A 144179-nucleotide genomic window follows, 5' to 3' on the forward strand; every position below is an offset into this window, starting at 1 on the left:
TAAGCACAAATTATTGGCTCCATCTGCACTCATATTGCTGGAAATTATTTTGAATCACAAATGTAGTAAGGGCATCTTGTGCTTTTACAGAAGCAGCACCACCCACAGAGCGATTCAAAAGCAAAAGGCCTGGTTTAGCCTCCAAGTTGGACTCATTGCTTAAATAACATTGTTAGGATCCAAGTTCTCCCCCACCTGTTTTTTTTCTTTTTAATATAATTAAAAAGAAAATGTAAAAAAACCCACCAGGCTCAAGCTTACACAACAGGACATTTTCTCAGCAAACACGTTACTGAAGCCCAGCAGATGCAGAAAGTACAAAAGCTGCTATCAACAGGAGTAAAGAGGCAGGGTTTTATAATCAGTAAGTGGGGACACGGATGGAAGAGCAGCAATACCACCAGTCAGTTCACTTCAGTCAGCTGCATAACTTCTGCATCATGAAAGTTCATGCTTGTGCTGAAAACAAAATTGCTGACTTTCTCTGCTGGCATGGAGGTTTCTTCAGAGCAAATCAGAGGTGCTCAAGAACACCTAAACTGGCAGTTTAATTCTGTTACTGTACAGGATCTGCTTTATGAACAGACAGCATCTACATCTGGAACTGCCAATCCAACCCCTTTAATTTACTCAGAACTGAAAACACAAGATTTCATAAAGGACAAAACAAAAAGGGGGTGTAAGAATACCACGTAGCAATGCCTCCCATTACAAACAAGTATCTGCAAAATTATAATAAGAATGCCTCAATCACAATGCTGATTTTACACAAAAGTAGAATGACTAGAAATGAAATAGAACAACCTCTTCTCTGATCTTTTTCTGTCTCTTCTAGTTGCATTAGACATGCAAATTACATAATTTGCTTTTGCAGATGAACACATGCAAGACAATGAAGTGATCTTGTCTGTAGCAGGTTCTGGGCGCCTACTTAACATGTTTTACTAAAATTTCTGTGTCAGCCTTTCAGCTGAGCCTGAAGACAAAGCATGGTATCAAGCCCAGGTTCACTGACTTTGCCAGATGCTCTGTGACACAGAACCTTGATGTTCACTGTTCACCTCTCCTCTCAGCCACAGCAGGGATGACACCAAGCACCAAGAAATGCCTGCTCAGGTGGAAAGCCCTGGAAGAGGTGGGTGTGGGAGGCTATTCCTCCAGTTCTTTCTGTGCCTCCAGTACAGAAACCTGGGGCATGTAGAGCGAGATGTGCTTTCGTGGCACTGGGAGAAGGGGATGTTTGACTACAGAATGGGTTAAAAGTTCAACAACTTCACAGCAGGGTGAGACAGAGAGACTGAAGCTGATTTCACAGCCTGGAGAGGAGCTGGAGCCGTGGAAGACAGGGACAAAGATCCTGGTATTGCAAAAACATCTCAGACCCCAGAGCAAGGAAAGAAAAAACAACTATCAAAAGAAAATTGATAGAAGCCCATCAGCGATTTCTGGCATAGTTATAATTGTTTTGAGTGCTCACCAAGTAATAAAAAGAACTGGTTTTAGGAGCCTTTCCCAGGTGGCTGGTTACTGCAACTACAACAATCCTGCATTTGTGAGGTCGGACCCCACACACAAGAGAGCTCCCCACTTTCAGCAAATAGCCTCTCAGAGGGGACGATGCTCTGCCTTACCTCCCCTTCCTAAAGCTCTTCCAAGGCTCTCCAGAGTCACCACAGGCTGGTGCCTGTTAAGAGACACCAAACTGATTACACTTGTTCATAAAATGTGTTTACAAAACTACTTAATTCCTGTTATCAGCCCTTGACACGATGGACTGGTTTTCTTGTTCCACTCAGCACTCAAACAATCCCCCAAGAGCAATCCTGAGACATTCCTGCAGCTCAGCCACACGTGGGCAAGCTGGGTCTCACCTCCAGGCAGGCTGATACCAGAGACTGAAACACATGCAGCGCTCTTAGCTGGATGTGTAGCATCCTTGGCACTTGCCTGCTCCCAAAACTGTTCAGTGTCTATCTGCTCACCCATCATTTGCATCAGCTTTCTTACTGCTGACCAGTAGTGGGGTGATCCAGCTCTAAAAGGCTCCACTGCTGCACTGTACATCTTAAATTATACATACAGCACTGTGCCATAGGAGAAAAGCAATCAAAGTGATTTATTTCTGGGTGAACAGAAAGCATCCCCTTTTCTCAAAACAGTAATTACTGTGGGCCACATTCCAATGCTGGCCTTAGCCAGGGCAGGAGTTACTAGAACACAGATTATTTGTGGAGTGAGGTATTTCTCAGCAGGTATCAGGATGTTGGTTTTCAGCCCTAAAGCCTCTACATTAAATACCACACCTTTAATTATTTCAATTTACTTTTAATCAAAGGATGTGAAACTAGAGTGCCTCCCTTTCTCTTTGCTGATAGCTGCTCCCACAGATATGCAGAAAAGCAATTAATTACTCCAAATTTTAGAACAGAAATAGCTGCCCAGGTATCTGTGAAGATGCTAAAAATGTCAGGAGAAAAGTGAGATAAATGTCAATGTTATTAAAAAGAAATGCCTACTTAATGCAACATTTACCTACATGTTTGCCAGAAAGCAGCAAATAAGGAATTTAAATCCTGATGCAGCACAGTAACATACTGAGGGTAAACTCCACCCCTGCACTGAAAGGCAGACTAAGATGAAAATCCCATTCCAAGCCCTGATATCATCTGTGCTAGCCCTCTGCACAAAAGTGGATTTTATCCAACATACAGTGACTTTGTAAACAACCCACTTCCTTTTTACCAATACTGAGTTTAGTTTTCTAATGTTTCCTTCCACATCCGCAATGGTGCCTTATCAAACCCCACAACCTGGCAGGCTGTTGGGATTTATACTCCCTTTTCCATCCACCAGGGCCTCTTGGTTGCTGCTCTGCTGGACCAAAGCCTCAGGTCCCTTCACGACCTGCTATCTTGAGTTTAAATAGAAGACCCTGCACCAGGCAAATAATAGAAGAGTGTTTCTTACATTCTCACAGCTTGTCACATAATGTGGGTGGCTCTTACAGTGAGCTGACTTAGTTATTCCCTCAGTTGTGTCCAGTCTGCATGCACATGTACAAACAGTAGCAGCAATCATTTCATGTTTTCTAGCAAGATACTGACACAAGTGTTAAATAGTAAAAAGCCAGCTAATGGCCCCTGAGGAACCCTACGACACACACCAACAGCTCAGAGATGATTCTCTCCATCCACCTCCACCTGGAGATCCATCAGGATCAAAACCACTTTCTGTTGGACACTGCTCATTTTCTCTCTGGGTCAAGATGTGAAGAAGGCCCACTCGGGCGACTACTGCAACTTTTATCAGGCAAGCTGGTACTCTTGGCAAAGCGAAATACATCGGGCTGATTTGGTAAGACCCATTTTCCTTAGGCTCAGGTAGAGAGATGCTAAGGAAGTGCTGCTACCTATATTTGTTAATAAAGGGCTCCAATTTCAGTATTTCCATTGTTTTGCTTTAGATCAATGTCAAGCTGATAGAACAGCACTCAATTTTCATAGCCTGTTATCTGTACACTTTTTTCCACTCACTGACTAAAAATCAAAATACAGAGATCAACTGAGCTCCTATCTCCAGGTCTTTAAAATTTCATGGATATGAATTTGTTGGATTTAAGAATTCTAAAATGTTCAGAGTCAGCAGTTGCCCACAGTAACCTTCTCTCTCAATGGAAAATATTTCAATTTCATGATCTGTGACAAAGCTACATCTTCTATTTGTTAGACCATGCAAAACTGCATATTAACACTGACTTGAGAACTAATCTTAATAGAAACAATCAAAACTGAGCCAGCTTCTTGGCTGGACAGTCAAAGCTTCCATTTGAAAAGCTCCTGAAAGCTGATTTCAGCTCTGCACAAGCTTATCTTCTCAGATCAGTGAGAATAAGCTCTTTTCTAGAATATCTTTAAGCATTTCTAGCCAAGCTATAACAATTTCTTTGATGCTTGTGTGATGGACTAGAAGAGAGTATAGAGGGCTGCATGCCAAAGAGTTAAACCTCTTTCAAACCAGAATAAAATACGAGCTTTGTTTTACCTAATTTGGGTTATGAGCAAGATATTGGATCACTTCCTAATTTGACTGGCATTATTTATTTCCCCCAAAAAGCTGTGCTGGAAGCAATCCCTGTAACACCAGGGTAACACTCAACTTCACATCCATGCAAGAACAGTGACAGAAAACAGCAAATGTCCTCACATGCACTGGCAGCTCCTAAACCTGCGGGGGTTGTACTGCCTGACAGGGAGAAAGCTGGGACCTTGACACTGCTCAAACTAATAAGCACATGCTTGACTAAGATTTGAACAGTGGTTGTAATTGCCATCTGCATTATTTGCCTCTGCTGTGTAAAAACAGTGGCAGGCCCGCATTTTTTGAATATTCAAGGAGGAATTTCAAGATGTCAAGACCTGCCTTCACAGACTGCGGGGTCAGGGTATGCAACTCTCATTGCTCATTTCTTTTCTCCCTCTCTTTTCTTTCTTCATGCTACCTCCCCTCCTTTGGATCACTTCTGACAATGTAATGCCACAGCTTGAGTTCTGAGCAAGCTCTAAAAATTTATCTTCCTCATGGACAGGAGATATCTGCAGACCATAAAAGATTGCATTTGCATAGCTTAGATATTATCAGCTAACATGGAAACATAATATTCTTCCTTGTATCCCAGTAATATCTAACCCATCCTAATTTCCTGTTCTGCACATCAGAACATCTGTGGCAGCAAATACACCCCTCAACAAGTTGGAGATGCTGCACAGAGAGCTCCTGCACTCCAATCATGGGAGTTCCCATGAGATACCTGTCAGCAATCCTTCCCTTTCCATTGCTTCAGCCTACTCCCTCTGCTTAATGCACAAGAAAAACAATGCTCTATAGCCAGAGAGACTTGAGTGAACAGCACAGCTCTTAAGAAGTTTGCATTGTCAAAGATGCAGCTCTTCATGCCTCTTGGAGAAAAAAAACGCTCCCTCCCCAATTACATTTTAAAAATCCATTGTAGATTTTACTGGCACTGCTGCCAATGACAGAAACCACATTGTCAGTATGAAAGATGAAACTGCAACGTAACTAAGAATGAATGCCCACTTTTGTGCAAAAATGCAATCCTAGAAAGCTACAAAAACATTCAGAAACAACAGCTCTTTTATTTGGCCCTGCTACTGCCCTCGTGTACAATCCAGAATAAGACAACCCCCTATCATTAGGGATGATCTCATCGAAAAGCAGCTCCTAGCAAGTTTTCTTGCATGGGAGGCTTTAACTGCCAGCCCTGATGCAGCCTGACTGGGAGCGGTGTTTGCTCAGCACATTCTGGTGGTTTCAGAGACAAAGCCAGCATTCCCAAGGCTGGAGATAATCAAGCAGATGAAGTCATGCACTCTGAACACTCCAGAAAGAGAAATAGATGGGGGGTGTGGAGGGTGGGTGTTGGAGGCAGGAGTGGGGGACCGTATTTAACATTACCACATAGAAAAGTAGACAGGAAAAATGTTCCTCATTTAATGATTCACTACTTTAATGACATGCTGGCATTACCAATAAGATAGTATTTGAAAGAATGAAGCATTTAACCCCAGGAGGAGTCAGACTTACAGGCAGCACATCTAAATGCAGGCACTACAGTGCAGCACCTACGTGTTCTCCCCAAGGACAGATCTTTGGTGGCTGCAGACAGAGCCTAAAGCCAATGAGGTCCTCAGTTAAGCACCACCTCAGTATCATCCTCATCCCTTTTGAGGAAGGTACTGCTAATACCAGTCTACAGCACGTAGAAGTAAAAGGTGAAGCACATGCCTACAACAAACCCTTTCATTCAGAGTCTGCTCAGGGAGTGGGCCAGGGCAGAGAGGAGCACAGAGCAGTTCTCAGTAGTAATACTTCAAAGGCAGCCCCAGGTTGGGAAACAGGCTAGAATTAGATACTGATAACCACCAACATCTCGGAAAGCAATTGGTGTTTCAAGAGCCTTTGAGTTCAACTACAACTGCTTAAGGGAAATAAGATTTCCAGCCCTTTCTAGAAACCCTGTACTAGCTGCTTAAAAACTGAAATCATTGTATTGACCTACCCCTGAACTCCTGTGACTTTTTTATATTCATCTCTGCCTGCAAGCCCTCCAGGGATGTATCTGGCCTCACACTGCAGCATATTTCTGGGGCTTACACTGCAATTATTATAATGGACATCTTTCTCTTCAGATTCGGGGAGAGTGTGGTGAAAATCCTTCCCATTCTCATGTGTTTTCAATCATTTTTTCCTCCTTCTTACACACACGCAACTCTTTCCAATTCAAAAATATATCATTTCCCTGCAGATAGCACAGCTGGATGGGTACAGCTCATTACTTTCTAAGAAGCTTCTTTTCTTCCAAATTCCCTATTTTTATTTGAACCCTAGCTTTATGCTTTCTTCTGCCTGGGAAGGGATTATGGGCATGGTCTCTGCTGCTGGATGGAAGTGTACTATATTCCAGTCTGCTGCATATTAGATACAGCCACCTCAGGATAAACTGGAAATCTCCCAAGGGAGCCTTTCTGAAGGAAAGCCCATGACAGGTGCAGTGCCAGAATTTCTCTCCTTGTGAGACAGGAAGCTGCAGTCAGGCTCAATTCTCCTATTGCCACTGAAATGGCAGCATGAAACTTTAGCAGAGAAAACAGTTTACACTTCAGCATTCCAGCCACAGATAAAACACAGCTAGCATCTCTGTTGTCAAACATCCTGCTGTCTCTTGCCACACTGATTTCACTCCGTGCTGAGTCTAGTGGCAAAATCCCAGCACTAATGAAGTTAATGGGAATTTCACCAGTGGATTCAAGAGGGCTGAAATTTCACACTGACTCTTCAGTCATAAAATTCCCTCTGCTCACCTCTGAGCTTAACAACTGTGCCCGTTACACCCAGCACGAAGGATCTGGGGTTGATCCAATATCCTTTTAAGTTAATGGAAAGGCTCCCACTGACTTTAATGAGGACTGAGATAGATGAGTTAGTGGATGAGAGCATTTTATTTGAGAAAGGGAAGATGATGTTTCACAGCCACTTACATTGTCTTTTTAACCCCTCATGTACTATTTCTGTGTTTCTCTGAACCCCTGTGCTGATGTAACTTCTTGTCAATTATTGATGTTGATAATGATTCTGCAACAGTGAGGGAAAATCATAAGCATTCAGGTTTTTACTCTTCCCTCCTCCTACCATTTAATGTGAGCAATAACAATTGAGAAAGTTGGACTATCAACAGAAGCATTCAGGAGAGAAAAATACAGATGTAAAAATGCACTAGAAAAAAAATTGTCTGCATAACCATGCTTGAGAATATGCCACAGCCTCCGTTATGCCTGCAGCTCACAGCGACCTCTCCGTGTTAAGGTAATGTCTTTTGCGGGGAGCACACATCAGTAACCAAAAAGCTGTGACAGCAGAGTTGTGCTTAAGAGAAAAGCATTACTTTTGTCTCAGTGACAATCAATAGACCTGATTTAATGTTCTTCCCTTTCTGTGTGAATATCAGTGGAGGCTCATTGCTCATCCTGATCTTTCTTGCTCATCCACCCCATGCTTGCTGCATGAAAAACTCACACTTGTGTACCTCTGCTTTCTCTTGTTCTTCCCTGTGATCAGTTTTTCTTCAAATACCGTTCCACAGGGCACCTTTTTAAAAAGGGCTAACTCTTAATACCACCCATTTGTTTTACATTCCAGTCCTAGAACTGTGAAGCAGTTTCTTTAATTCTGGACGAAGCACAATGGGAGAAAACAGGTTGCACTGATAATCCAGGCAAAGTGGGTCTGATTCAAGTCTCAGAGGCTGTTGGAGGACTGTGGATGTCAGCGATGGCACACATCCCATGTGAACATCTTACAAACCTGCACTGTGGTTCCCCTCAACCAGTGGCATGAAAATGGGCTTTTACTAGTATTTCACACCTTTATTTTCACTGCTCTCTTTAAACCTTACCCTCAGTATTATGGCATGATTGATAATTGAGCAGAAAGTCTCAAGGCCACATGAATGGTGGAAATGACAGTCACCTGAAGCATCAGTGTGTGGGTTTCAATGCTGTGACACTGAAGGGAAACACATTTCAGCCCCAGAGTTCCCACCCCCAATGCCCCATGACTCCATTTTAAAATTTTCTGGATCCCAAGAATATGGTCAGACCAATGTATTCAAAATGGAAATGAATAATCACCAGCTTAACAAGTCATTAATCCCCTGTAAGCACATTTCTGCATGAATCTATTAATTCTCATTTCCAAGTTTTCAGAATTAAAGTGTTTGATATAGCACATGCTACTTATTCCCTTTAATTAAACAACCTCCTACTGCAAAAGTGAGTGAATTATTTCACCAGCCAAGAGCATGCACAGCCCTCATGATGAAAGTTTCCAGGCTTGCCTGACACACAATAATATACGGAGCATCAGCTGAGGTTTCTTAGCTCACCTTAAATCCCACTTGTGGCAGAACCAGCAGGGGAATTAACTCCCTGCCTTCTTTACAACATGGACCTTAAGAGAGAATTGCACAGTTCAGATTTATATTGAATGTGTGTACCCTCTGTACCCTACTTCACAGGCAGAAGTGTGGATCTGATCAACAGTAAAAAGAAATGATGAATAACATCGCTGAGCACCTGAATGGCAGCAAATCAGTGACCTATAGGAAACTGTTTTGCATCACCAAAGCAATTCTACATGAACAAACATCCATTCATGTGATGAATCCATGCGATTTGCCACTTGGCAACTCTGGCAATAAATTCGAGTAGCAGAGTGATACACTGTCTAAGCAGTGCTGAAAAGGAAGAGACTAGCTGTGTTTATACTTCTCAGGGCTGCAAGGGATGTGGAAGAGCAGGAGCTCTAACAAGCCAATGGCAGAAAATGCACAGTACCATTTAATTTTTCTAATTCCTTATTTAGTTCTATTTTTGGGGGCATATACAAAGCATGTATAGAGTGTACAGAAGTAATCTTATGATATTTGTGATTCATTATTGCTTCCATAAATAGAAAATGCAAACCTACCACTCTATCAAGAAGGTGGACGGACCTTCACACATTCAAGACAAGCTGAAGCTTGTAGAGGCTTTTTTAATGGTGTTTCATAAGTAGAGCCCAAGGTTGAGCTTTCAGCTTCGTATGTGATGGAGAAATCTCACAAACTGAGCACACAGATACAAGAGGAGGGCACAACAGTGAAAGAATTGGGGTCATAGGGGTCATTTGACATGGGTGCCTCACATCCAAGCAGGACTGTGACCCTGCTTGCACAGAGAAACTTAGGACTAAAGGAAAGCAAAAAGGACAGTTTGGCATGGAGTAAGCACATTCATCCAAAAGAGCACAGACATTTGAGGAAGTAATGTTTTTGAGCCCAGAACTGAAAAATAGTGATTCCTTTGAGATTTTAAAGTTTTTAGGTCACTTTGAACAAGATTCCTTTAAGTGTGTGCAATGCAAGTCATTCCTGAAAATCCCAGAGGCCTAACACCATCCCCTTGATGGAATCAGATGACAAGGAAAACTTGGGTCATTCAAGAAACATCAACTAATAACAAAGTCATCTCTGGCAGTCCCAGTGGAGTGCAGTGTAGGAGGCTGTGAATCACTGAAGACATGGGAAAACGGCAGCAAGAGAAAGAAAAAAAAAGACCAGTTTGCAGCAGATAAACAGGTGTAACCTCACTAAATCCTTGTATACTAAAATCCTGGTCAAAGTAAAGCAGTTGTGAGGATCTGATCACTGCCTGGAAACTCCCTGCTTTTGTAAGTATCCAACCCCCAATACTAAACATAATGATTACTGCAATATGAAGCTTGTGAAGCTAGCCAGTTCCAAGCAGTAGAGAAGAAAGGGACATCATTAAGGAGCAAGCTTAATGCTTCTTCTTACAGAGAAGTTGAAAGAGAACTCAAGAGGAACAGACTGTCAAACTTCAGCTACAGTTGTGTTGTATTGCTATACCACCGCAAAGATAAACATCAAAACCCATGTGATGGAGGAATTGAAAGCAATCATTCTGAATCTACTTTTTAAGCTCTTTCATACCCTGAAAAAAAAATTCACTACAATGGTGCAACAAGTCATGATCTCAAAGGCAAGTCCTGAAACTGGGAATATGTGTTCTCTGTAAGTCCAGAAGATTCCAAAAGACATGGAATGCATGTTACCAGGCATGACCTGGTAACATGCACATTGCAGCTCAGAAAATTGATGGTTCTGGGCTGCATCAAAAGCAGTGTAGGCAGCAGGGCAAGGGAGGGGGGGATTCTGCCCCACCACTGTGCTCCTGTGAGACCCTACCTGGAGGGCTGCATCCAGCTCAGGAAAGATGGGGACCTACCGGAGTTCAGAGGAAGGCTGCAAACACAATCAGAGGGCTGGAGCACCTCTCCTAGGAAAACAGGCTGAGAGAATCTGGGTTTTCAGCCTGGAGAAGAGAAGGCTCTAGGGAGACATTATAGCTCCTTCCAGTACCTACAGGGAGCTGAAAAGAGAGCTGCAGAGGGACTTCTCACACGGGCATGTGGTGACAGGACAAGGGGGAAATGGCTATAAACTGAAAGATGGTAGATTTAGATTAGATATTAGGAAGAAATTATTTACTTGTGAGGGTGGTGGGGCACTGCAACAGGTTTCCCCAGAGAAGCTGTGGATCCCTGCAAGTGTCTAAGACCAGACTGGATGGGGTTTTGAGCAAATTGGTCTAAAGGAAGGCATCCCTGCCCATGGCGGGGAGGTTGCAACTACATGATCTTTAAGGTCCCTTCCAACCAAAACCATTATGCGATTCTTTGAGACATCTAGAATTTATTTTTAATATTAGCTTATTATAGCTGAAGAAAACTTGCAAAATCTCTATGGAATAGGAATGTAAGGTCCAAGTGCATAGGCATAGTAATATCATAGTGTTCCTTGAAGAGCTGGAACATTATTTGAAAGGTGAAATAAGCTGAGAAAACAAATAACATTCTTTTTTTCTCCAGCTTGAGGTTTTTAAGTCCCAAAGTATAATATTCTTTAAATTCTTACTATTAAGGTTTTATCCATTAAAAATATCTAACACTTAAAACACATTCCCCTAGGTAGGATCAAATAACATTAGACAAGGGAGCTCTGAAGTTGGAGGGCTGAATTTTAATAACCAGAAAATCTGAGAAAAGCCACAGTAATACTACAGCAGAAAACTTAGGAAGTCAGATTCAGATAAAGAACAGTGCAATAGTTCATACTGAAGTAAGCATGAAATCCCCTTTCATATAACATTCTCTTTGCAGATTTGGCATTATCTTCACTCTATACTTTTTGCAAGATTGGTAAAGTAAATATGCCTCGCCTAAGATAGTTTAAAAAACATAAGATATATAATTTAGTCACAAATAAAAATTAGTACAAATTAACATTTCTGATTCCCTATATCTTCTAAAATTAGGCCTCTTAAAATCATAAGTGTAAGTAAGTGCCTTAATACCTTCTGATATCAAACAGAAGTCAGGAAGAAATGAATTGCATTAGATTTTGAGCCAAAGCCAAGTACAGTCATTTCAATCTTTCCATTAAATTTCAGCCTGCCTTAGTATAAGCCCTTAGAGAACATGTAAAGTAAATGTTGATGCTCTTTGTGGTTATTGCATAATGTTGTGAGGTTCTTTGAAAATAATTTCCTTTTTCTGCATCTCAGTTCGTGGCCACTGTCCATTAAAAACAAAAGCCTTCTCAAACTAACAATCAGGGTGCCAGATAATGTACAGTGTAGGCAGCATCACTGAGGAGTAGTGATTTTTGTCTGGGCTCACATAATGACAGACAAATCTTGCTGAAACATGCCTGTATGCCATGCTTGCTCAACAAATATATATATATTCAAAACATGTGGTGAGCATCAATTGTAAAAATTTACCAGAAGACAGTACCAAGACTGGCCAGTTTCCTGAGTTCTGGGGTAGAAATTCAGAGTGGGAAGGAAGTACTGTCAAACTTCTCTAACAGCTGGAAAGGATAAGGATTACAGGAAGGGTGAATGACATGCATAGAAAAATAACATCTTCATTAATTTTTCCTCTTTTTTTCAGTAGCTGTCTATCATCTGAGATGAGCATAAAAAATCTATAGCTCTCTAGATCACAATTTACCTTGACTTAATTTCAAGACTGTTCTTCCTAATGTCTGCTGACACAGATAAAACCTTCTGGAAAAAATCTCTCTGCTTTCTTTTTCAGGCCAGTAAAAGACAGCTTTCATGACTGGGAAGCACAGCAGCTGAAAGCCCGGGGGGGAATTAGTTCAGAGCACCCTGTTAAGAGTTCTTAACTCACTTGCTCCCATCCTGACTGGGAAGAGATGGGTCCCATTCAAACGTACAAGGACTGATGAGGAACCAGCTAAGAGACCAGGTCAGCCAGTATCTCTAACAAGACAGGTGTGTTTTGGCTCAGATTCACATGCTCTCTTGCTTTAAAAACAAGAATCACAGTCAGTCAGTGTTTTTAAGGCCCTGCATCCCCCTCATGTATGTGTACTGGTAAGTCTACTGTTACAACTGCATAAATAGGAGGGCCAGCACAGACATTAAGAGCTCTTCACTGAAAAAGAGATGCTTCAGAATTGACACACACCATATTTTACCTCTCCTCATCAAGTTTTATGCATCAGCAGCTCCCAACCCAATTCATATCCATACTGATGTCAAATGACTTAGTATTGACAGATAGCCCCATACTGCTCTTCCACCATGAATGGGGCAGTCCTGTATTTTCTGTGTACTGATGGCAGGCAACACATTCTTCTCATTCTTCTGATGGCAGTGGGCAATGAGGTTCCCTGGCATGGGTATGCCTACGTAAGTGCAGATGTTTTCCATATTTAGTGGGAAAGGCTGGTGTGAGACAAAAGTTCAAGGGCTGCAAAACACATCATAGAAGCCAAATGGGGATGTGTCCCCAAGCCGTCTGTATGGCGGGGAAGGAGCAAGAGCAGAGTTTTAATGCAATTATGTACCCTACTAAAATGGTTGAAATACTGGTTCTCCCTTCCTAAGGTATTGAGCTCACCAAGGATTAAGGCAACCATGTACAGTCTAGGACAATGTGGATTACACTCATGCTCAAGGGTAATCACACCTTTCCCTGCTGACTAGTCTGCTATGGAAAGGCTTGCACTGATTCTGAATGGAGAACTGAGTCAGTTCTGAAACAAATAAAATCTGAAGCAGTCTTTTAAATGGAGGGAAAGTAAACATGCACACACACACATCTATCTGGGACAAAGGGGATTTCTTAGATGTCTTCATTTCCTGCTGCAGAGGCTGACTGCTTATTCAAGCCCACTGCTATTTATAGCCCGCCTCTGTATCTTGAGAGAAAAAGCACAAACTTCTTTAGAATGAAACTGAAGTTCCTCTGCCCTGGGCCTGCTGAGCCCAGTCCCATAGCAAATGCCTTGTGAAATCATTTTGAACTCCACTCCAGCTCACTGGTGCAAGCACATACATCACTCCATTCGTGTGGGTGAGCACACTCCCAATGGTGCTGTCACCAGTTCTTTCATGCTGCTTCATTTCCATGGCTCCTTGGTGTATGCTCTTTGTCTGCTCTCCATCATCACTGTACAGTGAATAACAATTACTTTGGCTCCTCTTTTCAGTTTGAGCTGTTCCTTCCTTTTGTATGTGGGCTGGAGGCTATTTTTTTCTTTTCAATTAAAGGGCTTTGTTTATGATATCAGGTTTTGAATGAAGATTTTATAGCACACACCATAATTGTAACAGTCCCAATAAACAGCACAAACTGGCATTTACAGCTATAACACAGTGTTACAGCTATATGCCAGTGTAACAACTCCACTATATCAGCCTAAATATGGATTGATGCATTCAAGCAAATCACATCTCAAAAGCTGCTACTGCTGAATTGCATTTCTCTTGGAGGAATCCTTGCTATTCTCTCTGTTCAGTGCTGGAAAATACCAGCCAGTACACCAAGAAGAAACTTCAGCAAGGAAGAAAGAAGGGATAGGCCAACACTCCCAAATACCAACATAAGAATTTCACTGCCCCTGTTTTGATAAGCATGCTGTGTGGCATTTGTGGTAAATATGCATAAATACTGGCCATGCATTTTCCCACTTTCAGAATTGCAGATGCTTAGCCTGTTTGAGCACCTTCCACAGTGGGAACACATGCACTGAAGTCAAGCTGCTGATTCAAGTGGTCATTGCACCATCCAATAACCACCTCTGTGAGCAAGAACAGGTTTGCTCAGGCCATACAGTTATTTGCTTATCTGTTCCCTGATGTTCCCACAAATACAGCTCCATGCAGGGAAGTGGGCCTGCTCCTCTGCAATCTGAAGGTGTAAGGGAGAAGTGTGGAGCAAAGCAATCACTCCTCTTCATTAGGCAGGCTCTGAATATTAAAGGTTCTAAATGAGGGGAGAGTAGAAATATTTGAACACAAGAAGAAGGAGATGAAAAACTGAAGAAGCTCTAGGGCACAAGAGAAAACAGGTGAGAAAAGCAAAGCAGCAGAGTAGGAGACCAAGCACAAATGAGGCAGGAAGACAAGGCAGATGAATAAAGCACAGGACAAGTAGGATTCCTGGAAGCTCAACCAGCTTCAATGAAAATTATGCCGGACCACATGTAACTGCACTAGGAAAAACACAAGAAAAATTATACATCTGAGTCATCATAAAAGTAAAATCATTGCAGTTAACAGTAAAATAATTAAAATTCAAGCGAGGTGACTGTGTGGTGCCCTAGCCTCAAAGATTCAGATCTGTAATATCCCCAGCTTGATTTCAGATATATTCCTGAAGGTGGTTGGGTTTGTTCTTCAGAAATTCTAAGACTATTGCAGAATTAACATCCTGCTACTGCTGAAGAAAGCAATCTCCTCCTTCCATAAGAAACCAAAGTAGTTCCTGACATTGCATTATATAATGAGCTCCTCCATTATCACAGTTTTAGAATGATTTGCAAGCTTTTACTACAGAGCATTTGATTTAAACCAACGGGTAACCCGTTCCCTCTTTTTCTTTGTTTCTTTCCTAAAGAATGGCCAGAGTTCATTCTATTAGGACAAAGTGGTTCCCAGAACTACCATAAAGGAGGAAAGCACCTTTGGCTCTTATTTCCTCAACACAGGATAATGCAATTCATTATGAAGAAGCCAACACTGGATGGAAAGGCCATTGTTCCACAATGTGATCCACAAAGTGATCCACAAAGTTCCAGAACAGCAGCCAAGGACCAGAAGACTTTCCAGGAACTAAAAAGACTGTAAGACTGATGCACATGCATTTCTAAGAAAAAATATTGGAGAGAGAAAAAAAAAAAGACAAATCTGACATTAATTTAAGGAGACAAGTCTCCAAGACCACTGTTAAACAATATGGGATGTTGCCACGGAGGGGCCTATGACTACTAATCTAATGCACATCACACAGCAAAGGACTGAGTTGAGAATGGTAACTTTTGGAAGATGCTCAGGCTTCTAATGTTTACAGAAAAAATAACACTAAAGAGCATCAGAAGGCTGACAATATAGGTATGGTTACATACCACACCAGAAATGCCAGCTAAAATGAAGATATAATTTCTCTTAAACCAATTTGAACTTCATAGCAGAATGATTACACAGAGACAAGCCAGAGAAGTGGCACATCTGATCTCTGTTAGCACAAGAAACAACACTAAGACATATTAACACAAAACATCCAACATTGATAATGTCAGCATTCACTGCTGAATTAGTAAGGGCAAAGGACAAACATAACTAGGTCTAATGAGTTCTCTGTGTCATCCACTCATTCCTGGTAGGTTCTTCAACACCTTGTTCTTCTCTTCACACTGCACTCTGTGCTTAGCCCAAGCTAGTTACACAAGAGCCCTGACACTATGGAAATCTCTTCTAACATAATCACAGTTGCCCTGTCTTTGGTGGAGACAGGTTGTGGCAGCACAAAGACAAGCCAATGCCAGTGCAAAACCAAGGAAGGTGAATTAACACCCCAATTTTCACTGGGACATAAATCTGCAAGGATTTTCATTAGGAAAACTGTCACAAACACCAGAATGCTTTATTTTCCTGGGGCCTCAACATTCACATTCTCTCCTGCAGTAATTCCTGTGAACTTACTTATGTATAAGCACACTGTACACCCAAAAAGGGTTAAGTTTAACTTCTACAAATTAGCTATGTATATAAATGAAACTAAACATCCTAATTCTACAAAGAGAAACCATCAAGACACTTGGTTAATGATGCCAGAGCCTGTTCTCTCTAACTGTCTGCTGGTGCCCTTACCTGCAATTCCTTATGGCTGTATTATCATCACCATCATCTTTGGACTCAGTATTCCAAACATACCAGCTGCCCACAACTGAAGGGCTTCTGTGCATTACCAATTATAATTGCACTGAATGCACTACTGGTTCTGTGACATAAAAAGGAATTTAAAAAAAATACCTCATCAAGCTTATTTCAACTTGAGAGAGTTGAACCCAGGTGAAAAACTAAGTCAGTAACCCACAGAACCCACTAATTAATTACCATAGAGCTGTATGTATCCAATCTAATGGAGATCAAAATTAAAAAAAAAAAAAAAAAAGTAGCCCATTATTCACCACCAGTTTCAATTACAGGTGGGAGAATAATTCCACTTAACACATTCCCTGTGGCCTGGCCCACACTCAAGAGATGTTTTTTGGGAAGAAGTTTAGAAGCAAAATCTGGCTTGAAAACTGGAGCAAGGCACCTCTTTTGAAGTCTTCCCTCAGAAATCAAAACAAAAAGCCCCACCACCAACAAAGCAGTCCCCAAAATCCCAGTTCTCCCCTTTTTAAGATGACTATTTTCTATAGTAAGACATTGAGATCAACAACTTCATCCATCCATCCATTCCTTCAATAAAATGGACTAAATCAGCATTAATTTGTTAATCTTTGTATTACTTCATGCACTCATGCCATATGATGTCAAGCTAAATTTCAAACAAAATCTATTTAAGAAAACAGAAAAGAACATTTCTTACCTGTTACTCTTTCCTCAAAACTGTGGACTCCCACTGCTGAAGATAATCTGTCAAGTTAAGAGTCTTCTTTCTTCTTTTTGTTTAACCTCCCACTCTTAAACCATTTAATATTACCACATGGGAAAAAAAATGCAAGGAAAAACTTGTCTAATGTGTCAATGGCTACATGCCACTTCTATTAATCAGCTTCTGTATCAGCCTGGGTGGATAGTTCAAGCAACAGGGGAAACATGCTATTTTCTAACAAGAAAATACACACTAAGAATATGCCAGGAAAAAAAAAATACATTTTAAAATACAAAAAGAGCATAGGGTTCCAGCAGCACGCAAAAGACCAGAAAATACTACAGTTTAAAGTATGGTATATATAAATTATTTTCCACATTAAGTCACTTTAGGTCAAAAAACATACTGTGTTGATTTCTCCAACAAATTATAACTGCATCCAACAACATGAACGCCCACCTAAAAAAAAAGACAGCAAGCTATTGCTTTTGCAAGACAATAGCACAAGAACATACATTAGGCCTTGTTATCACATACTAAAGCTGGTGCACATCTGGGTTGCAATTGCAGTATATTTTCTAGAAGAGTATTGCACACCTGATTTACTTGTTAGTCAAAATAGTGAATGAATGGCAGCATTTACTTGCATCCTTTCACTCACGTGGTACAGGTAATGCCCTTCAGGACTGTGCATGCTGTACTCTTGCTGGCTTGCACTTTTCCACTTCATAAAAAAGGCACTGAATTTTGAATGTACTGAAAATAAATTAATAGGAAAGTTCACAGTTCCTAGAGCATTTTAAGAGATCAGTGTTACTTCAGCAATACAATTTTCACAGCTTATTATATGTTAACAAGTTTTCCATTTAAAAATGAGTCATCCCATCCCACTGGAGTAAGAAAACAGAACCTGTCAGATGCAGATTGTAGCAATTGCCCAAGTTTCATTTACCTCTGAAGCACTGAATTAAACCATCTTAAGACCAAGAAGAAATCAAAGCCCTTACAGTTATTTAGTAACTTTTGCCAAATAAATTGTCAGACCTAGTTCAAAGGACCTGTAATCCATTTTCTCATTTTTTATTTATAATTTAGACAAAAATCTGACTCATTTTTATAGTTGATATTGTATGGTGGCATTTTGAAAGTATTTCAACTTTGTGTTATAAGAGAAGTTATTTTTCTAAGTGTGGAAGATCTCTACTTCCCCATTGTGAAACCATTAAACTAGACACCAAACTTTACATTACAAAAAAGCTGCAATAAAGGCTTGGAGGAACAGCTATAAACTTTAAGGATTTAATATACATTCATGAGACATGAAGATCTGAATGGAGAACACTAAGCATTCAAGTGTGGGACTTCAGAGTTTGTTCATGCAGTCAAAGACATTAAATACCCAACTGCATGTCTTCATTGTCTCTTCTCCCCTCAAAAGCAAAGAGTAAGCAGAGCTGCTTTTGTAAAACAGTAGGTCCATGTGAGTTTACCTGGCAAGTTCTCAGTGCACTCATATATTAATCCTTTACTAATTTCTCCCCACCTAATATGTGATACCACAAACAGTCAAGATAACATCAAGTATGAGCTTGTCATCAAGCGCCCAGAGCTAAAATTATAAATATGGATCAAAAATTTCTGCCACTGTGTGGAAAGTACAGCAACTGTTATGGACTCACAAGTCATTCACATTCCTCCAAAGACACCAGCAAGGCAAGAACACATGAACAGCTGTACAGGAGTAGTACTTAGAAGTACAACTTATGCACCTGTATGAATCAGGTAGGATGGCAAAAGCCAGACTAAACACCATAAAGAAAAATCACAACTTCTACTCCATCAGAAATTATTTGAGCCTTTAATGAATATTTTAAGCAAAGAAATTCAGGTCACCATGACTCCGCTCATATTTAAAAAAAAAAATCCCACTCCCACCACAAGCTTTGACAAAGAGGCTCTAAGTAGTCAAAAAATAAAGGTGAGATTTTGTCCAATAATTGAAAGGTGAGTATAAAATAGGAAAATAATAATAAAATCCACATCTATTGCCCCTTTATGAAGCATATAGCACTGAAGATTATTAATGCTTAAGCCAAGTCCAACAAATGAGATCAAAAGGGCAGGAAAAGGTGGCAAAACTTGTATGAACAAATCTCAATAATGATGGGAACAACTGAAGAGCTATTAATGAGCCTGTTGAACGGAAAGCGTGCTGATAAAATACAGCATGGGAAAAACCAAGGTGAGATTGAAAAAAAAGAAATTACTCAAGCTAGTAATTTACAGGCCATAAACTAACTGCTTCCAAAACAAAGTACTTTACAATTTACACCTCAAGACACAGAAGCTGTTCACAGATAATCAGGTAACAAAAACAAGCAAAGAAAATTTGATAAAATCATTAAAATATAAAGCATATAGTAAAACCTTCATTCAGATGTCTATTTGATTAAGTTCTAAGCTACTAAGACTAGAAAGGAGTTAGGAACTAAGAGAGTTTGTAAAAATGGACTCTAGAAAAAAGTGAAAAAAGATTGCAAGTGGTATATGAAGGTTCCTGAAACAGGAAACATAAGGAATATTTCACAAAAAAATGAACACGGGGCATGAAACAGTAATTAGAGTAATCTGTTTACTGAAAAAGTAAACCACTCCCATATATAATTTTTGCAAATACTACCAAGAGACAAAAGACTGAAAAGCAATTCACTCAAACCTGAAAATGCTCATACAACATATAGCTGACTTTCTTACTATTATTGCCATACCCGGTACATGCTTCGATTCACCTAAAGAAAAAACTAGGTATTAGAAGGCAAATCCCTACATTCTCTGCAGAATTCACTCATGAGGTTTAAGAAGCCCACTGTGGAGTCTTTCTGTAGGTAAGTTGTAAACAACTGGTAATTCTCACCAACTTCCTAAGGAAAACTTCTATCTTCTTAGAAGACAGTCGTGGGTAGGTGCTCTTCAGGATAATGCATGATCATTTTGGATTGCTCTGCATCACTGCTTTCTTTCATTAAGCTTTACCAAGCGCAAGCGTCACTGACCAATTTTTAGTTAATGCACATACAGAAAAATACATTTTTTAGTCCCAGTTCAATTCAGAAAACCTTACAGAAATAAGATTTCAAGAGTGGTGGAAAAATAGTATGTGCATAGAACTTCAGAAACTGTACTTGCTTCTTGGATCTGAGCAAGACTGCATTAACTGGCAAAGGTGCCAGTGCAGTCTCCTGGCAGTGGTATGATTTACCCCAAAGCAAGTCAGACAGTGCTGGTTTCTACTTCACCTGCTCTAGTTATACACAGAGGTAGCTGCACAACTACTGGCTGAAACACAGAAAAGGTAAGAAATGTGTTTTAATAGCAAAAAGGTACCAGGAAATAGGTCCATCTTGCAGATATCATTAAAGCTACGAATGGACTTAATTATCACAGAACAAGAAACACAGAGCTCATTAGACAACTGCCTCATATCAAAACTGTTCTCTGCAGTCGCAGATCATTTCTTTTTAGGCCACACAAATTCCAAGACAAACAAATTCATTATTCACTCTATTTCACCTTGCTAAAATAACACCAGGACTACCACCCAAGGATAAATCCAGTACTCCATCATGACGTAATACCTTTTTTATTACAATATCCAAAAAACTGAGTATGCAAGATTTTGAGATCTCATGATCCGTTCTTCAATCTCAGGAATGTGCCATCTAAAGACTGTATATTTAAACCATAAAGGAGTTTAAATGCAAAGAAAAGAGAAAAATGCATTTTCTTCATAAACATTCTGTGTGTCTCTTCCTACCAACCCCGCCATCCTCTGTAAAACCCGAAGATTTCTTTCTGTAAAGCAAATATATATATAGTGTTGGTAGCCCGCCCCACCCTGTCCCAAGATCAGTTTTTATTAATCTTCCGTATTAGTGTCAACAATCAGCTACAGATACATATTACTTTGAGAATTAAATACATAATCGTTTAATTCAAACAAGCAGAAGGGCAAGAGGAAAAAGCATTATGTGGATGGCACATTTGGTTGTAGATTACCGAAACATTCAGCCTTTACAATTCAATTATTCTTTCTCTAGTAATCAACTTTCAAATAAAATTTCTCTTTGTTGCAATTACAGACCAAAATACACTAGTTTTCTTTTACTACAATCTTACCATAGTAGTTTAAGAAGTACTATTACAAAATGCTTTTAATTAGTGTACTCTTTACGAAGAGTCAGAGAGGCAATGTAACAGCAGAGTACAGTGTAAAGAGTGCTTCTAGGAACTAGGAGGTTTTGTATTATCCTACTCGGTAAGCGATATAGCTACAGAACTCACAGCCACAACTGTTATGTCTACACTCTCTCACTTAAGCAGCTGCAGCTTCAGTGCATTCAAACTGTGCCCGATGTCTCTGAACCGAGAGTTCTGCCTGCATGAGCAGTCTGAACAGATTAACACTGGTTTGAATTGAAAACGCCCCTCCTTGATCTGAGCTAACTATGTAAACGTACACAGGAGAGGGGCGTTTTGAACTCTGCTGGGAAGGTGAGTGCTTGCCATGGCCACCCGAGGGAAACTCTCAACCTGAAGAGAGGTGGTCGGAGGTGAACAAAACTGGAACACAAAGAGAGGCAAACAAAAAAAAAAAGGACAAACAGCAACTGACAGAGCAAACACTTTAGAAAGAGCCTATTCCTTAAGCCTGCTTCAGATATTGCTCTGCTCTATAAAAGTGAATTTAGGACCTAAGGCTTGTAAGTTATAAGAGGCCCAGGTGGCCAAGTCCATCTTCAACGTCACTGAAGTGCTTTCACAAGATATAGCTTTTCCCCGTGTTCACTGGTGAAGATGGGAGCCTTTTTGTAGTGTTCCACCAACTCATCCATAGTATTAAATCGCCGCTGCCCAATACAATAGACATTGTCCACGAGCTGCACCTTGAAATGTTTGTTCTTCCCCGATGCCTTTAGAGATACTGAGAAGTCACTGGGCTGTTGAGAAGAATTGAGAAAGAAAGAAAGAAAAAATTACATAGAAGAGAACAAAATGACAGCATAATTTTGCAGTTTCAGGAACAAACTGTGTCATATAGTTGACAGTAATTTACATTAGCCACAGCTCAGTGCTTTAGCTCCTTAAGAAACCCAATAGCCTATTATTCAATAAATAATTACCATTGTTATTAACGTGAGCAGTTAAGTCAGTTAAGTGAAAGCTCCCCAGATGCACAGTCTGAAGCTGCCAATTACATGACTAAACTGCAAATATTATCTTAGTTACTCAATCTAGAAGCACAAGAATGTCAAGGAGATGGGAAGAATTTTTATCATGCATGTCTTCCTCACTAGAGTGCCCTGGAGAAAACAATTACTGCAATATTGCTTGGGCGAGATGAAGAAAATTCCCCATTTTGCTTTTTTTAAAGCCGTGACCACTAGAGGGCCATTCTTACTTTGCATTGCAAAAGACAAAAACACATGCACCTTTTATCTTCATTACCACACGTATGGGGAATAATTTCTCCCACTGAGTACACTTTCTTTGTAAAAAAAGATAAAGCTATAGAAGAAAAACACTGTACAAATCTCACCATCACACCACTACCCACAAAAGACAGAATTTATGCACTAATTAAGTTACTCAGGACATAACAATTTCTAAGGATAAATCTCTTCATCCTGGCAGTTGCTTTAACAAGGAGAGTGCTGTCATCCAAACAGCCAGAATGAGACCATTTCACTTCCTTCACCACATGCCACCATAGGAGGGTAGAAAGGACACAGTGTTCCTCGCCTCCAGATGAACTCTGTCTCCAGCCACCTACTGCTGCTGGCTGCCCACAGAGATGGTGTAGGAGCCTGGGCAATAAGGATTTAATGTGCTGCTATCTATGCCTCAAATACTAACGACCATTCAACCAGGCAAGTTAGAAAAGGATATGGCTGGAAACGGGGGGATGGGCAGAGGTAGGGCAGCACCATTCTGGGGCCAATTTTTCTGTTCTGATCCATGGAGACCAACCAACACAAAACAATGCAGGCATGGGAATGGGGTCAAGGAACAGGCAAGTCCAGTAGAGGGGGATCAAGACTACCAAAAGACCCTCAAAGCTCCCCCCATTTCCATAAAGGTCCAGAAGAGTACCCATGCTGATTCATTTACCTGAAGAGCAAGAAACCTAATCTCAGGGAGAGTGAAACTTACCTATAACCAGGCAGCCCCACAAAGCCTTGGTGATGTGCTGCCCAGGCCCTGGATACCCTGTTGGCTGGATTGATCCTGGATCCAGGACTGCAGATCTCCTTTCCTCTGCAATCTAATCTCCCTTTCACTTTCTCTTTCTTCCCTCTTTTCTTTTACTATTGTGCTTACTATTAGAGACTAGGGACAAAACATGAATTTCTATGCCAACTGTGTAGTTTGCTAATAAAACTTCATGAGCTTCTTTTGAATCCTTGTGGTTTTTGCCATTCTTCGATGAATCCTGGGTGCTCCCTTCCCTGTAGGAGGGGGATATGACAGATGGGAGGACAGGTTTGCCCTGTGAGAGGTGTATGTAAGTAGGTGTCACCAACCAGCAGGAAAATGAATTAAAAGTACACACTGGAGTTTGTAAAAAGCACTTAATGGAGTTAAGTAATGCCTGGTACTACTCTGGAGGTTCTGCTGCAGTGTCCCAGCTCACTGAAGGTATGGCTTCAAGCACAAACCACTGAAGGCACGTGCCAGGCTTTTGACACAACCTTACTGTGTCCCTTGGTCTCTCTCCACCACGCCACTGCTTTGGCTGGGCCAGCACTGCAAACCTGTGCTCACCCAGGTTAAACAAAACCCACCTGGTTCACAACACTGCCTTAGGAACAATCCTGAGCACAGCTGTGGCACAGCAGCGGACCAACTGGAGGGGTCAGGAGCCCTCACATGTTACTGCTGACACCAAACTCCACAAAACCACACCCTGAGACCTCTACACTGCATTTGTGAGGGGTCAAACACACACCGAGCACATAACCAAATAAGCTGGAGGACAGCATTTTCTCAGATATGCTGTCTTTATTCCTGCAATAAAACAGGTCTCTGCCCACACATCCCTCATGTCCTGCCTATCCCAAAAATCTCATCTCTTGCATCCCCCCCTCACCTGTCTTAGCTTTCTCTGCCTCCCCTCTGACTACATGTGCCCTGCCCACAGCAAACAAAGCTCCCTCCATGCCTGCTGATCTGGCTCTGGTCCAACTCAGACCCAAGGCTCGGCTTTGGGCAGCAGCTCTTCTCCTTTTGTACTGCTAAAGGCAGCAGCAACCTCCCCACACCCTTGGCCTAACCCTCTTCTACCCCAAGCCACTACATTCCAGATCAACAGGCATCACTTCTTTAAAAATTATTTTATGTAACACCCATAGGAAAATTACTAGTTCCATCTATAATCCAGGTCAGCGGGCCTTGACCAGGTCAGCACAGGCTCCATCAGGAAGGCTTCCTTTGAGCAGCCCCTGGCTCAAAATACACGGAACACTCTCTGTGACTGCCAAGAGGGGACTGGGAAGGGTGGGAGAAAGTGATGGAAAGAAATGTGCATAAGAGTGTATCTTTGAGATTTCCAGTGCTCCACCCAAGGTACATTTTGTGCCCTGTTGTCCATCCCTAACTCCAAATATGAAAACTGCTATTTTAAGCCAGCTATCTCTGATATTAAGCCCCTGCCTCAGCAGCATCATAAAGAAGGCTGCACAGAACTCACACCAAAACTGGCATAATTTCAGCACCTACCCCATTAGGTTAAAGCTAACCTGGCTGTACAAACACTTTGCTGTGGTTAAAGCCCTGAATGCAGTGTGGACAAAACTTCCAGCAGCCACAGCCACACTGGCCTGGGACCTGGTTCCAGTGGAACCTCCATAGTTCCAAGCAGCAGCCATTAAACAGGAGCAAAGCATAGGTCTGCACAAAAGCTTTGGGACTCTGGGCTCATGGAGGAGAAGTTTAGGGCATGGGCAGTGTGCTGATCGCTGTGCCCTGAACACAGGCAGCTCTGTAGGGTCCCACCAAGGACAGACTGAGGCAGCAAGTACAGATTAGCCAGTTAGGATTCAAAAAACAGTATCAAATCTTGCTGACAAATTTCTGCTACTTCCATGGGTGATGCCTACACCAAACAAAAACCATTAACCAAAAGGCCCTCAATTAAAACAGAACTTACAAATGGGAAGTTCATAATCTGAACAAAACTTTTTCGTTTGTTTTAGGAACAGGAAACAATTTTATGGCAAAAGTTTAAAAAAAGTTTAAATAATCACTTTGCTCTCAAAAATCTCTTACTATTTTCTGACAAAGCAATTGTTTTTAGCATGTCAAAATTATGAGTTTTCAAAGCTCCTTGTATCTGTTAAGAAACATTATTTCTAGACCATAAAGGATGTGCTAATGACACGCAGAGAGATGCTGCACCTCTGACCTACTGTCCTATGACCCAGGCACTGGCCATACTTCTATCTTTGTGAGCTAATCCACACAATATATTAAATACTCTTTCTGCCAGTTTAATTATAACCTTAGTGAATGAACATTTCTCATGAACTATTGTCTATTCTCCACAGCCCTGGAGACTGCTAGTTAGACTGATACATAAGTAGAAGACTTTATCATATTTTCTGCAGAATATGTTACAAAGTTTATTTTTTCACTATCTGATTTAATTTTAAAAAATGTAAAAAGCGGAAGGGCTGATCTAACCCTTTTGAGAGTCATCATCCGGTGCAAAGAGATGGAAGAGCTCAAACAGCTGTTGCAAAAATCCTGAAACCCTTTATTGGTCTCAGAGTAGTAACTTCCATAGGACTCAAGAATGAACAGCAAAAGCAATTTGACTTGTTTTTGTTTTTATTTCTGTTCCTTCTTGCCCTAACAAATGCAAACTCATTAAAAACACTATTTAAAAAAAATCTAAAACTATTGCTCTTAACACTTCCATTTCAAAGTATGCTAGTTCAATGCAGTTTGAATTGGTTCCCTGCTGTCCTCCTTGGATTTGCTCCAAGTCTGTTTATTTTATTTACTGTTTAAGCTATTTTGTTTTAACTGCTGGCCAATTTTTCTCTCTTCTCCCTCTTAAATAAATTGGTACATTTGGATGTTTACACACTAACTTTTCCACAAAAAAAGGACTCACATACACCAACTAAAGGCACATCAGAAGTAAACTTTAATCCTTTAAGTCTATAGAACAGTTGATGATTCTGCAATAGAGTTACAGAGCACAGCTTTGTGGCAAAGAAACTATGAATATTTCTGCACCACCATAACTGGAAAGACCTAAACCTGAAAAACCTAACATGAAGTTAAGTCAATTCCTAAATCAGAAAATTAAATATTAAGTCGAATGAACCTACAGTCCAGGTATAGTTGTACTTGGAATTGTTTTCAATTCCTTTAACACCTGCTTATATCTAGAGATGACCATGGGCTAGCTGGTGCCTATGGCATATGGAAAACAAATGGTAGGAAGTTGTTTCTTTATTTCTTTGGTGAGGAATTGAATGATCTTAAAAAAACCCAAAAAAACAAAACACAACCAATTGAAAACTACCACAAAAACAAGTGATAAAGCAAGATAAGGAAAAAGAGGTGAAACAGGAAAAACAGTTCCCTCTTCACATCCTCAATTTGAGAATGAAATGATAATTTTATCATTTATAAATGACAAGGTTGTGAAAAACAGTTCCCTCTGAAAATCTTTTACTGGTCCTGTAACTTATTTTAAATATTCCTTTTCAATCCAATTCTGTTTGCAAATGCCCTTTCTCCAAGAAAGATATTCTCACACACTCATTCTTCAAACTATTCCAGGCCCTTTGAGCTCCCATCAGTGAGCCTGTCCTGGGGCTCCCCAACTCCTTCCATTTCCATACCCAAGTTTTCCCTCACTTCTCCTATTACTGTATCACCCAGCCAAAAAACTCAAAGTCATGGCTCAAAGATCTAAGGTCAGGCTGGAAGGAGCCATCTGAGAGAGTTAATTCCTTTTTCTACCCTGTCTGTTTCATCTGGATATAAGCAAATACCATTCTCCTCCCTATGTAATGGTCACATTCCAAAATCAATATTACACAAGTCACAAATATGAATTGGTTTAATCGATCTTCAACTATAGCTCTAATAAGATTTCTGTTCTTCCATTTAAAATAAGCCACTAGGATATTTCCTTACACCTGTTTTCAAAGAAAAACTTTCTCCTCGTGTCTGCTGTACTTACCAATCATTGTATGTCACAGGACATGACCAATGTTCACTTTTTAAACGGTTACCACATTTCATTGCTTCTATACAACAGCTGCAGGATTAAAACCCCAGGAAAACATGGGACACTGAATGCTACAGAATTAGCACCTCAAAAAACATACAAACTCTGAACCTCTGCCTCCTCCTTCTATTGTCATTATTGCTAGACAAAGGACAGAGAAGCTAAATATGATCTCAAAAACTGACAAATCCAGTCGCACCTACAATCCTTCGTATCATTTTAATACGCCTAAAATCATCATCTTAAAACTATTCTCTGCAACTCTGTTTAGGATGGGTTACTGTCATTTGAATGCTGTGACACTACCAGCAGAAGGTAGCCATTACTTCCTAACGAGTAACTGCTCCTGAAATCATCCAAAAACTTGCATAGCTCACTCATAGCATAGGCTGAGAAAAATAACACCTTCTCTGCTTCATGAGAAGATCTCATATTACTACAAAGCACTGGTGTTTGCCTGATTACCAGTTTCACAGCCACCTGCAGAGGACTGCAAGGGGCCCACAAGTTCTGACAGAAGCTCCCTTTGAAGTTTAAGGGTGTCTGCAGCAAAGGCTCTGCTCAGAAGCTGGAGGTGACACACTACTGCTTCCTGTTAGCTGCAGCACTAGTTAGCACACTTGTTTCCTGGTGTGAACCTGAACAAAACAACCCTCTCCCACCCAAATTTGGTTCCACACTCAGTGAAATCTGAGATCTTCAAAGCATGACAATCAACCACCCAACCAAGACCACCAGTATCAGCCAAGACCTGTTTGTCTTGGGTTAGGAACTACACACAGAGAGCAAAAATCTGACTGCTGGAGAGCCTGCAATACAAAAAGTGGCTCTACAGAGACTGCATAGGTTAAATCTGCCTTTTTTAAAAAATTGTTTTGTTACTTAAATGAGACAAACTTCAGGTTTCATTAACCTAGCAGCCTGCAACAGAAAGAACAACTAGTTAGCAGTATTTCTAACTAGGCATGTACCCAGTTCTTTTAGATCTCCAAAACTAAGGTGACATTACCTAGGTATAACACAGTTGGCAAAAACATTATCAGTAGGGAACTGTGCCTGTTACATAAACTATAGGCTTAAATGGTTCAAACAAGTTTATGGTTCTAATAATAGTATTTCGTAATTAATGGAGATAATCAGCCTCCTAGCTACCTTACAGAGTTCATCTCAGGTTATTCTCCTCTATGGTAGCATCCTCTAGATCTAAGTGTTACCAAGGAAAATATTTTTGGCTAAAGGGATCTAGCTGTGAGATAAACATCTGGCAAGTTAAACCTAGAGAAATATTGTAAAATCTTGCAATTACTAAGACTTGAAACGCAAAAACATGACAGTCTCATCTAGTGAATAGAGTAATACAAACCTTCATCTATCCAAGGACAGCTTTTCATAGCTCAGTAACAAGAGCAAAATTGAAATCTAAGGAAAACTTCTATGCAGACCAATTTTTGTAACTACGGTGATGGAAGACTACAGAAAACTCTAAAAGAGGTCAAAAATCAGGCACAGGATTAGGAGCATGACTCACTGTTTTATCTATGGACCTTTCTAGAAAGGAATAACCCCTGCATTCCTAGCATTACAGGTGAGTTAACAACACAGCAAAGTGGGAAGTGCTGGTCTGGTGGTTAGATGAGCAAATCAGAGAGCTGAAAACTTGGCTCTGCTCAGTCTGTTCTCTCTAATCAAGACCATCTGCTTAGATTGTGAAGACACTCCTGGTGACTTTTAGCCACAGCATGAACAACCTCTGTAGTCACATATGTAAAATACAGCAACTGTCAGAAATTCATGAGTCATTGCTAAACTCTTTCTTTATTCTATACATAACAAGTCTGAAATAGATTTTCACGATCCTTTTCTCAATGCTAGCAAGTATGCCCATTCACTTATTGTATCACTTGTGGCACTCCAGGGAAAAAACTAGCAATCCCCAGTGTTTCATAATTCACATACATAAACACACGATATGATGGAATGTTACATAAAGATTAGGGCAGATGAAAGTTTGAGATGCAGTAAATTATTTCCTTAAACCTAATAAAAACTAAAACCCACATGCAGTACTAATACACAGAGGCATTTATGTGCATAACTGCAGTTTTTTCATTGCTAAAAAAAGTCTCAAATACAGGGTTTGTAAGACCAGATAGCTTTTTTCTTCTTTTTGTACTCTAAGTTCCTCAGTTCGGTGCTTTTCTTTTTTTTTTTTTTTTTCTGCAGGTGTTCAAAAAGCTTGCTGTGATATGAACTGAATAAATTTTCTATTATCCCAATAACTGTTAAATGCTAGAAATAGTTTGAAGACCACATTCTGAATGAAACTTTTTGTACTCCAAAGCAATGATTTCCAGCAACAATGCAGGCAAAAAGTTTGAAACTGCTTTGAATGCAAGGATTTAGTGTTATGACGTCACATTAAATAAAAAGGTTCCTGTGTTCTTTCAAGGTAGTTTCTTTACTCCAGAGATAGAGGCAGACCCTTAAGAGCTAAAAAATCAAGCTGTAGCATAGTGGTCACTGTGGCATATCATGTCCTGAGAAATGGGTAAGCATTTTTGTATTTTAAGTAATGTATTACTTTTCAAACTCTCCTTCTGGCACTTTCCCAAAAGATGAAAGGAAATTGATAGCAACAGTCTCAGGATAAATCACAATGCAGCCTCTAGATCTGAAAGTGAACTTCTACCTGCTGGACTGACATGCCAAGAATCCACCACATCCAGTATGCCTCTATCTGACAGGATGTTGACAGAAAAAGTATGTTGAAAAAAAAGGAATTACTGTAATTTAATGATTACCATAATCCTCCAGTGGCTTTCTACATTTTATAAAACCATGTATCCCACATCAGTCTTTCTTTCTGTTGACTAAACAAACTTGATTCCTCTCAGCCTCTGTAAGTCAGTCATGATTTCTAAATTCCTATTTTCTCCCTATCTTCCTCCAGTTTATTTTTATTTAATCTCTAACTTTTTTCCTGTTCACCTATGGTTTATTTGCATTTGCCCTTGTTTCGTGATTACAATTAAGCAGAAATAGGAATTCAATGACACAGAGCTTCAAGGAAAGGGTAGTTTGATAGCTATCATGTTTTTTGCAGAGCAAATTCATCAAGGAGAGGTGCCTGAAATTTAATCAGACAATACAGTCTTCAGATAAAAATATCTGGGACTATTACAAAGTTGTACTTTGTCAATTTTCTCAATGTTATGTACGACATAAGATTAAAATCTGTCACCTTTTCAAAATCACAGTCAAAGGATAATTAAATTTTAGTGCTTTAACTGCAAGTTCTCTGGCCTCAGCACACATGAAAGTCCTTTCAGCTGAATTTTAAATCTGAACTTTCAGAATGACATGAACCATAATCAGCATTACTCAGATCCCTCTGATGCCATAAAGGCTCAATTTACAAGGCATATGAGCTGCTGACTTGACCCTCTCTGTTGTATGTAACAACCTTAACAACTAGATATAATAATAACTTTACCTTATTACAAACTAAATTATCTAAGTAGATCAAAAACACATTAAAATGGAATTTTAACTAATAAAGAAACTATGTAATTATTAAATTAAAAGCAGAATAGAACTGACCAATGCAAAGATTCTATTTGAAAATAGCTTTAAGATCAAATCAATGACGAAATTTTCGATCACCTAGAATTATTTTATCTTGTAGTGCTTTAAATTTAAGGATTGCATGAGAAACACATGAAAAGCGAAATGGAAGCCTGAAATATTTACTTGATTGTATACAAACTTAAAAAACCCCTGGATAATACAGACCACAGCTGTTAAATTTCAGTGTAAATGTCACTGCATTTCACTGACAGACCAATTCTCACAAGGAGGGAGGGCATTGGTTGGTAATGCTGAAGCCCTGCTCGCTTCTTTAAGGGTGAATGACAGGGAGTCTGTTAAGTGCCGTGCTTGCTAACCCGTGCACGGGGGGTTACAAACCTGCGGGCTGAGCACCACTTACCGAAGATTCACTGTCTCTAACAAGGAAATCTCCTTCCACTCCCCTTTCATTCAGGGCACATTCTGCTTGGTGCCGGGTAACGTTCCCGTAATACCACTCTCTTCCAGCAAATCGTCCGGTAGAAGATGGTCCCGTGTAGCTTATCTGAGGTGGATGGGAAGTGTTCATGGAAGGACCATCGCTAATGATTACTACATAGTTTTTAGGAACAAGACCGATTTGACCTCTGGAATTTTTACATTTCCACCATTCTGGGTCATTTTCTGGCTTTTCAATGACTTCCATCGTTTCCCCTTTTTCAAAATTGAGCTCTTCATCTGTGACTGAGCTGAATGGGTACAGTGTCTGAACGATGTGGAGTACTTTGGTGCCCTGGCCGTTACTCATGGAAGCGCCTTTCCTAAGGCTGAGAAAGCTGGGTGAATCTGCAGTTGCCTCCTCAACCTCCTCTACCACATAGTTCGAAGGGAACCAGCCGATCTGTCCATTGTAGCTGCCTCTCCACCAGCCGTCGCTGCACTTCTCCATGACAATCACTCGGGACCCTTTAACGAGGGACAGCTCATCCTCCCTCTCAGCAACGTAGGCAAATTTCACGTAGGCAGGAATGTTAAGATCGTAAATCCGGTCGGCGCTGCTGCCGTTGGAAGGGTACTCTGCGTCTGTGCTGGGAGTGGGGGAGGCGTCTCTCGCACTTGTCTTTCTCTTGGTTTTTCCCAAGCCTATTAAAGACAGAAATGTAAAGTGGTCACTTGGAATGCTTGTCCCCAGACTGCAAAAGCTGGATGCAGTGACATGCTGTACCCTCACTTCGACAACACTGCTAAATGGAGATCTCTTCTCTAATACTACATAGTCAGGAAATAGCAAGACCTTTAAGAGACTCTCCTTAACATCCAGCTAATGCACCATTAGGTAAAGAGCAATTTGTGTTATAATGACTTCTATTCCCTTCTCAGAAGGAGCAGAGTTTAAGCACACTTAAACACAGTGATTTCTTCACTGGCAGAACAGCTAATCACTGAAATGTATCATAAAATTCCAGCCGAATGACCATGCCTTTTAATTTTGGAGATGACTTCCATTTGGCTCAAACAAAAAGTGAAAGAAAACCTACGAAAATTAATGAGCACAGAAATAAAAGCTAAAGTTTCTCTGCAGACTGTATTGCTCTCTTTACTCTGGCAGTAACCCACACCTCTTTCACATACATTTCATCACATACTGTAACAGCAGAAATCTGATGGTGAGGAAGACCATTTGCATGTGTTTCCCTATAATCTGTAAATTCTGGTATCCTGTCATGGCTTTAATTATAGTGTTAAATACAACGCACAGAAGAAACAACAATAACATTGAACACATCACTTTTTTTTTTTTTAAATTAGAGAAACCATACTAATGTCTGTTTAAATACAAAAAAGCTGCTCAACACGTTTGATGTACTTTTCAAACTTTTGCAGCAACCCCTCCTTAAGCTTATATATAAACAAAATAATAAATAAAGTGAAATTCTTGTGAAATTCACTCATAAAATTTCTGAGAAACAAAAGATTATGTTGCAGTATAGCACAACCAAGCAATAACCAAAATGTCATGCAAGGGACAGAAAGCAAAACCATCACAGAAACAGGAGCATTTTTACTTTTCTCCATACTCATAGAGCCTGGGTGGCAGGTGAGGGATTTAGTTGAGACACAAGAGCACACATGCTGATTATAGAACACTTAATGGAAGGAAAATAAATAAAGGTATTTTGTCTTTGTTTCTTCAAATAATCTGAAATAAGGACATGCATGCTATTTCATTTGAACTATTCAGGCCTATTCAATCCAGCCACTCCACTGCCAAAAAGTGTGCTTTAATATATCTAGATATATATGTACTTGCATATACAATGGGCACCTTCATCAAAACTGTTCGTTCACCACAAAACTTCATGCTTATTTCACAGTTATCTGTACGGCACAGACTAACAGTGCACACATAACCATGCAGAGATTGCTGGGTAGAAGGGTTAAAAATACATTCATTAATATGTGGTCTTATGGTCTCAGAAGATGGCAGAAAATTCTGATGATCCTAAAGTGTTTCCTGACCTTCCCCAGCAGGGCCTTGTTTCCTGCTGTAGCCTGCTACATCCTATTGTCATTCTGACTACATCACTCCAGCCAAGAGCCAGTGGCTGCACTTTCAGGCAAAATGAGGGAGGCAGCTTATTGTCCTAGGGGAGACAATCACAGGAAAAGAGTGTACAAGCAAGTACTAATCAGAAGCTGGTCAGGCTCTGATCTCTGCCAAGACTGGAAATTTTCATCAGTTTAGAGATCACTTTTAACCAAAAAGGCAAGGATGTTTCAGAACTAATGAGCATTAAATTACAGTGATATAAACAAACACAACTTAAAGGTCGTTCTGTTAAGAAAAGGGGGAAATTACTTTTATAAATTCATGGAAAACAAGAAACTTTATTTCAATAGATTCACTCTACATAAAGCCCTCCACTGAGACTAAGCCTTTCAGATTAAAAACTTAAGACTTTTATGGCTCACTGATGAAGATATGCAGTCCACTTCTTGGAATTACAGCAAAAGAACTAATGAAAAAAGCAGTAGATGGTGAAGCAGCTGGCCTACCTAGTTGAAACTCAGAGCATAGAGATAACTGTGAGAAATGGGGACGCAGAGTGGCAGGAAAATGCCATAAACTTAAGTATCTAGAGAAAAAACTGTTTACAAACAGGTAAAAATCTAAAATTTCTCAAAAACCCTTCTGAAATCTGATAAAGGTATCTGAATATTTAGGAAAAAGTTATCATTCAAGCACTGTCTTTCATTTGGAGTTCAAGTTCCCTCTTTTTTCACAGACCTTCCAATAGTGCATCTGACATTTCAAATATTGCTTCCTATCATGCCCATTAAACATAAATCATTACAAATTTGGGAAAATAATAACAAAAACCAAGCATAGTAAAGTTTCTAATTTTTATCAATAAAGACAACTGGAGTTCTTTGGTTTAAGCTTAACATTTCATGTAAACAAACTTTTTAAGGCTGACAGCATGGTAATGATTAACATTTTGCAATAGCAGCAATGTGCACCAAAGGCTTTCCAGCTGGTTTGACCAAAGGAAGAAACTATGCAGAGATTCATCTGCAGTCAGGCACAGCGAAGGGCATGCACATTATCTAAGAATAATTTTTAATGTGAGGTTGCAACATTCATAACTGAGTCCATGACTGAAGAGGAAACAAGTTGTTCCATGAGCAGAATGAAGGAAATCTGTTCCTGTTTTTCTCTTTATACCTCCTGCTGAGCTATTCCTCCTCTTCTTCCCTCTTCTCCTGCAGGATTCACAGTAAGTCCCCCTACTGTATGACTGCTTTCACATTCCCAGGTCATTCTCGTATCTCTAGGTCCCCACTGCCATCTCCAAAATACCTTCAAAGCATATTCCATCTCCCCGGAGCTGCTCTCCTCCCTACCTTTGCTGGGCTGGTTGGCCAAGCACAGTGCCTGATGCCCCCCTGCCTCTCAGCCCTGCCTGGACTGAGCAAAGAGCTGGGGTTGCTCAGGCTTCTCCTCCAGTGAGGGACATCAGCAATGACTCTCTCAGGCACAGACTTGGAGAAAACTAGTTAGTTTATCTCTGCCAGTCTGTCAAGTTTGCCTAAAATTGGCTGAGTTATCGAGGATGGACAGATGGACGGACTATGACAGCTGACTGTGACAGCATGACTAGTGTAAGCTTCATTTCCTTAGGAAAGTCTAAAAATACAGTTTAGTGGGATGGCTTGTCACAGCTAAGCAAGAATAAAGTCAGGTCAATTATAAACTTTGTATATGCATTTATAACAAAAAAAACACAACTCCATTAAAAAAAGAAAAGTACAATCTACATGAGTCATCTCTAGAAGAGCAAGCACTACCATTCTGTTAACAGAAATCTTCACTTACTACTATTTGTAAGGGGATCCCTATTATGTCTGAATGGAATAAAACACATAGAGGATTTCATGGAAAACAAAACATTCAAGCACTTTGGGAGTCACATGTAGAAAAGTTGAATATACTTGCAATTAGTATCATAGCTTTGGTGTGTTTTATTGTCTTTGTTCTAATGAAAACCTATCTCCTGATCTATCTACCTATCTACTACAACTGTGCTTTTCCTATTCTGACTTACTGGTTACAGTTCATCTGTAAACTGTGGAAGCCACAATCCTTTCTAAGACAAATAGTTGTAAGGAGTAATCTAAAGCAAGAGGTAAGCTTTCAAGTGAGCGGAAAAGCAGGGAAGGAAAAGAAGCATTGCAAAGCAGCAGAAAGCCTGTTTTGCTACTGCAATTTGTAGGAAACAATATTATTCACAATTATTATTCACAATAACCCACAGTAAATTACTTTATTTTCACTCTTATAAATACATTCCCAAGTGATGTGAGCTAGTATAATTCTAAGGATATATTACTGAGACCAAAAAAAAAAATCAACTGGTTAGCAATATTTCCATAGAAGAGACCCACTGCAAAACTCTCTGCAGTGAAAGAAATCCTCCAGCCCCGCAGTTAGTCCTAGGGAAACTCAGAAACGTGCCTGTCGCATCACTACATGCTGTCCTCCTTTCCTAGCTCAGCTGTGGCTCTAAAGAATAGCTTGTTTTTCAAGCAGCAGGCTGAAGACCAGTTTCCTATGAATTTGCTTCCTGTCACTTAAGTTTCCATTGTGCAAGCACCCCTTCATTACCAGCTCGTCCCTGAGACAGTCTTTCCATTGTACCTATAAGGTCCTTGAGCTGGCATGTCCAATTCCTGCTCCCCACAGCATTTCCAGCCTTCCCACCTCATCCTCCTTAGACTTCCCTAGGAATTGCCTTGAGCTCCCCCAAGCCCCAAAGTTCAAAGTGGTGGAATTTCCCTGTGGTCCATCTCCTCTGGCCTGATGGTGGGCAGTGCCAGTTCCCCTATCCCTACATGTGTCTCCTGCCATGTTGGCCACACTCCTGGGCCAAAGCTTGGCTGCCTGTCAGCACAGATGCCCCAACTGCCCAGGTGCTCCTGCTAAAAACAAAAGGATTTCTCTCTCTTCTGCTTTCAGAGATGGCACTGAAACAAAGCTGCAGAGCTACAACCTCTCTGAAAATTGGTTCATAAGATAAACAAGTTTAACTATATTTAAAACGTGATCTTAAAACACACCTTATCAAACACATACATAACACTTGCATAGAAAGGGATCCTTGCCACTAGTATAGGTTTGTGTTCCATTTGCTAATTGTGGTTTAATATTCCAAACTACCTTTACTAGGAAAAGCCTATTTACAAAACAGACAACTTCCTAATTTTACAAAGATTTATTTGACAAGTCTTTCCACGTTCCTGCAAGCTGGTATCCTCGTCTGAAACCAATGAGCGACTGCATTTTGTATTTTAACTGCATTTGATCATCCCCAGAGATGAAAGAACATCTCCACAGGCTTATCCATACTCACGGTTATTAACTTCTGCTTAAGAATAACATGAACCAAACATTAAAGGTATTTGCAGTCAAATTCTCTAGGATCTTCTTCCCAAGACTGCTCACTAAATTTGTAAAATCTTGTATGTAGCTTAACTTTAGACTAAATACAGTTGCATTTCTTTTTTGAAGGAATTTTAAGATTATTTGATACCTGACTTTTTCTAAAGTTGATTTGCTATTACTGCCTTTTATATTTTCCTCTCTTCTGTATACAAAAATCATTATTCAGTACCAAATGACAATTTCTGAGAAATTGATCTGAAAAATTGTCTCTGACTTTAACACATAATTTTAATATACAAATGATGGGCAAAGGTATTTTTTGCAGCTCACCTGCATATCAAATCAAAATCACAGGACCAAAAAAAGCCCAAAGAACCCTTTCAGAAAAACACTGCAATACAAGAAAACTACTGCTTTGAGAAATTGTGAGATATCAAATTTCTAAAGCAGAATTCCTCAATTCAAAACTCAGTGAAAAAGACCAAATACTACTAAATACAATAGAAACAACTCCTTAAGAATCCTCCAATAGCTTCCTATTCAAATGTCAAGAACAATTAAGGAAGGACACTCTCCTCCAAAAGTGACCTTTAAACTATAGAATACACTGCAAAACCAACAAAAGGGTCTCAATACAACTGAGTTTTGAAAACTACTTCCTCTTTAAGGCACTAGAGTTCTATTAAATGGTGTTCTTCAAATATCCTCTATCAATGTTGAAGAAGTCAGTTTTAAGTCTAAATATGCAGCTGGAAATATAAAAATGGAGGCTGCTGAGTAAAGCTGCCCCATGGCAATTAGAAAGACAACTATTTGTGCATTTTCATTTATTGCTGCATTTACATATCTTAATAGATTTTTTATCATAACAAGCTGGAACTAATTTTTCTATAATGTATTCAACCCTTTATGTTTGAAATTAGCTTTTGATCAGTTAATATATATTACTACAAAGCTGTAAGTTGGCAAAAAAGTAACTTGAGCAAGAAAAGAGTCAAAGAGATAGCTTGAATTAATAGTGCATCCAATACCAACAGGTACTCTCTTTCACAGACTGTTTACAAACACAAGCTTTTCTCTCAACTAAAAAATTAAAATATGCTGTATCATCTAACAAAAACACAGAAACTGATACTAGAGCTGAAAAGGACACGTACATGCACAACTCTCACACAGGCTGTCAAAGCATGGGTTTAAAACTTCACATGAATAGTTGAGTATTTATTTATGGGAAAAAACAATTTTAAAAAAGATCTTCCATGGGAAATATGAATTAACCAGTAACTCAATTTTTAAAAAATATTACTGACCATTACCATCTGAATTTAAAAAAACCCAAAAACCAAAACAAAACCAACAACAAAAAAGCAAACGCAACAAAACCCCCCGAAATCAACAAAGCAATTACTTTTGAAATTCTTAATACTAATTTTAATGCATTTTAATTTAGACATCCTTACTCTAGAGTAAAATGCTTTTAACAGTACCACTTGCTTTATGGTTATAGAACACCCCACAAGAACCCCATAAAATTATAGAAGCCACACAAAGAACATGAGCACAGTACAATTTTAATGGAAATATTTTCATTTTAACAATTTTTTTATAGCAATGAGTTTTGTTATTTACAACTCAAACTGAAACAAAGCACTCCAGAGTGCTGAAAAAATTAACCTTTTTATAATATTTGAAAACAACGACTTCCATTAAAGAGTTGAAAGATTCAAGATAAACAAGTTTGAGGCTGATAAATTTGAGGAAGTCAAACAAATGAACCAGGAGAACTCCCAGTACAAATATCCAGAGGTGGGGGGCAGGGGGGGAATTAACATAATTGCTGCTAATTTCAGAGTTCTATAAAAAGTTAAGAAATAAATTTCAGCTGAAATTGAGATATGTTTTAGTTCCCCTAAACATTAAATCAAATTTTACAGAACAGCTCTCCTTATTTTAAAAATCTTCAAAGGCAAGGCAATTACTAATCTAGTGTTTTCTGTTAGATGGAACAGAAACAAGCAAATATCTCAAAATTAATTTTTAATTTAGAAGTAACATTTCTTCAACATTTTAGCCATTTTTTATTTAAGATACCTAAAATTATTTTTCTTGTGTTTTCTAACAAAATTAAAATTCCATCTGACTTCATACAGATGCAGTTAAAAACAATGATCCTTTCTTGCTTAACAAATAAGCTATTCATCTCTGAATATTACAGCAATGAATTATATTGCATATTAATGCATACATTTAATAATAGTGCAAAGTGTACAGTGTCTGTTTTGAAATAAACTAAAAATTGCATTAAGAAAGAAGCAATTAACTTTTCAGGAAATTCTTCAGGAAAAAAACCCACCACAATGCAATGTAAATTAAGTAATTCATCCACTCAATACAGAGCTAAACACAACTTCTTGTCAACTGGAATATTCAAATCAGACATTCATGTCGTTTTGTTATTTATTATTACTTTTATAATTTCAAATTAACTTGTCTTTGCTTCTTTATAACTAAGGAATTCAGCAGACCAAAGTTTCTTCTGTTACACAGAAAGAAAAGCCAAACATTTCTGCACATTTTCAGACTGCAACCTCCCACTCCTTCTTCTCCCCCTCCACTGACACGTCCAGTTTCCAAGAAAATGTTCAAAGGCTAAGATCCATATGGGATAGTCAGTGTTTTAGAAGCAACGTATCCATCAACAGCACTCTTTAAAGGACACTGCTATAAATTCCAGAAACTTCAACTGCATTTGTAATACAGAAAATAAAGCTTTACAGCTCAATTAATGACTTTTTGTATCTTCTCTAAGAAGCTCAATATCGAAAAAAAGCCACACTAGAACAAATCAGAAAATGGAAACTCTTCTCTAAATGTCAAAGTGAAACTCTGACATTTCGACAACCAGGCTGCTTTATCACTGCTTTTCAAATACACAAAAAAGTTTTCCATGCATCAAACACTATGCAGTCAGGAGGCTTCTACAAATAAATCAACTCAACAACTATATTGAGAACAACTACTGCATTAAATCCTGTAATTTACACTATGCTACACAGGCCTATTTGTGATTAGGAAAGGGACACTCAAAAACTCAGGTACTGAGTTTTCTGTACCCAAAGCATCTTAGAGCAAAAGGTAAAAATTAGAAAGATGTAATATAGGGACATATTTGAACAGAGACAAATGCACAATCTGCATGCTTCTACAAACTGCCTCATGTATGTTCTTACCCCAGTGGCAAGGTGAAGTGGAAGACTCATTAGGCAAATTTAAATGGTCTTAGGATTTAAAATCCTCTATATAACAGGAAAACAGCAGGTCTCAAATATAAGGCATATAAAATATTGGGGTTTCTCAAGACCTACCATTCCAATTTCCCTGTACATATTTAAATTGAAGCTTGCTTGCTTAAAATAGGCAGTCTCTGCTTTCAAACACAAATAAAAATATTTCCACCTAATTTTAATCTTATAAATTATGCTATCTTGACTTTGAAAGATGTCTTGATAAGAGACAAGATGTCCTGATAACCAGAAATGCCTTAAATCTAAAGCAGCCCTATAATTCTAAGAACATACCTATAAAGTGTTTGGAGAAGGCACAGTAGCCATGTAGGACTTCCCACTGCTTTTTGTTCCCTTGATGCAGAGAAGAAAAGCTACACTGTTTTGCCTCTCCTTCACAAACACTAACAGAGGATATTGACAAAAGAAATCACTAATATGTACGAGATGCTCCAAACTGTCTACCTCAGTGCATACTCCTGTCCCTCAGGAAGTATACCATAGCTTGTGTTCCCTCTCCCCTTCCAGCACTTGGTGGAAAGACAATTTATATTTAGCTATCTCACATTTATATGAAGTGAAAGAGGTGCACATGACAGCTCAGGATACAAATTTGACTTCCTAACACTAACCCACTCAAAAAGAAACTGGGGGGAAAAAATACAGCAAGGTACAAAGTAGACTATCCTGAATGCAAGATGACAACCCTCCAATTTAAAGACCCTTCCAAATAACCAAGATGGAATTATTCCATTTTAGATACACATAACTATAGTTTTAACTTAAGTCATTTCACTTCCTGTACGCTCAAATTTACTCTCAATTCTGTATCTGAAAAGCAAAGATATAACAGATGTTACAAATAGAGGCTGAAGTTTGGATCACCAAGCCTAAACCTGAACAGAGAAACTACAAGGCAGCAATTTATACAGCCCCTCAACTCAAAGAAATGCTTTAGAAGACCATGATCCAAATACTGACTTAAGGGCAGTATCACAGCATCACAAAGCCCAAGACAGTCCCTCCTGAAAGTACGACAGTCACCCCTACCCTCTGAGCTTAAAATATTTTTCTCCAGTTGACCATACCTACACCAAGCAGGATGTAAAGCCTGATGTAAGGCCAGAATGCCCATGTTATACTATACTAACGTTTCCCAACATTAAATAAGTGTTACAAGAAAATACAAGATGTTCACTACATTTTCTCTTTAGAAACCTCAAAATTCCTCAGAAGCCTGCCATTGATACTGCTGTTTTCTTGCAAACTCCTTTTAGGAAAGCAAACTAAATGTCATCTTTTCTGTACTAACTTCCTCTCTGAATTTCAATGCACATAGCTTTGTTAATCAAGGGCTCTCAGGTTATTTGCAATTGCATACACAAAATCAGGCCTCTCCATCTCTGAAGGGCAAGTAACAGGATGACATGGCTCACTTAAGAAAACAGCCCACCTCCTCTGAGGTTTAGTCCTCACAGCCAAAACACAAAACCCCAGGACTCACACACAAGCCAGAACAATTTCTTCTGTACATTTAAACCCAGTAGCTACAGAGTAATAATAAATACATTTATCTCCCATTCTGGAGAACAATTTCCTGAATGAACAATTGAAAAAATATCTTACAGGTTGGTTAGGAAACCGGTAGAGCCCATATATAAGAAGAATGACCTTTCCACCACATCAAAATACATTTTTCCTTTCTGTCTTCTGTCACTTTCCATGTCCTTTAATTTACAAAATCCCAAAGACTGCAAACAGGCATTATGGCAATGACTGCATACAATTTAGACAGTCTACACCCTAATTCCTAAAACAATTTCTAGTGCAAAATACAGCTACAAATAGTCATCTACTAGAAAGAGCAACCTTAAATGTCTACCAGTCCAAGCTGACCATCCATTAAGAGAGGGTCTGTCCAAATGAACTTGCTGAGAGCACAAAAGTAACTTGCCAGTAAACAATCACATTCACCACTGAAGCAACTCTTAAAAAAAGCCATCTGTGCTGGAACCTTTCCCCTTAAAACAACAGAGGTGGGCATTCTCTCCAGCACTACAGCTTTGTGCTTTATGTCTACATACACTCCATGCATGTCAATTCCCGTTTTATGGACAGACTCCACAAAACAAAACACTTTTGAGACTCAGAAAATGGAAGGAAACCTTTCCTTACACATTCTAAGACAAACCCCAGTTTTCTTTTAGCGTGAATGCTAATTTACAAATTCTGTTTGCATGGTATGAGAACATGTCACGTGTCATGGTCTTTGAAAAACCTGAGAAACAGAAAGCAACGGAACCCAAGTGGAAACACATAGAGAAAAAGAAACAAATAAATGCTTTAAAATACTCTGAAATATTAAACCTCAAAAAGCCCAAGGACACAAAAAAAGAGATCCATCCACTAATACCAAAAGAATTACTTAAGGTTGCATATTGAAGAAAATAGCCACATCTGAAGGAGAAGAATTCCCCAATAATTCTAAGGTGGGAGAAAGAACAGCCTTTGAAAAATCTCTTGTCCTTTGAGTCACTGTAATTCCTTGGAAAATGGTGTCCCTCAGAGTATCTACAGAGGCTCTTGATTTTTGCCAGTTACCTTAGCTTGGTCTTTAGAACAGTGACCCAGCTCCACACACCAAACAAGGCACACAATACCCCCAATACCTCAGCTCCTGTCATCTGTTTCTTCTCTCTACTACCACCTTCATGTGCTAGGACATAAAGCCAAAGGGGATGACAGTATGCAGAGCACACAAATATATGTACTCCTATAAATATGTGCTTATGGAAAAAGTCCAACCCAGGCAGATAGGTGCCATGCAGTGACCCTCACTGCAGCCCCAGTTCTGCTGCCTCAGTCAACTTCAGTTCTCCCAGGAACCTGAGGGAAAGGAAGACAGAAGGGAACACTGTGCAATGAATCCAGTACAAGACAGTACTTGGGGAAAAAACCACACTATTTTCACTGGCTCAGAAGAAGAGACATAATTAGCAGAATGCTTTAAGTATTTTATTCTACGTAAAAAACGAAACATCAAAAGAGTTGAGGGTTCAGACACAAACTTTTAATGCTAAGAAAGTAAAAGACTGCCTCCACAGCTGGAACAGGGCGTAGGAGGAGCTACCGGCAATGGAGTGACTCTCTTTAATAGCGAGCTGTGAAACTACCTCGGGAGCTAATTTTTGGGCTTGCTCTAAGGCCAGACATTACAGGTTGAAACATAGCTGGCTCAGAGAGGGGCAAAACCAAGGGTCCTCCAAGGTGACAATTGAAGGAAATAATACCAAAGACATCAGTACACACAGCCACACTGAGTTAAGGTGATCCTTTTATCTTTTCACACATAATTATGAATATAATAAAGGCTCGTTCTTTGATCTGTAAAAGCCAATGTACCTCCAAGCACACACAGACATTCTGCATTGGAAAGGGGGGAAAAGTATACCTATTACATAAAACTTCTAATACAATGAACAAATTTATTTACTCAATATAGACTAAAAAAAAATAGAAGGACGACTTTATGCCTTCAGCCTTGCAACGTTTTACTGCAACCGTTACAGTAGAAAAATTTGCTGAAAGGTAGAACACATTATGGTTTCCATTATATTTTTGTTCTGAATTCTTGAAGCAGCATATCCTTTAAATGATCTACTCTAATAAATAATCTACCCCAATAAAGCTAAAACTTCAACAGAATACAATATATACAATTGTAAACTGAAAAAAGCAAACTTCTGAACCATTACAAGCTAGCACTGCAACAAGCTTCAGGTTCTGCATTCACTGCTGCATTTGGCTTTTTATTTTGGAGTAAATAAAGGGCCTGGTGCATACATCCAGCAGAGAAACTCTTATCAAGCAATAAAAGAAGCATTATTCTATACCATGAGTTCTCCAGAATATTCACCAAAAATGCTTTGCTTTCAGCTCTTTAAAAGGCATGAAGTTTGTGTTCAATTTTCATTGGGGATTTTTGTTGTGGTTTTGTTTGTTTGTTTTGCATTAGTCTGCTCTGCAACTTCAGATTTTTTCTTTCTCAAGCAGATGTTTCTTTAGAAATTACAACACAGTATGTTTCAGAAAGCCTGATTTTAGTTCCACCAAGCAGAGACTTTGATTCCTTTAATGTTACTTTCAGTGGACACCGTTGGTATGCATATTAAAATTATTTAAATGTTTGTGGGTGTACAACAGGTCCAAAACCATAAATTCATGAGTTTGTTTTGCATTCTGAATAAATATTTAAACGTTTTATAGTAACACTAATTCAAAATTAATTTATTTTTTGCAATTATGTATCTAACTGATAGTCAGAAGGCAGACCCTACCCTGTCATCAGTGTTCCTATGTCATTTTCCATATGCAAAACTACTGCTATTGGGTATGCCTCCATACCTTCAAAGATCACCAGTAAAGTGAAAATGACTACTTTAATCAAGTCTAGGTTTTAATGATGATTGTGAGGCAGATATTTCCAGAGAGCAGCAAAGTATTTCAATTACACATTATACAAATCATCTGCTACCACTCCAGTGGCATCAGCACCGTCGACACCTAACTCCACATGCTCTAGATGGGAACCTAGAAGAAATCACTTCTGTGTTTGAAATAATTGTGAAGATCTCCTATTTCTCCTTTCTCAGCAATTAATATAACCACAATCATCTATTATTACTGTGAACATGGAAGAAATGTAATTGTTCCAGCTTATTTTTCCCCTGAAACTAAAGACATCCCCACCTAAAAGGAGTTCCCATCATTTCTCTCACTAGCACAAAACCAGGTTCTCCTCAGTTTCATCACTGGTTGCCACAGTGTTTCACAAACAAACATGCTTACTCTGCACAGCGCAACTACAAAGCAGGATGGAGCACTGCAGAGAAAGTGCTTCTGTTAAACAAAATCAACCATGAAATGACCTATTCTAGGATTCCAGGAAATTGAGCAAGAATTTGTGCTGTATATAAACACTTCCACTACTTCCTCTCCCTAAATTTGAACTTAAAGTCCTGTGTCTGAACTCCTTTAAAGTGCAAATAGAGATGACTTACTCTCATCCAATCCTCCAAGAAGCACAACAGACATGCCACTACTGTCATGCCCACATTTTCTGACAAGCTAGAAAGCTTCAAAGCAACAACAAGTGACACAGAAAAAGTAGTTTTTACTGAATTCTTACAAGGGGATTGATTTTATCACTAATTTCAGCTAGAGATGTTCAGCTAAACAAAAACTTCATAGAATTCCTTCTTAGGAATTTTTATAAATAATTTGACAAGTAGCTATATGCTTTAAGAAGTTATTTGTCTTTTAAAATCAACTTTATTAAATGCTGGTTTTTGAATGGAAAGACTAGCATTTCCTACAGGTCTGTGACAAGGAAGGCCAAAAACATTGGAGGCTTGGAGTTCTAGAGAGATTAAAATAACTGTTTGTCTTGTAAGGCTTACTTCTTTTTATTAACAAGAGTTGTATAAGGCTTATGAGGCTGTGCTATACAACAATACACTTATAATAAAGTGATACCATATTTATTTTTATTTCAACCATTCTTTCATTCTGTAGCAAAGTTTATGCCCTTATGGTGCTCAGAGAAGACTAGAATTGGAAATAATTCATTAAGAACTAACAGAAATATTTTAAACCGGTACTTGTTTCTATTATGAATTTAATGTATTTTCTGTGATCTTGCAGATGAGGCTCAGACAGGCCACTGATAAACAAACAAATTCATCAAGCAAAGAGTAATGAAGACTCAATTTAGTGCTCTGACTGTGCCAAAAATACTGGGCATACTTCTTATGATTACACTTTTAAAAATTAGTGTGGAAGAACTGGAAAATATTCAGCTAAAACCTACAACGTTAGGGTCATACAAATAACTTTTACCAGTGAAAGACTTTAGTAATCAAATTTCAATACTTAAAACAAGATTTAGAAGCAATCTGATGAACGTCAAAATATATAGTTAAATCTGCCACACACATCACATCAGAGCTACCAAAACTGGATCACTCTTAAATACTGATAACTTCACTGGAGAATGAGATTTCATAACCATGTTATACAGAACTGTGATGGTAATTGTTTAATTCTTGAGTTGAAATATTTATAGGTAAAAAGGAAGTATACCAAGCCTCTTAACCAACAGTTATGAGGAACAGTTTTCCATTGCTAAAAAAACCATTGCATTAAAGAATGAGTCATTCCTCATTTCTGCTTCTTACTAGGCAGTGACTCTGCAAAGAAAAAGGGGCTAACTTCCCTGTCAATTTCCAAATAAGCACTGAGAAAGCAGTACTAACTAGCCCTCGAATGAGAAAATATGAAGTTAAAATTTGAAAAAAACACAGCATTTTCATAAAAATAACTGGGAGGAGGAGAGAGATAGAAAACTCTTGATTCCTGGAAGCACCAGTATATATGGCATTCAGGGAGTGCTGCAGATCTACAGACTAACCCAAGTAGACACACACCACAGGGGTTGACAAACACAGGAAATACTCCTGGATGCTCATAACGCTTGTGAAATAACCTGCTAGGAACACTGATGCAAGCAAGAACTGGCTTCTCTACATTGCATCTTGCTTGGCAATTCTTACTTTTCAGATCTGGTATACTGAATGAAAAGTTACTGAAAAGTTTTGCAGACTTACAGAAGCCCAATAAAGGAGCCATTTAAAACGTCTCTCATGCAACTCCAACATGTGTGTGAAATGTTATCAAGGTTATTGTCACTTGCCATCACCACCAAAACTCATCTGTTTCTATTGTTCCTACAGATTTGCAAACACCTCTCCTGTATTCTTGGTGTCCAATCTCCTTTTCAATACCCACTTTATTAAACCTTTTTCTTTTGCAGGGCATCTGTTCAAAAACCCACACTAAGAGCAGAGCAGAAGTATCCTCAAGGTTTCTTACGTAGTTCGTCACTAAAGGGAACAAGACCAGAAACCCGTAAGAAAAACCTATACGCAGCGCTGGTTGTGAAGCAAAAGCAGCAAAACCAGCAAAAACATTCTGAAAATTATGGATTCCCATGAAAATGGCACCCTGCTGTTGGATCACACGCTTCAGTCAGTAATGGCATGCTGCTGCCTGGGGAGTTATGCTGCTGCCAGGAAAATGACTTGCAAAAGGATGGAAAAAATGTAGAAGTTTTATTTTGAGTACACAAACAACTGACTTCTCGATTATTTTGGCTTCCTTCAGATAAGGTTTCTGTTTGGCATGACAGAGATGAGCCAGCAGGCATAGATCATCTTTGCTGCAGACGGGGAAACCCGTGGAGTTGCACTCAGAGGCAGCTCTGGGGGTGGTGCTGGCAAACACCCACTCCAACCAAATGGATACGGGAATTCCTTTCCACCCCCCAGCACATGGGAAGAATTATATTACAGAAAATTACAGTTTAAAAGATGCATGCTGGAGGTCTCTTGCTTAGTAAGACTTATTCAAAATGTATAGAAGATACCCTCCCCGCAAAAGAAATACTGTAAAAGGAAACTATTTTAAGCTTCATTATAATGAATGAAGATGAAATTTTAATCACAGGCATGGAAGCTGGCTTTTGCCTTAAGAATAGTTATAATTACCAGATTTCATTCAATATGAGCAAACAGAAGACAGCAATTTGAAATGGCCAAATTACCATTAACGTTTTACTTGCAGTTTCACTCAGTTAAGACAAAAAAGGGAATGAGAAGATGAATCATTTAAAATACTCAATAGGTGGCCTATACACTTAATTTCCATAATTCAAACTAGGCCATTGTAGCTGAGTATTCATTAGACCTCACTCAAGAAAGAGATTTAAGAAGACACAAGTAGTATATATCAAACAGAAAAATGACAAAACTGGACATCCATCAATCAAAGAATTACAAGACTCAAAAGTTTCTCCAAGTAATTTAAGGAAAGTTAAAAGTTATGGAAAATTCCCTGGTGTCAAGAATAAAAGAAGATACAACAGAATAGAGCAAGCCCTTAGAAAGGCAAAGACTAAAAGAATGGTGTAGAAAAGGCTATTGTTTTGTGAAAAGGCCTAGGATGATTCTAACATATTTCTTCAGAAAGTACTGGGGGTCATTTGAGATTTTGGGTGAGCCGTTTTTCAGTCCACAAGGAACTGATTTGAAGAACATATGCTAAACAAGCATTAATCAGCATTTTAATAAGAACCCAAAACATTTAGGAAAGCTGTCTCTGAAGACATTTTAATTAATTTTTTTTTTCAAAAAATGCCAAAATAAAATGGAAGTTCAAGAAAGACTTAAGACATTGCTAAAACTGGGCTGATATTTTAAAACGTCAAGCTGCCTATTCTAGGTAGCCATATGTCCATCAACCTTCCACCAACCCTGAGCCAAAAAACTGTAAAGCTGATAGGACTCTATTCATAAAATATTCAAGGGTTGAGATATAATTCATGACAGTCAACAGTTCATGGAAAATTAGTTTTTAGCATCAAATAGGCATGACTTAATTCTCTGATGAGATTGTAAGTTTTCATGTACAAGATACCAACATAACTGGTGGCATAAAGTTCCATTAGAACACAGATTGCCAAAGATCAACAACTATTCTGATGATGCATCTTCAACAGCAAATGAGGGGAACTATTAATTAAATAGTTATAGCTCCTATGGGGTCTGCCACAATTTGAGCTATGGCTGGCACTTTTCCTATTTATTGAATATAAAAATATAAATCAAGCACCAGTAATTACTGTGGATAAGCATAAGAGTGGCAGATAGCTACAGGTAATCACATAGACAACACATGACATCATTTGCATGATAACGATGCTTTCAGATGAATTATTTTTTAACACAAGGAAATACAATCTATTAAGAAAGAGGCAGGGAAAAGTGCATCTCCATGGGAACTACCATTTGCTTGAGTGACACAAGCATGTAAAGGGGGGTGCAGGTACGTCACTGGAAACAGCTATGAGTCTGCTGTTTCTCTCCTGAGATTTCACAAGATTCATGATTAATTATTGACAGACTATTAAGTGACATTTTGTTGGGTTTTTTTTAAGTTTAGTACCTGATATTTTGACAGTAGCTTCAACATCAAAGTTGGAAACATATTTGGTTTAAGGACTAATACTCATGACCACCATTCCCAACTGTGCTGGGTTAGGAGGCATTTTAATGAGAATTTTCTTGTCATCCTTGGAGAGGCAGGCGTGATGATACATTAGACGCATTTGTATAAAGAGAACTTAAGAGAACTTGCTTCACTGGGCTAAGCAAAACTTTCAAAAGCTGTTTCACTAGATGAAGCATCAGTCTTGCAATTTGCAAGCCTTTGTTTAAAAAGGAGTGCATTTTTGATGGCCTCTCAAAACAATGGAAGGACACATGCTCTGCTTGTTCTGAATGGGAAAATACTGTACAACAAGACAGGAAAGGCTTAAATACTATAGTTGAGGACACTGATTCAGGAAAGGTAAAAAAAGTTATACAGCACATACATGTTTCATTATGGTAAGGAGTTGACAGCACCTAAACTTTTAAAAAACAATACTCTGAAGCACCAGCTCCTTTGGGTGGATATTAAGCATATTCTGAATCCATTTGTGAGTAAGGTATGCCTTAGGCAGTTTCTCACTGTCACAAGGTATATGAGCTTCAAAGAGCTTGAGAAGTGCTTTACACTCTAGATGCACACCAGGTAAGTGTGGTTACAGCACACAAAGACCAGACTCCATCATAAGGCACTTTCTGCCTTAGCTGAACAAACACACAGAGAAACCATTAGAAAGGGAACGGGGAACGTGTAACTTGTCATAACAGTGCTTCAGAACTTAAAAACCCATGCAGGTGTGCACAAAGGGCTGAGGCTCGGGAGATTGACACCCAAGGATGGCTCAGTCATGAAACCACCAAGCTTTTTTCTCACACCTTTTCATCACTCACCACTAGAGTGAAGGGAAGCACCCTTCACCATTCACTTTTGCTAAGACTGAAAATAAACACACATGTAGGCTAGGACACACCTCTATTCCTTCAGTTAAATAGATTTCTGTTGGACATAAATAAAAATGTGTTTACATCAAGCAAATATTGCCCACATTTTACATGAACACTTGAAATATTATTACAACAGGACTGCAATCCTTTCCTAAGGTACCTTTCAGACAAAATATATGTTTTAAACAACATAGATCTATATAAAAGGGGCTTAATATCACAACTGGGACTTTAATCTTTGAAAAGGCATAATCACATTTCCTGGCACTATAACCAGTATGTTCAAAGGGTATCTGTAGAAAGGACTGTGGTTCTAAATATTACCATGGTAAATTTTATGATAACCTCGTTTGCCTCACACCCATCCCCACCTCTAGTCCCCAATTTCCATGTACTTTATGGCAACTCAGCAGTGGAAGACATGGTAATGAAGGAGTGACACAGAAACAAAGCCTGTTAGAAACAACATTGGCACAGGATTATCCTGCATCAGCTATTGCCATGTTATTTTTAAGTGAAGCTTTTAACCTTCTACTAAGTCCAATCCCTGAATCCCAATTTTTCTATTGCAGAGTTATTTTGTACAGCAGTCTGTAACAGAATAAATTTTCTCTATGTAAGACTTCATAAAACACAGGCAAAAAACCAAAACAAAAGCAAAAGAAAACCCCTCAAAACACTTTTAATGTGCCTGTTTCTGTTTTATTCATAACATCCTGAAATATCACTAGTAGGTCTTCCTGGCATAAAACAACAATTTATCACCATGTTTATAGCCTTTTCTAACCTTTCCTATGCAAAGCCCTTTTTAATCAGTCTTTAAAAATCAAAGAGAAAAAAACCCATTTAACTTGAGTTTCAAATAGATTTCTTTAAAACACACACAAAATTTTTCAAAGCTAGATTATTTTACGTGTATGAGATACTGTTGTGAGGACTTTGTGTGCAAGTTGAAAATAGAATACATATTTAAGGACTTGGAAGTTAACAGAACATCTCACAGACCACAGAAACTTTACTGTATATAGCCAAACTGTAAAATCCCATTCATAGAGTGATTTAGCTTTGGCTATGATACCTATGCTGAACAATCCAGTTTACATCCTTCATCTTTCAAGAGAGAAGAGTTAGCGTGAAAGGAGAGGATTCAGCAGTTGATTTGTGTATGAAACTCAGTTCTTCAGCCACTGAAATTACAGAACCTTTGAAAACTGGAACAAAAGTAACATCTTTTTCTTCTGGATGTGATGGAAGGAAACATAGTACAGATTTTTACACATGATTCTCCACCCACACCCACTCTCTCTGTCTCTCCCTCCCTCAATCACCTACCCATCATGTCACCTCAAACTAAGCATAAAGACCAAACATGCATGTTAAAATTATTTATATCCACATTACATTCCCAACCTGAAACTCATCAAGTCTACTAAATTTACTCCAAAATACAAAAGGACTTACCCAATGTGTCTTTTAGATTTTTAACCAGAGAACCTTTCTTCAAGCTGTTTTTCCGCTCCACATAATTTGATGGCACATATCCCGTTTTGTTGGCCGCGTTTCTTACCCTCCACCATGTCTTAGAATCATCTAATAGCCAAAGACGCTCATTTTTCTTGATGTCAAGTTCTTGGTCCTGCTGTGCAGTGTAATCCCACTTTGCAATAACAATAACTTCTTCTGTCATCTTTCATGGAGTCCTTCTGCAACAAAATAATAAAACATTATCCTCATAAATTTTGTCATATAATTCTCACTAATTTTTTTCCTTTGAATTCTTCTAAAATAAGTAGGAAAAAGGCTAGGAGAAAATGAGAATGTCATATAGGGAAAACCCTCTTAAAAATAAGGGAAATCGTAATGACTTTTCTTGGTTTTTCAGCCACTAAAATATGGACACGTCTTGATAGCAAATTCTAGTCATAATGTATTACATTCACTTCCTCCAAATGTATATAAAATCTTACATGGATATACATTAACAGAAGCTTATTTATAAAATCTGTTTAATTTTTTCATATAGCATTATAAAAGTATTCCACATGTGGCATTCCAAATTCTGATCTGAGGAAAAAAAAATAAAATAGCAGCATTTGAAAAATGTATTTTCCCTCTGCACTAGTTCTGCATCCTCATACTAATTTCACACATTAAAGTTTTCTGCATTTAAACAAAGTTGACCATCTTCATTTAGTAAAAAGTTAAGAAATAATTCAAGAGGCATTGCAACCCAGCAGGGAAATCTACCATCAGTAAGAGGGTACTGTCTTCAGCAAGTCTTTGTTCACTGTTTTGTGCAGGCAGCACAAAATTGACTTTAAGGGTCTTCACTCCCCCTTTGTTCCCAGGAAGATCCCAGTTCAGCATAGTCCTGCACCAGGTATTAGTCAGCAGGGTAGAAAAGAGCACCCACTGGATTTCACTTCTTCCCTACCTGAAACATATCCAGAGTTCCATTAAGACTGAATCAGTTGTCTTTCTCTCACTTACCTGTAAGAACGATGTTATTTTCCAAAGCTATTTGTCAGCTGCACAAAGACAGCTGCATGCCTCCACGTTCTCCTACGCATCCCAGCAATTACCAGGAACAATGTGAGGCAGCACAATAGTGTGCAAGGATAAGTCCAATACTAGTACCAATGACATTCAAATATGTTATAATGCCAATCGAGACATGTTGATTTTACCTTCTAAATTCTGACAAGTCACCTAAAATGTTCTAATTGCTGCCATGGAGCTTGGGGGAGAGGGAAGTGGAGGAGGACAGAGAGAGTAGGAGGTGAGAACATATTTGAAAATCAATGCATCCAATTCTGTTTTTTTTTTTTAAATAAAAGGTGTAGATTTCATTTAAACTACAGATTAGTAGAAAAAAAGTGCAAAAGTACTTCAAACTATTAATGTCCAAAGACTCCTGAAATATTTTACTTTGTTGCCTAGGTCTTGGAAGTCCACAACCCTATCTTCTCTGATACCTAGTCGTTTATGTGACAGAAAGGTAATTAAAAACCAAACTTCATTCAGAAATTCTGTTCAGCATGTAAATTATATTACCTATATTCCAAAAGGGTTCCTTCTGCAGTCTGTAAATACACACACAAAGACACACACACTTCCCTTTAGCTACAGTACAACACACACACACTTCCCCCTTTAGCTACAGTACAAACTGTGAAAACTGCATGCCAGACAACCCAGCTTATCTACTATAAGAAAAATAAGTGCTTTGCTTATTTAGTCTATAATAGTAAAACATAATAGTGAACCCTATTATAAATTAATAGCCTCTTCTTGTCATGAATTTTGTTTCCAGGAGAACATCATATAGGCCTGAGCTACAATTGCTAAACCATTTGACAGCAAAAAGTTGTGCTTGCCATTTGCTGGTAAACACCAGCAAATTTACCTCTCATGGCCAACACAGGACATGATTTTTGAAAATCTGAAGCTGAGTTGAACAGGTTTAAGTTCTCATTTTCCAATCAAAAACCAGAAAGAACATACAACAATTAAAACATTATTCAAATATGCATTTGCATGGCTAAGGTCCCCAAGATGAATTTAAAAAGGATTTATGATGCTTTGAATAGCTGAGAAGCACAATCCTTACAGCTCAAACAGGCAGTGACTTATGCAGTGGAAATGATAGTTTTACAAGAAATAAGTCAGTAAGCATTCAACCATTTTTTTCCCCTAAAATAATAATCCCATCTGGCAATGATAGAGAAGAGTCTGAACTTTGGACCTCAGTCTCCAATAAACTGCCCTGCTTTCTGACTGACATAAAATGGACAGAGCCTACAGGTCGATAAGCTGATGTAGCCACAGGGGACTGCAATCAAACATGTTCTGGAGGCTGGTGTTGTCAATATAATCTATCTCTCCAATTTAGGTTGGTTTATTTTATCTCAGCAATTGTAAAATGGTCAATTCCTACTACTCCTGGGGACATGGAGAACATGAAGAAATAGGACATTATCAGTGCAGTTGGCTGATGATGTTGCCACTACGTAGGCTCCCCTTCTAAAAAAGGTTATTTTCACAATACAAGCAAGTTAAAATTATCAATATTACAGCATTTTAACAATAAAAAGTCCCACATTAGGAATAATATTTGAGTAATGACCAGTGGAAAACTATTAAACTCTTCCTATACCTCTAAAGAAAAAAACAATTTGAATTGACCACTATTGTAAGAGTCATCAAGTATTTCTCCACAGTGTTGGGCAAGGACAGAAGCACAGGAAGAAACTATTTACCAGGGCTGACAACATCAACTGTAGTCCTCTGAAACTATGCAGGACAGGGTGCTCAAACCTTCTCGATTTCTTAAATTCCCATTAGTGTAGACATGCAAAACTGTCACTATGCCTGAGAAATGCTGTCATTTCACAAGCAGACCCCTTGCATGATGCAATTTTGGCAGAAGTATTCTGGAATAGAGAAGCCAAGTTCCCTGAGCACCATGCTCACACATAAGCCCTTTCAGTAAAGTAGTCTCCAGGTTTTACTAAATTTTTAGTGGCACAAGCTCTCCTTCCCAAGTGGAGACAGGATTTAGAGTCAAACTGCATAATGTAATTGCAGCTAAACATTTGTCTATTTAAAGCTGTGTACATGTGTGTACAATTCAGTTGTGTTGGGTTATTTTTTCAGTTTTAGGTTCGTTCTTCCTGGGGGAGCGAATTTTTTTGGTGTGTTTTGGGGTTGTTTGCTTGTTTTGTTTTATTTTGTTTTTAATGTGGGGAAATATATTAAAGTTCTTCAAATTATTTTCTTATGATTACATCATTAGATGTATCCATCAAGGACAATATGGCTCTTCCTGTGACATCTGCAGAGCTAAAATTTCCTAGTATGTACATAAGGACATATTTGTTTCCCAGAAGGGAAGCTGTAGAGGTAATAGTTTTGAAATGCTTCTGCAACACAGCCATGTTCCAAATAAAAGATTATAAGCAGACAACATAACAAGATTTGGGGGAAAATGAAAAGAAAACACAATAATACAGCCTCCCAAAGCATCTGAGAGTACTGTAAAAACCTGACACAGACTGAAAGCATGACATTTCTTCAGTGTACTGCTTACGTACTGCAAAATAAAACATACCACAGTTCCAAAGGATTTTAATGGCAACATAAGATTCCTTCATATCAAGAAAATGAAAATCTGCTAAAAGTGTATACAACATTTTGGAAAATTCCTTCTCAAAAGTTTAGAAGTCCTAGCACTGAAATACTGAGTTGTCTTCTCCTGCCTGACAGAACAACATTCCACATGGAAAGCAGCAGTGAAAAGCTTTGAAATATAGATATAATACAGGTCTGCAAGGAACTATAACAGTCTTTCCTCCATACAATATTGTTTCACATGACTCTGGCTTTTACCTTACCACATCAAGTGGTCATTTGCTTTACTTCTATGGCAATTGAACTTCCAACCTCAAAAACCAGAAACAACCCAAAATGAAGACACCACATTAAATGAGAGCAAACAGAACTCCACAACCCAGACCTTCAGAAGTTAATTCTCGCAATACTAATACACAACTCCAACTCCTTTTAATCCAGCAATTCTTTCACTGCTATCAGTCTCAAAAAAATAATTTATTTTATCAATACTGTATTTTTGCTGAAATGTTAAACTAATATAGCTTAGATTGAGCTCATGTATTTTCAGCCACTTAGTTACTTCCCTTCAGCTTAGGTTTTGTTAGGAAATGAGTCCTGTCTTCAATGGAAGCTGCCCTACTGCAAAAGCACACATGAAAATTTTTCTACAAAAAATTATCCGTGCGAGACAGGGCAAAAACTAAAAAAGAAGGCAATGAACAAAACCCAAGAAGGCAATGAACAAAAACTCAGCCAAAGTCAAGACAGTTATGGCTGTACTAAAAATCTGCTCAGACAGGTGAGGAACATTAACTAACCATATGGCAGAATAAATGCAGACACTGGTGGAGTATCTAGTACTGTAGCTTCTATGTGTCTTTATGAGAAGGAAGAACAGAAAGGAAAAGGTTATGTTCAATAAACTATCAACAATTCAACAACTTAGCAATGACAGGAAAAACAAACTAAACAAAGAAACACCTACGCCATTTCGAAGCCATCCTTAAAACTGAACCATACAAGTAATATTTAAGATAATGGAAATTTAAAGATAGAGGAATTTAAGAGAAAGTACTCCAACAACCTTGTAAATCTACTAGTGATTCTTCATGTGAAAGATTTATTCAATTGGTGTCATTTTAAATACCAAAATACAAAGAATTGTTATGCAGATGCCATTCTCTTTTTATCAGGCTGGGATTCCAATGCTCACTCTCTCTCCCTCCCTATATAGGACTAATATATTTCTCCCACAATGACCAATAGGAAAGGACTCTTATCAGCATGCCAACCGAACTGCAATCTCCTCCTATAGACTGACACAAGTTATCACCATGACTAGTTTAATGCCCTAGTCCAGTGGGTAGAAAAGCAGCATCTCTTCTTGGCCTCAAGAGGAAGGCTCACACTTATGTCAGGGTTAGTTAGGACAGTACAAACAGAAGGTAAAGATGCAGTGAGAAAGGAAGCAGTTGCTCTCCTTGTTCACAATTTGTTTTGCAAAAAGGAACATCACTGAAAAATGACTGACAGTAATGCTTGAAATGTAATCCCTCACCAAGGGAACAAGCAAAAATTCTAATAATAGGCAGTGCCAATTGATATAACAGACTGTTCTGGAATTGGATGTCTTAAGACACACAGAAGGAAAGGGACAGAATTGATACAGAGGCTTTTACATGACACTGATGTACATAAACCATCTAATTGTTATACAGTATTAAGTAAAATATAATGACTATATGATATTTAGTTAATTACATGGGAAGAATGGAAAACCAACTAATGATGAATTATGGTTTCTCTAAGATTTGAAGGCTGAACAACCTCTTCTCCTGTCCCCAAACTCTGAAAATCAAAATGTGTTTTGAGCCATGCAGCATTTGTTGCTGACAGGCCAGCTATCTAGTGCCCAACTGTTTAATCTTCCATAAGCTATGGCAAATAGGCAATATTTGGTCCTCTAAGATAATACAGTTGCAGAAAATAAATTTTAAGAAGTCTGTGTTCATACAGACTTGTTTCATAGTACCTGGATGTGCTTAGTGTATTCTGCAATTAATAACTTTTGTTAGATCACTTCATCTGAAGTACACTCTACATCTGAAGCTTTCTTGTTTATGATGATGCAATCTCTGGTAAGCCTGCCTACAGTTTCAGGAAATTTGAAGTTTTATTTTCACCTACAGTTTTTTCTTTGTTGCATGAGTGGGTGTGTGGTTAGTTTTCTTACATCAGCCTAGATGAACAGTTTTGACATATAGAAAGATTTCAAAAAATCACATCTTTACATTTGAAATTGTTTTTTCGGTTCTTGAGGACCAGTAAAACACTAACACAAATACAGCTCTCAGAAGGCATTAAAAAGAACCAGTAATGTGAATTCAAACAAGCATTTGTGAAAAAGAATCCACCTTTTGGATATACTTTTAGCTCTCTCCAGTAGAAACAGGAAAATATCACCTTCATTCAAAGGCCAAAGTTTACCTAAACCAAGAAAGACATATTTCTAATGATTGTTACAAGAAAATCTCAAAATGCAGAGGTTTAAAAAGAGTAAACAAACTGACCCAAATTATTACCAGTTGTTATAATTATAACCTTTATTTTAACTAGCAAAACCCTTTCCATGCTTTGTTATTTGAGCTATTTGCTTGTGCTTGGACAAACAGAGATGGAACACATAAAGGCCACTTTGTCTAACTGTTTTTGCAGTTTAACACTTTAATACTTCATATAATGTGTGTCAACCCACCCCAAGAGACACATTTCTTTGGAAAGAGGTCACTGCATCAGACTACTCTCTCTCTCCCTCTTTTAAAGGAAGTTAACTAAATAGCTGCACTGAACAAGCATTCATCACCCAGCTATGTGGTTCTGAGGTGTGAAACCCATACCTGAGCAAAGACACCCCCCACACCTAGGCAACCTAAAATAGTTGACTGTTTTAGCACAAGCTTGACAATTAATTTGGGGGATTTCACTATTAAGTCTCATTAGGATGCATTGATTACAGAACTAAAAGTGATAGCTGAGTAAGTGCAAGCAATTATTATCTAATTTACTTTGATGTGCAAACTGAAGACACAGTCACAATCAATAGATGCTGCTGTCTGTATTTTAGGGGGTCAGATTTCCAAAGCTGAAAACAAAGATGAGTGAAAGGCTGTAAAAAATAAATGTAAACAAAGATGTAAATAAATTCATCCACTGCAAAGGAGGAATGTTTTATTACAATTTGCAACCTACTCTCACAATTTAGCATTTACAAAAGAAGAACTGGTTAAAAAAATAATGTGTTAAAGTGAAATAAAAAGTTCTGGAGGTTTTCTGCGTCCACTCCCCCTGGTCCTTTCCATGAAAAGGAAAAACTGACAGCAATAAGCCCAAGTCCAGAAATGCAAACTGAAAGCATGAAAGAAGTAAGATTCAGCTCACCAAGAACTATAAAAAAGGTATTAAACCTGCCTTGGAGTAATTAAAATATTAGCAAAAGTATAAGTACAGAATTAGATAGAATATTAAGTTGACTGCACATGATGCAGGAAAAAAAGGTTTAATACTTATTTCTACATATGGGATTATTTTTCCGAGACAACCATTTTCTTCTTTGTCATTAACTAGCATATACAAGTAATAAGAAAAATTAAAACACTTTTAATGTTCAAACGCGCCCCAAGATATCAGAAACATCCACAAAGCTCTAACAGTTTTAGCTATTCCCTAAATTTGTTTTTTCCACTTCTTTTGAGATCCTGGTTTAGGTCGACCCATCCACCCAAGCTGGACATATTTATCAATCAGCGAGGGATGGCCCCAGCCATCATGCAAGAGTGACTCAAAGGTAGGCTCAGTAGGTGCCATGAGCTTTTCTGGCAGCACTGAGGCATTTGTTCTAAAGCACAAAAAATGCTTGGTTTCCTTTCAAGTCACTTGGGGGGAAAAAAATTTTAAAAACAACCAGAAAGGCATAATTATAAACAAAAGGGTGAAGGCGATCCAGGCTGGTGCAACACTTAATGGCACCTGACGTGCTACAGCCCGTGCACCCAGACAGGACAGCCCTGCCACAGTCCCCTTCTACAGGCACAGAAAGGATGGGGCTAAGATAATCGGGTGGTATAGCTCCAAAAAAGGTGACGGATCACTCATGATCACTCCTTAGAGCTGTACTAACCTAACCTTGCTACCTACACACCTCAGACCCTGTCCCCTTGGAGTGGCCAGCCACTGTTTACAGGCTCATGGGTGTAAGGGCTGGAGTTTGTTTCTGCAGCCAAATGCCTGTGACAGCTGCCAGGCAAGGTTGGCCTCTCCCAGCCCCACAAGAGATCTGATAACCCAATCTCTAATACAGCTGCAGCTACACACCGGCACCTTGTATCTCACATTGCAGAACAACTGAAAACAGGAAACCTCAAGAATAGTTTAGTGGTAACGAATTTCTTCATAGGTCCAATAGAGCACAGAGCTTAAACACTTTTTTTTGGTCTTGTAAGTGGCTTAGAAGTCTTTTAAAAAGACTGAAAAAGAAATAAAGGGCAATATATGTTAGAAACACCCAGAAATACATCTTTCCTGCTAAGGAGTCAGTACAGCAGGAGTCATACACCATTCAACAAAAACAAAATCTTTGTGTGTTTATCTAAGAATGTATAAAAAGACGTTAGCAAGAAAATTTCTCATCCAAAGTTTTCACGATGTCTATCATATGAATGAGTCTGCTCAGGTGAAATAAGCAAGCCGGGACTGCTTCAAATGTAAACTCAACATTTAGGGAAAAGGAATAGTGTTAAACAAAAAGGCTGCATCTCAAAGCAAGATCCACTTATGTTTTGCTTGCAGTCCAGATTTTTAGTGATTCAATATCTGATGGCTGTAGGTTTTTCCAGCTCTCTAAGCTCCACTTCAGCAGGAAGGTGTAGCACAAGTGTCTGTTGCACAAGACTGGTGAGGATGCCCTCAAAAGAAGAGGCTCCCAAGCACAATGAATGCAGTGAGGGCAATTTTCCAGCTCACGTTTTTCTTCCTTTCTTGAAAGCCAAAGTCAACTCACAGTCACAGCTGCCCATTATTCAGACTAACACAGATTCATAATTTGAGGCATACAATGTCAAAAGCTGCAAAAAGAAACACAACATAAGACTTTGGAAAATACCAAATAGGAATAAATTGCTAATGGTTATGTGAGAAAGTGGCTTCAACAAATGCAAGCCTTACCTGACCAACTGAGTTGCCTTCTATGATGGAGTGACTACAGTTGTGGATAAGGGAAAGGATACAGATGTTGTCTGTCTGGACACCAGTAAGACCTTTGACAGTCCGTCACAATACCCTTCTCTCTACACTGGAGAGATATGGATTTGATGCACAGATTACTCAGTGGATGAGGAATTGGCTGGATAGTCACATCAGAGGGTATTTGGACATTGATCAATGGCTCAGTGTCTGGACAGAGATCAGAGGCAAGTGCAGTCCATACTGGGATCAGCACTGTTCAGTGTCTTCATCAGTGACACAGATGGGGGAATTGAGCACATCCTCAGCAAGTCTACGTATAACACCAAACTACGGCTGACAAAACTGAAGGATGGGTTGCCATCCAGAGGGACAAGGACAAGCTCAAGAACTGGGCACATGCTCACCTGAGGATGTTCAAAAGGGCCAAGTACAAGGTACTATGCCTGGGTCAGGGGAACTCCATATCAGTACAGGCTGGGGGATGAGAGTAACCCCACAGAGAAGGACGGTGGAGCATTGGCAGATGAAAGCCTGGACATGAGCCAGCAATGTCTACTTGCAGCCCAGAAATCCAACTGCATCTTGTGCTGTATCAAAAGCCGCATGGCCAGCAGGTCAAAGGTGATTCTGCCCCTTTGCTCTGGTGAGACCCCACACAGAATACTGCATCCAGATCTGGGGCCCTGAGCACAGAAAGAATGGGACTGTTGGAACAGGTCCAAAGGAGGGCCACCAAGATGATCAGTGGGCATGAGCACCTCTTCTATGAAGACAGGCTCAGAGTTGGGGTTGTTCAGCCTGGAGAAGGGACGACCGTATAGAATCTTCTAGTGCATAAAGGGGGCCTATAAGAAAGATGGGGACAGACTTTTTAGCATGGCCTATTGGGATAGGATAAGGGGAAATGGTTTTAAACTAAAAGACAGTATATTTAGTCTACATATAAGAATATTTTTCTTTTTTTTTTTTTACTATGAGAGTGGTGAAACACCTGGAGGTGTGGTAGATGCTCCATCTCTGGAAATATTCAAGGTCAGATTAGAAAGGGCTCTGACCAACCTGATCTACTTGAAGATGTCCCTCCTCACTGCAGGAGGGGCTGGACTAGATGACCTTTACAGGTCCCTTCCAACCCTAAATACTCTATGATTCTATGAAAAGTAGCAGATACTGTGGGCTGCTAACTCTCTGGTGATACAAAGAGAAAGCCATCCAGGCTGTTATAAGGTAGGCTGCTGCAACATCAGAATGCAAATCTGAGTTCTGGCCTACTAATCATGCAATACCACTCTAATTTTATGCGCTCCTGTTTTATGTCGTGACTTTCACACAAGCTAACCCTCCCAGTTCAATATTTTTTAAAGATATTCATTGGTAATACTGTTATACACAAAATTTCCTCACCTGGTGCAGTTCAAGAAACAAATGCTTAATCAGTGTGGTAGACTTTAAAACACATAATACTAAGTATAATCTTTTCTATTTACAGGATAAGCGCTCTGCTGTTTCAGGATACTGAGTTTTTAGAAGTCTTTTGATGTTTTACTTGAAAAGGATATTTCTATAGCCTTTTTTGGAACAGTATGACTGTTATAAAGTAGGCAGTGTTCATTTTCAGCTTGTGAAAGATGATTTAAATTTAAAGTTCTATTTCAAAGGGCAAAAAGCTGGTATTCTACAGGAACAAGTTGGTATTATAGCAGCTCACGTTACAGTTACACAGTACTAGCTACAAGCCTTATAACTTGCTTACCTACTACCTACAAGCCTTATAACCTATGCTTAGAAGATAAATAGCAACAGTAATACAAATTACAGAGAAAATACTTCATCACATCTTTAACTAAGCTTAGTATAGTCACCAAAAGACAAGGCAAAGGACTTGTGAGAAAAACCTAGCTCAAATCTTTCCATCAATATGGGATGACAACCTTAAGGGATTAAGCGAACCAAACAAACATGTTTCAGCTCATTTGGGATGTGCGATGTTTTTAAGAAATGTGTCATTCAGAAAACAGGACAAAGATTAACAGACAGTACTGGCAACCTTCTAGAGACCAAAAAACCCAAAAAACAACAAGAGGATTTTTGCAGTTAGATGATTTTTACTGTTTCATCTCAGACCTTATTTTTGGAAGAAGGTATTTCCTTCTTTCTTGAAGACTATACCTCTTTCCAGGCCCTTTTATCACATACTTACCAGAAAACACAGGGAATGTGAACTGTCATCTTTGCTGATTTTAATTTGTTGAAAGATGAGAAGAAAAAAAAAGTCTGAATATAAAGCAACTCCAACAACAGACAGTTGGCTAATATCCCTCTTCTTGGCCAGCCCTTCCTCCAACCTCTGCCCTCCCTGTGCTCGTGCCATCTGCCCTCAACCTCCCTTTCCTGCACCTGCTGCTGCAATCCCCAGCAGCAGGCAGGGCTCAGGCAAGTACAGGCAGCAGCTGCAAGGCTTTTTTCTGCCTTGATCAGCAGCTTAATGCAAATGCAGTGACTGTGAATGACCCAACCTGTGATGGCTTTTTCCACTATTAGTGCAAAAAGTCTTCTTGCTTTATTTTGAAGGCAACCAAGAGCAATGGTACATTCTAGACAGCAGTGGGAATACCCAGACTGTGCAGAGAGAGTATCTTCAGACCTTTTGACTACAAACATGAGACAAACAGAAAGATGGAAGCTTTTTTGGCCCATTTTTCTTGGCTGCAGAACAGAATCTCAAACTGCCTCATATTTAGATATAGCAAGAGGGCAATAAAAGAGCACTGGCTCACCTTTTCCTGAATTCTTTTAAAAGCAATTCCAGAAAAAATGATGCAGTTAATAAACTCTGTGGCCCTAAAGAAAACTTTTGGAGAGGTGACCTCATCTCACCTCTAAATCAGCAGCAATGATTAATGACTGTATCTCTGCATTGGTTTATGGATGTTTCAGTGTTTCTACAAAGTCAGAGACACAGATAAGCTTAATGGTTGTTGCTGCTGCTCTGGATGGCTCTCTCTCCACTTCTCCCAGCAGACAGCATTTAAACTTACCTCTCTATTCAGAAACACATGAAACAAAAAACAAACAAGATTAAAGAGAAGGGAAAGTCCAGGAAGAATAAAACATACCTTAGGTGTCTACATAAAACAAAATTACAAACCATTTCACACTTAACAACCTCTCCACAGCACTTTACAAAAACAGAGTAGGAGGGAGCCAAGCACACAAGGTCAGAAAAAAAACCAAAAACAGACACTCTACTGAGAGGACATTTAGGTAAACTTAGCTATATGGCGATCCATGCTCTGTGAAAGAAGAAATTAAGTATACTCCTGTTCACAAACTTTCATCCTTACTATCAGTAAACCTTCCTTCTCAAAATTAAAATCAGCCAGCCACTCAGGACATGGTGAACACCATAAGATTTTATAAAGGAGACATCCCTGAATTTCTTTCAAGATTCCAAATAATAAACTGTTTGAAATATTTGCTTCCACTGCTGTCTCTTTTCCCATAGTTCAAACATTCAATGGCCTGCAGGAGTTATACTTCACTGGAAGTATTAGTACATTTCTGTATTGTATAAACAAAGAATGGTCCTCAGACATAAGAAGTTTAACCTTGATCTCACACAGAAGGACAAAGCTCAGAATCACTGTGGATTGCTACGTTTTACTGCTAATCCCTTGAAACACTGCTACCTACTTTTCAAGGGATTTCACTTTAAACTGTCTATAAAATGCTGAAAATAAAACTGAACTGCTGACCTTCTGTTCCCCAATGGAAAAATCATATATTCACTTTTTAACTAGAAAGAGGAAGAGATGTTTGTTCAGTTCAAAAACCCATTTATTTCTAATGTTTTTAAGGGGAAAAAAAAGAATGTATTAGCCACTCCTAGACAACATTCACTCTATAGTCTTAAGCAATTTATCATTTGCTTTTCCAAAAATTGCCCCATCAATCTACCTCATAACAGCAGGAAAACGAGAAAACAATTTTAATTGTTATAATAATTTAAAAATTTCTAGTCCACAGAGTACAAATTAATTTAAAGGTCCTGCCCAGACTCTGCTCCTGTAAACTTTCCAGTTTACTGTCATTTTGAATGCTGAATAAATTCTTAGATTTCTGGGTTTTCTTTACAAGTCACCTGGACCAAAATTTGTACCCAATATCAAAAGGTGCATGTAGCAGTGGGGGAAAAGAAAAAGATACTCCCCGATTTAAATCTCAAGGCAAAGTTCCAAAGCTGAATTGTGGTTAATGAACACCTATTTCTCATATCTAGGAGAGTTTCTCAGGCAAAAAATCTGCTTTCTAGAAGTAGGATCTTTGAATAGTACAGGTAAAAATAATCACTGGACATAAGATACCATTCTTGATTCTGTGCTTATGCATGTAACCAAACAGGCAGCTTGAAAGATGCAGTGCTAGATTTCATTAAGAGACAGCTAACAGTATTAAATTTATTTCTGTATAAATCTGTACATCTTCCTGAAAATGACTGGAACACGAGATAGTTATTCAGGAAGCTATGCTTTTAATTTCCTGATAGGACATGCACCCAGTGAAAGCACAATTTAAATAAAGAAACACTCTTGGATCTTTTATGAGATGCGAGTGAATGCTGCAGCTTCACAAGTCTTTTGTTAGTCACACTGACCGCTGTGCTAACCAAGAAAGTGTAAGCCTAGGCAATCCCAGTCTCCCCTTAAAACTACTTATTCTTCCATCTAACAGCACTTCAGAGTCAATACAAGAATCCTTTCTCACTGCTCCCAAAACACAAATGTAGAGGAAACACTATCCCTCAAACTTTCCTAAACAAAACAGGTTTCAAAATGACTTGTACTATAACTTTAAAAGAATGCTTTAAATTTAAAACCAAGACAACATTTTTGGTCTGAATTTTTGGTAGCATTCATCTATTTCAATCCAATTATTTCTTACATATCTTCCTCCAGTTTAAATGAGGACCTCTTCCAAAAAATTGCACTTGCAAGTACTCTGCTACACAATTACAACAGCTAGCTATTGCTAATTCCTCAGTTGATGGAGAGGGACACAAAGCCAAGAGAGAAACACCTTTCAGAGAAGAGGGAAGAGGATGAAAGGGGATTTTCTAAAACCCTTCTTCTAAAACCCCAGGAGTGCTCCAGGGAACACATGCTTCTGTAAGTACGTTAGGAAGACGCTCCTTATTCTGAGCTCTTATGTTGCAGTTCAGGTGCCAGCTGCTCTAAGACGGCTTACACAGACAATCTCAAAAGTTGTTCCACTGCTATTAGCCCAACACAATTTTCCACTGCACCAGATCTGCTGCTCAAAAGGATAAGCTTTTGAAAGTAAATATTCACTGTAGGAATATCTGACTTCTTCCATAGAAACAATTACCCAAAACCAAAAATAAGCAATTAGAAAAGTCTACATTTCTAAGAGCAAAATATACATTCAAGAGAGGCCAACACTGCCTTGTGATGCCAGACTCTCATCCTCCTTCATTCCTACTGTTTCCTTCAGTGCTTGAACAAAACGTAGTACTTCCAAATGCCTTTAAATCGCCTCCTATTACTTTTATCTTCTGTCAAATTTCTCCAAAGCTCGCTTTTCCTGAATAAAACCTCCCTGCAATAACTTGGTTCAAAATTAAACTTTTGGTTTTGGCTGCTACATCACATTCCCTTTCATCCAGAAATGTTACGTGCTCTTGCACTGATGAGACATTCTACCCTCACACACTCACAGACACATTTTCTTCCCTACTCCCACCAGATAACAATAAAATGCATCAACAAAAATGAAAGGGAAATAATAGCAGCCAAATGATTTCCAAACATGGACAGAGATTGTGAGGATTAACATCTGTACAAGAACAAAGATTAAATAAAGGAAAAAACAGGTTCAAAACCACAGGTCTGAAATGTGGACCTTCAACCACAGAGTTCTTTGTTCCTTCCAGATTAATACAAATTAAAAAACTTCTACTGCTAGTGATTTTCATTAAAAATGACTATGCCATTGCTCTCAAACAACAGTTCAGCTAGAAGCCATACAAAATAGTACAGTACTACAAGACACTGTCAAGTACTAAGCAGTACTTGTAGTCAATATCCAAAAGCGACACACCACAACCATGTTAAAAGTAAGGGTACAACAGAAGTAGGCAATTTCTTCATTATCTAACTCAGACCTTACTCAGGACAACAGGGTTACCACATCTGGATCAAGCCTCATTGAAAGGCATTCTGGCAAAAACCAACACACAAATTACTGGAAGCTGTAGTGCAGTGTAGTAATGGAGCAGCAAGTTACAATCCCATGACTAAACAGAAATAGGAGCCACTATGTAAAAATTCACAAATCACCTCAAGGCAACAGTGAATAAAATCAAATGTAGAGAAAATAGAGAAAAAAGATAATAGGAACAAGTAGGAAGATATACTCATCCCTTCCTTCCCTGGACCCCAGGAAGAGCTTATAGAAGAGACATCCCTTTTCCTTTCCTCTACCATAGAATCCCTGACTGTTTCACACAAATAATATCAAACATTTTTACTTTATTTGTTCTTTAGCTTCTTGCAAAATAAACTCTGAGGAACAGGTCTTGGTCTGAATTGGTATTTGAGTTCAAAAAACGCCACCTTGAAACCAAGCTATAGTCTGTAAAGCTAAGCAGCACTATGTAATTTCATCAAATATTGCCCTCGATTTTGTTTCTCTTATTTTCAAGAATTTTTCAGGATTAGTTCGGGTACTGACTCAGGATGTGGAAATGCCAAAATGCTCAGCCACCCACCTACAGGCCAGAATCTTTAGCTGACCAGTGACCTACTTTGTGCTGTCATTTTTCTCCCCTTCTCCTAAACCACAGGCAGGAAGCAGGTCACAACAACCAGCAGGCTTAAGATCTCTGCCACCACTTTTTTTCCTGAAGAATACAAAGCAGCAGCTGCTCTTCACACAATGGACATAAGCCCAGCACACAAATGGGATACCCCCATTTTGGCCACATAATGATGTGTGAGCAGTCACATGGAAGAAGACTTACAGCTCACAGCTCAAGACTTCCTCAAGTTTCAGTAATTCACTGCAGTCAGAAAGTATGCCACAGCAGCCATGCATCCAAAAAGTGCCTGAAGTGCAAGTCAGCAGCTGAGAATGCTAGCTTCCATCATCCCTTTGACAGTAAATTCAAATTCTATGGAGCACAATTGTCAGAGCCTTGCTTATGAAGGAGTTTCAAAATCAATTTTATAAACATAAACACACATACAAGTTTTGCAGTTCTACTCCAAACATTCAAGTAAATGCATGGATGTCAACACCCTTTCATTTTGAGATAAATGTTTCACACCACCATGCATCCCGATCTTCACTGTCATAAACCAGGCCTCTCTCCAGCAATAATGGAACAGACCTTTCCAGATCCCATGCAAATCTAAGGCTGGCAGAAAATACCATTCAGTAATCTTCAGGGAGAAATAAGCAAGGAAAACTAATACTCTGACTGTTTAATCTTGAAAAACAAATTCAGAGATCAAATATAAAGAGAAGTCTAACCCTCATTCAACAGCATTTTTGGGGCTGGTATGTGATAACCTGAGAACTAATGGTATGAGACAACTGAGCTTATCAGGGAATGTGCTAAGAGCTATGGATTTTGGTGCAAGACAGAGAATTCAAAAACAGCCTCTGGGGAAAATTTGGATCCCCCAACACCCTGCTGCTTCAGGGAAATAATCTCTCTGACATCACCTGCTGTAGCTGCTTGCATAAGGCAGATTTCTAGCTCATATATATGAGCATGTCTGATGGTATTGAACGTAAAAAAAAAAATCAGGCTACTGGTAAATTTTAAATATTAATAGGAAAAAGTGGAACAAGCAGTCACAAGGAAAAGATGTGCTACAAAACTTCAACGACCCAAACCAGTGAGGAAAAAAACAGTCTGAGTGGCAACAACAGTACCTGGAAGGATTACGCATAAAGCTGCTGAATCAAAACTCAGGAGAAGGATGATGTAAAAGAAAGGTGGGGGGATAAAAGAGAGGATGAAGCATGTAGAAAATAGGCTACACCAAGGATTTACTGTGGGGAACAAGTAAGCAGCTGACACAAACAACAGCCTCCAAAATAAGGAGGGATGAGAGCTGCAGGCGATCCCTGAAACAAAAGGGTGCAAAAAGACAGTACAAAGGAAAGTGGGGCTTCAGTCCACAAGATGGCAAGGAACCTGTGATGTCTTAAAATAAGGCTCTCAAAATCAGGGAAAGGAAAAAAAAAAGTGTAAAAGGTTTGCATCTGTATGCATGGTATTCTATGCTTTGCATTGCTACTGGCTTAAAAAATAAACAACAGAACAAGCTCATTTTCTCAGTTCTCTCTGCTTAGTACAATTGAAGCTTTGTTACTACAGTGCAAAGAGTAACAGTAATCCAAGACTAATTAGACAAATTATTAGAAATGGAATTCCACAAGAAATATACCACACTAACTTTTAACCATTCCTCTCTTCTGTGAAATTCACCAACTTCAACATCCAAATGACACACCAAAAATTTGGCTCAGAAAAACTGACAAGCTAGATGACAAGACAGACAAAGTCCACATTGGCTATCATATGCCAAAACTACTTCCATCATGAAAGAAATGTGGTCATTGTTATATTTTTACTAAAATTAATTCTCCTGCATTGATGAAAGCTGTGCAGCGTTCTCTGATGAGGAATCCATATGGACTGCAGTTAAAGCACACTGCAAAGGACATTTGTGGGCTGTAACAGGTACTGCTGATACCTACAAACAAAAGTTGCACCTGAAACTATCAAAACTGGAAAAAATTAGACAACTGATTCTTAACTTTCATATTATTATTAATATTATATTATTAATACACATAGTTCAAGCAAAGAGCTTCAACTGCTACAAAGAGAAACAGAAAAAATGCAGGAAATAAAAATATAAAAAAAGAAATACTAAAATAATGTAATTTAGGGAAAATCAATTTATTTGAGGTACATACCTGTGGTAAGGGAAGTGTAATAGTGGGCTGAAAGTGTTCTTCCCCACCATACTCAATTATAGGTTAGAAAGTATTATGCCACTCACATAACGTAAAAGGCAATATTCTATGAATTCATTTATTGTACTAAATGTCTGTAAATATATTTAAGTAACACTGAAGTTGCATTCAAAGTCTTACAATCACTTTGGGCACCTGAGATAATTGGCATAATTACAGGAATATTTTTTTAGGAGACAGGAATCCAGACATCCACTCAGCACATACCTTTCATTCTCTTCGTAACTGTCAGATCAAAGTTTCCCACAATTAACTCATATGAAACACTGAGAATAAGTATCATTTTCCTTGGATTAAAAAATACCCAAAATAAACAACTACAAACATGCTGAATCACAGAAAAATACCAAGAAATATTCTGATACAGTATCACAAACAGTTCCAACAAGTTGAAATGTCGGTGGTGCTTTTCCCTCTTGAACAGAGGAGGAGGATCAATTAGTCAGAAGCTGTGTGCAGGTCCCCAGTCTCAAAATGTGAGGAGCTCATCTCTATCATGGTTACTCTGAGAATCTTTACAGACAAGGACTTCTGTTCTATGCTGTGGTACTGCAGCCTTTCACACATCTGCTGAGTACAAAGACATTGATAACTTTACTCGTACTAGTTTGATTCCGATCTCATCTCAAAATCTCCCTCCCATGAACAGAGGTAACCCTAAAGAATCAATATTCCATACAGGTGCATTAAGTATCAAAAAATCACAGAACATTTCCCAAAAGATTTTAATCTAAAAAACAAAATGCTCAATGCACATACCAATACTGCAATCACTTTTCAAAATATTTTGTTGTGAAAATACAATATGAGATCTTGGTTTGATTCAATTACTGCAAGTGAATGAGGGACCAGTTCAGAAGTACAGAATGCCACTACATAAAATATGATGTTAGAGGAGAGGGAAAGGAAAACAAGCAACTGAAAAAAACCAGCTTGCCCAGCTACATAAAAGAAGACCTGGCAGACCTTGATAGCCACAACAAAATCCTGTAAGGATACATGATTGCCTGCAGTTTGGTGAAGTTTAAGGACTTGGAGTGTAATCTCTGAAAATTTACTTTGTTGCCAATTTCATTTCCTTTTCAAAGGGCAAAAGGTTTACTATGCCCTGGTTCAACAAAGAATTAGAAAAGTAGGCTTTACTGGACTTACACCTACACATTCATTTTCCTTTGGGAACAGCATTAGAATGCTGCAGGTTTTGCAGATTCATATATCTACCAAGCTGAACACAGTCCATCAGAAAAAACCACACACATGATGGAAAAAGGCACAAAATAATAATACGGTTAGATTTAATTTTATCACTGAAATTGAGTGTGGTCCCATCACACACAGCAAATATCCCTGGTACTCATTCTTCAATAAAAAAAGGAGAAAAAAAAAGATACAAAAAGAGAGACACTCATTACAAAACCCACCAAATGACACGCCCAGGTAGTTCTTCCTCAACTCCTTTCAGTGAGCTGTTATCTATTTACTGTCTCTTGACAAAATAAATAAAACCTTCACTTGATATAAAGAACTCCACTTTGGGCATGTTTGGTAACCCTTCACATCTACTGGATTAAAGAGTAAAAGAAAAATTGCTCAATATTCCATATATCACAGGAACTAGCTCAAGATATAAAGATGACTAAGTACACAACCAAGACTTAAGTCAACTATTTCCTTTAAGTGAGTAGTGGACTGTTTTAAATATTCAGTGAAAATAATTTTAAACTAAAAACTCTTATGAAAAAGGACAAGTAAGAGATTCCAAAGATAAAACTCTGCATTTTGTATTACACGCTTGAAATAAATACATAATTTAGTCCATAGCCAATAAAATACTGGCTTTATTTTGAGAAGAAATTATTACAGAAAAATAATTTTACAATTACTAAGTCAGCAGCTTGATTAATCATTTGCTTTAGGATTGTGTATTTATTTTGTTTTCACATTTACAGCTCTTTAAAGAATATTTTGACTTTGCTACTTATACATCATAGAAAAATTATTAAGGAAAACTAATAGAAAAGGTTTTTCACTATCAGTCTCTAAAACACCTAAGTGTTTAAGGTTACACTAATCTGTTAGAAAGGTCAGGGTTACAAATTTTTTTCAGTACATCTAAAGACATATGTCAGATAATTTGAAAATATAGTGCAAAAGCCCACTATTTCAGTATTACTTCAGAATTTCCTTTTCAGTTTAAAGGAAAATCAATAATTTGCAAAAACATATGGAGACATTAGAGTTAAGACTGGATTGCATTTTTAATTACAAGTGGTTTGCCTTCATTTTATTGAATAAATAAATTTAAATTCAACATCTCATAACAATTAAGTATTTAATAGTGCTCACAGCAAATATCAAGGAACACACCACCTTAATTTATTGCTTTCCATTTGAAAGTTCCAAAATGTCAATAAATGGACTCCATAACTTCCCCCTGAAGAAGGCAACATTATTTTTAAACAGAGAATTTGAGTAAGAAGTAACAAATCCACATGGTGAAGTACCGAATAAAGCCAAGATTCCATGCTGCGCTACTACAATGCTGAATGCTTATTCAGTGGTCTGCCATTTTGCTTTTATTTTTTGGTACAGCAGTAATGTTAATAAATTCCTAATAAGCCACAGAGACCAACTACAGCTACTAGAAACTGACAATAGGGTACGCAAATTAAAAGAAAAAAGCTAGCCAAACTCAACCACAAAAAGATGTCCTACAGGAACATCAGCTTCATTACATTATTTCAGGTCCTCAGAGTCAGCCTAGGGAGATGCTCTCTATATACTACACGCAATTCTTTTCTGCTCTCACAGAAAACACAAAAACCTTCTTTACACCCAATACTTTCAACACTTTCAAAGCTATTACTTAGTTTTTCGAATTCAACCAAAGAAAAATACGAAGCCTGCCCCACCAGGGTTTATGGATGACTACTTTTCCTCCATACTTCCCTCACCATTATGTTGTGCTTTCAGGCAGCACCTTCAGGGGAACACATCCCAAGTGAAAACAGCGGGTAGCAGGAGACAGCAGTCATAAAACAGTGGAAGCAATATCTAGTTCTCAATTAATAGTCTGAGCCTATCACTTTTCCCTGGATTTTTTTTTTCTGAATGTAAGAACTAGAGCTGATTTGCCCCAGATCACTGACAGAAAAAGACAGGCTATTTAATAACTCATCCAGCAGTTAAAAAATTCCAAAAATCACAACTACACTGTTATTACATAAAAGCCAAAACCAAGCAATACATCCAGTTCACTTGTTATCTTAAGTTATGAAAATAACCACTAAACTTGAACCACTCACCTTTGACACACTGTTAAAAGGATCCAGGCAGTGAAAGGCAGGACTCTCCAACAAAGTTCTATGTACCACCACCTGAAACAACAAACATATATTTTAGTTCTAGCACTAAACTTAGAACACTTCCAAATACGTAATTTAGCTTTCAGGCTGTCAAAACCTCCAGTGAGATGCTGAAGAGCAGGCAGAATGGCTTGAACTTGATCCACCTGTTTAGCATAAACAGACCCCATCTTCATATTTAACTTCCCTCAATGAATACAAGGTGATTTTAACCCCAAACAATCCAAACTACATACAAGTTAAGCCTTCATAATTCAGAGAAAAATCAATCAAGAAATGGAATTTAAAATTCAGCCTAGTTTTAAAAAGATTATATTTTACAAAGCACCATTATTTACAGTTTCCTTCAATCTTGCATTAGTCAGTTTAACTTGACTGTACTTTTTAAGAAAAAGAAAATGTCTCCACATGTGAAAAAGAGGTACAGCAACAAAAGCATAGCCAGGAGTTTTGTGGGGCAGTAAAGTATTTCCATCCAGAAGGCCCTCACACACACACAGATGTGTAATTCAGCTGGATTACTACCACATGTAGCTTGAAGCCTTCTGGCACAAGAGATGGTGACCCAACGAGAGAGCTCTGACAGCAGTGGTGAAGCTTGTCAAAGGGTCATAGAACCACATTCAAGGAAATTCTGGCTGGATGTAAAGAAGGCACAAGGGTGACCAAGAACAGCCACATATACTCTGTGAAGTGATGGGCCTTCTTCCTGGGAGAGTCTCAAATTCTACTGTACATGGCCCCAAGGTGCAGCCTCAGCCTTGACAGAATGTGCATGGCTTGTCCAGAGGTCCCTTCTGGCCTCCACTGTTCTGTTAAGTATTTCTAGCCACAAAAGTAACTGCCCAAAAGAGAGTTCAAAGTACTTAAACACTTGTTTCTGTTTTTAATGACCTTTCTAACTCCACAGGATGTCTGACAAATTCAGGCCATGTCAACCTATTAAGATCCAATTCAAAAAGAAGACAAAAATTCCCAGCAACTTCTTGTGCTGCAGCCTCTATCTCGTAAGGACGATGTGTCAAAACTCCAGCACAACCCCAGGCCACTCATGCCCAAATGTTTCTGTTCAAAGTCTTTTCTGAACAGATTCCAAGCAGTTGTGACTCTACAAAAGCCTCCTATGAAGAAATTAACTTCAAAGAAGCAAGTCACCCAGTGACCCCATGCACAATAATGAAGTGAGGGGAGAATAAAAAGTATTGACAAAGGTATTATAGATACCTTACACAAATGTTTCAAAGTGAGATTTACTCTCCCATTCATCAATAGATGGAGTAACAGAACTACTAAAGTCACAGTTTGACAAACATTTAAACCTAAACATATTGCTGGGGGTAAAGAACACAAGACTCCCTGACCCTTAGCTCCTGGAAGCTCACCCTTTGCTCCCCAACAACTGGAAGGGATGACAAACTGTTGCCAGCCCTCCTGAAAAGCACACAAGATTAAAAAGAAAAAAAGAATAATGGAGGATGGAAAATTATGAAAAAATGTTATTCCAACAGAAGACCCTCCTGATCCATTCACCACCTGAATGAAGATCTGCCTATGAGAGCAGAAAGCAGACTTGAGGGTGACCAATCCCTTCTCCTCTTCCAGGTGGTGGCTGGAATAGCTGCTGTCCTATCTGGGTTTTCTGTGTTCTGCAGACTCAGACCACAGGCAACAACACTTTGCTGTATCAATTTTCCTAACCAATTACAGACCTTAACTGTGTTCCCACTGAAAACTGCTCTATTGAAATTGCAGGACAGATATCAAGTAGATGGGAGAGAGGCTTTAATAAATGAAGCAACATTTAAACCCCAAGGCACAGCAGATCTACTTTCCTGCTGGCTGAATGCTTTGTAGTACATGTTCTTCTCCTGTCAATAAAACAAGGATATTTTTTATATTAAGAGGTAAAAAAGAGAAAATAAAAATCTCCTCATTTTTTTGGTACAAGATCTTCTGAATAGTACTATCTTTCTTTGTCCTACCTCACAAATCATCTACTGCTCATTACCATCTATCACTGAAGTGCTGTACCAAGCCTCTGATTTTGCTAGGGCATTTTTCTTTTCTTTAGAGAAAAACACAATACCTCCCTTAATTATTGCTTCCACCTTCACAAATGCACACTTGCAAATAGAACGTATGTTTGAAAGTGAGCTGGAAAACAGCACTGTTCATCATCAATACCTGAAAAACGAGCCCTGTATTTATTAGTCAAATAGAGAAGTACAGTTGGGGAAAAAAAGAATCCAAATTTCATCTGAACGTAAGAAAAGAATGAGTCAGGTGTTTATCTCAACATAACAATGCTAACTTCCTTCTGTAGATCGAGAATGGTTTTATTTTGGCAGCTCAATTAAAACACATTGAAAGTAGTTTGGAATGTTAATGGTGATAGTGCAAATAGTCAAAGGAAGAAGATGCACAAAAAAAAAAAATCACTCCTAACAACACTCAGATTGAAATAAAACTCTGTTAACCTAACAGACACACAAGCACAAGATGCAGAATGGTCTCTGTCCTCTTTGAGTTCAATCCTGTTGTACTGTGACCCCATTTTCTCATGATTTTTCTCATGATAAAAATCTTCACTTGGCTTTGGAAGAGCCAGAGGAAGTTTTCTGCTACGAGTCACACTAACAGTCACTTCCCCAGAGGAGTAGCCAGTTTCCATCACACACCCCCACAGTCCAAAGCTTCGCCCAAAACACTGTGATTTGCCAAGTGACACAAACTCAGGATGGAAACCCAGACCTCAAATATTTCAATTATATTTAAAATGTTCCTTGAAATGTTCCTTTAGAAGGTGTTCCTTGAAACAATCTTCAGTTACACAAGTTGAGGGCCTTTCTTCTCAAGGGTCAAAAAATTATAACAGCAGTTAGGGTTTGAGACTACCTGCCCTCAGGCAGAGTTTGCACTACACATGGAGTTTCTGGTTCTTCTGCTATGTCCTACTAGCTAGGAATAGAAAGAAATATCTGATAGCACAGACATTCTGGGGAATTAATTTTTAAATTTTGAGAGTACAAAATTGTTTCCAATCACCTTCAAAAGCCTTGCAGCACACAGGACTGAGTGTTCACCCAAAGGACAAACTGTCGCAACATTGGAAAACTCAGGAAATCAAGTCAACAACTTTTCTTTGGAAGTCAGCAAAGCAAATGGAGGCACAGAGGTGGGCAGTCTTCTCCCATGGTATCCCCAGTGCCCATCACTTCTGTACCATTTAGCACATTTGCCACAGCTCACTCAATGCATCTACTACTGGAGTAATGTCAGCCTGGCCGCATGAAAATGCCACGGCTCCTTACCGCTCATGAGTCCCCTCATACCCTACACTTCCCCTGAGGCCCAGAGGAGAGGAACAGAAGGCTATGACAAGGAATAGGAATGGCAGAGTATAGGAATTGGATGGACATAGGATTACAAACACACAAAGCAAAAAGACAAATTTATCTAGTCTTCAACAATAATTTAGTCACTCGTTTGCTTTCTAAATCAAGGTCTTCCAAACACAGGGCTATAAAAGTTACACAGTAAAAAGCCTCTTCAATAGTCAGAAATAAAAGTTTGAACTTGATGCTTGCAAACGAGTACCAAAAGGTAAATATCAATAACATCTAAAATAAGAACATTATTATAAAGGTTACTGCCTCACAGAATAAATTAGTGGTCTTATAATGAGTACATTAGAAGAAACACCCACAGTTATTAACCACCTCTTCTTTCACTAATAGCTCTAATGTGCCCCATTTTCTTTATCTCCATGGCTAAAATCCAGATCCAGCCTTACAGCAATGATTTCCATGACAATTCTCTCAGGCTCTCTTCCCAATACCCAACTACCTCCTATTTAAATTCTGACATGAAATAGCTAAAACAATCTCTTTGATACTTAATATGCTAATACACAAGAATGATCTGACCATAAACCTGTACTGCATAGAGTGGGAATTTTAACTCCAATTGACATATTACTGGTGACCTTCTGGAGAACAAATGAAAAGCATCACATTAATACAAATTCTCCTGTGGAGAAGATCAAGTTGGCAATCTGCCAGTTCATTACACCATCTAGCTTCACTCCAACATTAAATATTGCCTTCCTTTGTAATTGACTGAAATACACTGGAGCAATTGCAGGTAACCACTTTGGGCTATTAAAGTATTCCATTAAGACTTCTCCATTAGGCAGATATTTCAAAAGAAGTTACATTAAAATAGGCTATGTTCAAAATATTTTAACTATGCAGACAATTGGGCAAGCACAATCCAGTTCCATAGAGCAGCAGACAGATCAGCTTAAGCACTCAAAAGCTCAGTGCCTGAATTTGCTTAAAGGGAAAAATAACCCAACAAGTTTTTTAATACTCTAGTATATGCTTTGTATTTTAAACCTCCTAGTCATATACATTGTCTCAAAACTCACTTAATATTACCTTCTTCTACAGCTAAGAAAAAGGTTATGTTAAAATAGCAATACACTTTCAGAGTCAGTATGAAACAGGGAGAAAAGAAAAAAGAAAAGTGAATTTACATCATATTTCAGGTTTCAAAAAGGCAGCAAATTAAAATACTGCATTACAATGTGTAGAACATTTTAAAAACAAACGAAAGAGTTAAAATCCTTTCATACTATATATATAGTCTATACAACCAAGCTTTTCTTCTCTTAACATTGTGGTTTCCTAACAGCGAGGAAGCAAGTGAAATGAGGCACAAGAATAGGTTCACTGCCTTGCTTGCAGAAAAGACTGTGAGATACTTAAAACACTGGGAAAGATTTGAGCTTGCATGCCAGCTATAAAAATGGGACTAGCCTTTGAAGCAAAGACAAATTTCTGTGTTTAAATGGCCTTTTTTAAGCAGTCCAGGTTTGGAGCCATGACCAGAGGCTGCACAGGTTACCCTAAGAAATTCATGTCTCTACTGAACAGCACACAGGCAGGTTGTGCATCTTCTCTGTGCCCCTGTCTGCATGCAAGAGCTGTCGTGCACCTCTGGCCATGCTGTCTGTATTGAAGAGAAAGCAGTTAGACACGTATCATTGGTCCTTCACAACTCCTTCTTCTTTAAATAAACACATACTTGTGGGGGAATAGGAAAAGAAATGCAGCTAGAGAAAACATGCATGGCTCTCATTTTAATCACACGCAATTAAAGAATCTATGCTGACTTGTATTCTCATTTAACTCCTTCAGTAAAATGCATATTCTCTGGAGTACACATATGTTTCCAAAAAACAATAATATTTTTTACATATATTTGCACAACCACCTGATGTACTCATGACACACAAGTAGTTGGTAGTTTAAATAATATCAGTATTTAAAATAAATACTGTCTTTCAAAACCTAACTGCCATTGCAAGCTTCCTATTTATTGTATGTATATCCTCCAATCACTTGCATGACTAGCATCTTTTTAAACTGGAAAGAAATGAGGAGGGATCTGTTAGTGATGCATCTGCTGAGATTTCTACAATACATATTGTACAAATTTACATTATTTTAAGAGAAATTGCATGCTTTTTACATTCTCTAGCTCTCCCCCAAAAGTCTGAGCTATTAAAAAATCAAAATACTGATAACAAATTACTACCTAAACTCATTGTAATATGCAAATCTTAGAATTCTTGGATTAAGCAGGATTTTCTATCTTCATACCTGCTGATGATCTAAATGATCTAAATTGATGATCAAAATGACACCTATGATCTAAATTCACATTTGATTATGCCAAGCTGCAAACATCCATGGCAGCCCCTTCATGAGAAAAAGAAAAAAGAAACCAAAAACCATAAAGCACAGTCAAAAAATCACAAATGGGTGGCCAGAAAGCTTCCCCAACAGGAAGGCTATGAACTCTTTGAGAAAACATGCAATATTGCAGTCTCAAAACCAAATAACCCCCATGACCAAAACCCCATATCTGTTGTTCACACCAAATATCAAGCACCAAAATAAGTGCAAGGTGCGAGCAGTTACTCTGCAAGCTGAAGGAAGCTCACAGCAAAGGTCCTGTGCCACTATCATAGCTCCAGGTTTTTTAGCATTCCTATTCAAGAACTATCAGTAAAAGTGAAGTAGTCAAACTCCATTTTATATCAATCCCCTATTTTTTCTTTATCTGCAGTAAGAAAACAGAGCTTGCAACCTTTCTTATTTTTTTTTTAAGGGTTTACAAGCTGGCTCTGTAAGGATATGGATAAATATCCCTAAAGCCCACATAGCAGAAGCAACAAAAGTCTTGATTCATGCTTAGGACAGCTCTAACTACTTCAAGAACCCTTACAAATGTACATGGAAAGACCTGCATTGCCAATTATAACTGCCAATAGATAAGCAGAAACTGAACTGTATGTATCAAGGCTGTTCTTAAACTCTGTCTCACAGTGTCTCTAGGGAAAGGAAAGGATTAGACTTCAGCCCTAGGTAATACTTCACTAAGTGAGCTTCTCAGACCATGGTTTGAGCATAAGAATTATTTTTGTTTCCTTAATAGGATGCTTTATTATTCAAATTAAATATACCATTTTTAGTAACATCTTAGCATCTATCATTTGTAAGAATTTCATAAATTAGTGCTTTAAAGATAAACAGTTTAATAACTGGTTCCATTTGAGCTTCAGCCTTTTTCTTATCAATAATTTAATGCTTTGTTTGTAAAAACTGTACAAAAACAGTCTTTTCCATTAAATATAGAATCAGCTCAGAATTTTTGAGGATGACCCCAGTGGTTAGCAACTTACCAGCAACTCCTTCACAAATCTGTTTTTCTTATTGCATCTTTATGTAAAACATTTTAAAGGCAAAGATGTATACAACCCACTGAATTATACCAGTTCTTTCAAACCTCTCTACTAGAGCCAGAGCTTTTAACTCAATACCTGTGGATTTCAGGACTGTGGAAGATGACTACAAACAGCATGTTAACATATTCTTTAGAGTAATCTAGTAATCTGCACACCTCCACTGGAAAAAGATTCACAGATGCCTTTTAGAGAACTGAAAACCACATATTCCAATGAATTAGCTACCACAGAAGAATGTGACATTAACTCAGTATCAGAGAAACACTAGGCAGACACAACTGGTCACCACTCATGGCTAAAATGACTAACACTTAAAATAAGCAAATAGATCTCACAGTTAGACGGTTTGAGATGATTTGTTTTGGGGTGAGATGTAACAGAAAATGGACTGTACCAGGGGCCACAGGGAGTCAAGTAAGGCAGACTTAGCCTTCAGGCAATTCAAAGTTAAAGGCTGACTGGTGCTAAAATATATGGCAATGTTGATTTTAAGAGGGATAGGTCAAGGTCAGTGATTGTCTTTGAAGCCACGAGGCAGACACAGAGAACTAGAGGAAATGCACAGAGCAGATTGTGACTGATGTCTTCAAGTAAAGCACTGTCAGAAACTTCTTGATAACTCAAACTGCAAAGTGGCAAGCGGTTGATTTATGCTGACAGAACAAGGCATGGTTTGGGCACTCCCCAGCAAAAGCTGCCATCACCGACAGCCATCATTCCCCACACCTGAGCCTATTTGCTGAAGGTGTCTGGGTTTTATCCTTCCTCCAGATGCTCAGCCACCAAGAATAAGGATGCTCTAGGCATTATTGTCCAAGCAGAGTATCTGACACTGAAGACTTTGCAAGCTCTGTCCTACTCTGTTAAGGCAAACTGAATCTGAAGTACTGTCAGCATGAACGAGCCACTTGACTTGGACAGGACAGCAGAAAGAAGTCCAGGCTCCCTGGCCCTCAGGTGAAAAAATCTATGACAACTTCTGCTGAGGGAGCAAGTTGAAGAAACCTCTCTAAACCACCAACCAAGCAGAGATCTACAGAGATTACTGAAACTTAGTATTTCATTTACAATGCCAAAAAGCCCAGGGCTGAAGAACCCACATAATCAGATACTAAACTAGAATGAATGCCATAGTAAAACTGCATTTTACTGCAATGGCAGGGGGAGACCACTCAACAAAAAATCCCTTACTGATGCCAGAATAGCCTCAAATAAGATCTGGGTTTAGTACTACTCAATAATGCTTGGATGAAAATTATCTTCCTTGGGAGGAGTAAGGTATTTTTGTCACAGTCTATTTGTATATCAAAGGCTGTGAAAAATTGGTCTTTCAGATTTCAAGTTTTTCTGAGTGTCCACTGATGATGTAACTGATGAAAACCAACAAAGTTCAAGTTGCAATAACTTGCATAAGGTTCAAGTACAAAACTACCAAACTAGACATTCACATCTAAGAGCCAAAGGGAACTGTAAGACAAACACATGGAACTTTGAAGTGGTTTTGCCACTTATACAACTTGGTAGGTCACAGTGACCATTCTCTTTGAACATGGCAGAACAGCAGCCTCCAAAATCTCCCTTCACTGTGGAGGACAAAGATCCTTAGAGCCATGTTGCCTTTTGGAAATAATGGCCAAGTTTCTACAATCTCCACTTCCTATGAGCACAGCCCCCCCAAAAACCTGTTTTTTCTCCCAAGTTAACCATTAGAAAAGCAGCTGAAGCAGTTTTTGCCTGAACCACAAAGAAACTTTGCTTTAGTTTGGCAACAAAAGAAGTGTTAATGCAGCTTTGGTTCCATTACAGCACACAGCAGCTCTAGCCGCAGGCTGTGATGTTACTGGTGTTTGGAAGATAACTAGGTATTCCAGAATCTCATCATACCCAAATAAAATTTGGCAACAGCCTACCTTCTGAAGTTTTTAGCACTGATTTTTTCCCCTTTCATGTCTTGTACACATTTGATGGTGTCTTATTCTACTCATTTTAATCACAGCAGTTCAGTGGCAGACTACAAATGAAAATGCAATAGAAACATTGCAAGCCCTGTAACAATAGTCAAAACAAAGATTTCCTATGGCAGCTGTCAAATTAATGACATCTCCAAAGCTATCTAAATACAGTATCTGCGCAGAAATCCAATTATGTCAATTCTGTCTGAATACCCCAAAAGAGAGTCCTACTGGGGTTAGAAGTGGAAATAATTTTAAGCGCAGATTAGCTACATAAGCAGCTCCACTCTTGAAACCAGAACAAGGGAACAAAAACCTAAAGGCATGACATTTATCTGGATGCAAGGGAGAGGGGAAAAGGAACTGTTAGACATCTGGCAAAAGGTCAAAGCCAATTACCTTGTCCAAATTTGCCCCCAAGATAATAGCTTCCAGGTCCACTTCTTTGAAAAAAGACATATTGACTCAAATAATTACAAAGATTTCTGCTTACCTCTTCATCCTCAACTACCATTTTGGTTTTTCCAAAACTTCTTTTTCCAACAAAACGTTAACAGCAGTAGTATAACACGCCAACTTCCCAGAAGCACAAAATAAATTTACGTGAAGTCTACATAGAAGAAAATAATATTCTCCCTCATTCTGACAAATGGTATTCATTGACAAATGGTATTTTAATTTAAGAGTATGACTTCTTGCTGCTTTATTTAAACCATTTTAACTTCTGATTTCCCTTCTTCTTTGGAAGTATGTGTTACTGCCTAATTATGTGGCAAATTCTATTTACTAACCCTGCAACAGGATTCTGTTTATTTGTTGTTTTAAAACAGATAAGGATCAAGGAGAAAGGGAAATAGTATTTTAATTCAATGAAGAAATAATAAGGATTTTTTTTTCTTTCTTTGCAGGCATGTTAAAATGTAAGTTTACCTGTTTTTTAAATGAAGCTATTCAAGAGACTGCTATGAAACAAAAGAAAAAAACTGCATGTGCCAAATAACTGAAGCAATATATGTTGGTTAGTAAATGCATTCTACCTAGAAAGCCTTCTCTCTATTATGAATAGATGAATAAACCTTTAAGTACAAGTATGATGATCAAAAATAGGAGACTGGTTTAGACAGTTTCTTACCCTTATCTGTCCAGAACATTTTCAGCAGTAAGGATATAACTCACTATACATATATTGCAAGTACTTCTGGTATCAAGACAGCACAAAATTCAGGAGAGAGCAAAGCATTCATTATTAATGTGGCTATATTTAGGACTGTATATTCCAAGCCTGTGCTTCTTACACCAAGTCTCACACAATTAGAGGTGGGTATTTTTTGTTTCTGTTTGGTTTTTTTCCCTGAATACAGTCATTAGCAGTACTCAGAAAAATCTGAAAACAAAAAACTATCTTGGTCAAAATCTGGCACATTCTAGAGTATGGAGCTAATTCAAAAAGAAATTCAAAGAAACACCTAATACACAAATGCAGGATTGCACTCCAGAATTCAAGATAGCCTTAATTCAAAAGCAGTGCCAATGAAGAGCAGCTACCATTTTCTTAAGGCACTTAGTCTCAAAACCCTTTTTCAGAGGTATTCACAGACATCACTTTGCAGGCAGCAATTTCGGATATTACCAGTTTGCACCAAATTCAAATCAGTAATCCACACGTATTCTGCTGTTAAAGCATAACAGAGAATATCAGACACAATAATTTTAACTAAACTTCTAAACTAATAATAACTTTCTTGCATTTACATACAATATACTGTTAATATACTGAAAATATATAGTTAATATATATATATGAAAACATACAGTTAATTGAAAATATCTCCCAACTGAATCATGTAGTCAACGAGCCTTGAGAAAGCCTAGAACAAAATTATTCAGCTACAATTTTCCTCAACTTCCCTTTTTTTTTTTTAAGGATATAGTCAATCAATCTATTTGTTTCCAGTTTTGTATGAGATTTAATTTTTGAACTTGCTCTCTACAACAGACTGAGCACAGTACCATGAATCCTCCTTCATGTCACACAGGCACTGCAAATCCAATCAAATCCAATTACTACTCCATTAGGTCTCATTTAAATCCCATACGGTATGACAATAAACTGAATGAAATGAGAATCAGCACATTTTTCAACCATCTTTATAGTATGACATAGATGGCAATCACAGCTTAATAAAATTTCATTTACAAGAAAAAACTCAGAGCTACCTTTCTCTGCCAAGCATTTCAGAAACACTTGGGAAATGCCTCTTCTTCCCACCATCCCTTGAAGAAGCCAGTTGCTAGTTCATAGTTCCCAAACAACTGTTCCTTTTGCTTGTGGCAGAGAAATTGCCCTGGTCCCAATGCTCACAACATATGTCAACCGTAACAACAACCACCAGGTGAATTCAACATTTACTCCAATGGTGTCCCAGTTCTCATTTTCTTGTTTGTTAGGGTTTGTTTTATTTTGTCTGTTGTTTTTTGAAGATTTCCTGGGTAAAAAACCCTTTGACACAGGGTTACTTCATGTTGGAAAACAGGGAGGGGAGACCAAAGCAAAACCTCACCACTCTGAAGGGTACTGAAAAAAAGACGAAAATTTTAAAAATTAGCTCTTATCCTATCCGGATTTTCAAAATTATCATTGCTTAATATTTCATACATTTAGACAACTTTCAGAAGCTCTGAATACTTCACCACTTCAGTGCAGTTTATCTATGGATATATAGTAATAATGTCCCTCTCTCCATACGGTATTTCCCAAGCTCATCCAACTACCCAAACATTTATAGATGCCCAAGTCTGTCCTTTCTTTTGGGAACAAAAAAAAAAAAAAAAAAAAAGAAAACGAATAAAAAATCCGTCATTTGTAGCAGGCAGTCACAACAGTCAAAGCTCTCTCTGAAAAGTACACAAGAGCCTTGTTGAATAGCTCTTTCGCAATAGCTAACCTGACTAAATCATCTTCCTCATGGAGGCTAGAAATCAAAATGTCATACTGCCATTTAAACACATGATCTGTTGCTAAAAAACAAAAGCCAAGAAAACATATGCTGTCCACTTTCAAACACACATGCCAAACACTTTGTTTCTAGTACAGAAAGGCTCAAAGAACAGACTTCTAAATATTTCAGTCATTTCATTAAACAATTCTAGTTACAGTTTTATTAAATTTTGTCCTTTACATGCCTACTGACAACCTGAGAAACAGATAAATTCCAGACTGACAGAGAGAGGATGCTGATTGGGTGAGGGAGGGTAATTAAGTAATTTCAAGGTTGGTACTCCAATTCCACAATTAAAATGGCAAGATCTGGGCCAGAGCCTTCTCAGTGCAGGGGAGATTAAAAGACAATAACATGAGGTTGGGATTTGGGTTTTTTTCCTTTCTGTGACAAAAGGAAACAAAAGGCGGAGGCATTTTTCCATGCGTATTACTCAATCGCATGAGCTTCTCTGGTGCATTTCCATGGGGTTTTCTGCATACACTTTAAAATGGCTTTACTGACTTGCAGGAACAGAAGCTTCACTAACATAAATATGAAGACACTGACTTCATGATCTGAACACCTTTTGCCTAAAAATTAAGCTAATCATGAACTCATCTCTGAGTTTTTAAAACTAATAAAAACCTGAAAACACTAAATTGTACTTGTATACTTAAATAATTTTGAAATTCCTGGTTAACTTCAAAGGAGGCAGAACAATTTCCTCTCCTTTCTGCATGATTTTATTTATATTGGCTTTCTTTGTGATTTACCATTCCTTTCAGTAGATTATGATGGCAAATATGAATCCTATAACAAGAACAGATCCTTTAGGGACATTACACATCTAAAACTGCAAAAGAGGACAACCATCCCACATGCTTCAGAACACAAAGTCTATGACATGAACCCTAAGAACAACAGTCTCAAAAACTCACTGTTAATTGCTAAAGCATACACACAATTTTTCTCCAAAAAACTAGTTATAACAACCTTTCATTTAAATCAGCAATATCAAAATGCCACAAGTGTTTTCTTCTTGACAAATATGAAGAAACAGTTCCCAGGAAAAATTAAGTCTTTTCAAAACTAGAACCTACCTACAGACTGTGAACATATCAAGTGCTCAAATTATAGCTACTGAATTTTTAGAAGCACTAGGTACCTTAAGAAAGCAATACAACAAGCTTCATGTTCATACCACATTTGACATATGGTGGTAAACAAAAAAAATTAAAAAAAAAATTCAAACAGGAACAGACATGCTGTGTGAACACGACTCAAAATTTTGGTGATGCTCCAGGAATCCGAAATAAACCTACCATGACAATACAATATCAAGGATAAAAACCATGATGCATGATCCAGTACTGGTTCTGACACCATAAATGGGGTACACCATTCATTCCATTCCTTTGCAAAAGAAAATTATCCTCACCTTGTATTTTACCAGCTTGTAGTAACTTTACATGTGCAAACTTCTTTCTATCATAATTCTTGTATTTCCTGCTGATGACAGGCATTAAAGAGCTCAAGAAGAGTCAATCAACAATCAACATTTCAAAAAATATCCGAAAGAAAGCAATTCAGGACAATTTATTTTTATTAAAGACATATTACTATCTTACTTTGTGAGATACAAAGGAAACAGAAGACAGAAAAAAGAGCAAACCTACAGATGACATAGCAACCAAAATTTCTAGCATGGGTTTCTACGCCTATGTAACAAATTTTTGAAGTAGATAGTGCCCAATTATAAACTGTAAGGATAAACGTTACACACTTTGCTTAGCTTGTGTTTCAGAAGCCAGTTTTAGCTTTGCCACCTAAAAAAGCTGGCTGGCTTCACCACAGAAACATGACTCCTCTTTTCTGCAGAATACAACCTGATGGGAGCTTCAAAATGAGCACTTTGGGTCTGAGAACCAAACTCAAAACTGTCACATGGCAAAAATGCTTCCTGTTTAAGCTTGAAGGAAGAATCACCTATCAAAGGAGGATAGTATTGTTTCTTTGTCCAGTCTTTCAATGTCCGTACAAGCAAAAAAACCTTATCTTTCCTATCAGTGCTCTCCCTGGAGCAGAGAGGCAGGAGGACTGCATGGACCTACTACTTGAAGACAACTTACACTGGTGAGCAGAAGAGTAGATAACCCTAACTTAAGCACCAGTTTTGGAAAGCTATTGGCACATGTTAGTCAAATTTATAATGTCAATTTAAAGTATAAGCCATTATACACACATATCCACAAACTTTGAATGGCATCTTGCGTACCTATACAAAAGCTTTACCAAAAAATGGAATGAGATCATGGGGTACTCAAAAATCAAAATCACAAGATTTCTGTTATCGTCAGCAGGGCAGGATTTCTCCCCCCGCATCTCAAATGACTGACTCGGGCTAATTACCACCAAATGTTATGAAACAATTCTTCACTAAAAAAACCCAACCCAAAACAAAACAAAACAAGCCAACCAAACACATCTATTATTTCAAAGAAAATTTGCAGAACTAGAAGTATGTGTAAACTGATGGCCTAAGGGCAGCAAGAATTCTGCTTCAGGTCTACAGAGCTTCTCCAAACAGTACCAACACATAAACGAGATTACAAATCTAGCAGGGCTATATTTTGATTGCTAACACATGCTATCAGTGCCATTACCTGCAATATCTACCAAGCAATAAAGCTTGGATGGGCATGCAATCACAATTTTATTTCAGAATTGCTGTTTGCTGGTGTTTTCAAAACAAGAACATGGATAGCAGATATAGTCTTTTAGTAAGAGGCTAGTAAAGATAACTCACATGAGAAGGTCAAGCAGTGGAAAAAAGATGAAGAAACAAGACAAGAACAGCCAAAATGTTAGAGGAACACTGAAAGAGACCAGAAAGGTTTCAAGCAATCAGCAATTCCCTTCACAGACAGGGACGGAAAAATACACACAGAAGACCTATGCAGAGCTTAGTTTTAACTTCACCCGAAAACAAACAGCCACCAATTATTATAGTATTCAGAACAATTTGATAGAAAATGAGGGTTGGCTGGTAATAGCCTCAGAACAAACACTGGTTTTGATACACTGAAATTTCCAAGATAATACATTCAAGAACATTCATACACAATAAAGGAAACACATATCACCTGCAGTGACCATTACACCAAAAGAGCTCAGGTTTTAGCTAGGGTTTTGTATTTGACACCTTAAAGTCTGATCCTGTAAGATAAAACAAAATGCTAACAAATTCAAGTCAGTCTTTCAGAAAGGGAAGAACTGAGGAGATGTTTGTTGCTAATTCTGATCCAAGTCAGAGACACATGATGAAAAGTTCAGCATACAGGGATTCTTCAAATGGCTGACTACATGTTCCATTTTGTGATTTTTTCCAAGAGTTTCTCACCTAGATTTTTTCAAAGATACGAATATACACAGACTTTCCCGAAAAGTTGTAAGAAGAGTTTTGAAACAAACGTATAAAGAAAGAGGACTAACTAACAAATTCACAGTGTACTAATACCCCACTTAAATCATTCCAAAACCAGTTTCTATATGGACGGCAATTTGAGAAATGTATTGCCATTCTGACACAAAAACTTATGTTTCAAAATTGTTTGTGCGTAAAGCAGGTGAAGTCAAAAACTCTAAAATGTCCTTTATTTTATTCCCACCAAAACACAGAAATTACATTTCAAAAATTCCAAATTCTTGATTTCAAATAAAAATTTTTCACTGAAAATATACTTGATGCTACATATGGTTTCACAGAATTTCAAAATCAAAGAACAATGACTTATTGCTATTGTGGGGATCTCTGTACTCCAGAAGTCTTTAAGTGGAATACAGATATAAACTATAAGTTTGTATTTAAAAAAAGTTTGCTGAAATTATTTTTAAAAAAATCCATCAAATCAAAAAGAGGAAGGTATTTCGACAACCTATCACACACCAGGGGAAAAAAAACAAAACAAAACAAAATTTAGAAAGAAAGAAGGTATACTGTTTTCTCCTCCTTGAAAGCTCCATCAATTTTCCAATAGTTGTCCCCTGTCACCCAAGAGGACATGCTTCCAGCATTAGGAACCCCCCACTCTGTGTCTGTGCAGGCTCCTGACTGTGACCTCCTAACAGGGAGGACCTTCCCAAGGGCCAGAGAAGGATTGCACACACACAGATCCCAAGGGCAGCTCCTGGCCCTTCTGCTGCCACTGGCAAGAACCACAGCTTCCTGCTTCTCAACTCATCAGAACAGAAAACCTCAGAAAAACTGATTTATTAAATAATACAAACTTAAAAATCAGTATTTTCTAGGAAGAAGGAAAACATTTTTCCACTGTGTGTGTGAGAACATCAGAAACACTGGTAATTATAAACACCTGTAAAACTGCAGCTTTACATCCCTGCAACGTCATTCCTTTGCCATCATTTTTTTGAAACAACCGGAACACACAACATACTCTCTCATTCAAGGTCAGAAAAAGCAATTAACTGGCACACAGCAAGTTAAATAGAATCAAGGAGATGACCTAACATGGAGAAAACTCAGAATTTTATGAAAAGCCTTAGGGTTTCACACAAATCAAAGAGCGTGAGGCTGTGTGTTGGAAGTGGTCATGAACAATTACTGTATCAAGGTACATTTTTTAAAAGAAAAATTTGGGGGAAATTATAAAGTAGTATAACATGATTTCCCCAGTGAACATTCAGTTATTCTTAGAGCAAGAAAGAATTAATTTTACCAAATTCTACCAGCTAAGCAACTATCGTGGCAAAATATTAATCACTCAAATTAGCTATCTCACAAGTACATTTCATTCCCCCTTTCTAAATTAAAAAACTTCAAAATTAATTGTCTTTGATTCTGAAGAAAATTCACAGAACTGTGTAAGCGGATCACACAACTGATCATAAGGAACTACCTTAATAGCTTGCCCTCTGCAAAGAGGAGATGCTTTTTATAACCAAAACCTGACACAACTTCCCCAAACATCTTTTCTGCATTTAAAAAGTTTACATAAAGTCTCCAGAATGAAAAATAACCCTGGTACAAAAACCTTTACTATGCTTCCTCAGCTTTTACTAACCAACAAAAGCTTAAGAAATCTACTCAAAGTATAATCAATACAGAACCTTTTAAGGAAGTCGAGCACATACAGAAATAGCAGTTCAACAATACTTAAGAATTAAATTCAAGCATTAAAGTCTGACAAAAAGGTTTAGGCACAAAAAAGGGGTTGGAAATAAAGACTTGAAAATGGTAACAGTTGCCAGTAGCAAAAAGATGCTCAGTATTATCTTACCATCTCCCAGAATAGCACACCAGCACATAAACTGACAGCCCTCCTGAAATTAGTGCATATTTTAAAACATAAATTACATCTACACCTTTCTGCATTAGGATGGTGGCTCAGAAATAAGCACACAATCCCTCCAGCAGAATTTACTTCAAAGCCTTCCCATTCCTCTGCCTACAGAGCTCAGCAATAGATAAAATTGAGAATGTGGTTTTCATTCATTTCTTCCAGGCACTCTAAAATCCATTCACACATGCACCTCAGAGTGGCTTGAAATCTGGTATGCCATATGGCAGTACACTTGTCATTTCCAGAAATATGTTGAATATGGGTTCCAGAGATATAAAGTCCCAATAAAAAAAAAAAAAACAAAAAAACAAAACCAAAACTCCTGAAGCCAACAAATTCTGCTCAAATACTACACCAGGTTTATACTACGCACAACTGGAAAGCCTGGGCTTTGATCAGGCTTCAAAGAATCTCTTCATTTGCCCCAGAAAATAAATCTGATGCCTTAGCTTGCGGAGGCTTATTTCCCTACTGTTTTGCAACTCTGTAAAGTTATTTACACTCGCCTTAAGTGAGACTGAAGTAGATATGATACATCAACATCAACAGTAGATTTATACAAACACATTGCACTTGGAGCACAAAGTAAATGATTTACAAGCTGCAGAACAGTAGAGAATCAGGATCAAGGGTTTTATGGCTATTCCAGTGTGAACCAACTGAAGGAGAAATAATTACTTCTCATTCCTACATAAAATGTTTAATGGAGCACATGATGAAGTAACATTTAAAAAAACCCAAAAACCTCCCAAACAAAACCCCAAAGAATTAGGAAACATTTAAAAAAAAAAAAAAAAAAAAAAAAAAAAACAAACCAAAAAACCTGACAAAAGAAATAAGGCTCTCCTGCTGGCTGAAATAATCACACGGTCTCAAAGCTCAGCAAATTAGAGCGAGACTTCCAAAAAACTGGTGGAGCTGAACTAAACATCTTGCTGTTGCCAAAATGAGTGAATCCTGTGCTGCAGGTAGAAATAAACTAATTCCTCCCTCTACTACCATTTCTACTTTCCAGAGCTGTCTAATTTTCACTATTTGCAATCTCTGATCTTTCTTTTCTGAGAAAGAAAACTCAGACTAGCAAACTGAAATTAAGTAACATTACATGACCACAACAACTTTCCTCCTTGCTTTTTTTCTTCCAAGGATGCAATCACAGATACAGAGAAACAGAGAATCATTCCCCTTCTTGCAGGCACACACTGTTCCTCTCTTTAATCCTCATATTGCATCTTGAAACTAAGTTATCCTAACACACATCTTTTTACCCCTAAAATGAAAATTAACAGCGAGTAGTAACTGTTGACAATACCTGCTTTAGGAATGATACTAAGTTTTTAAACACACATAGAAATCAAGAAAATAATCTTACACCTGGGGAGTGGATGCTATAATCTGCAAACTTCCCATGTGCATATTCCATAGAAATACCTGTTTTGGAGACAGTGAATGTGTGCTATTTATCCAAGTATGCAGAGGTGACTTGGAAAAAAAGGGCAAGGAAATACAGGTGATTCTATTATCAGAGTCCAATCCAGACCCACCGCAACATTTCTATGAATAAAGAAGAAAATCAAGAGCATTTTGACCATATCTGGGAGGAGCATATTTGCAAGCACCTGAAACAACTCATGGCAGCACTGAGTGGAATATGTAACAGAACAGACACTCTTCCACTACACTAATCCATCAAGTTCATCTCAGACCAGGATCCATTCAGCTGCTGCAGCTGGTGAGGGTTTCAGCCATGCAGAGACAGGACTACCACATACCTGCCACTCACATCTCCTAACGATCTCCTAAGGAGCACCTCCTAGCAGCTCACTGCTGCTAGAGGCAGTGGGCTTTGGGAAAGCCAGGGCTTTTTCTCCAGGCATAACAAGCACAGAGGTGCCAGCCACTGGTGTTGCCATCTAGGGAAGCTATTCCCAGAAAAGCAAGAAAAAATGCATGGGCTGAGCTGAAAAGACAACGTAGAAACTAAAGCAAGCAGAAGAGTCCTCTGTAACACAAGAGGTGAAGAAAATCCCCATGTCTGGTAAAATTTAGGCTGAAGAGCAGATCTATCCCCAGAACAATCCACAGCCAATAACTGGGTTTTTCAGGAACACTGAGCTTGTGGGTGGGATGAAAAGTCATTCCTCCATGCTACAGCAAAATTTTATTGTGCCCAGCAGACAAAGTATGCTAAATTTCCTGAACATTTTAATATTCACTGCAAAATATGGTAAAACCAAACAAAACCCTAGAAAATCTGCACTTAACAGAACTTTCCATATATTTTGCAGATGGCATTGAAACCATCTGCTGATGCTGCCAAAACAATCCAAGAACCACCAAAATCTGTCTGACAGGTCCAGACCTACTGTAAAGAAAGGAAAATCTGAATGACTTCAGCATGATACATAAAGGTGTTCCTGGATAATACAGATTAAATTTTTTCTTTATCATTATTCCAATAAAAGCAGTGTGAAATTCAACTTATATGTTACTTTTAATTGTAGTTGTAGGAAACAAAAAAGCTGTCAGCTACTGAAGCCTCACACACACCACCATCCTCTCACAGCTATTACTACACTGACAGAACAACTACAGAAACTGTAGGTGCTTTTCTTTACAAAGTTCCAAATCCAAACCTCAGAAAAGTTAACTAAACACATTCATAAGTGGCTTGAGTATCATAACTCAGTAGATTAAACATTTGGAAGAGTTCACCTGGTGGCTTTGAAGTGCAGCAGAGGACCAATTCAGGGCTCTGCGAGTGGCAATATACTTCTTGAGGATCTATTAGTAAAGTGGTAACAGTCCTTTAGGTAAAGCAAAGCCAAAAGATTCAAGATGGGAAACAAAGCTATAAACAGTAAGAATGCAGAAGTTTACTTCCTGTATGCAAGGTTAGCAAACTATTACACAACTTCAAGGTACATGCCAGTCTTTTCCTTTCTTACTTACAGATCTAGCCTTTAAGGTCTTCAGTGCACTTTTTCAAGCTCTTGCTACCTATTTTAATTCTATACTTAAAGATCTTCCTGCATTCTGACACAATTACTATTTTGCTTTGATGCTTTTTTCTTTGGATGTTTTCCAGATGAAGTTCTAAATTGAAGCTCAGTAGAAAAACGATCAGAGCACTACATTTCAATAACAGAAGCATTGAAAGTGTGGCCTTCAGTGTATTAAAGTCATTGCTGGAAGCTACATATGAAAATATATTACCCACCTCAGAAAACCCTCCATTGTTATAATTTGGTCATTTCACACACCAGTGATCAATCTCAGCTGAGCACATTCTGTAAGTCCATACATAATGATAAAAAATTAGACATACTGGAGAAAAATTTCAGTCTTTCTTTTGTGAACAAGTATATTCACCTAGTGATTTTATATAAAAATCACATTTCTACTGCTTCTTGGTATGAAGCTAAGCAAGGTGAAGATATACAAATTGTTGGTAGCAAGGGTCAATGACTCAGCAACCTGCATTATGTTCACTTTGCAGCAAAAGCTGATAAGCACGAAACAATTACTATAAAAAAAATCTTGGAAGTATGCCCACATGAAAATTTTTTAAATGTACATACACATTTAAGGCTACTAACTATGAATCATACAACCTTTGTCTAACCCTTCCTGAACTCAAGATTTCTACTTTCCAACTCTCTTCCCTTTACCTGCCCTTAAAACTTTTAAGTTTCAGATCATTGTTGCATATAAGTCCTGAGAATCAGCAACAGTCAGTAAGTATATTACAGCACATCTACTACCTGAAAACCCCAGGCTACATTTCATTTCAGTACAGAACAACACAGATTTTTCAGAACAGCAATGTTCTGAAGAAAGATTACAAAAAAGAGAATATCCAGGTACAGAAAAAAATGACGTAATATTTCTTCTACCATTCCCCCAACACCCTATGACACTGGGATCCAGTCCTGAACCTCATCACACAATTCCTTCTATAGCAGCTCTCCCACACTACAAAGAGTGGACAAGCAGGAGGAGGAGGATGTATAGTGAAGGAAAGTCCAGTGCCATTTTTATACAATTCATCTTAGCCCAAAGACAGTTCATACTGGTAAATCCTACGCCAATTTGGACCACATTAAGTTCAGACTTAATTAATCAATCATTCTCAAATACCAAGTTGCTCACATATACATATGAAGGTAGAAAATGAGAATATAATATTCTGCAGAATAACCTGTAAAGCACCCTACACTTTCTCCGACCATGAGCAGACATAAGCAATCAGACAACCTTATTTCCATGAGTGTGTGCAACTACACGTTCAGTTAGAATAGAGAGCCAACAAAACACTAACAAAAATATCTTCCTCCAAATCCTATTCACAGCTGTTAATTTAATGAAAGACTCTTCCGGCATGAAGAATACATGAGTAATAGCCTCCACGGGAACTTTAACAGCAGATCGTTAGACAAAGGCTTCATAACACAGCAGCTGGACGCCATTCAGCTACCTGACAGCCCTGTGCTGCTTGGAAAGAGTGCATTAACCACAGGATGTGGCTTTCTGAGGCAGACCGGTGCTGCCCAGTACTGCAAAGGGAGCAGAAGGAAGATGGGGTAAGGAAGCAGATTTGGATGCTTTGAAAGAGGTATTAGAGCAAAGAGCTGTGTGATACAAGACAACATATCGCACACAGCAGCTGCAGGAAAACCGATTTCTCTGCTAAACAGTTGCACATGGTCATTTTAGCCTTCCATGAATCTACAGTACTTCAAATCAATGCCACTGAAAATTCGAGAAAAACAATGCAGAACATTTATTTATTACATTTCTCAATGTAAAAATCTTTCCTCTTGTTGAAGGAAAGATGCATATTGACCGACCCATGTGGGAGCTCACCCCAACAACCTAACACAATTCCAGAATATATTCATAGAAGGACATTAAAAACAGTTATGCAGATATATTGTAAGCAAGGGTTCAAATGTATCCTCATTTCAGAACACTCATCAACTCTACTTCTGCACATCATGTAACTGCAATGTTCCAGTCAAATCTTACTCATTCCCAAATGTGTGTAATCATGCTAGACAGATTACATTTTTTTCTAGTTTTATCTAATATTTTATTTTCTTTGCTTAAATATTTCTGCCGTATGAATGGATTACAGACAACCCAAAAACACATCCACCCACAATCGAGGGTATTCCCAATCCTAATCATCTACAAAATACTGTGCAATGGAAAAGGTAGAGGGAAAAGATTAACAAAGCAAAAACACAGATGATCACCATCAGTTTGGACAGTGCAATAATCAAGGTGTGCATCAACTAAATCAAAGATTTTCTTGAATTAAGTATTTACAGAATCATAAAATAAAATGGCACTTCCCTAATAAAATCTAAAGGTTCACGTACACAACTGCCAAAACCATGAATTACATTGATACCAGGTGTAAGTACTAATACTGAGATTTGGAGTTTTGGTTGCTGTTATGTTTTGTGGGGGTCTCCCTAATATCTAGCAGGTGCCACAATTTTAGAACAACAGTATCAACAATTTAAAAATCCGCTGAAATCCAGCTGCTTAACATCCTACATAACAAACCCCTGACATTCAAAAAAGCCTGTGGCAGGAACATGGCACAGGAACAAGAGCCAAGGGCTGCTACCAGTCAGGTGGGCAACAAGCAGGCAGAGCTGACCAGGGAGCGGCACTGGAAAAATGACCTCCTCTCTAGCACAACTCCACCTTGACTCACCTGCATTCATGACCCACTGACATCAGATTCTTGCTACTTTTGAAAACTGAACCATTTAAAATTTTACTACCTGCTTAGCAAGCACAGTATAATCTACTAAATACCAAGCTGCTTCAAATGCTATGTACACTCAGTAATGGTATGTATGCCATTGCTGCAGAAGAGTAAGTCAATGGCCATTAATTGAGATTGCAGTTATGTATGGTATCTTCTTTTAACCACAAGTATATCACTTATATTAACTCAAAGGAATCCAAATGACCAGCTACTTAACCACAAAATTAGCTATCTGGAAAGAAGGGGAAAAAAATACCAAAGAACAGAACAGACAAATCACAAGGGCAAGCTGAAAAGACTATTATAACAGAACACTGAAATCAGGTCTATCTGCACCATTAAACAAGCTAATACAGCTAAAACATGGCGGGGGGGGGGGGGGGAGGGCAGGTAAAGCATTTCAAAAGTTATGAATTTCCATGATCTCCATTAATACACTTATTTTCAAACCTGGGTTCCTCCAGAACAGGAATTACAACCCTCAATGCATTCAAGAGCCTTTCTTGCATCACATTTTAGTTTTCCCATTTTTTTTCCTGTTTTCATTCATTCTGTTTTTCTGTTTTAAATTCCAGGTTTCCATGTTTTTAAATAAAACACAAAACTAACTAATTCCTTGTTTTCCCCCTGAAGGAGTAAGTTCCTTTTCCATCAACTTAAGCAGGCATTATATCAAGCACTGCCTGATCCACACCTGTTCTACAACACCTCAGTATTACTCATTAATTGGATTGTTCATTAAACAATCCTAAACTACTAGGAGCCACACTTTATGGGACTGCTGGAAAAGTCATGTCATAAACAATGTATAGGCATAAAGTCTGTGTCTAAAAATAAGCTGCCTGTGTGACACTACAGTAGAAGTTCCATAATTCAACATACATGTTGTGACAAGTAAAGAATGTGTAACTAAGAAAGAATTGACCTGCAATGTAACAGTGGTTCTTGTCTTGGAAGAGATGTGCATATGGCTCAGCTTCATGTTTTGTAAATAAGAGATGTTCACTCCAATAGGACCACTTGTGGTACTGAGCCCATGCTTTGTATTTTCACAGGGCCACAAAAACTGAGACAGAAGTTGGGATACAAAACAAAAAATGAAACTTTGGCAAAGCTTTGACACTATGTCTTCCAGAGTGGTGAAAGAAATACCTGAATAAAATAAACATCCAGAATCTCCTGTCAGCAAAATCAGAAAAGATCCTAAAGGAATACATTCATGAGTATTATAAGACAAGACTAACGGAGGAAGACAAACATTGTCCCAGTAATGACATTACCCAGAACAGTCTTCTGCCATAGGAAGTCTATAACATTTCAGTTCATTATGATTCCCCATGTGTGCCTTAAGAGCCTCAAAGCTCATAAAAATGATGTGTCATATTTTGATACTTGTACAAAACACAAGCTTTGTGATTACCAGTGTTTAAACTCAACACAATCCACACAGTCCTTACTGAGGTATCTGATTAAATTTCTAATATTCATGAACTAGAATTTTAATATTGAATGCTCAAAATGATTTAGGTCTTTTGATGTAATGGAACATAAGTCCTTTAGTGTCAAGTGGAAGGCAGATCCTTTATTATGGCATTAATTATTTGGGATATTAGCATTAATTTATTTCTCTATTTGAATTAAATGGAATTCAAAACAGTGTGAATTTATGAATAGTCCACAATATGATTATTTCTATATTATCCCTGCAGCACTAGCAGAACGACTGCCAACAGACCTGAAAATGTAAAGGAAGGAGATTGATCATCAATTTTTCTTTTAATCTTTTTTCTGAAAAACGGGAAAGGTAAAGCTCAGAATGTTCATACACTAAATGGCTTCACTCTTTTTTTGATGTAAAAATACCCGTCTTTATACCTATAAATGCCACCTACATTTTTTTGCATTCAACATGCAATGATTAAAGGAAAACACAATTAAACGAGATATAATACCATAACCAACTTCTTTTATGACTGGAACAAAAACATTCTTAATTAAAACCACAAAGGTGAAAAAATAGCAGGGATTTTTACAAAATTTCAATACTCACTGGGAAAAATTCTATGTCTTCACTTACATTTCCAAAGAGGATACATGCACAGTTCTGGTAGGAAGGACTAATAAAAGATACAAACATAGTACATTCTTCCCAGCACCTAAACGGTACCAGTTATCATTTCACTTATACAGGTATAGCCAGACAATAATGCTAACAAAAGTAATTCATAACTATAAATAAATAAATACACCACCACACATGAAAAACTGCTGTTTACAGGTCATTTGAGTCAGTTACCAGAGCACTAGATACTGACAGACCATAATCCAGCTTAACATTCCAATACAAAACACACAAAAAACAGCATTTATATGGTTTTACCCAACTTTCAGGACTTCTTCAGTCCAGTTAAACCAGAAACACCCGGCCAACTGAGACTGCAACCTTACAAATAAACAACAGCCAAGCCTATAAATAAACCAAATAAGCCATCCGTGCCACTGACCACCCCTGTTTGTAGCCCATCTACACAGGTGTCAGCTCCTGGCCCTGCACTCTACAGCTGAACTACCATGGAGTGTTTGCACCATCACTGACTGGCAGGAGTAACACAAAATGAAAAAAAAAAACAGTGAACAGAGTGCTTGTTTCCAACCTAACAAATACTGAAAACCTATCATTCTGGTTTTGCTGAAATTTTTACTGAAAATACTGAAGGCATTTAAAACACATGCATCTTTAAAGTGACTGGATGAAGTCCAACTACCTTTTTTTCTCCTCTACTATTTAGCAAACAAATTTTCAATCTAAAATTACCAACCAAATTTTCAACCAATATTAAATTTATTTAAAACGAAAACTCAAAGGATACTTGTAAAAACAAACTAAAAAAAAACCTGAACTCAAACCTGGAAAAAGCCTAAAGTTTTACTAAGCCAGGTGGCAGTGTGCATTTGCAGCAGCCCAAGTCTCCTGTGGTGGAATCCAGAATCCTTGACATGCCATCATTCAAGACCTGTCAAATCTGATATCACTCAGTGTGTGTCTGGAAGGACACCATCCATTCAGGGAAATGAACGTGTCATTTGTTGTCATGACAGCTATCAAAATTCAGCCCGAGAGCATATCATAGAGCCAAGTATGTCTCCTTCTGCACTAAAAGGTTGAAAAATACTTTTCTTGTCGTCATCCTAAACATCATTAGGATGTCAACTAAGAAATCAGCTCCCCTGAAACAGCAGTGGCCCAGGATGGCACTGGGAGCCAAGTCCAACACACAATGGATGTGGGAGAAAACAACTGTGATGGATATACTGCTACTGTAATAACAGGAAGGAAAAACCTTGCAGCCATGGTATGCTGAGGGGGTTCTTACTGCATTAAAACCAAGAGATTGGTATGACCAATGCTTGGGACTCTGCTTTGGGATCAGTGCCAGGTTCTGCTAAACAGGAGGCTTCACTTATTACTGTCCCCTGAAACGTTTATTAGTCCAGAATGCTCTGAAAAATTTAAAACAGTTTAACTCTCCATATACAGATGAGGTTTAAACACGACATAGTGCTCCTCTCCCAAACCTATGAAAAGACTGAAGGAATGAAGTGTCTTATTTTACTACATAGTTAACTAATACTTAATTGGTATACAAAAAGCATTCTTTCAGCCAACTTAAATTTAACATGGATGAGTTAGAAAATCCTACTATACTTCATTTATAGTTTATATGCTTAATGAATACCATTATTCCTTTCTAAACCTTCCCACCCCTGCAAGGATCTTATTTTGAAGGAAAGGTTTAATGACCTTTTGAAAATAATATAAATAAGAACAATATAGTTAAATCCAAAGTGAAATTGACAATTTTTTTCCAAGAGCTTGCTTCTATTTTCTTAAAAACAGAACACAAACTTTTTCAATTATGCACTGCCAGCAGAACCAATAATCCTACCCCAGCATGAGCAAAAAACACCTGCCTTTGTTAACCCTCTTCCTGTTCTCCTGCAGCATCTGATGGCTCCTCTGTACTTGCACAGAGCTGACCCAGTGTAATCCACAGGGAAAGACAGCCAAGAGTCAGCACTCAGCTAAAAGCAGCTTCTCACACTGTAAGAGGACACGACCCACACTCAGAGGACTGCATCAGGAAGAGCATCCACAGCCTCCAGCTTCTCCATAAACTTCAGTACCTGCTTTCACACTCGTGCCACTTCTCTTTATTAAGGCCCTCATAAATACTCTGATCATTTCTGGAATGTAGAAACTTCAAACACCTCAGAAGGCTAAAATCTGCCTTTCTATCAAAAAAAGTAATAAACTGAAGGCCTGCTTATTTATTTTTGTTTATTAATGCCCCACTTATCCAAATAGCACAACTGCTAAAACACAACAGGCTCCCTAACTATATTTCTTTTTTGGATAAAACATCTTATTTGAAACAAAGTTTGCATTTAATTTAATTAATTTTAAAAAATATTTTAAAAAAGGAGGTTGTCAAAAACAGTTGCTACCTGATTCTGTAAAATACTACCTTTTTTTGTCTAATATAATTTCTGCTATATTCTATCTGTGGTTTATCTCACTACCTGTTTTCTTGTCTGTTTCTATGGTTGTGTGTACTCTGCATATAGTAACTGATATGAGTTGAGGAAAACTGGGTAGGTAAAAGGACACCCGTGTAGCATTTTATTTTTCACCTGTATTTTGTCACAATTGTAAGAGAGAATCAACACTTTTGAGAATTCAGGGATCTGCCATGTGTCCCTTGTTTACCACATTGTCTGCTCCACCAAATAATCAACAGTAGTTACATGTCACCATATTCATACTGGCTAATGAGATCAGGACCAAAATCAGCATAGCAAACCTACAGTGCAAAAAAGCCTCTAAGCCACAAAGTTTGTTTCTACAATTGTGAACAAATACAGGCTATACCAGCATGCCTAAGCTTCCGTTCTAACAAATGTTTTTCATAGCATGAGTATTTCTAAAACTTTACTTAACACCAGGACTTTGTGTATAGCTGCAGTAATTTAAAATGCAATGGGTTGCTATTCTCTAATCAAGATTGATTCCTCTGCACCTCAATTCTTAAAATTCTCAATACTCTACAATAGCTTAAAAATGTACACTGTCAGGCCACCTCATTGCACACAAAGTTATTATTTATGTTGGGTTTAAACTATAAACTCCCTTCATTAATAGTGAGAAACAAATTGATTTGCTGTGTCACATATACCTAACTGAATATAAAAATATATATTTCATATTGCAATGCACGTTCAACTTACTCATGTCATTAGCATTTATGAAACAATTAAGAATTCTTATAATGGGGAAAAAGGATTACTTTAAGAAAAAAAACCAAACCAACAAAAACTTACTATTTTGAAGAATTACTTGACACACTAATAAACAGAGCTACAGTTTAATTGGGCAGAACACTGTTGACTACATTATTATGAGAAAACTAATGGACCTAATTAATTTGCAGAAAAAATTTAAATTGGAACTACCTAAAACAGAAATAAGTTTTGGATTCCTGGGCCAACATGCAGAAATCTACAAAGCAAAACAAACAGAATAGTCATTTCTCAAAAGGTGTACTGGGATCTCATATAGTAAAGACTGGACAATGGTGCACAGGTGAAATGATTAGTGCAGGCCTCACTTCTTCACCTCAGGATGACAAAACAATGCTATTTCCCCCACTGCAAACACCATCCCAGCTCTCTAAACATCGTTCAGTTCAGGAACTAGCAAGAATTCCTGACTATCACTCCCTGGAAACTACTGTTCTACAACATTTCTGTATACCTAGTAAATACAAGGACAAAGCCTAGTACCTTTAGATTCATTATTTGATGAGAAGCAGAAAGCAGCTCTCCTGCAGAGTGCCTCAACTCTCTGCCTCTTCCACAAGCCAGATGACCTACTTTGGGGGAGCAGGGTGTCCAGCGACCAGCACCTCACCCCGGGCTGACTGAACTTACCCGAACACGGCAGCACCTGCTTTCAGTTTTCAAACTCCCTCAAACACCTCGAATAAATCCACATCAGCGATCCCCGTTCCTCAAAACACAGTGGGAGTGGGATTTGGGAATACCCACAGCTTAGAAACTATCAGTCCCTCAATACAAACAGAAAATATTTTTTCTAGAACCTATGCTTTACATTCAAAGATGCCTTGGTTTTAATTTCAAACCTGCTGCAAGTAAATTGATACAGCACCTGTCTCCAGGAGTCTGGAAGCAGCCTTTATGCTCAAGGAGCATGAAAAATGCAGATACTCTGGGTAGTTTTGCTGCTGCTCAAGACCACGACCAGCAAACAGAGCTACAGCAAACAGAGCTATCTGGGTATCACTTTTCAAATCATTACTGTTATAGTTTCTACCGAGGAAAGCCATGAACACTGCAAAGGATTAACATACCAACAGCAACACGAGGCACAAAAAAAAAAAAAACATAGGCTGGAAAAGCAGCAGACACTGCTGACCTTGTCCCTCTTCTTTAGTTAACAGAAGATGTGAGGTGACACGGAAGAGAGCAAACACCTTTCCTTAAGCTTTCAGACAGCTAGCCAGGAAAACAGAGAAGAAAAGAGAGGAAGAGGAGGTAAGTTCCATTTCTGTAATGCAACAAGGCAAAGGCTGAAGTTCTGAATTTGTCATATGTTCAGTAGACAAGATGTAGTAAAAAGGATCATCCAAACTATTAACAGCTAACTCTGCTGTTAGTTTTGGAAAAATATTGCAAAAGACATTTAGTGTATCTTTTTTTTCTTCACAAAAGCAATCGGAAATGTATTCTGGTAGAAGGAGGAGGAAAACACAACAGTAAATGTCGCAGTGACAGAACAACAGCAAAAAGAGCTAACATTATAATGAATCTGTATCTGTTTCATGGCCTATATAAAAATATTTGCTAATTACAGCCGTGATCTTCATGGTACAGGTGCCTTCTATTGCTACATTTATTCACTGTTCCCAAATGTGACGTCTTCTGTCAAAGTCACAAGAAGAAAGTCAGTTACAAAGACAAAGCGATCTGCTTAACTTCTTAAACACACTTGGGTGAGACAGAGGCTTTTGATTTCCAGAGTTGTGAAATCAATATTTCAGAGAAGCAACAACATTACATAAGAAATTATAATCCTAAAAATGAAAACACAATACCATTAACATCATCTATGTGTTGCTGACCGCTTCAGATTACTAAAAAGCAATGGCAAAACAAGTACTTTCAAACAGAAATTCTTCATAATCTCCTACCCAGTGAGTCCTTTCAAATTCCTCCATATTAAGTTACCAGTCCAAACTCCCGATGATACAAACCACGCGTGGTTAGGCCATGAAAATTTGTTTTTACAAAGGCCACTACCACATTTCATGAAAGAGAAGTCTAATTCTCCCACGTTATGCTGCTAGAACAGCAGCAGTATGTTCCTCAGAAACAAAAAAGCTTCATGGGAAGAAACACTGTTCAAGCTGAAGAATGCTTTAAATTCTTGCCGACTTTCAGTCACCATACAACTTTTAAAACTACAAAAGGTTTCTCTTTGTTTTACACAAATATGATAGTTCCTAGTGAAATACTACATAGAATTCACGGAATAACCCTGATGCACACAGAGAACCACATTCACTGTTAAAAAACAGTGGAAGATATTAACATAGAAACTAGAGCCGAGAGCCCTCATGATCAGCCAGCTGCAGGTCAGACCTGAACTACAAACCTGAATCCCGATCTGGCAACCTGATCTTAGATAGGCCAAAGTGCCTACCCGGCCAGCAAGGGGTAGCTGTTAGCCCGGGCACATTTTTAATTAAAAACAGGGCTAGAAGATTTACAAACTTCAGTAATTTTCTTCCCAAAACACGCAGGGATGCGCTTCACTGGACACTCATTACGTGAGATGTAATTTTACCTTTATGTCCTTTACCTACACTGCCATCGACCGAGGCCAAGCGCACCGCGCTCCTTGAGAAAATCCCCGGCCTCAGCCCTACTGAGGTCGAAAGTCGGTGACGGAAAGAAAAACGAACTGAGCGGACCGAGGGCGATGTCCCCGCCGCAGCCCGGTGTGCCCGCCCGCCGGTCCCCGTGCGGGGCGGCGGCGCTCCCGCTCCCGCCCGGGAAACTTTCGGGTTGCGCCGCTCTCCGGCCGGGAGGCGCTGCCCGCCTTCCCCAGGCGCTGCCCCGCGGCCGCCGGATACGCCGCCTCCATTCACCGGAGCCCCGCGAGGGGTGCGGGGGGGTGGCGTCCCGGCCCGGCGCTGCCCCCCGGCCGGGCGGCACAAAGCGGCGGCTGTCACACGCACACGAGCGGCAACTCGGGAGGATGAGGAGGAGCCGCCCCCCGAGCTCCCCCCGCAACTGGACGTGGCACAACGAACACTCCTCCCGCTCCGGGCCCCCCGTGCCGCCCCCGGCAGGTACCGGCCCCCTCCTGCGCGGGGCGGCCGCGGAGCCTCGGCCGCACAGGTGACACCCGCCTTTCCCCCGCTCCCGACGCCCCTTCCCCGCGTCGTCCCCCGCGGCCGCCACAAGTTTGCGGCGGGCCTCAGCCCCCGCCCCGGCCCCATCCCCGTCCCGCCCGCGGCCGCGCTCACCTCCGGCCGGCCGGCGGGGAGCGGAGCGGGGCGGGCGGCGGCGGCGGGGAGGCTCCCAGCCCAGGCGGGCTCCGCTTCTTTGTCTCCTCGGCGGCGGCGCCCGCTCGCTCCCCCTCCGCTTCCCTCTGCCCTTCCCTGGGCGGATGCGGGCCGCGTCCTCCGAGAGGGGCCGGCTGGCTCCCCCCGCTTCCCCTTCCTTCTCCTCCTGCGCTCTTCCCCGGACGCGTCCAAGGCCCCGGCCCTCGGCGGCGGCAACGGCAGCTCCGCTCCCTGCCTTCCCTCTGCCTGCTGCGCCCGGCGGCAGCGGCGGCGGCCCCTCCTCCGCGAACCGCCCCCCCCGGCACAGGCACAGCCCCCGCCCCCGCCCTGCCCTTCCTGCCGCTGCCGCTGCCGGGATCGCGCGGGAGGAGCTCTCCCGGCTCCCCCCTGCCCGCCGGGAGGGCCGCTGCTCCCCCGCCCCAGCGCAGGAAGGACGGGCAGGGACAGCCTGGGTGGCTCCCTCCCGTCTGCGGGAGGACCTCTCCGGGACCGCGGGGCGGGGCAAAGGGGGCCCTGCCCGGCAGGAGCGCCCTGACACCTCCTTCCCGTTCCGTCCCCGTGAGACCCGGCGCTCCCGGAGAAGCTGCCCCGCTGGGAGCCAAAGCGCCCGGGAAAAGTACTGGCGAATGCTGAAAGACCCGGGGATAGGGGAGACGCGCGCTGTTCGGGGCTGGGCCGGGGGAAATGCCCCGGAGCGGGGAGGGGTGCGCCGGGATTCGCCCCGGGACTGCCACGGGCCGGGGGCTCCACGGGCCGGGACTGCGGGGCCGCTGCCGCCGGGGAATTTCCAGCCGCGGTATCGGGGCGCTTCCGCCGCCGCCCATTAGCCGCGGGGCGGCCGCAGCCGTGGCTCTTCCCGGCCCTTCTTTTTCCTGCTGGCCCGGGGCGAAGTTTCAGCCTCGGCGCCCCGTGTATCAGCCCGGTCGGGCGGTGATTAGTAGTGTTGTGCCCTCGGCAGAGGATGGCAGCCACCCCAAGCCACAGAATCAGAGAATATCCCGTGTTGGAAGGGACCCAGAAGGTCAATCGAGTCCAACTCTTTGCCAAGCACAGGACGCTCCAAGAATTCCACCATGTGCTGAGAGCGTTGTCCAAATGTTTCTTGAACTCTGTCAGGCTTGGTGCTGTGACCACGTCCTTGTTGCAGTGCCCAACCACCCTATGAAGAACCTTTTCCTAATGTCCAGCCTAAACCTCCCCTCCTGGATGCACTTCAGGCCAGTCCCTGGGGTAAGCCAGGTGTGAAACAGAGCCCCATGGCTGGGTGTATGTCCAGCCCACGCCAGCCGCTGTGCCCCTCCGCTCACGGGAAAGACCTCCACCAGTGGTTAAAGGCAGAGGACAGAAGCCCCCCATGGTGGCCCTGCTCTCTAGTAGGAATAGCCAACCTGCCAGCCCCAGTGCTTTCCCCTTGGCACACTTCCCCCAGTAGCATCCCTGGGCTATGGGGAAAGATCATTCCTCAGGGTAGGCAGGGAGCAAGGGAGAAGCCACTCAAAAATATTGTCAATCCTTTACAACATGGCAGCTTCGAGGGAGAGGAGGCTGGAGTCTTAGGTACTGGTTCTGCAACCGTACTGTTTCTCCTCAGGAGACATTTCCTGACTTGGGAGGCAAGGCTAGGCAACATTACTCTTTCTGAATCCAAATTAAAGTCAGCAGCCCTGCTATCTTCTTTTCTGTGACCAAGCTTAATATAGTAGTGAGATCTTGGGACAAAGATTTTAGAAGCTTGAAATATGATGATTTAAAAATGTGTGCTTGGCAATCTTTCCATGCTGCTTAAAATGGTTTAGAAATCCTCAAATAACTCCCTTTTCCCCTTGTTAACTTTTACAAATTTTCACAGCACTTAATTGATGGTTTGGGAAGTTCCAAGTGCCTTTCACGTGCCTGTGAGATAAACCTGAAAGGAAAATGCAGCCACTTTTTTCTTCCAAGAAAGACTTTGCATGCACCCCAGGGAGAAACAGAAATCCCCTTTCCTAAATTTTTGTGCATGCATTTGATTTCAGTTCAGAGACGTGTTAATCTTCCTTTTGAAACAATAATCTGACTATGCTTTTTTAGAGCTGGAAAATATTTGGGGTCCCTGCTGGCTCCCCCTCACAGCATGGTCAGGCCTCACTCCAGCCTGCAGAGGCTTAGGCTGAATTTAAATGGGATCGGTCATCCAAGGACTTTCAGATAAAAGTCTCTGTTGTTTCTAGAAAAAATGCACTGTGGGAGTGATAAAAGAGAGGTGAATTATCCCTTCTCTCCTTTGCATTTATAGTACACAGTTAGGTTTCAGTCTTGGTTTTGTCCCTTCTTACAACACCCTTGCTAATGCCATCCTACAAAAAATCCTCCACTTTGTTCTTTTCCCTATAGCACTATTGAGGATGTCCAAGGCAAGGTGGCATGAACCCTTCAAAGTTTCCAGGCTAAGTTAGACCTCCAGAAGGAACCATAAGCTGCTGAATGAGCAGTAGCTCTCAAAGCTTTCCAGGTATCTGAAAAAAAAAACCTATAAAACACACCTAACTTTAGCAGATTAATGCTAATAGGATTTACAGAATAAGAATGTTTTAGGGAGGGATTTAGATGAATACATTGTCTTGAGGCAAAGGACTAATTTAAGGACTCTGAAGCATACTGTTGTTAAATATACTTAATTACATTAAGAAGTGATCTGTTAAAGCTGGGTTTTTTTCCAAAGTGTGGCTTATGATGAACAGAAGACACTGTAGAAAGTGTTTGCAAGGGTTTGCTTGTTGAAGGATGTTTTAACTGCCTATTTGCTGAATGAATCCTTAGGTTTCCCCACAAAAACAACCAAGATGTTGCCCTAAGTAGTATTTCAAAACATTGAGCCTACTGAAATATTAATGTATGCCTTTTAAAATGTCATAATTAGCTGTTATCTCTGAAATAACTGTTATTAAGAAGAGCTGGCTGCTTGTGATTTGAGTGAGAATTACATTCTAAATATGAGAAGATGATAAATTTGGGGGAATATGCACAGAAGTGAAAGCAGTACATGATGTGGCAGGCACACTTTTGTATAAAGAAAGTAAATATGTAAAGCATGCACTTTTGCATATGCATAAGAGTGGTGCTGTCCTTAGAAAATATATACACCGGAGAGAAGAGCATAAATATTTTTCCCAGCCTAAGGGCATGACTACCTATTAAAAAAATAAATAAATAAAAAAATGGGTAAGTAATAGAAATATGTATCTATGTCTTTGGCAAAGAAACAGCATGCCTTATACTACTGCTTCAGGCAGGGCTACATGCAAACCCCAGACCCAGAGGTTGTGTGATAGACCTATTTTGCAGTTACGTAATGGGAGCCAATTCATCTTGATGTTCATGTCTTGCACAAGAGGCCGAAAAAACAAAACAATAGTGTGTCTTTTGGCTTATAGTTCTTTATTTTTTTTTCTACCTTTCTTTTTTCATGACTACCCATTTTCTGTCTCCTCTGTGCTGCTGCTTGTGCTTTCGCACTGGCCTGGCAGAGCAATGGCTTCCGCAGGATGGGCACATGAATGTATGGATGGCAGCCATGCAGATCCAAATCATGCTAATATATTCACACACATAGTGGCAGGAGACAACAAGCACCTCCCAGATGTGGCTCCTTCTGCACAAATACCTGGTCTTTTCTCCAGATGCATCTGGTTTTCTCACCAGCTGCTCTATCTAGAGTATGAATTAATACCTACTCCCATAGGGAGACATTTTAGCAGGGATGTAAGACAGAGGGACTGGTAAGTTGAAAATCTGGAAAACAATATTGTCCAGTTCAGAGGTGGACAGCAAAGGTGTTTGGTCACTGTGTTAGTCCGTTGGGGTGAAAATATACCTAATCTGCGTTAATATAGGTTGGACTCCATAGTCTGAGAAGTTTTTCCAAAACATAATTTATTCTTTGATTCTGTGATTAACCTCTTTCAAAAGCCCCTACTCCTGACTTTTAAAACTGCCTTTTAAAGATATCAGTAGTCTAATAAACTCCATTTATACACATGGGGTTGTTACCACTGTGTCAGTAACAAATGGAAAGGTAAAAAAACCTTGGGCACTTTGGGAAGAAAAAAGGAGATTTTTAATTTTCCCTAACCTGGCAAAAAATTACATTTTAATAACACAAACAACAATAACAGAAGATAACAGAAAACTTCTGCCAGTGTATTTTCTCTCAAAAGAAAAAAAATCTTGGAGGGTTTACATCACTACATATTTAGTTTCTGCTTAAAACATGTGTTCAATTCCCATGTACATGAAGGGGAATTACATGACCACTACCAGGGGAGAGTAGATCCCAGATACTCACTTAGTTACTGCTGAGTCACTTAAGTATATTTGCACTATGATTCTAATTCAGCTTGACGGTAAGGCAGCTGCTTTTCTCACTTACTGCATGGCTGCTGCATTTTCAATGACATTTATGAAAAACGTTGAGGGGAAGAACGTGTCCTTAGAGCTCACAACACATCCAAATTCTTCTATTCAATGGACCAAAGCTCCCCAAAGGTGCTGTAAAACTGCAAGCTAAATCTATCAGCAGATCACATTTAACTATGACAAATTCTATCGTTATCTTTTGTAGACAGTTGCTGAGATTCAAAGTATTTATGTAAGGAAAACAAACCGGTGTTTTGGGCTTTGGAAATGTCAGGGCCCTTGATTCTCCTGTTTATTTAAAAGTGGATGTGTGCTGAGGGACATCTTTTGAACTCTATTCAAAGGTTAAAACTGATCTTTCATACAGTTTTGAAATTCAAAATACTGCTGTTAAATGTTTTGACTCTGCTGTGTAATCTCCGTTTTGCACTTAAATACCAAATTCTGTCTAGAGCTGGCTGTTCTGCACAGTGCAGAGACACAGGCATTGCATCTTCCAGCCAAGAGGTGCAGCCATTTCAAGGGAGGAGCACAACCCCCTGACATGTGCCACAGCTGTGCAACACTTCAGAGCCAGTGGTGCAGATATAGCATTCCACTGCTGTGGTGGGTTATGTCAGCAAAATGGGATTGCCCGCATTGGACTTTGCTCAGGACTGAAAGCTGATACTCCCCTCATGAGTAAAAGAATGTGTCGGGAAAGGCAACAGAAAAGAAACAGAGGAAGTTATCTTAACTGGAGATCCAGCAGGCTGCATTACCGATCTATGAGTTGTATAAGGCCAGGGACCAGTACTTTCTTTGCTTGGGAAGAACATTTTCCAAGTGTATGTAGTTGTTTACTAATGCAAGGAAGTTCATCCCATGGGCCCTCAAAATCCATGGGCCAAGTTCCATGGCAGCTTCCTTGAGGACCCACAGCCACAACCTTGCAGCTTTTGTGTGCCTGGACAGGACTTCTTCTCTGCCCATCCCAGCTTGGTACAGCAACCATGGTCTGAAAAAGTGGCGAAGTGATGTGTTGCAGATCCACAGATACATTACCTTACCATGTCACACCAAGAGCTTGGGCAAATGGAGCAGAGGATGGTGGGACTGAGTTGGGCCAAGAGGTTGAAAAAGCAGCTGCAGGTTGTGAGTGAAGGCAGCACGACAATCCTGTGACATCACGCTGACTCAGGTTTAACTTCCTACTTGGCTCTCTACTATGTGTCTACAGTCTTAATTATCAACTTCATATCTAAGGGCTGACTTCACCCTTTAAAGGTCTGACTCGTGTCAGTTTCACAATGCTGTAGTTAACTGCAGAGAAGGAAACAAATGCTCCCCATTAGCCTTCCCAATTATTTTCTAATAACCGGTGACTAATCATAGGCCCTGCCTTTGAAAACTATTTTGTCAATTATTTTAATTGTTATACAAAATGTATTGTATCTCTCAGAGCACTGATCCCAAGAAGCATAAGCCTATGCTGAGAAATGCAACCTTCAAAACAATGTTTCAGTCCTTCATGACTGCCAGGGAAAGTCTGGAAGCCTGCTCTCTGTGAACTTAGAAACCTGTAGATAAAAGAAAAATCAATGTGCTTTTAAATCAGGATTTTACATTAGTTCCATGATTGGTATTGTGATGGAATTTTTGAATGTTGGAGGTTGACAACTCTGAATTAGGTCAGGCAGTGTAAGTCATTTTCTGCTATTATATGCTGGCATGAATTTTACCTTCATGCAACATTTCCTGTTTGAATGGGTATTGCAGACTCTTACCAATCAGTGCACGAGATTTTAGTCTGCAGTCTCGACAGATGTACAATCCATGCAGATCAAGCATCATCTGCAATGGTCATAGTCTGATCTGTTTTTTTCTGGTTCAGAAAATACAGAAGTGTAGTCTGTATTTTATTTTCAATCCAGAATTAAAAGACAAGACCATAAGTAGTGTGATCACTAGATGATTTTCCCTGCGTCTATGTGATCTACAATAATGGGAGGCAAAACACAATGGGCACCCAACAATAAACCAAGACTCCAGCTGCCTCTGATGAAAAACTTAAATTCGAGATATTTTGTGCAGTCAGTTTTTAAAGTTCCTTCCTAATGTTGCAGAGCTTATGATCTCTACACTTAACAAATGAAGTAATCCTCATTTTCTAATGAGAAATAGGTTAAAAATACCTAAATAGGTGTGATTTTAAAATCAGAATTTGGGTATACAAGATGATGGACCACTGTTTCTAACAGAACTAGTACATAATTATTGTGAAATTTGGTGTGCTCTGGTATTTTGCTGTCACTCAGCAAATAACCTCAGTCATCACTGTGGAATTAATTGAATAGTACATCAGTACAATCAATTGCTGCTCGATCTAATTAAAATTACAATTAGCTGGGAGAAAAATAGTGTGAAGAACCTAATATGGTTGAAAGTGAAATTTTCCTGACTCCATCAGTCATAATTGAAATTGCTGAATGATTATACATAACAGAAAAACTGAATACCAGGCAGCATTATAAAAATCAGTGGTCAAATACAAATATTACATTAAAAAAATCTGGAAACACTGAATTCTTAAATCAGAGATTAAGAAAATTTTTAACTATACAAAATCATAACTGAAATAAAATAAATATTTCAGTTAACTGAAATAAAATAAAATTTATTTTAAATATTGATTGTATCACAATTAATTATTTTAAGGAACAAATTTTTAGTAATGACAATGGAGCTATGAAAAAATAGTCAGCTTTCAAAATGCAGTTAGGGGTGTCTTGGTTTTGGGTGGGGCTTTTTACAGTTATCCCTTTTTTAAGCTGCTATTGCAAAGACAACAACATGGCAATAACAACTGGCTGAGCATATGTAAACTTGGATCTGCATCACTACCATTCTTTTACCTGATCTCTATTACATACAAGAATTGTCTAGGGACAGGAAAAATAATTCAGAAATCAGTGTTCCTAGTCTTTATTTTTCAGCTGTCACTGTCACCCAAGTGCTGTGTAGCTTTGGCCTAGTCAGGAAAGCTTTGATAGTTTAGTATTCCTTGGTTTAATACGATTATAGTAATAGTTTACTGGGATGATGGAGGGATAATTTGTAGATGTAAAGCACAGAGGGCATCCTATAGAAGTGGTATATTTTAGCATTACAGCTTGCAGCAGCAAAGTAAGTCCTGATTTAGCTGACAAATCCAGTACCCAACTGAAATATACCAGGTGCTATTTTTTCTTCAACAAATTTTGGGAGGATCAGTTGCGTTTGTAGTTTTGACACTCATTTGCCAAACACCTTTGTCATGCTAACCTAAGTCACTACACATTTATCTGTAGTCTGTGAACATAGATGGACATGAGCATCAGAGCGCTCTGGATAAACACTTGAGTCATTGACATCGGCCAAATGCAGGACCAATTTCTACTCAGCCAGAAATAGTCTGTTCCAGACCAAAGGTCTGCATGGTTCCTCAAATCCCAATTTAAAATATTGCAGCTCTTTCAATGCCAAACCTCTCCTGAGTGGAGGTTGCTTGCCATAGCTGTGAATGCATGCCAGACAGGAGGCACAGTGCTGTCCAGCTGCCATACAAAAATGTAACAGTCCAGTCAATGTTATTTGACCCAATACTAGCAATCATGTCTGTTCTAGGTTTGAAATCACCTACACTTTGACTTTCTGTAGAGCTCAACACTGCAGTAACCTGCTCCAATGGGATTTAAAATTTGATGGATGAGGTCCCTAGGTGACAGGGCAAATTATGTAGGCAAACTTAATCACAGCTAATTTACTTTGTATTGATACTGGTAGGTCATGATAGTGCTTTTGCAGATCACTCAGGAAGAGACCATTTCCTCTGCCCTCACCCTGAAGAACAGTTTAATTTACCTTAGGAGTTTCCCAGCAGACCACAGGGAACCCTGCAGAAGTTCAGAGCTTGAGGTCAGTTGCCTTTGCAGCCCCCCTTAAGGGCCCCCACCAGCAGAGCTGTAGCTGGCAGGCCTCCCCTTGCCAGCTGCTTCAGAGCTCCTGTGAAAGCCTTGGGAGGGAGAAAAGCTCCTCACTGTGGGAGGGTGGGTGGGAAAAATGATAACTGGGAGTGGTTGCATTCTCCTCATTCCTGTCCCAAACCTCCTAGTCGTTGGGTCCTCTCCACTGAAATACCCCCGGGAGGGGAATTCCTGGGAAGTATCCAATCCAGTGGGAATGAAATGTGCCTTTATGTGGACATGCTGTTGTTCACGTTGATCTAAAGATGTTACAAATGCTGTTTTGTGCTGGTCCCCACACTGGTGTTTGCCAGTTCAACACATCACCTCACAATGTCATGTATTTTAATTGTATCTTCCCCTAACAGGTGCCTAACACTGCACTGCCTTGTGCTTTGGTGTCAGTAACTTTGAAATTGTTTACGGAAAAGCTCATGGCTCCCACTGATTTCATCTGCTCTTGAATTTCACTATGAGTCATCCAATATGGTGTGTACTTTGTTTTACTTACAGACCAAACTGCCTGAATTGCATCTTTAGTTAAGTTGTCTCAGCTCCCTTCAGGCAAAAAAGTACAAGCAAATAAAAAGTTTCTTTCTCTCAGAGCCGTGGAGGCATACTTGAAAATGTTTTTACTTCCTTACTCTTTTTTTACTAGGAGGTAAATAAAAGCAAGCCCACCATTGCATTTTTAATAGTGCTTATTTTGGGTCACAAGTTATGTGCACCAGAAGCTGGTAGTTCTGGGTGTTTTCCACCCTTGGGAAAATAGCAGTGTTTTAACCCCTCACAGGTGTTACAACATCAACTTGATGAGCGTTCATAAAGCGCTTTGAGAACCACAAAGGTAAAGCATTGAAAGAGGCCGCTTGCTAGGGAATTGCCTTCAGAAGATGAGGATTCAAGGGACTTGCTGGAGTTTGGAGCTTGATGCTCAGGGGAGCATCAAGTGCTCGACTCTCTAAGCTGTAATGATGGGGAGGGAGTGGTGTGGTGAGAGAGCCTACAGCACCCGAGGCACTATGAGATGAAGAGGAAGAGACTCAATGTCTCAGGCACATGGTGGGATTTTTCTGAAATCCTGCAGAGGGCCAGGAGTTGGCCTCAGTGGTCCTGATTGGTTCCTTCCCACTCAGCCTGTACTACGATTTTATGATTTTATAATTCTATGATGTGCAGCATCTACCCATTTATATTTCAGCCTTAGATGGGACTTCACATTTTAACGGCGACTGGAAAGAAGCACTAGTCCACAGTGGAGCCTGGAAGGACTGCAGAAGGACTCTGCTGAGATGGATACAACTGCCCAGTCCCCTTCTAGCCCACAACTTCACTTGCTGCCTCTAGAAGTCAATCTCACACTGTTTTTCCAAAGCTGAGCCTATTGAGAGTACCAATTGCTGTGAAAATCCTTAAGCTACACTTGCAAGAGAGTGTTTTTACCGTGATTTGTTGAAGCCAGGAGGTCACTGAGTGTGCACAGCCCTCTCTGAGCAGGGATGCTGTTAACAAGCAACATCAGTGTTGATTTTAAGAATAACACATTCAGGTGCAATGGCCAAGCTAAGGGAACATAACGTTATTTTTCCCACAATTTGGCTAAAAGTGTCATAATTATGTTCATTACTTTATCAGAGTTGTTACCTTTGCAGTTGTAAACAAGAAAGGCTCGCCAATTTTCCACTCAATGGAAAAGTCCTGTATGCTTTGATAGCAATACCCCAGAGACAGCATATAATGGAAATGTTGTCATGGAGTGCCAGCTCAAAACCAGAGGAAAATGGCTGAAGAATTAACTCTCAAAAGACATTTTTCTTTCCTGCTTTTCCTTTTTCTATTTTCCTATTTTCCTTTTAATTTCTTTTTTCTCTCTTTTTCTTTCTCTTTAATGATATGCATATTAAAAAAGCGTTTCAATCTCAAATAGGCCTGTATGCCTTTTTTGCTATAATGTAAAATTAAAACATATAGCAAATCTGCTTTTCAGTTGTCATTTCTCAGGTACTTCCTGCTTATGTCTTCAATCAATGTAACATTCTCTGCAAGCAGAATAAAGCAGCTTGAGGAACGTATCTACCAATTTTTTTCTCTCAGTTAGATGAATGCTATATTGGTTTTATATATGTCTAGCTCAAATTGTGGTCTACTTATGAGCCCTCATTTGGCAGTTCCTTGCCTTCTAAAAGGTGGGGTGGGCAGAATGGTCTTGGTATGCTTGATCTCTGCTGCCTACATACATCAGCTGAGCTAGTGCCAAGGATGAAGCAACCTGTCGCATTTATTACTGTGTTTTGGTCGCAGTTCTTTGCCTGCAGCAGTGCAGAAGTGTGTGGGGTTGACCAGTGTCACCTAAGAACTCCTTAAATCAGATTCATTATTTGCTGACCAACAACAATTGATTATCTGAGACAAAGGTTAACATTACCCTCGACATTTGTGGTGTCTCTAAGGCTAATTCCTAGATTAAATCATAAATGTTTATGCTCTGAGAGAATACATTTATTCAAAGCTAGGAGAGCATGTATCCAGTCCAAGTATGTTCCCAGGAACTACCATTTGAGCTGTGACTGTTTGTACAGGTGTCTATTCTTATATTACTTACTCTTTTTCTAATTAATTTTTACTGGTCTTCTTTCTCAGATCTTTGCTGATATTTTCACCAGCATTAGTGGTCACTATAAGCAAGCAGGACCCAAACCTAGAGCTCAACATTTGTGTTCCTTGCAGAGCACACAGGAAGCCTGTAGGCACCAAAGTGTTCAGCTAAGGACAGAGAAGAGAGGCAACATGTGCCTCTCCTCCTTTCCCTGTTTTGCATCCTGCTTATACCAGCTGTGGCCCTAACTGGACCCTCCCTTTGACTCACAAGTGTGGCATAAAGCTATGTAGGATTTGCTGTTGTTTGTTTTCTTCCAGGTTGTTGAACTGAAGTGACTCAAGTACAAAGCCAACATGTGAGTGCTGATGTCACTGTAAGATACTGAGAGAAACTCTGTGATGTCAGGGGTGTGAGAGATGGGTGGGACCTCCATTTTGGGGGTCACAAAGCCCCTGGGATTTGTGATACAAAATCCTTGGGGCAAAGGGATAAGAATATGAACATTCTCCACCAGCACCTTCTGCAGGAAGCAACCTAGCATCAAGAAACACGGTGCATGAGCATCTCTTAGAAATCCCACCCCGTTCCTCTGGCCAGGATGAAGGGATCCTGAAACTTGTTTTGCTGACTAGGAGATAGAGATCTCTGGGTTTTACTGACTCCCTCTTTTCCATGTAAGCACCTGACATATTTCGCAGTGGCACTACACACCCTTTTTCCTGCCCCATGAATTTGCCTTTACCTTAAAAAAAAAAGTTGGAGCATATTTATAGCCAAAACTGCTCCATAACCACTGCTGCCTCCTGTGATGGATCTGTCCAATGGTTGTGTGCCAAGCCTACTGTGACAGGCCCTTAAGGCAAATAAGTGATGTATTTTTGGGTTGCAATCACAGCCAGACATGACAAGAGTATCAGGGATGGTCCCAGACACGTGCAGGTGCAGAGCTGGCAGCATTTAGAGACTTATGAAATCAAACAGGAAGGTATGGATTTGCAATGTTGAGTACAGGAATCTTAATAACACATAAGCCTTTTTTTAGTCACTTAAACCTTTCATTGGGTCGAGCCCTAAGCAGCTCATTAAGTTGCAGTCATACAACCAGGAAGCTGAAGCAATGTCATGTAGAGCCTCTGCCCCCCCACTGTGTTTCCTGAACAACTACAGGAGTGCAGTGAGCCATCTTTAGCCCCCTAAAAACTACTCCTGAAAGCTATTTCAGGGCTACTCAAAAAGTATATGTTCATGATTTGTAAGTGATTGAAGAATCGGCCTTCTAATTCTCCCTAATTTTCATGAACATTCATTTACTGTTAGAGCAGGTGTCTAATTTCTTCAGATTAAATTGGTAGATCTATTTAGACAAGGAAAAATCTACTGCAAGTGCTTTACTTTACAGATTTTTGTGTATTAGGAACAAATCCTTTATGTACATTAGATGGAAGTTAATTTGATGAAGAAATAAAAGTCTCCATGTCTTAGGAAATAGCATTTTGTTATTAGGAATTACAAATAACAAACAGCTGCAGAGAGGAAAACAGAATCTATATTGGGAAATTAGTGGAAGACTACAGTCAGGGAAGAGAGAGGCTGGGTGTAGGATTAGTAAATTAATTCCTCTAACTCCTCTCCCACAAATAAATCGGTGGAACGTGGTTGACCCTCATTCTGGTTGGGAGAGACAGCAGGCAGTAATCCTATCCCCTCCACCCATTTTCTTTTGCTCCCAGTTACACCCCTGACCCCAGAGAGGAGAAGCCCTGACTCACCCTGCCCTGCGGCTGCTGCCAGCCCAGGCAGAGTCAGACACAGAGCATCACCTCCACTTTCAGCTCCCAGATTGAACTGCATCTTTTACATTTACGTGTTTGCTGTTATTCCTACATGCTTTTCCCAACCTTCATTTTTCAAGGAAGTGGATATATTCTGATCCAAATGATTTTGGTGTCTTTAATAGCACTGCCATTCATTTTCTGCTTGCTAAATGAACAGTGTAATCAGTATGTCCAATACAGGAAAGTGTTCAAGGGGGATGTTCACACTAGAATGACATAAAAGAAATAGAATGTATGCAAGAAGTAATTTACATGGGCATATTTTTAGGTTATTTTGTCTCCTGTTACAGATGATGAAGTGATGCTATTTAGACTAATTGAGTATGATAACTGATTTTTTTTCATTTTCATGAAATCTGAGGCAATAAAATATACCTTCTGTAAAATAAAACCATGAACTGCAGACACATCTCATTCATCCCAGGCAGGAAAAGAGAGAAGGCATTTCTACATATACTGGACTCCTGCATCTCTTATTCATACACAAGAAAATTTTGCCTCAGGTTTAAGTGCTCACTAATTCATACTTAAAGCTGATGAACCAGGTCTAAAATGTTAAACCTATCAATTAGAATAAACATGGTCATGTTGAAAACCTAGGTCAGATCATCACCTGGACTAGAGCTGGTATTGTACCACTTGCAACGCTATAGCGGTGAGAATACAAGCATAGGTCATGTCCTCTGGATAACTTTAAATTACAGCCTTGCTCAAAGCAATAGTCTTTTCTTTATGATTTCCTCTAAAATATTATCTATATCCATAGTTGCATGGGAGCAATAACAATACAATCACCATTGTAGCACAAATTAATTTCTGGACAACTGTCTCATAAGAAAGTCCTCTTGGAGAGGAAAAATAGTTCAATAGGCAAAGTCCACTGCATTTGCACAAGGCCAGAATGCTTGGGCTGCACATGCAGCTGGAGAGTTGTCATCCAAATCCTTTCTGCTCGTGACTTGAGCGTGCTCAGGGCTGCTTTGCTGTCTTGTAAGTGCAGTGTTTCCCAGAGAAGGAGTGAGCAGTAGGTTGCCTGACTCGGTGCGGCCAGAGTGCGAACAGGTTTTTTCAGGCGCTGTGCCCAGCTGTCCATGGGCAAGCAGGCGTCCTGGCATGGGACTGCAGGGGACAGGCTGCCAGAGACACAGCCTGGAGGTGGTGGCCAGGCCACTGGGGAGCTGCAAGGGCCCTGGCATATTGACTGTCTCTCAGAAAAAAACATTTTGTCAAGGCTGATTCTGGTGAAACGTAGGTGTCCCTTTGCTCAGCAGAGCAGCGGCACAGCCAGGCAGTGCGGCTGAAAAGTGTCCTCAAGGAACAGCAGTGCACTGCAGCCAAGCTGAAGGGGCAGTGAGAGGCTTCAGCCACAGGGTACCATGGTTAGGCCAGGGTGACTGCAAGGACAGCCCTGGTTGACCTTGACTGCAGTCTGTCCTCTGGCTCGGTCCAGGTGGTGTGATTAATGCAAGTCACAGTGTGGTCAACCCTGCCTTGCCTACAGCTAAATTGCACAGTACTTGTGAGGGACGTGGTACTGAGTCCCTGAGAAATCTGCCTTTCCCCCAGCACACCGAGCTTTCTGTGCAGAGGTCCCTGGCCTTGCTCCCGTCTCCGAATTCCCCTCTACAACAGAGTGTAGTATTTGGGGAAATCCCTTCTCTGTGTGATCCTGCACATCCACCCGCCACAGCACCACTCCCACACACAGCCCGATACTCTCAGTGCAGATGGAGTTTGAAAGCACACAGGTAAAACGACCAAAATAAACCATCCTCTCTAGTACTGATATATCTCTTCAGTTTAGTCTAAACCACTCAGCCAAACCACAATATTTTGAGAAAAAGAGCAAAAGTAAGTACTCATGTCCTTATAGCCAGTAAAACAAAATAAGTGCAGCAGACAGGCAGTTATAATGGACAAACAGTCCTTTGGGGAAGACTTCCCAAGCCAACCATTAAATTCAACACATTTTTCCCCACTCACTCAGGGCTCCTAAAGAAAGGGTTGAGCTCGGGGCATAACAGAGGAACTGAGGAAATGAGATAAAAAATGAATTTGAATTTTCTTGCAGAGTAATTCTTTCATAAGTTGCATAAACTTTTCTTAACTAAATAAATATTCTGGGGTGCACAAGTTTTTATATTACCTGTGTGACTCTGGTGGTAACCTTTGTCTAAATTGTAACTTCCCAAGAATCTCAGAAAATAGATGGTACATTTACATATTATGTATCATCTTGAGCTAGGCAACACTTGGAAACCATGAAATTGTTCCAAACGTTTGCAGATACCAAAGTCTTAAAAAACCCAAACTAAACCCCCGAAGTCCAAACTCCATCCTCCCCATTCCTCCTCCAATTGCGGCTGCAATTATTTCAAATATCTAAAGAAACTCGACTTTTTGGTGACTTGACTATAAACATCTTTCCTTATCACTGCCTAATGGGTTCTACCTGAACTGGCCACATATAAACAGTAAAGAAAATAATGAGATAATGAGAAAAGTATTTAGGGCACCCAGGCTGTAAAGCATCAACCTAAATATCAGCTATAGTGGTATTATGTAGTACTTTCAACATATACAGTTCTATTCATTGCTGAAATCTCCCAAAAGGCAGGTATACTTTATATACAGCTACATTTAGGACAAAGAAATTATAGTGTGCAGCTGTTAGGAGACTTGCCTTTGATCAAAAATGAATTCATTATCAGAGATGAAATTCAATACAAAGCTCCTGCTTCCACTGCTCCCACCCACTGTCTCAACAAGAAAATACAAATACTTTTATATTCATAAAATAAGAATCAAAATTATTTTGCTTCAAGTGCTTTTGATGTCTCAAAAGTATTGAAAAAAATAAACCCATCCCTCAATTTCTTACTTTACCCATAATCTAAATGAATGAAAATATCCATCCTCAAACTGTTAACCTTACACATTTGTTATGCAGCAGTGTAGGGATTAATAGCATCAGCTCTTGACAGGTTGAGATGGGTAAATTCTTACCTTCTTGGTCTGTCAGAGCTACCCTTTGGAGAGTTGGTTTTCAACCTCACTTTCCTCTGTTAAATGAACAACTCAAATCAGATGGATTGCCTTGAAAGAAATTAATTTATTTTTTCTCTGTGAGACTCATATATTTACTTTCCATTCTCGAAAGAAAAAAACCCCTCTAAATAAAAGCAAAAATCAAAATAACAGAACACAAGCTGTGATTTATTCAGTCCAGCATCAGAGAATCAGTTCTCCAGTCAGAAATGAAGATGGAGAATTTAGAAACAAATTTGTCCCTTTCATTCAAAGACAAGACCATGAATCAGTGCTTGTTTACGTACAATCTGTCTTGCTATACTCTGTGTAGAGGAAGTGCTTTCACCCACACATTGCTCCACCTGACCTGTTCTTGTTCAGGTTTCATGTAGAAATGCCCTTGACAACAGCAATAAGTGGAACAAAACATAGTTTTGTAGTATTTGAATTGTTTCATTAAGAGTGTCAATTAAAGTTAACCTGCTGGAAAGAAAGAGAATAAAATACATCACCCATATAGATTTGTTTGGAGTTTTTTTCACTCTTTAGAGCAGCCTTCAGCCCTGCATCTGTGGAGTTAATTACCTTTAACAGAATTTTGCTATCCTCTCAACTTTGTTGTTAAATATAAAGTTTTCCATCATAAATTAAGACCACCATAAACTGAATCACAGGCCTCAGCTTATGATTATTGCTACCACCAATAATGAAAAAAAATCTCTGCTGTACTGCAACAAATCCCATAGCCATTTAAGTTGATGGCATGAATAATCTGTGAAGTCCCCTATTTAAAATTTTTATTAACATTGTCTCCAAGTTTTGAGAGCCTTGAGAATTTGACAGGGAAGTTTCAATTTATTGCAGCCTAAACATGTTTGCAAGACAGGAGTAAGAAGAGTCCTTGTATAAACAGCAAGGATGGCTCCAGGCTGTCTACCTGATGCATTCACAAACCTTCTGAAGTCTTTTTCATATCTTAGTGAAAACAGTAACAACCACTTTTGCCTAGAGATGAGAACTGTGACGTCTAAATCAAGATGTGACTGACAATTTCCAACTTCTCCTACTTTGGAGGGCGTGCTTTTGGCATGGACTGAGATTATAGGAATTGTAATAAATACACATATTTAAAACATATGATTTGTAGAATATTTAGCATCTATAGCAAAACAAGGTCTTTGGAAAAAAATAATTAAAACCACAGATGAAAACATAGCTCTTCTGCAAGATTTCCATCTCTGCAGCATCTGAGGTAAACACAAAAAGTTTTTATCAACTACTCTGAGATGCAGATGTAAAGGAAAGGAATGGAACAGAAGCATGTTTTAAAATAGACATTTCCTCAGAGAGACACAGTTCTTTGGATCACAATATTCTGGCATTGATGCCTGGGGACAGGAGTCAGCAAACCTCCAGAGCTCTATTGGATGGCATCTGTAAAACAGATAAAGTATAATACACCCACATTTGGGGCAGGGAGCTGAGCAACAGGTGCCTGTATGGTAAAAGCTCCTTTTGCAGGTAGAGTTACAAATGCCTACATGCAAGACCTGCAGCACTATAAGGGCAGATGAGGGTACAGCTTCATTTCTTCCCCCGCAGCTCCATCCCTGAACATAACTGTGAAAAAATGAAGACTGTGTCCTCAAAAGTAGTCTAATACAAGAACTGTAAACTTTAAAACTGTATTTACAAGAGAATCTTATTAGAATTTCATTCCCCAAAGTAAAAGAGTAACAATATTACAAAAATAAAGACAGAAAGATGAATTGGAATAAAACACTTGGGTGGAAACACTGAGCTGTTGCCATGACTAACGGGAACTAATTTATTTACTTATACATCCTTTGTAATCTCATTTTCTCCCATGTGACAGCCAATGACTCATTGTTTGTTTACTGATGAAGAAAACATACTTTCTGAAATCTGTACCAGAAGGGATCTTCTCTGGACAGTCTGCTTTTGTCCCACACCCAGAAGTGGGCTGAGCCTTCTCTGCAGTGCCCATTCAGGAGATACCTCCAGACCCACGGGCACCAACCCTCAGTATTTCAGGGCAGAGGACTGGGGAGGAGAGGCCCATGCATAGGTGGGGCTCCGTAGGGACTGCTGTGGGCAAATGAGGTAGCTTGGGCTTTCTTTACTTTTCCCACAGGTTTTCCCAGTCTTGGTTGTTAAGGAACATTCTGGGCAGAGAAATGTCATGTTGGCAATGCTGCTGGAAAAGAGGTTAAGATGATAGTTTGTAAACAGCTCTGGTATGCTCTGTCTTCTGTATTTCTGGACTTGACATGTACCAGTTCAGGCAACACTACCAGGAAATACATGTGGGGAGTTGTTTGCATTTTCTTTTCTTTCCTTTCCCTTCACTTGCATCCCCATCCTGATGAGCATCCCAGAAATTGAAGTGGAAATATATTTCTGGGATGCTTTTTTAAGTCAGCAGACAAAATAAAAATATCTCCATTGAAGAAAATAAGAGAAAATCATAATTTTTGACAGATCAGTCAGCTGCAACTTTGGTAATCAGCCAGCCTCTAGGGAATGAGCACTACTCTCTTGTAGGTGTGTCACGTAAAAGGCAGCTAGGTTATTGTTGGTTATTGTTGTTGACTTTCTTTTTCCCCTTCCATTGCCTGTCCTTCAAAGAGACTTGCTGGACCTCTCAGAGTGGTTGTTAGCTGATGGTGTACAGCAAACACCACATAGAAGAACGTGGCCCGGAACAGCAGGGTTTTCCCCAAACCACAGCCCTCTCTACCATTTGAGGTGACAATCAGCCACCATCATTTGATGCGGTGGGTTTATGTCATTCTAGTGTTCTAGTTATTAAAAAGTAACAAAACTGCTAACAGATAAACATATGAGATCATCAACTCTCCCATTAATTAAAAGGGAGTGTTTCAATACAAGTAATAATTAACTTAATGAATATGGGATACAAGCCTTGTAGCATGACTGAATACAGCAGGGAAGCCTTTGGTGCCAGGAGGTAACCTTAGTCACCTGGGAAATCCTGGGAGCACCCTTGAACAGCGAGACTAAACTGCTGGAATACAAAAAATGTCCTTTGGTCTAAGCCAGTGCCTGTTTCCAAATCCATTCCCAAATTCTGCTCATGACTTAGCCATAGGCTTGCTTTTGACAGACCACTTCATGGGCTAGTAGCTAGATTCTGTAATTGCAACATGAAACATAAAAAGAAGGTCCTGGATTCAGAAAAGAAAGTGGTTTGGTAGGACAACTTCAGGAGGGTAAGGCTCATCACTCTTCTTGCTGGAGCTGTGCTGTCATCAAGGAGGAGGTGAAGCCATTGAGAGGAGACAAAGTCCAGCCATGCAGGGATGTAGATGACACCTTGGAGCAGACGTTGCTGCCTGCTCCCAGGAGGTTTGAGATAAAAAGGCAAGGCTCCAGACTGCCCATCCACAAGAAGCCCCACATCACCAGGCTCCAGGCATTGCATGGGCACCTGTGGGCTGAACTGAAGTAGTGTTGTGGAGAGACAACAAACTCCACTCAAACTCCTGAACCTGTCAATAAGCCTTCCCCACTGTGGCTGAGTGGTAGCACCGGGCATCCCCTCTCTCAACCACTCCATTTGTTCACTTTTTTGAGTGCTTTCATCACTGTTAACATCTGCTATACTGAAGCAATGAAATAGATTACTGGAAATATTTTTTCTTAACCTGAATTCTGGCAGTAGCCTTATTGCTACTTCTGTGTCACGTAACTGAATTGCATAAGCACGGAGCTCTCCCCAGCACTGTTCTGAAGGAAGGACACCCATAATGCCTGAAAACCTGATAATTGAAAGATTTTATGCATATTCATCTTTGAATCTTTGCTTAGATGTAAATTTCAATGGACATCTCATTTATCTATCTCTAACCTAAAATACTCCAGGGTAATTGTTCAGCTTGTAAAATATTTAGATGCACACACCCACGCATGGCCCAATTTTTCAAACTAGGTTTGTATAGCTGTATGCCTAATTTGTTTGTGCAACTTCTGTGATTGAATGTTCAGCTGGCAAATGGACAGGCAAATGCTTAGATCTATGCATACCAGTCTTGCTCTTTTCTCAATTTTAGGTGTAAACAAGATAAATGTTAAATACCATCTCTTGTCAAACCCCAAGCAGACAGCAGTCTGTGCTACTTTCTTTGAGGAAAGTGGGCCCAGGAACAAATTCCAGTGATCCCACCACTAAATGCATAAAATAAGTAGTTCTATAAATACACATACTAAAGATGTAAGTGGGAACTATTCATAGGGGATGGTCACATTCTTAACCCTAGTCTGTGCCACTTGCCAGATAACTACTGGAACTCCCAAGTTTCATTTACAAGTACTTCATTATAGTCCAAAACCATCTGAAGATAAACTTGTGCTTACTGTTAAAGGAAACTTCTGAGGTTTATTTACTTCCTAATCCAAAAAAGAAAAGAAAAAGTTAATTAGCACATTCCTTAAGCACTGGTGAAATTAAACTTCATAAGGGTTTTGCCCAGTATTGTACATAACTCTTATGGACTAGCTCAGGGGAGTTCTAAACTTGCATTATAGGGGCAGATAAAAATAATGTCATAGTCATGGTGCATATATAGCCTATATAAAATAGTATGGTATTTATGCATCAGTCAGCACTGTGATTCATGTTAAACTATAGCATGAACACTACATCACTGTAATACAGCTATTAACTATGAGAGATCCTGTGTGTTACAATGCACTCTTGTTCCCCTTAGTGCTTAAGAAGCACAGTTTCCCAAATTGCTCTCTGTCATTTCATAGATGTCATCCTTATGGAATTTCTGCTCTAATGTTCACCTTAATCTCTGCAAATTGAATCTCTTCCAGTTGCATGAGATATATGTACATATGTGTCGTAGGAATCCCCTCCCTTCCCTTGGCATTTTACTTGCCCTCTTCAGCGGTTGCAGTTGTAGAGATGTGATGCCCTATTTCACCAGGGCACAAAACTGTCAGCAGGAAGTATTCTCAACACCCCCTCTGAAAAATCACTCCCCATTTTTCCAGCTCATCACCCAATCCCACTGTGTTGTTGTGGGTACACTTCCTGCAACTCTCACCCAGAAGAATCTGGGATTCATTTCACTCTGAGGAGGCAGCAAATGCAGAAAGCCATAGGCAAGGGCTGCTGTGCCACGGTGTTAAGTTAGTATGTGTTTACATGCTGAAGGGGGTTTGTTTTTAAATAAAACTACCTGTACTTAATGAGGCCCTGACAGGGGTGAAGGTGTGTGATTGAATCATTTCCTGGGTCAGGCCCATCACTGTGACTCACACTTCACTCCGGGGGTCCCATCCTCACCAGGGACCCTTGCAGAACCCCATGTGTGTGCCTCTCCCCATGGGACCCTGAGTGCCAGAACAAGCTAGACATGGGGCACAGATCCAGCTCTGCAGGGACGGGAGTCAAGGCCTCTGCTCACTTTGCAGCATGGTTGCCAACACACCACAGATGAAAATTAGGCGTGTTGCAGTTTTATTTTGATTTTGCCATATATAATGAGCCCTCCTAGCATCTTCAGGAGAAATCACTTCCAAATCCCAGAGGGAAGAAAAAGAAAGCTGCTTTCGTTTCTCATGCACCATCAGGAACCTGGCCTTGTTGCTCTAAATGCTAAGAAAAATCACTCTCTCAGGAACAACAAACACTTGAGAAAGAGAATCGCTTTTATTTTAGAGGTCTGCTTTGGGCCAAGAGGAATTGCACCTCCATTCATCTCTCCCTTCATTGGCTGGGGAGGGGGAGCTTGCTCCATCATAAACCTCTCTAAAGGACAGGTCCAAAGCGATACCACGATAGCAAAGGTAACCAACATATCACACAGCCCAGCTGCTGGGCTGATGTTTTCTGCTGCATCTTTCACTCAGGGGCCTTAGGTCCCCATACCTTAGATCAGCTGACATAATCTTGAGGTATGATGCTTAGATGCCAATAGATATACTGAATTATTTCTCACTAGAGGAATGCAGTAGAACATCTGACATCTAGCTAAATTGTGGTGACAGGCATTTAGAGCCTTAAGTTGGACCTGTCTGCTGCTCCCAGCTCCTGATTTGACTGTGAACCAGAGGTGCCTGGTTTATTTTGAGATGCTCAAGGCCTGCCCTCTCCTGCCTGGCCTCCAGTCCAATGCTCCAGAGAGATGTAGGTTTCCTGTAGTTCCTGTCACACAACTCTTAGTCCCCAGTGCATGTCTGCTGTCCCCTGGGGCCATCAGGCCATGCCTATGTGCAAGCAACTGAACAAAGCCCTAAGGTGCTAGCAATTATAATGGGACATTTGATGCCTCCATGCTTTGTAGGTACCTCCCTGCTTATGAGTGTCTTTCCTTATATTGTTTCCCCATCTTAATATATTTTTCCATTTTTCTAAGACATGAGAAATTATATGCAATTCAATATTAATCCCTTCAATATTATGGATTAATTTAGTCAGGGCAGCTAATTCACCAAATGTTGTCTCACATGCTTTTTTATCAATAAATAAAGTTTTGTTGATGCTTCCTAATTGTGAGCACTCCATCTTCATTTTAGTTTACATAAAACAATGTTTAAATATAGTTCTGCATCTTTCCCATTTCACAACAATTTATTTCAGTTCTCTCTTTAGAATGGGGTCTGCTTCCTCTTAAGCACAGAACTCATCTTATCTGATGCCCCTTTGACTGCCCTTCACTTCTTCTGTTTTCTTGCTAGTTTTATCTCTTCCCAGGGACTTGAGCAGAGCCTGACAAGCAGGATTTCCAAAGGCACACTGCCTACTTCTTCCTCTGTTCTGTTTTCTGTTTCAGGGATGAAGAGTAGTGGGAAATATAGACAGACAAGCTGCAATTGTGGGTTTTTTTCGAGTTCCCCAGCTTTCTCAGAAACTCACATTGGTTGGCTTGTTTCTTGATGTATTCCACTGCATCATAGTGAGGAGTTTTCTTCATACCTTCTAAATGTTCTTCTGTGCCTCTTACCTCCTGTACTAAACATCTAATCCAAAACTCCTGGTTATTAGTGAGAGTCTCCTCTACAATGCCTTTTTGGGTTTGCTTGCTTGAACTTGAATCATTGTGAATACCAGCATCAAGCTTTCCTATTCTTCTTGCATTTCTAATACATCCCCTTGCTGAACAGAAATAAGTTCAGGCTAGTATCTTCCTTGACAGAAATACAGCTGCACTAAACCCTTAAAAAACCAGAAAATTGCAGATCAATTTTCCTGCCTACAGCTGTGTGATACTGTTATTAAAAAAAAAAAAAAGAAACATGGGATTTCAAGAAAGCATGTAAAGAAGTTAGGATTTTTTTATTCAATTCTTTCAGCACGTGGGACAGACATCTTTTTATACTTTTCACAGCATCTGTGAGAGAGAGGAGAGGAAAGACAGTGGGGGAGAAAGAAAGAGAGGGAAGGAAGGAAGGAAGGAAGGAAGGAAGGAAGGAAGGAAGGAAGGAAGGAAGGAAGGAAGGAAGGAAGGAAGGAAGGAAGGAAGGAAGGAAGGAAGGAAGGAAGGAAGGAAGGAAGGAAGGAAGGAAGGAAGGAAGGAAGGAAGGAAGGAAGGAAGGAAGGAAGGAAGGAAGGAAGGAAGGAAGGAAGGAAGGAAGGAAGGAAGGAAGGAAGGAAGGAAGGAAGGAAGGAAGGAAGGAAGGAAGGAAGGAAGGAAGGAAGGAAGGAAGGAAGGAAGGAAGGAAGGAAGGAAGGAAGGAAGGAAGGAAGGAAGGAAGGAAGGAAGGAAGGAAGGAAGGAAGGAAGGAAGGAAGGAAGGAAGGAAGGAAGGAAGGAAGGAAGGAAGGAAGGAAGGAAGGAAGGAAGGAAGGAAGGAAGGAAGGAAGGAAGGAAGGAAGGAAGGAAGGAAGGAAGGAAGGAAGGAAGGAAGGAAGGAAGGAAGGAAGGAAGGGTAGGTGACAAGACTGAGGCACTGTGTTTCTTATCTGAAACATGATGAAGTTGTGTCTGCAGCTTAGAAATGCCTTGATATTTGCAGTAACTGTCATACCACAGATATGAGGGTGGGAGGCTCCCTGATCCCTGTTTTCCCAAGATGTGGGACTGTTACTCCTGGGATTTTTCAGGTTCTTTTATTGGGCTCTCATCTCTGGTACCCATTCTTTATTTTCCCTAAATAATAAAATATAATAACCTAACTCTCCATATCCTGCTTCCCTTTTCCCTCATCTGATTGCACCAAACTACATCAGTGCTCTCTATCCCACCTCTGTCTCCTGGGGTACAGCCTGGATTTGTACAGCCAGCCTACAAGAACAGCCACAGGGGCTCTCTCCTGTGCTGGCACTGTTTGGCACCACTGGGGGCTGCAAGGAGAGGCTGGGGCTGCAAGGAGAGGCTGGGAAAAGTGCCCTCCAAATGGGTCACCTCCTCCAGCAGCCATCACGAGGGCACCAGCATAGCTAAGTGCTGTGCTTCAGGTGGCTTAATACAAGTGCCTCCCATGCTGGAAAAAAAGAAAATTAGGAAGCAGAGAGCTATCAAAACTATAAAAAGTTTCATTCTGGAAGTGCTGGAGAGAAGTGGTATGAAGACAAAATATAAGAGAGCAAGATCTTCCCACATTAGATCAATATTGTTGATATAATGGAGATCTTTGCAAAAGGCAAGGGCACACATTGCCTGCATCAGCCACTGTAGTAGCAAGTGGTCCCTACTGTTCACATTTAAAAGTTGACCTTTTCATCTTTCATTACTACCATGGAGATCAATAATCTCATGCATGAGGAGAGACACCAGTAACTGAAATGTCCAGGGGACAGAAAAATAAGGTTATGGTACTCCACTGTCTGCCGAAACACCTCTTTGCATATGTCCCTGCTTAAATTTCTTCTCCAATGCAGACATGGAAGATAAGGCTAGAACTCATCTTCATTCATTCTACATAATTAATCAGCAATGATAAGAGCTTGATGAAGCAACATTTGCAGTAATGTAGACTTTAAAAATAGATTATATAATTTCCTCCGTGTTTTCAGTTTCAGTCTACATTTACTCAGGATGTTATGCAAATCCATAATCATATCCTTTCCTCCCACACACATGCACTCATAGGAAGGCTGGCTAATACATACAGAAACAAAGCACATGTACCCATACAGAAACATGCTAGAGTTGAGATGTGGACATTAATTTTAAGTATGCTAACAAATATATTATTTTCATCATTCTTTTCAAGTGTGTGTTTCTATATGTGCTTACATACCACACTGCTGTAACATGTCATGTAAGCATAGTGGTATCTTTACATTAAGCTGCAAACATGGGATGAGCATTGCTCATGAGAGACACAAAGTGTATATTCAAATGCATCTTCACTGCATACAATTATACAGAAGGTTTTTCCTTCCTAAGTAGACCTGACAAAACTATTGCTGCAAAGCCAATTTTAGACTCTGTTTATTATCCAGTACACTTAGACAGAAAGGGGGGAAAAGCAGAGAGGAAAAGAAGGAACAAAATACAAAAATTGAACAAAATAGATATTAAAGAGGAGAAAATATGTAAAATACACATTCAGTCATTTTCTCTGTAATATAGATGTGTTCAATAAGTTTTACCAAAAGAGTCTAGATAATTATAGATACACAGCCCTTCATCTGAAACCTCTGTCTTGTATATATATAAATGTACACACAGAAGAACATATATATATATATATATATGCATACACACACATATATGCATATATCTGTACTTTCATACATGTTTGTATCAATGCAAATATTTAAGTGCATATATATGGGGTTTGTAAATGCCACCTCAACCCCAAAACTTTTGCAAGGGGAGGAGACAAGTGAAACAGACTTCTGACTGTCTGACAGAACTGGGGAGCCAGCTTATGTAATTTCTGCCTCTAGTTTGCTCAAAATATAAGGGACAAATTTCTGCTTTACATGCTGCTTTTGCAGGCAGTGCCTTACAGGCAGATTTACAGCACCACCAACATCAACAACGACAGAGCGGGGATAAACTCACAGAAATCGCTGACACAACTCTGTAGATAAAAATGCCCTGCGGTGGTCCAAAAAAAAATAGTCTACCAAACCACCCCAGACAATTTCTTGCAATTTCTTTCCTCATCATGTACTAATATTCACCACTGTCATTTCTTGAAAGAAATTCAGGGCTTTTTAGAGTAAAAAGAAGGATAAATTGCTTTATCTCTGCCAGAAGTGGAGCATGCCTTCTGTCATATCCCCAAAGCTGCTCCGGGGAGAGGATTTCCTCACATGGATTCAGGCAATTATTTTACGTTGAATGAGAAGCAGGGACATTTCTGTTTCTGTGACCGAGCCTCCCTGAGGGTCTTCTGCTGCCAACAACCAAGATGTGCAGCTCCTGGGAGATGGGTCTTGAGGGCTGGAGTGGTTTTGACAGACGGAGTCTGGGGTGCTGCCTCTCCCAGGTTCACTCTGGGGACTTCTCCCCATGGGTTGAAAGGTGGCAAGTCACCCTTCATCCACATCCCAAGTGCAGGACAGCAGGAAATGGGGCACCACTGGCTTTAGTTCAGACCTTGAGCCCAGCCTGTCTATCTTCTCCATCCAATGGGATCCAGTGGTCTCACAGGCATCCCAGAGCAGAGAATGCAATCACATTCCACAGAGCTCCTGACTGTGGACTGCAGTGCTACTGAGCTTTCCTTTTCTATGGCAAAAACCCCAAACAACTAAACCCAACAAAAAAAAAAAGCCAAACCCAATCAATGAAACAAACAAACAAACAAACAAAAAACAAACCAAAAAACAACACCCAAAAAACCTCCTGAGGTTTTCTGAAAAGCAGTCCTCAGCAGAGGTACAGCAAAACTTCTCACGGTGGGCAGTCTGCTGTGACTCTAGGGGTGGGAAGAATCCCTCTGGCAGCACCACAGGTGCAGAGTAGGAGGGAGCCAAGTTCTCTCTTGTGCTGAAGCCACTTGGCAGCTGCTGCTCCCTTCCAGGTATTGCTGGAGGAATCCCACAGCTGGAGTATGGCCATGCTGTGCTGGACAGGAGGTAAAAACACATCAAAAGATGCTACCCTGGCCAAAAGGTGATTTATTGTAATTGTTACGAGTTAAAGAGCTGATTGCAGTGAAGCATTCTGCATTTTGCTTAATTTATTGGCATCACTTGCTATAAATGCAATGGGGAAATGAGCAGTGATTCCTTCCACAGAGTGGCCATTGCATTTCTCAGCTCCACCCAGGCTCCTTGTAAACTCGATGTTTGCAATTATTGGCTGATCATGTCCTTAGTATCTCTGATGACAGCATTAAGTGAAAGACAACTGAACTTTCATCATCAATCTAGTTTTAATTTAGGACATAGAAAATCACTTTTCCAAATTATTTGGTAGTATTCATGGACATCAGAGCTTCAAATTTTTTAGAGCACATCCACTGTGAATACTATTTTCTGCAACTTTTATTAGTCTGGAGAATGAATTGATGCAGAACATGAGGAAAATAAATCTAGACATGAAAACCTTACAGCCTGAATCCACCTATCTGTAATGGAAATAAATGCTTGGGTGATTCAGTTCTACTTAAAAAACTGATTGCAAGGGTGGCAAATATGATTTATCAATCTTTAACATCTCTAAATAGGCATGATCTTCATCTGAGCTTTTGCATTTATTTGTAGCTTTGAAAAATTTGGAACACTTTAAATTTTGCTATGTTCTCATGCAGTGGCTAAATCTCAGCAGGGATTTTTGCTTGAAGTACAGTATCCGATGCCTTATTTCTAAGTGTAATAATTAGTGTAGTTGTGCATTGAGAGCATTTGGGCCATAGCTCAGGCAGGAAGAGACAGCTACTCTACTTTCATGCAGTAGAAGCAAAACAGATTTGGCAAGCTCTGGAAAGTGATGACAGAGTTGAAAATATTACAAGCATTTGTGCATCAAGAAGTCCTGCTCAGCACTTGGCTTTTCCTGAGCACATTCTGCACACACCTGCACAAGCTAATCCCATGAAGAAAGCAAGTTTTTGGTACTCAGTGAAGAGATGGAGAAACTTCTACTTACTCATAAAATAGGTGAAGGATATTTGCTCCGGTTTCAAGCCAGGCTTTGCTGAGCAGGGGTGGTGAGCAGCATTGCTAGCTAGCAGCAAATGTCAGGGCAAACAATTTCTAATGCTGAAGGAGATGGAAACAGCTTCCCAAGGAGTAGGACAGCGACAGAGATGTGTCTGTGACAACCACACCAGGCTTTTTTGATATAGAGGTGTCCTGGGACATCTGGAAGACCTGGGACTCTGGGAAAAAAATGGCAGTGTACAGTGAAAGCTTAAAACTCATCTCAAGAGTGGGAATGGCAGGGAATGGCTCAGTGAGATGCCCCTGTGTGACACAGCTGTAGGTAAACGTGTTCCCCTTGCACTCTGTGTATGGTCATTTTTGGCCATTCATTAATTAGAATAGAGAGCTCAACTCAGTGAGCTGTCAGTCTGTGCCCAATTCCATCTCAGTGTACCACCCCAGCCACATGTGCTGCTGCTTGTATGGCACCCAGGGAGGAGCAAGAGCTACCAGGGCTTGAGATGAACACCACAGGTCACGAAATGCGTGATAATAAAAAAATCAACAGAAAGGGAAAAGACCAAGGCTTCAGCAAAAAATTATACCACTTAAAAGCTGTATGAAACTCTTGGGGGGTAGAAAAAAGGAATAAAAAAGAGATTTTACAGTCCTCAGCAGGGGAGCAGAGAGAGGTTTGTGCTGCTCCTTTGCATAGTGGTGCTCCACAGACACATTGCAGATGCAAACTCACCTTCAGTTAAGGTCAGCTTTCCAGTGCTTGAAGTTGCCAATCCTGCTGAATAGTCAGGCACCAAATGAACCGTCTCCCAAAGGGAGCTGTCAAGCAATACTTGCCCATTTAATTGACTAAGACCCGTTCCTAGTTTTTTTGCTGGCAGTTGATGGATCTAGTAGTTGTCTTTCCCCTACAAGATAGATCAATTGACAAGAAAACTATTTAATGACAAAGCTTCTAAATGCTTGTCTAAGTTCTCTCTGCATTTTAATAGTGGAGACAAGTTGTTCAATCAAGCATGGCACTGAGGGCTGCAGCATTGAGTTGAAATGTATCAGCCACTCTGAAGAAAATGCTTCAGGTCACATTGTGGACAGAACATCCAGAGACACATTTAATGTGACAGGCTTTAGTATCCAATATCTATGAGTGTAGGTTGGAAGCAAGCTTGCAGAGCTGCTCTAAAATGCCAACTGAGTTCACAAGCACATAGACATATTTGTTGGTTTAACCCCCAAGGCACTGTAGTGATTCAAAAAGTGACATGAAGGTGCAGATGGACAGTCCGTGCCTTGCAATAGCCCTGTATTTATCCTCTGCTCATTTTTTGCTTCCAGGCACTCTGCATTATTTCTCATCTATACAAGGATTTCACTGGTTCTGTTAGGCAATCCTTTCTCACAAGTTTTCCATGTTTTCCCTATCTTTACTAGTTGGAAGCACAGCAGCTTACCATCTTTGCTGAATAGGCTTTTTATTTCTAAATCACTGTTTTTATACATTTAAGATTTTGACAAGGAGAAGATATTACATTAGTCTGGAAAGTCTTCAACCATAGTCTGCTAAATTAGTAAACCCATTCATTATGAAACTTGACTGATTTTATACTTTCCATGCCTTTTGGGAATGCACCTAACTTGCCAGCACTTGAAGAGACAGTGTAAACTTTTCAGTTTTTACTTAGACTGTGTTCTCTTTGATTCAAAGAGAGCCCATCTGGCCCCTTGCAGTAATAGCTCACTGAGAGAAGAGGTTGCACCAGTCTACCTTCGGGTGTTCAGAAATACTGGTGAGAAGGTGAGAATCTCTTTTGTCTGGATTAGGTCCTGTTTCTCATTCAAGCCACATTCTCATTTCAAAACTAAAGTTTCCAATCTAAGATTGAAGTTCATCCAGTTCAGACACTTTGAGAACCCTCTCTTGTGCACCACATTATGTGTCCCAGTGTTGTGTTATGTGAACTGAGTTAGGAGTTCAGCAGCAGCAGAACTGAACCACAGCACCCTGCCCTTGTTTCAGAGAAATTACAGTAACAACTACCCAGCAGTAAAAGCAGCCCAGGAACAAAATCATACCTTGCCCATGGGATTTTCATAGTCCTCCTTGCACCTTCTTTATAAAGCAGGATGTGTTTTTTAGTCCTCCATGTTATTGGATAGTCTGAACTAAAGACCTCAAAATATAGCTTGTTCCAGAACTGTAAGCTATTAGAAAGCAGAATCTATTGCACAGGTCTGAAGTGTGGCACTCTCCTGCATTTATCCATCTTTCCCTCTCTATCCTCTCTCTCAATGGGGTTTGCTAATAGAACATGTCTCACCTTTTAACATAGGGTTTCATTGCCAGAAAGGTAGGATAAGTCTAGTCATCATATGATACTGCGCTCTTCATACCTATCTAATTGAAAATGAGCATCATTTTCCTGCAAATTTATCTGACCAAGGAAAGCAAATAGTCACTTTCAGATTCCCCATCCATGTTGATCATGCAGTACAGGGCAATAGCCTGTCCAGAAAGGGCTCCTCTGTCACCACTGATGGGAGGCTCATGCTCCAAGCTGAGCCTGCTGCTGCACTTCTGCCGCTGTCAAGATTAGAAGCACTGTGAATATCACTTAATCAGCTTTCTTGCACCAAAGTTTTGTCAGCCACAGATTTCCCACAGTTCACCAGCTGTCTCATTATTTACTGTGTCTTACAGCAAGAATTTAGGGCTGCCAGAAGGATTGTCAGGCAACTTCCCATTTTTGCATGTGTAACAAACACCTGCAGTTTTATTCCCTTAAAGGCCTGAAAGTTAATCTGAAAATTTATTTTGGTTTTGGGGATGCTTTAGGAAAAAATGTAAACCCATTGCTATTTTAGGAGTAAAACAGGGTGAAATAGTAAATAAACTGAGTGAACCACTTACCTAGCACTGACTGAGTGATTTGGTCAGCCTTCTTTGGAGGGGAAAAGAGAAAGGAGGTGGTTTGAACACATCTAAGAATAAGTAGCCCAGCTGTGTGCAGGCAGATGTGCTCCTCTTGCACCTGCCTTTGAGAATATGCAAAGCACACGCATTCATCCACACCTGTTTATGTAGACACATCCTGACTTCTGAAGCTTCAAATTTGGTATCAAAATAATCCCTTCAGTGCAAAGCAGGTGTTTGCAAAGTTGCATACAGTTCATTTGTGAAGGAGTCATTCTGAAAGTTTGGCAGTGTGCACCAGCCCCACAGAACAGGCTGCAGAGTTGTGACCACTGGTTGACTCTGAGCACATACAGAAATTTCCTGTGTGTGGCTCACCAGCCTTGTTACCCATCCTACAGCCATCATTGTGCAAGTCATCTTCTCATATTTCAGGAGAAGTCAAAATGATAGTAATGCTGACAGCAATGCATTCATTAACTGCAGTCTGCTGGGGCTGCCTGTGAACTCTGAAGTGTGAGACTTCATTAGAATGACTGCTGTGGATGCTCAGGTGATTCACTGAGGAAGTGCAAACAACCTTGTTCAGCTCAGGGTCATGTGCCCTTCCTGCCCCTGTTGACTGTCATTTTGTGCAAGGACTTCATCTGATGGCTTGAGGCCTCAGTGATTTCAGGCTTCTATCAAGAGTGCTATGTATAAACTTAGAACCAAGTAGTCACATTTACTAACCCAAGAGGTCTTTATAATGACAAACTTACACTGTGATGAGGCAAATGAACACCTACATTCCTAAGAAATTACATTCTTTTAGGCTGAGTTTGTTCAACCACACTGTCCCAAATTTTTTACTGTCAACACTGAATGCATTCCCTGTTGAGTACCTTTTCCATTCACAAGCGCTTAAACAGGTTGGCAGAGGCATCGCTGGAAACAGGCATGCACACCAATGGCTGGCTGGCAAAGAGTGACATCCAAAAGTAATTGGAGCCAAGAACTGTGGTCTCTTTACTGATCCTCATTTCCACTGGTTTTCAATATTGGATCAATAGATGTCCTTGCTTTGACATCCTTCATCATCTGTACTGCAAATATCAATAATGAACCTGTACACAACGCTGCTCAGAGAGGTTTGCTAACATGGCATCTAGAAGTAAGCTTCTTTTCTTCCTTAACATCATTGTAAATTGTTATTTCACGTAAACATATTTTTTCTTCTCTTCTATATTATCTAGCCGTGTTTAGAACATCTTCCCCCCATGCCTCACAAGAATGCCTTGCTTTTCTAGTTGAGCTGATCCCTCCCATCCCTTTGCATTTAGAACAGATGAGTAACACGAATCCTAAAGGCTTTGTCTGCAGTCACTTGCAAGTTGCTGAAACACTTGGTGCCTTTAATTATCCCAAAAGTGAATGTTGCAGCATGACTGCACCGCCTGCATGATTTGGGATCCAGAGCTGTGTTGGCTGCACGTATGGCACTCACAAGGTTTGCTCCACAGCATCATCTGCTGTGCATACATACATATGCATTTCTGTAAGACAGGGATTGCTCTATCCAATGCATGCCGTGCCTTGCTGGAGCTCTCCCGGCTACGAGCTGATATGTCTCAGTGGTGCAATGCAGCTTTGATCCCAGAATCACTGTAATTACATTACACTATTGCTCCCTCTGAACTGCTTAGCTAAGCTGAGAAGCCATCTACAAGATGGTTTGGGTTGGGTGACATCTTGCTCCCACATCGCTGCCGCGCATCAGGTGGTAGCGCAGGTTTGCTCCCAGACAGCCCTAGACCTGTCAGCCTCACTCAGCTGGTCCCACTTCCAAGCTTCCCAGCTGTGGCTGCTTGCCTCTTTCATTTGCACCACAGCACCGGCACTGCTTGGCTTGTCAACCAGAACTGGAAGCCTTTGCCCTGCTATCAGCTGCTCATCTGTGAGCCTGGGCTGTGGCTCACAGAGCACAGAGGCTGCAGCGATGAACAGAGGTGGAAATATCCCTCCTGTGCTGGATGGTGCATTTCCCCCACCACCCAGTGTACCGGCTGCCTTTCGCTGTCACCTGGCCCAGTGATGGACATTTACATGGGAACGTAGAAATCATGCAGGCTGCCAAAGGCAGCAGTCTCTGTCTTGCATGCTGCATAACGGGAGACTACCCTGTTCCTACTCACATCTGCAATGATAATATTTGTTTACTAGTTTAGGCAGAGAAACTGAGCCAAATAAATTGTCATTCTTTCATCCCTGCTTTGAAAAGCTCGCTGTCGTGATTATTATCATCAGGACAGTGCCTGAAAATAAACCTGCCAAACACAAGCAGACACGTGAGGGTGTGCCCAGATAAAGAGAGGTTTGCTTGGCTTCAAAATCCCAGGCTGGCAAACAGTAGAAGGAATTTGGGGAACTGCAGATGTTCGGCTGAAACTCTTTCTGCCTTAAAAAGAGAGGAAGAGAAATATGTACAGAGCGGGAAGGACTACCTTGTGGCTGAGGGTCTCGGGAGCTCTGGCCTCATTTCCTGGCTCTGCTCAGGATTCTCACATAACCTTGGCCAAAGTCAATTCATCTCTCTGTGCCACCGCTCCTCCATCATTACATGGATTTCCCTGCTACAGCACTACTCTCTCTCTCTCTATCTGCCTCACCTGCTGAGAGTATAAATTCTGCAAGGTACAGACAGTTCTGATTCCTGATTTCTCATTTCTCTCTGTCTGGATTTGATTGCCTCTGATTTGATTTGTTTCTGTTTGTATTGTGTCCAGCAACCTCAAGCAGAGCCTATGGATGATACCATAACAGAAACAAAATACACAGCTGAGTTTTTGAAAGCTTCTGTGTTAAAAAAAAACCAAAATAATACTGAAGTGCTTTGCTTCTGATAAGCCAATCATAAATTTTAAGAAAATCTGGCTCATTGTAACAGTGTAATGGGTTGGCTGTAGAGCAAACACTAACTGGCATTTTCCTATGGTGTTACTATATGGATTTTTTACATGTTTTTAAAGTTGTAGGCTCTGTCTGCTGTATTTAAATATCTGAATGAAGTCCCATGCACAGGGACTGAAAACTCGACTTTGCTAACAGTCGGCAGAGCTGTCTGCAGGTAAAATTCTTGTGTTAGCAATAATCCCAGACATGTGGCTGTTATCTCCATGAGCTGGATACCAACTGGCTCACAGGTGACAGCCTTTTTCCTGGCAAGGTCCAAGTTTCCAGGAAGCTACAAGGTATTAGACAGAAGTTTCATGTATTTTCTGCCTTATATGTAATTTTCTACATGATTGATATAATTTAGAATAGCTGGCATTCACCTTAGAAAAGAAGAAAAGTTTACTCAGAACCTAACGTGAATTGGTAAAGAAGGGAGAAAAAAAATGAGCAAAACATAGTCTCTTCATTTTCATCCAGAGTGTTTGTTTTCTATTATCAACAGGCTTCCTAGCAATAAAACTTGATTAAGGAAAGAGAAGATATAAATCAGAGAGTATGGGTACATACAGTTGCTGTTGATCTTTTATGTGATATTTGTTCTGACATATCAGGAACATTTTCCAGGCAGTAGCAGCTTTACTTAAGGTGAATTTTATAATTATTTCTGCACTCAGGAGAGCTGTCACATCACCCAGAGATGAATGAAGGGCTCTCACTGTACTCCCCCAGCCAGAGCCCTCTGATGTCTGTCTGAGCTCTGGGTTTCCCCTAGGTGTCAGATTCCCTGCTGAGTGTTTGGATCCCACAGGATGGATGGGGCAGACCTGACCCCCCCAGCCTCACATTTCAAGCTGTTTCCCAGCTGACAGGCAGCAGGTACTTTCAGGCTTAACTCCACGAGGATTAGAATGAGTTTCTTGATATTTTTGTCTCCAAGGGATTTGCCTGGAGCCTTTTTTCTCTTATAGTTTATTTAGCCCTGTTTAAGTCTCTTCCTACTGTCCTCAGCTCCACAAGCAGATAAACTCTTCCTTCTTTCCTCAGGTCCACAAGCTGAGTATAAAGCCTTGCATTTATGTTCATGCTCCATTTTTAGCTGGGGAAATTTCTCAGTGGAAAAACAACAAATTCACAAAACAGCCAGATAGGGTATGCTTGAAACACCAGGCAGAAATACCAACACCTTGATGGAAACTCCAGAGTCTCTGCCATTCAGCTTTTCTCCAGCTGATAAGAGAAGAGGCTTGGATCTATGGTTAACAGTGGTTTATTGCTTCTGTCAGGTGGGAAAGGGAACTAGGGGCTGCAAAGGCTTTCCAGTTCTGGAGAGATAACAGTACTATCCTCAATCCTCTTGAGCCAATGGTAAAGGCATCTTCACCAAAGCCACTTTACAGAGCTTGTGAGGAAAAAACCTTGCATGAACAACTTAAAGAATGACATGAGATAAACCAGTCCCTTTTATGTGCTTTTTTTATCTATCCATAGATCCAAGATAATCATTTGGCCAAAGCAAGATCTCACATGGCCCAAGTTCAGCATCTCAAAACAAGAGCAACGAGAATCTGCCAATGGCCAGTGCTGGAGCCTCCTTGCCGGGTTCGTTATTAAGTACAGACATGGAATAGATGAAAGCATGCTACAGTGCTGAGGCAGTTGGCTACCATGGCACTGAGACACGAGAAGCAGCTAGTGCAAAGCCAGCCTAAGGAGTCAGTGAGGCTCATTTGCAAGGGAAATGCAAATACAGAGCTGATTGCCTTCCCTTAAATGGGAAAGTGTGTTAAATCTGATAAGCGTGCTCTGAGTGTCTCCTAAGCGTGGGCTTGTCTCAGCATTTAGTTTCTGTTCTACAGCGGGTGAGGGAATGAATGCTGTTCTGAAACCCTGAACAGGTGAGATACAGCAATTATTTCCCTCTACTTCTTCCAATATCTGCATAAATTAACATGTAGATAGCCTTTGTGTCTCCAAAGCACTCCACATATATTAACTAATTAATGCTCACTGTACCCATCTATATTAAAGAAAGAATTATCCTCATTTTGCTAATATTGAAATTCAAGTGGGAAGATTAAGTGCCTAGGAGTGAATCCATCTAAGCAGTTTAGTTGGTGAAGTCAAAGGGACTAAAACTTAATCATATGTTTAAGATCTTTGGTGGACTGGGACCTGGGTCTTGCATAATGCTGAGCACCATGTAGGATCAGGCACGCCCAAAGCCACAGAGGTACCAGCTATGAGAATCTGACATGAAATTGCTCTCCAGTAGTTCAGATCTCAGGCCAGTGCCCGAACCCATCACACCCTTTCCAAACAAAACTAAAAATTAGCTGTTTTCTGATCTGTATGGTCAGATAAGGCAGAAGTCAGAAGACAGACTTCAAACAAAAGGATGTTTCCTGAATAGAAGTGGTGTATGTTTTCTTCTTCACCACATTTGCAATAGTGTAATACATGAGTCTGGCACTTTCCAAAATCCCACTTCTCTCCATCCTTACTTGCAGTGCCTGTGGCAGAAAACATGAACTACTACCTGCCTGTCACATATAGTTCTTGACAAAAATTATCACATCTCCCCACACTCATAAAAACACAGTCTGTTCTTCCGGAGTCTTGAAATCAGTTTTCCTGGCTTCACAGCTGCAACATTGCCAGACAACAGATCTGACAGTCCTCTCAGGAAGAAATTAATTGTAAAAATGATTTAGAGGAGGCATGCAGAGAGTGGAGTTTGATTACCTTCATTTGCATATTAGTTCTTAGAGGCATAAGAATGGTTTTTGGGGCAAACTGGGGAGAGCCTTACCTGAATCTTCAGCAAGTTTTATCAGGCTCAAGTCCAGGCCCAGATCAGACACCCAACAAAATATATCTGAAACGTTATCTGTTTGAATACGCCTCCCTTACAGATTTGCTGCAATTTACTGGTATTGTACAAGATTGCAAGGTACACTCATAAGCAGCCCTCAACTGCTCATATTATGTTGTTTTAATAAGGAAGGGCCTTATTTGGGCACCACTATTCATCAGGATCTGAATATGTTGAGTGGGGCATTGGGGTACTTTTTTTCTAAAGAAATGGCTCCTTTGTTGACCTGGAAAATAAATGGTGAGCTGCTGAACAGGCTGGTCTATTGTAGAGTTCCCAAAATTAAGCTAAACAGCTGGTGACTCATTGTTGGGATATTAATCAGAGCAAGATAAAAGTGTGTGCAAAAGAAGGAACATGGCTTATTTGATGAGGTTATTGATTGATTTTGGATTCATTTATGAAAGAGACAGGTGTTGATAGGGGTGAGACCGCAGCCATAGAAAGAGTAAGTGCTCAGATCAGCCAGCCCCTCCCGGTGTTGATAAGCTAAAAAGAAGAAAATGTCTGCAAAGATAGAGGAGGGATAAAAGAGAACAGCAGGGCAGGGCAGCTTGTGCAAGCCTGGTGCTCACAGAAGGCAGCCTTTGTGAGAGCAGCAATAAATCTGCATGTGGGTGAGGGGTGCAAGGGTCAGAGATAAGGAAACCTGGGACCGGGCATGCCTCCTGTAAGGAGAAGAGCTCTTTCCCCCTGTGCCTACTCTGTGCCAGCTATACTGCAATGAGTCCTGGCAAAAGAAGAAAGTTTTAGTAGTTAACAACCAAATCCCATAGATTTGGATATGGTGGATCAGGCTTCACCTGCCTCTCCTTTTCACATGCTGCAAAACTGCAAAGCACAACGGCTCAGTGTAAAAGGGAGCAAAGGCAGGGCAAGCAGTGGAGTGTGGAAAGAGGAAGCCACTGCTGATCACAGGGGAAGGAAACAAGACACAGAGGGAAGGTCTTGCCCCTGTGGAGGCAGTGCTGCACTACTCAGGCTGAGCCAGGCCACTGACTACCCTGATGAGTGCTGTAGAAAATACCAAAGTAGAGCAAGTAAGTTTTCACAGCACTTGATGAAGTTTAGAAGAAAATTATCAGGAAAGTGTAAATACCTTTCTTTCAAAAAAGCTGCTTAACTTAAATATTTTGGGGGACTGTAGAATTTCTCTGCACAGCATAGATGCACTCAATAGGCATGGCATGAAGGCGATCTTTGTTATTTAGCACACGTTTCCACAGTACAGTATTGATGTGTTCTTCCCCTCTGAACTATGTAGCACCAATTTTTCACATGGGTAAACTAGCTTGAATATTGGCATAGAATGTAGAGAAATACACTGAGCAATAGATTTCTCTCTGTCCCCGTAATACTGCATGCATCTCTGGCCTGGATCTCTGGCTTTTCGCACTGGTAGCCCATCTCTAATATTGATTTGGAACATAGATACATAATACACATATTATGGATTTTTTTCCATCTTTGTTGAATCTCTGTTGGTTTGAAAAGTAGATAATCTGAAAGGATGAATTTTTCCCACAACACTGCTTTCTGTGCATACAGAGTCAGGAAATACTGTAACAAATATCTTCTAGCATGGCAAGTAACTTCCCTTTCACTGACTGCAACTCCTCCTCCTCAGCATCTGATGTCTGTCTCGGTGAAATGGCTGTGTGCTGTCATAGCAGGGCCCTTTCACAGTGAGACATCCCATCTGTCTTCCTTTCCCACTGCATTGCAAATGTCCCTTTGCTTTAATACCGGTTGTTGAGCCTGCCTTTCGTCTACTGCTGCATGCTTTTAAGTGAGGATGTTGTAAAAAGGTCAGGCTGCTGGGGTTTGGGTTTGCTTCTTTTTTGCTGATGAGTTGGAGGTGGCATTTGATTTTTACGCAGTAGTTTGTGACAGATGGTGTCTGTAAAGCGTGAGAGCGTGGTATCACTCAGAACACCAGTGTGCACTCACCACACCACAAAGCCCTGGAAGGTGGCACATGTTCAGGTCTTCAGCTCAGGACAGCCAGCTGCTCCTCAGTGAAAATACCTCCAGAAACATGAACTTACAGTGGTCGTGGTGATGCCTTGGAGTGCCACACCAAACTTCAGTTATATGCTCACAGCCTGAGTTGGATCAAAGTAGGTTCGGTGAACACTTCTACAGATCTGCTTACCTAGCATAGCAGTTTTTGAGAGCCAGGAGCCTAAAATACACAGACCTTAAGCTCAAAATTTTGTAAGACGCCCCTTTTTAGCATAAAGGTTCAGTTCTCCAGCTTTAACAGTCCTGTTGGATTTGGTGTTTGCCAGTGTAAGAGGGCACCAAGTTGTGAAGCACACAGGTGGCTCTAGTGGGACCTCTCTGCCCACCTTAGCAGACCACCCAGTATAGCTCCCAGAGAGGAACAAGCCTCTTTCTTTCCACCCTGAGAGGAATAGCCAAAACAAGTGAGGGAACTTGTATCCTTGACATGTCAGTTAATGACAGGGTGACCAGATCACATATGGTGGTCTGCAGCATGGGCATTTGATAAGTCTTACATTTGGTGATTCATGGGCAGGCTCCTGCCATCACAAAGAAAATAGAAAAATATACAAGGACTGGTTGCTTTGTGTGCCATGTCATTTCTCCTGTATCATCATGTGCAGCACCAGCCATCACAATACCTGAATTGAACTGTTAATAAGCTGTGACACTCATCCTGTGTTAAGAACTTGTTCTGTGTTCTCTTGTTTTTAGCCTACAGAACATTTTCCGCATGCCCATTTCATTGTCAACCACGCTGTTTGTAATCCACATCCTTACTTTAATAGGATTTAGTTATCAAATAGGATTCCTTTTAATTTATAATCAGCATTAGCTCCCTTAACATCTTGCTGTTCTTTGTTAGCTTCATCAGAATTGATTAAGAGTTGTAGTAAGTTTGGACTATTCCTAAGGACCACTGCATGGGGTGGTCTCCATGTAGGTGACTGGTTCCACACAGGTACCACTGCAGCCAGTGGCAGTCTAGGCCTCTCTAGAATTCTAAATGCAAGTGTCTAATACTGTTGGAATCATTCATATGGATAGAAAATGTGGGGGTGGGAGATATCAGACAGGG

The 144179-nt window shown here is 39.7% G+C and overlaps 1 protein-coding gene across 1 annotated transcript; it reads right to left on the minus strand.

Annotated features, from left to right (window-relative positions):
• Positions 1-20757: 20757 nt before the first annotated feature.
• Positions 20758-104726, minus strand: NCK2 (NCK adaptor protein 2). The gene is made up of 5 exons (XM_084227107.1): positions 104437-104726; positions 72876-72947; positions 51607-51848; positions 31350-32071; positions 20758-22052 (listed from the first exon to the last, which is right to left on the minus strand). Exons 3-5 carry the CDS (start codon positions 51830-51832, stop codon positions 21858-21860), a joined length of 1143 nt encoding a protein of 380 aa, XP_084083233.1. The 5' UTR covers positions 51833-51848; positions 72876-72947; positions 104437-104726; the 3' UTR covers positions 20758-21857.
• Between the last annotated feature and the right edge of the window lie 39453 nt (positions 104727-144179).

The sequence above is a fragment of the Fringilla coelebs genome, assembly GCF_963513975.1.
Source record: "Fringilla coelebs genome assembly, chromosome: 2".
NCBI lineage: Eukaryota > Metazoa > Chordata > Aves > Passeriformes > Fringillidae > Fringilla > Fringilla coelebs.

What these genes read in the sequence shown, in the direction of transcription:
- NCK2 (XM_084227107.1), bottom strand. Translation starts at nt 51,832, where the DNA reads ATGACAGAAGAAGTTATTGTTATTGCAAAGTGGGATTACACTGCACAG. An exon ending in AAATCTAAAAGACACATTGG is followed by an intron (nt 32,072 to 51,606) that starts GTAAGTCCTTTT and finishes TGTCTTTAATAG; the next exon opens with GCTTGGGAAAAACCAAGAGA. An exon ending in TTAGAGACAGTGAATCTTCG is followed by an intron (nt 22,053 to 31,349) that starts GTAAGTGGTGCT and finishes TCTTCTCAACAG; the next exon opens with CCCAGTGACTTCTCAGTATC.